The sequence below is a fragment of the Enhydra lutris genome, unplaced genomic scaffold (assembly GCF_002288905.1).
Source record: "Enhydra lutris kenyoni isolate GAN:26980312 unplaced genomic scaffold, ASM228890v2 scaffoldscaffold6, whole genome shotgun sequence".
Classification (NCBI taxonomy): Eukaryota; Metazoa; Chordata; class Mammalia; order Carnivora; family Mustelidae; genus Enhydra; species Enhydra lutris.
In genome coordinates, this window is record NW_019154090.1 from 46043435 (window position 1) to 46187613 (window position 144179).

Here is a 144179-nt window from a genome sequence, read left to right on the forward strand (position 1 = left end):
CATTACATCACGTGCCCTTCTTGGGGCACCTGGGTGGCTCAGCGGGTTAAAGCCTCTGCCTTCAGCCCAGGTCATGATCTCAGGGTTCTGGGATTGAGCCCCACATCAGGCTCTCTGCTCTGCGGGGAGTCTGCTTCCTCCTCTCTCTGCCTGCCTCTCTACCTACTTGTGATTTCTATCTGTCAAATAAATAAATAAAATTAAAAAAAAAAAGAGTCAGACATCACGTGCCCTTTTTAGTGTCCATCACCCAGTTACCCCATCCCCGCAACCCTGCCCTTCCAGCAACCCTGTTTGTTTTCTATAGTTAAGAGTCTCTTATGGTTTGTCTCCCTCTCTGATTTTGTCTTATTTTATTTTTCCCTCCTTTCCCCTATGGTCCTGTGTTTTGTTTCTTAAATTCCATGTCTGAGCGAAATCATACGATATTTGTCTTTCTCTGACTGACTTATTTCGCTTAGCATAATACCCTCTAGTTCCAGCCACATCATTGCAAATGTCAAGATTTCATTCTTTTTGATGGCTCATTAACATTCCATCATGTGTGTGTGTGTGTCTCTTCTTCTTTATACATTCATCAGTCAGTGGACTGGACCCTTTCCATACTTTGGTTGTGTGGACATGGATGCTATAAACATTGGGATACGGGTGCTTCTTTGGATCACTGTTTGTGTCCTTTGGGTAAATACCTAGTAGTGCAATTGCTGGGTTGTATGGTAGCTCTGTTTTTATTTATTTATTTATTTATCTATTTATTTTTAATTTATTTTCAGCATAACAGTATTCATTGTTTTTGCACCACACCGAGTGCTCCATGCAATCTGTGCCCTCTCTAATACCCACCACCTGGTTCCCCCAACCTCCCACCCCCCCGCCCCTTCAAACACGTCAGATTGTTTTTCAGAGTCCATAGTCTCTCATGGTTCACCTCCCCTTCGAATTTCCCCCAACTCCCTTTTAAATTTTTGAGGAACCTCCATACTGTTTTCCAGAGTAGCTGTACCAGCTTGCATTCCCACCAACAGTGTAAGAGGGTTCCCCTTTCTCCGCATCCTTGCCAACATCTCCTGATTCCTGAGTTGTTAATTTTAGCTGTTCTGACCAGTGTGTGGTATTTCATTGTGGTTTTGATTTGTATTTCTCTGATGCCAAGTGATGTTGAACATTTTTTCATGTGTCTGTTGGCCATTTGTATGTCTTCTTTGGAGAAATGTTTGCTCATGTCCTCTGCCCATTTCTTGACTGGATTTTTTGTTTTGGGGGTGTTGAGTTTGATAAGTTCTTTATGGATCTTGGATTCTGGCCCTTTATCTGACAAGACATTTGCAAATATCTTCTTCCATTCTGTAGGTTGTTTTTGGTTTTGTCGACTTTTTCCTTTGCTGTGTCAAAGCTTTTTATCTTGATGAAGTCCCAGTAGTTCATTTTTGCTTTTGTTTCCCTTGCCTTTGGAGATGTGTCTAGCAAGCAGTTGCTGCAGCCGAGGTCAGGTTGCTGACTGTGTTCTCTTCTAGGATTTTGATGGATTCCTGTCTCACATTTAGGTCTTTGATCCATTTTGAGTTTATTTTTATTTATGGTATAAGAACCTCATACAGGAATTCAGCAAGGTGGCAAGATATAGAATCAATGCACAGAAACCAGTTGCATTTCTATACACTAATTCTGAGACAGAAGAAAGAGAAATTAAGGAATTGATCCCATTTGCAATTGTACCAAGAACCATAAGATACATAGGAATAAGCCAAACCAAATAGGTAAAGGATGTGTACTCTGAAAACTATAGAATACTTATGAAAGAAACTGAGGAAGACACAAAGAAATGGAAAAACATCCATGCTCATGGATTGGGAGAACAAGTATTGTTAAAATATCTATGCTACTCAGAGCAATCTCCATGTTGAGTACAACCCCTATCAAAATACTGACTTTTTTTTCACAGAGCTGGAACAAATAATCCTAAAATTTATATGAAACCAGAAAAGACACCCAATAGCCAGAGGAACATTGAAGAAGAAAACCAAAGCTAGAGGCATCACAGTTCTGGACTTCAGGTTACATTACAAAACTGTAATCATCAAGGCAGTATGGTACTGGCAAAAAAAACAGATCAGTGAAACAGAACAGAGAACCCAGAAATGGACCCTCAACTCTATGGTCAACTAATCTTCAACTAAGCAAGAAAGATTATCCAATGGGACAGTCTCTTCAACAAATGGTGTTGGAAAAATTGGACAGCCACTTACAGAAGAATGAAACTGGACCATTTTTTTACACTTTACATAAAAATAAGTTTACTCTTACTAATGACAACGTAAATATGTGTGTGGTGTTACCACTTAAAAAATGGTGTCTCTATGATTTCTTTTCCTTGGGCTCTTTTTTCCTTTTTTAAACATAGGCACAGCCTAACTAAAGAATAGATTATGTTCCTCAAGCTAAGATTTGGTGTTTGGATTTTGGACCCCGTTTTCTCCTTAAAAGAATTTGGTTAGATGGTTGTTTCCGTTCTAGATTATGCTAAGCAAAGAAATTTACTTAACTTCTAATGTAGCTAATAGAGTAACTTTTGAGATTTTTTTTTAAAGGGAAAATATATTTGAAGAAAACACAGAAACTAATAATTAAGAGCTCCCAAATGCGGCATGGGCTCAGCACCTTTCCCTCAACAGGCCACCTGAGGTCACCTTCTGTTGGACTCCTTGTCTTTGATTCACAGTCTTTTTTTTTTTTTTTTTTTTTGCCCCTGACATTTTTCTTGCAGACTTACATAGTTTTTCTTTTGAACTTTAGTTAATGTTAATTTAGATTAGCAATTTGGCTTCAGTTGAAGCTGGTACTTTGGTGGTGGGGCACAACCTCCTGTGGTTACCCCCACCCCATGGCTAAACCCCCCAAGGGCTCTTTCTGGAACTGGGATGGCTAGTCCCGTTCAGCTGTTTTACCCCCTAGCCCCTTGGTTTTGACTGTTGTTACCTCCCCTGCTGCTCAGTTTCCCTTACCTCTTAACAGGCTTGGGTGTACAGATGTGCAGGGTAAGCTTTGTCCTCTAACTCACTGGCAGCACTCGCCTGAACAACACAAGGTAAGTCTTTATTGTGACTAGCTCCAGGTAGTAGCAGTCAGTGACAAATCATGGTGATGTCACAAAGTTATATAAAGAAACTCCTCCAAATTTGAAGTAGTAGTATTAGGGGACTTGGTCTTCATTAACTGTGAATGGAGTTCGGTGCGCTTTTCAGAGACTTGGCTCTGCCCAGGCTTGTCTGGCTAGGAGCAGAACAAGCCACCAGTCTGCAGTCCAATGTGGATTTGCGAAGTATGTTGTCTTGACCTCGTGGAATCCCCATCTCTCAAATGCCACTATCTCAGAAAAATCTGGCCGTAGTATATTTTACATATTTATCTTGTTTATTGTTTGTTCTTCCCTCTAGAAAGTCAGCTGCCTGACAGCAGAGGTCTTTGTCTGGCTTGTTACCATGTTAGTCTTTAGGCCTAGAACGGTACCTGATTCATCACGGCACTCAAGAAATACTTGTTGAATGAATGAATCTGCTTTCTAGTCCTTTCTTAGTGCCTTTCTCCCATTTACTTTGAAAATCTTGTTCTTTTTGCTTCATACTGGTATCATTTTGCTTTTTAGATTTCCATGGCGACTGCCAAATATTTTTGTGTCTTGAGTTTCAAACAGCTGGCTTTTTCTGCTTTTTGGAAAGACCAGAGAAGCATTCTCACAAAGGTGTAATTTCAAAAGAGATCATGTTCTAAATCCAACTGCCTATTACTTATCAGTGTAACTTATTCATAAAATCTTTTCTTTGTATATTATAGTGAAAAAAAGAGACTGGACCTGGAAAAGAAGCTTTATGAATATAATCAATCTGATGCATACAGGTAAGATGTGACAGTGATAACAGTCTTTAAGCCAGTTGGCGGGTGTTAATCAATAAAAATGTAACCCTAATGTATGTTACAGATACCATAATTGCAGTACTTTTACTGTTCTCTTATGTCTAATGTGTAATCATTTCCAGTAAACACTGAAATTTAATATAACCACTATCAAATGTAGGAATAAATTTTGTTAAAACTTGTGTAAGATAAAAATTGTTTTACTTTCACTGTTTGGTACTTGAGGTATTTCAGGAATCTATTTAGCTTCCTTAGCCGAAGAATAAGATGCATTGTATAGTCTTTTTTTTTTTTTATCACAATTTAAACACATTGAGCCTGCATATTGATTAAGGCATAATGACTGTAGCTGGCTTTTCAACCAACTGTTGAAAGCATGATGTCTCATTTGTTCATGGATATTTGACAATGCCTGTGAAAATTATTATGAGCAATGGATAAAATACTGGTTTATTCTAATATGAGGAGCCAACTTTTAATATTTTTAATTCTGTTTTACAGAAACTGAACTTCATCCTTAAGCCAAGTGTGTGGTATTACCTCCAATGTTATTCATATGAAAAGTTTCTGGCTATGATAGCACTGATTTTGTGATTTAGTCACATGATAATATGAGTGAGAAATGAAAACATGTCATTCAGAAGCGAGAGAAAACCTTAAAACCAAACCGCCCATCAGGTGCATTTGTTTCCTCATATGGTTTTGGGATTCAGTGGACTTCCAAGGATACCAGTCACGGTGGACAGCGATATGTCCCCATTATTTTTAAAAGAGATGAAAAGCCAGTGAGATGGTGCAAGAAATAGCAATGGTTGTGGATGCGATGGCCTCAGAAGTGGGCCCAAGTCTGAGAGCATCTGTGGCAGCTGCCATTTTGTAGCCCTGCAGCTAAGGCGGTGGCCAAAGGGATGGAGACTTTTCCTGCAGCCTATTCCTGGCTTTCTGGGGATCTTTTTCAAGCTATCAGTTGGTCAAGTTGGTTCCCCTCTCTTACTTAGCCTCTCATTTCCTGGAAGACAGAGGGAATGATTTGCTGAAAATGTACTTTTTTGGACTGCCTGACAGAATAAAAATCCAAACTGTCTAACATGGCTGTTTCAATCTTGTCCCTCCTCCCTGTCCAGAAGGCAGAGCCTGAGACAGGGTTTTGTATGTAGATGATAGTTTATTTTAGGAAGTGGTCATATAAAACTGGTGAGCTGAGCTGAGAAGAATGAAGTAGGAGCCAGTCACTGCTGTGGGCATCTGGGGCTCCGTCCTTCCAGACCTTTAGAGGAGGCTTATAGCCTGCTTCTCTGCTCCTCAAGGGAAGGAAGGGGAGCTGTTTACCTGCTGGTAACCCTGCATTGGGCAGGGCTCCCCCAAGGAGTGTTAATGCCTTCTCCCATCCATGTTGCAAACTCAGAGGAATAGCTCTGGGAAAGCAAGATACCAGATGCAGCCAAAACAGGTGCTACCAGGTGGCTGCAGCCATGACTGGCAGAGGAAGAGCTGGGCCTAGAGGATGTGAGGAGGGCCTGCATAGTATCTAGCATGACAGCTTACCAGACCCTCTGTTATCTGCCCCTGGGTAATCTTCATCATCACCCTCTCTTACCAGCCTCCACTGACATGTTACGCAGAATCTTCAGTGTCTGAAGCACAACAGGAGTTTTGTAGTATCGAGTAAGCAAGTGGGCTTTGTTGCTTGGTGCTTCCATTCAGTCTGAGGCCTACCAGCTCGTAGTCATGTGACATTAGGACAGGTCCTTCAACACCTTGTACATCCATTTCGTCATCTGTCACACGGGGGTAATAATAGTTATGAGAACTTAACAGAGCTTTAAAGCAGTGTCTGACCCAGTGTAAGAGGCAGTAATTATTTGTTACTTTGGGCCAATTTTACTGTTGTTCTTCTTAATTATTGCCTTTGCGCTTTCCAACATGCTGTTTTCCCTGCTTTGAGTGTTTCCCCTCATCTTCTCACCCTGGCTTTCCCCAATTTTGGGTTAACTCATCCATCCTTTATCATGTCTAAGCTAAAAATTGATTTCCACTGGGAAGGCCTTCCTGACCCCTTCAGCTAGGTCGGGTTGTCCAGTCTGTAAGAGTGCCTGGTAGTTTCCCTCTTAGCATTCATAACACTGAATTGGACTCTCTAATTTCTTGTTTTCCCTGTTGACTGGCTGAGTGGCTTTCCTAGTCACAGCACTGAATACATGAATGACTACATGGCTAGGCAGGTGACTTCTGTGGTCAGCATTGAAGGGTAATGCGGGGGCAGGAATGAAACTAGACTTTGGGTGAAGAAGGCATGGTTACTGTTGTACCCTCTCCAGCTGTACACTGGCCACCATCAGCAGCTTCACCAAGTGCCTGCCTGTGAAGGACAACGCTTTAGGTTCCACCTGCGTTACTGTCGCTTATGTCACAGGTGGCAGACATGAGCAGCAGTAAAACCAATCTTAAGGTTTTTGTTCGAAGAAAAAATGGGGACAGCCAACCAAAGTCAAAGCACAGAATTATTAGCACAATAAAGAATTTCTTGAAAATTTTTGACCTAAGCTTAGAGGTTTAAGGTCTGTTACTGATTAATTTTTAACATCTCTAGCATCTTTGCAAATCTGTTTTTGAGGGTGAATGTTTTTGTGATTTTCAACTTAGTTTTCCTTTATAGAAGAATGTTGAAAAATTGTGAGCACTGAGTCATATATAGAATTGTCAAGTCACTATATTGTACACCTGAAACTAATACAACACTGTAAGTTAACTATATGGGATTTAAAATAAAAAAAGAATGTTGAATTATTGTATTGAACTAACAACAGAAATGCTTCATACCAGGTACTCTTATCATGTAAAACTTGTGAAGAAGAAAGAACTAGAGCGAGCAATGTTGGTTCTGTGGGAAGAGTAGTGTGCCCTTTGTTCTACACTTTGGATGAGAGTCTCTAAAGGTTTTTTTTTCACAATTTGAGTTAGATTACAGCCCATATATTATCATAAAATATTTTTAAAATATATTGTGATAGTTCCTAATTAAAATTTTTAATATTCTCTAAATGAGAGCCTTTGGGGTATTTTTAAATTTTGGATTAATGTTTATGGATTGTGGTTTATAGTTTTATTCTATTTCCATCTAAGCAGGTAGTTTTGAAATGGTCTGTCATAAGGAGAATGCTAATGGGCTTTTCATCCGACCATGGCCACATAGACGCCGCTCTTGAAATCACATTTAATTTTGAGAAAGAAATCCATATAAATCATTATTGTGTGAATGTTATAATGTAGTCTTGTATACATTTCTCAGGAGAGTTATGCCTGGATGTGATACTCAGTGATGTTGCATTAATTTCTTCTCTCTAAAAATGGATGTACATTCTGCCCTTAGCTTTCCATGTTTGGGTAAAATATCTCCAAATACATTGTCTCATTAACAATTTTGTTAAAGAAAATTCTCCTCCTTTGATTTGCCAGAGTCTAACTGCATTATTTAAAAATTTGCCTTTATTTTTCTAGAGTTAAGCTAAAGTATGTTAAACTAAAGAAATACCTGAAGGAAATATGTGAATCAGAAAAGAAGGCTCATACGCGAAACCGAGAATATTTAAAGCAGTTTGAGCATGTCCAAGCTCATGTTGGACACTTCACCACAAATACAGAGAAGCTTCAAGAACTGAAGGTAACATCTTGTTTTGTGCTATATTTCTTTCTCTGTCTCTCTCTCTCTTTTGCTAAAATTAGAAGGAAGTAATAGCAGTAAATGTCAGATCAGTGGTGGTCACTAATGTTCAGATGTTCATCCGTAAGATTAACTGCACATTTTCTCTGTGGATTACTGTGTGGCCAGATTTTGATTGGGGAACTTGAAATTGCATTTTCTCAGATTTCTGTTTTAGCTGAGGAATTAATGGAATATCTGTACTTTGTTACACTACACTAATAATTACCTTGTGCAGGCACAGGCACTAGCCACTACCTGGCACAGACCTGGCACATGGTATTTGTTGGCCTCATGATTGAATTTGAGTAGCATTAGAGATTCCTCTAGAGACTACCTCCTTTTAATTTTTTTTATGTTTTTTTCTTTTTTCTTTTTTTCTTGATCAACTTTTAAATAAATTTTATTTAAATTCTAGTTAGTGAATGTGCAGTGCAATATTGATTACAGGAGTAGAATTCAGTGATTCATCACTTATATACAACATCCAATGCTCATCACAGCAGGTACCCTCCTTAGTACCCATCATCCATCCAGCCATTCCCCCACCCACCTCCTTCCATCAACCCTCAGTTTGTTCTCTGTTGTTAAGAGTCTCTTATGGGAATAGTGGGAACGAATTAAAAATGAAAGTTGTATCTATGAAAAAAAAAAAAAAAGAGTCTCTTATGGTTTGTTTCCCTCTCTCTTCCCCCCCATCCCCATATGTTCATCTGTTTTGTTTGTTAAATTCCACATGTGAGTGAAATCATAAGGCATTTTTCTTTCTCTATCTGACTTATTTTGCTTCGTAATACATTCTAGCTCCACCTATGTCATTAGAGATGGCAAGATTTCATTCTTTTTGGGGACTACCTCCTTCTTTAAAGGCTTCTTTTTCTGGGGTCTGGTCAGGCAGTGTGTTGGGAAGAGCCTGAGGGTAGAACTGGCCCCGTGGATTTCACCTTTATGCTCCTCCCTGTGTGACCCAGAGCAACTCTTGTCTGTGGCCTTCTCTCATTCTGGGGCCCCATTCCCCTAAGGTACTGGGCAAACTTTGGCTCCACAAATTATGCCAAGTGTGGAGGGCTAGGCCTTTTTTCTCACCATTTGTGCTGGCCAAGGGCTGTTGCTCAGTTTAACCCAATTGAATACCAGTACTTCCCTTTCTTTTTTTCCCTCTAGGAGTTTCCCCTACTGAGCCTTCATTTCAAGTATGCAGAAAAATGAAAAGTATTATTATAACGAACATTCACGCAGTGTTCTGAATGTTTGTGTCCTCCTGAAATTCGTATTTTAAAATCCTAACACCCAAATGTGATGGTATTTGTAGCTGGGGCCTTTGAGAGGTGCTCCTGTCATGAGGGTAGAGGTCCCATGGATGACATAGGATGCCTTCTGAAAGAAGCTCCAGAGAGCTCCCGAGCTCCTTCTACTGTGTGAGGATGCAGTGAGAGGGTGGTGGCTCTGAATGAGGAAGAGGGCCCTCACCAGAATGCAACCACATTGGTGCCTTGAATCTTAAATTTACTAGCCTCCAGCAAAACTGTGAGCAATACATTTCTGATGTTTATAAGTCACCTAGTCAGTGGTGTTTTGTTATGGCTGCCTGAATGGACTAGGGAATCTCACATGCTGTCTACCCAGATGCAATTTTAGTTGTAAATATTTCACCATATTCGTTGTGTGTGTGTGTGTGTGTGTGTATGTATACATATTTTCCTGAGCCATTGAAAGTATGCTGTGGACACCATGACATTTCTCCCTTAAATACTTGAGTGTAGATCTCCTAAGAACAAGGAAAGTCTCCTACATAATCATACTACCTTTATCACACCTAAGAAAATTAATAATACCATTTAATATCTACCTGATATTTAAATTTCTCCAGTTCCCTCCAAAATTCTCTTTATTTTTCCAGACCAGGAGCCAAGTAGGGTTTGCACATTACATTTGGTTATTCTGTCTTTTTTGGTCTGTAAGTCTAATTTAGTCTCCTACTGCTCTTTTTTTCCCCTGTGACACTGGCTTTTTAAAGAAGATAGTCTAATTGCCTATAGAATGATTTGAATTTGACTAGTTTTTCCTTTGAGGTATCATTTAACTGAGAATTTGGATTGGACCAGCACTGCCCAGTAGAACTTTCTGTAGTGGGGCACCTGGGTGGATCAGTGGGTTAAAGCCTCTGCCTTCAGCTCAGGTCATGATCTCAGGGTCCTGGGATCGCGCCCCGCATCGGGCTCTCTGCTCAGCAGGGAGCCTACTTCCTCCTCTCTCTCTGCCTGCCTCTCTGCCTACTTGTGATCTCTGTCTGTCAAATAAATAAATAAATAATCTTCAGAAAAAAAAAGAAAACTTTCTGTAGTGATAGAAATGTTCTCTATCTGTACTGTTGCTGTCTAATACAGTAGCCACTAGCCACACATGGTTACTGAACACTTAAAATTGGCTTGTGACACTGAGGACGAAGATTTTTAAACTTTGTTAATTTTAATTAGTTAAATTTAAGTAGTCATAGCTGAGGTTACATACTTCCTATTGCAGCCTATCAGGAGGCTCATGAGTTGTGATATCAGGTGGTCTGACCCAAGTGAGGTTGAATTTGATGCATTGGTTAAGATGGCAATCTCTAAATCTCTCTCTATTATATAGTACCTTTTTTCCCTTTGCAACTGAACAGATAATCTATGAAGTGATAGTTTGACATCTTGGAAATGTCTTGTTCCTCAACAGCCTTTTACTTAGTGGTTTTAGGATCCATCAGCGAGGCCTGAATCAGTTATGGTGGAGGTTGTGAAATGGTGACTTTCTAATTCAATCTTCTACTTTATTAGCTGGAATTCTTCTATAGAGAAAAGCTTTTTTTGCCTTTTTTTTCTTTTTAAGTATCAACATGGACTTTTAAATTTTTATTTTGTCAGTGTACTATCAGTCACTATAATTAGTGCTTTTGTTGTTCATATTTTCCCAAATTTTGCCTGGGAGAGTCTCTTCAAATTGGCTTCTGTGTCCTTTTGACCTGATCCCATTGATTCTGAGCTTTCTTTGCTTTGGGGCACAAGGTTTACCAGGTTTACCAGATATGTCCCTGCCTCAGACATAGAATTAGCTTCTTTTCCAAGGAGCTGTGGTTCCTTTTAGTGGGGAAGGGTATTTAGAAACCAAGATCTAGAGGTTAGATGTGCTCAAGCAATAGCAAGTGTTAGCTGCAGCAGCACGCCAGGTTTTCTTCTCAACATTCAAAAAGCAGTGGTTAGTATCAACTATGTAAATCTCTTTGCTGTTCAGAGATTCCATAGAGAAAATAAAAGTAGTGGACAAAGCGGGGAATTTTTGCCTTCCCAATGGAAAAAATGAAATAATAGAAATTTGCCTTTTATTTTCACATTGATGCTTTACTTCATTGTTGATTTCATAATATAGCCAAATGTGAGAGGGAGGAATTTGAAAGGGAGAATGATCCTTTGTTAATATTTTCATATCAAGAGCAGTTGAATCTTGGGTAAGAAATGCCTTTTGCAAACAATCTTTGACAGCATAGAAGAGCAGACCATGTAGCTACAATTGGGAAAGATGTGAGTTCCATGGAGAATTGTACTTTGGGAGTCGCCCTGAGTCCAAAGCTGACTGTTTGAACTGTGCCCATGAAGCCAGGTAGTGATATTTGAAACTCAGCCAATGACACCGCTTAACCTCAGCAAACTGTATAGTAGTAAGCAGAGTTTCAGAGAAGGAAATGTTTGTCCTTGCTGTCTTCCCCCTTCCTTTCTGCCTCTTCCTTTTATCCTGGTGTCCAGTGGTAGTCTTAGGAAGGCCAGAACGACTTGTCTCCTCTTAAACCCTTCCTGCTCAGGTATCAGATCTTTACTTCCTCTGCTGCCTCACCACGGGTAAGTCTTAGGAGAGAGGTATTCTGATGGAGGGTATTGCCCAAGCACCCCAAAATGCCAGAGATATTTTCCCTTGAATAGAATAAAGTTAATACAAATGAATTAATAATTGGTAGAGTTCCAGAAAGTGAAACAAAATGAAGCAGTGTGTAAGAAGTGGTCATTTGGCCCAAATTGTATTAAGTGCCTTTCTCCCTCTTTGTAGGACTCTGTCCACTTTATTATATAATGTTAAAATCTTTTAAAATGGGATAAAGGCTAAAAAAATACCCTTTCAACTGATTTTATGAATTATACTCTTTTATTTGGGGCCTGTTATCATTTTCAGGGCTTTTAAAGACTCTTGATCTGTCATGTAGATTTGAAAATATAGTGTTGTGGCAGGTTTGCTACTTGTCAGATAAAGAGGCTGACTAAACTCTGTTCAAGCATATAAATATTAGTAGTAGTGTGAGGATCATGTCCTCTCATTCTTTCTGCCCGTCCTTGAGCCTCTGCTCCCTGCATTAGTGCTTTTGTAGAAGAGCCCCAGTTGGTCCTTAGAGCAGTTTTCCTTGGATGCCCTTTGCCCTTATCTCAAGTTGGATTCTCCTGAAGTGGACCCTGAGACAAGTATTCAAATGTAAGTGGTTTATCTGGGGAGGGATGATCAGTAGGGAGGATCGGTAGGCAGGTAGGCAGATGAGACAGGGAAGGACAGGTGGCTGGAACAGGGTGTATCACTAAGCCAACTACTGTAGTTGGTATCTGGAACTTAACCCCACAGGGAAACCCTGGCGAGTGGTTCAGAGCATTTGGAATATGCACACATGGCTCCTGAGTATCACTGATTAAGGACTGATGGGGAAGAGAAGCAGTGAGGGGAAATTAACTGTGAGCTCCTTGGGCACAGAAACAGAGATGTTGGGACTTAGGCACACCGAAAAGTGTCCCACGGGCATGTGTGGAGCTTGGCCAGCTCTGTTTCAGCCTGCCCTATTCAAGTGCCAGTCATGGGACTGGCATATCAGGGCATTCAAGGGGGAGTCCGCGGTTGAGGAGAGTCATCATCTGGTTCCGTCTCTCATCTGCTTGAAAGCCTTGAGTGCTTGCTCAGCCTTTTATGACAAAGCCCAGATGCTGCTCTCTGCCTGCATACCATCCTGCAGCTCAATCTTATGACCCTTAAGACATGAGCACATGCACGCGTGTGCACACACACGTTTCTTCTTGCTGTCCCTCTCACACAAATACACAGACATGTGCACACTTTCTCTTCCCCATGAACCCCCCTCCACCTCCTTCCTCTATCCCCATCTCTGCCTCCTATCTCTGCTCGCTCCCCTCCCCACACGCAGCTCTGCCCACTCCTGTCCCTCCATACCCCCCATGCAATCCCTCACCCCCATGTCTTCCCACCATTCCTCTCCATCTTTATCTCCCACACATGTGTGCTTTCTCTCTCTCTCTTACACACATGTACTCACTCACACATACCCACTGAATTTTAAACATACTGAGCACTGTATTTCCTTGAAAGCACTGCATTATCTTCTATCTTCTTCAAGTAGAAGGCCTCTTCCCTTCTGTCCTGTCTTATGTCTGTGCAATAATTATCTCTGTAAGTACTTCCTTCGTGGGATTGTTTACATGTTTTCCCACCTCACTGTGGGCTCCTCATCTTATTTTTATTTTAATGCTGTCAGTATCTGACCTAGAATGTGGCACATAATAAGCACTCAGCGTTGAGGAGCACCTCCCTAGACTTGAAGCACTCAGTGAGCATTGAGACTCCCCCACCTTGACTGAAAATTGATTCTTCTGTATTTTTCATCTTTCTCTCTTATGGACCATGAACAACTAAGGGAGAGCTAATATGGTATTGGTTCTGTCCTGTGTTATACCTTCCCAGGAACATTTCTGTTTAATAGTAGAAGCACTCTAAAGACATATATCACCATTTAAAGATGTGATTCTTGTTAAAAAATCAGTTCTTAGGTGACATGTGCATACTGGGGATAAAGTTTGAAGAGAACAAATCTTTGCACTCTCATTTGATTCCTACTGAGCATTGTAACAACCACTGTCGACAGGGCATGGCCTTCAGGCTCCTGGAAAACAGCCTGTAGTTTATCCTGTCTTTTATCAACCAGAGTGTCTTACTTGTTAATACGCATTGGTTGCATATAAGTAAGTGTTCCTCTGTACCTTTTTGTAAGAACTCCGCATTTACGAGGAAGCCCATATACTGGGAAAAAAAAAAAAAAAAAAACAGAAGAGAAAACAAAAGATTGTGAATCGTAGTCCTGAGGGTCAAATCAGACAAGTTTGTGTAACTCTCTGTATCCATTTTTTTTTTTTTTCCAACTCTAACATGAGGAACCTGGGCCAGTAGATTTTAAATGTCTGCTCAGTTCTGTAACCAAGAATATTTACATAATCCCAAAGACCACTGAAAAAAGGAAGCCTGTTTAAATAAAAGGTAGTGGTGGCACTTTCAGGGAAGTGCTAATGTGATGAGGATAAACTGAAGTAATTGGGGATACAGAAGAAAAGAAGGAAAGAATGGAAAATGAGACCTGTCATGAGCATGAATACATATCCTAGAGACCTGAAAGACCCGCCAGGACCTCCGTCTCCTCTTCCCACCACCCCAGACCATCACCAACAGATTTCATCAGTTGAGCTGAGATGAAATGTATTACACACAGTAAGGAAGTGAATAAAAAAGTCCTCTTAAATGGAGGTGGGTAGCATCCAGCCCAGTGCTGTGAAACAAGATGGTAACGGACAGAAAAAGTTACCTGATACATTGATCCGTGCTCTTGGTTTTATTAAAACAGATTTCTGTAGGGGAATTGGGGGAAGAGGGGACTGTCCTTAGAGAGGCTGTGGATTGGCAGATGCTACCTGGACATGAGAACTTTGGCCCCCAAAGCAGCAAATCTGACAGTGAAGAATCTAGGCCACACAAAGGAGGAAACAGGAACCTGATGCAGCACCAGACAGAAAAGATGCAATAGAAGCCCTGATGTATTTTGGAAATATAATGGGACCTGATCAGAGAAGAAATAGGGACTAAAACATGAAAGACTGTTGGTTGGAAAACTAGGACACATGCTATACTGTCTCATCAGACACTGTTAGCTGTGGAAGCTTTGGAAAGATTCATCTATACAGATTTCCAAACTTCAAAAACTTTTAAACATAGTACAGCCTTTTTTTAATTTGCAGATAGATTAGGAGGTGGGGCTTGAAAACCCTTGCTCTCCAGTGTTCAGAAGGTAGATTTGGTGGATAGTAACAAAATGTCCTATATAAATAAAAGGCAAAGAAAGGGAGCATTTGTAGGTGCAAGTCTGTGGTCCTAGGGGATGTAGAGTTAGAGTTTGTATCAGTTATCTATTTATCATAGCAACTTTTGATCTCAAATACATTGTTCATTTTTTATTTGCCTCACTAATTTAGAAAAGTACCTATAATTCTGTAAATTTTTTGGAATGCCTGAGAACAATGTAAATTGGACTTAGTGAAGAGAATTGCCTTGTTGTTCTTTATAAAGCCCGAATGCAGTTATCAGTTTTTGCTGCAGCCAAATGAATTAAATAAAACTCACATGTTTCCATGAGAAAGTACTCTGCCTTTGGAAGTTATGGCTCTGAAATGATCCCATAACAAGGAAATCACATACAATGCCTGTTGCATGTTTATAACTGATCTCAAAGAACCTAAGAAAATATTTGTAGCCACAGGAATGAAGAATTTTTGTTTAACCTCTAATTAGTTAATAAAGCTTGATGTTTATTTTGTTTATTTTGTAATCCACCCCCATCCCTTTTTAAAGATACTTTCCCTTAGATTCTGTAAAGTATGCCTGTTGAAAGCTCTTGGGGTTAAAAAATAAATATCTCTGAGTCCAAAGGAGTAGATATAGAACAGAGAGACATAAATTGTATTATCTTAATTGCCTTATTTCTTTATCCTTTCTTGGTTTATCGTATGTACAGCCTTATAAAACTTTTATTTAATTAGGAATCTCTTCAGATTATTACTGTCATCTATCATGTGAATATCATTCTGAGAGAGAAAAAAATTCCCTGCTTAACTGTTATTAGAAATGGACCAGCGTATAATACCCTTTAAGATATTTTGAAGGAAACAAATCACTTTCATCACTGTTTCTTTCTATGTCAAAACAAAGCTGAGGCCAATTTCATGTTCACACTGAGAACTAAGGAAACAGTTTTCTAATTTGATTATCTCACAGGTGTATTTTCTTTTTCTCTCATAGTTGTATTTCTAATTGCAGTGCATCACGGCCTAATTTAGAAAATGTTTTGATACTTATCTGTGATGGACCACCATCAGTGAATTTCTTAAGGCCTTAATTACTAACATGCTGAATCAAAGCCTTGCTTTTAAGAAAAAGTCATTTTATGATGGAATCACTTTCATCAATTATAATGTGATAATGAAGAGACATCTTTATGTAGTTATTAGTGCCAGAGCAAACTTCATTCCTATGGTGCTGATCATTGATGTCTACTGTATATTTTTATTCATAGAAAATAGAATTCATTTCAAGTTGATGATCTAGCAAATAATATACTCTGTTGCTGTGACTATTAGGACCATGATGCTAATGTAGATATCATACAGATAAGAAGTCAGTAGGATTGATTTCTTTCCCTATAGGACAAAAGTTTTCAGAGTAAACACTGTCTAATGCTTTTATAATAAGGTAACTGGATTTTTCCTGAGGGCTTAAAGTGCCAAGGTTTTATTCCCTGCGTTGAAGAAAGACAGTGAGAATACGTCAAATCTTATTTAAGAACGTACTGCATTTTATAGAACTCAACTTTTGACATTTTATTTGTGAAATCATCTATTTTCTAAGATAAGTTGAATTTCTTGGCGACATCAGCTTTTACTTTCTACTTCAATGTTCTTTTTATGCTCTAAAGACAGAAAACTATAGGTGGATACTGGTTGTCATAAGAGCCACCACAAAACCAAAACTTTGTTTATGTTTAGAATGAATATGAGGCTCAAATGAAGAAGGTGCAGCTGCTGTCAAAAGAGAGCCCAGGAACCAGAGGAGAACCAAAAGATGAAGACAGAAGAAAGGTAATAAGTTAAAATAATAAACCTTTGTTGACAGAGGATTTCTGCAGTATTCCTCTTTTACAGTAGTGTTTAAAATAAAATCATCTTATTATAAAGATCTTTTTGATTAACGCTTAAGTATTATTTAAAGACTTTTCCTTATAGAGTATTGCCTTAATGTCTAATTCAATTAAATGTGCTGAAAGGCCGTCACGGCGGGATTAAAAGAGACAGATTCCCAGGAAAACCTTAGAGTTGTTAGCAGGTGAAATTATGTTTGTCTTAAGAATGCTTTTTAGCCGCTTTTTTTTTCTTAGTTCCAGAAATATTTTAAGTAAAAGGTAAACAAAATGCTGCCTTTTGCTTTCCTTCTTTGTATATATAATTTTGTACATTTTAACCTTTTCACAGAGGAAGTGGAAAGAAAAGATTGCATATCTAAGCAACAGACAAAAAGACTGGCAAGGAATACTTAAATAAATTCTGCTGTGTATCTGCCGTAATGCAGGCTTCTAATCCTGCACCCTATCTCCATATAAATGATTCTGTTCAAGACCATAGATGTTTTCTTCACTAAAAGCAGTAAAGCTCTTTTAGATGAAATGTCTAAAAACATCTTGTAATAACTTGGAGCATGCTGGCAAGAGTAGTCACTTGTGACTATGTGTGAAACCCCCTCAGCCAGTTGATATTGTAATAAGCAAAAATGGTAGCATCACTCCATTATTCAGAGCAGCCAACAGCATGCTTGTTCCTTAGGCTGCAGCATTCATTAAGAAAAGCTTACTGGGCTGAAAGCTGGAAACAGATGATAACGGGATATGATTTTCATATTTAATGCTTTCCTTGGAAGAGTATGTGTGCTACAGATTGATAGAAGAACCAACTGCTACTTTACTAAAAGACTTTCAGGTTTGCCCTATAGCTACCGATGGAATCATTCAGCCAAGAAATTAACTTTTTCTCCTTTTACCTGCTTTATATATCTGCTAAGCAGGCTGCCTGGCTGCCAGTAAATGTTATTATGCAGTTAACTGTTTGGTATTTAAGACTCTTATCAGAAAAGAAACAGAGGCCACACTATTTTGTTTTTATAGTAGGAGGAAGGTTTTAGTTTTCCTTTTTTCCATGCATTAGCAGGCATTAATCTGAGTTTATAGGAAGTTTTAGTTTTCCTTCCCAAAGATTAAAAAGTTAAAAAACCTAGAATTTAGAGCATTCTTTAAACCATAAGATACAAAACACCAAATCCCAGCAACCTTGACCTATATAAAAAGGCCTTTAATGATAAATGATTTCTGTGCCATTAGATGTGCACCAAATGTGGTATGATGTGATAGACTTCTAAGTCATTCAGGCAGTTTTTCTGTTTGACATTGGGTCATGAAATAATTGGTGTGTTTTTAATCTATAAACTGGTTTGTTCTTTCTAGGCCATTCCTGATAAACGCATTCTTAGTACAGCAGTGTCAATGGTACTTAAGTAAAATGGTAGACTTTTTTTTTCTATTTACACTACTGATTCCTTACCTTACATACAGTTATGTAGTCTCCTTTTAAGTTATATTTAAAATTAGGACAAGAGACATGCACCTGACAACCCCTTAAAGATGTTACATATAATAATTAGAAGAGAAGTAGTTCCCTTTATACTAAAAAGTGTCATCTCCTTAAAAGCTTTGATTGTTGACTGTACGTAAGAATCACTTAGGTAACATTTTGAGAAATTTATATCTTGCCTTTTTCAATTTACTATTGATGTTCCATCAATTAAAAGGTAAATACATTTCAGTAAAATGATGTGTTACTCCTTCTTCTATACTAATTCCAGAACAGTTCCTTATCATATGAGCTACTTCCCCCCACCCACCCCAGTGGAAATCCACACATCTCTTCTTTAGACAGTCAAATGAATTCGTCTGTTCCCAGAGTTGTCAGTCTTTGGGGATGGGCTGGAAGCACACAGTATAGTGTCACTGGTTAAAGTCAATAAACAGGTTTTGAGCAAGAGATTTGTGTGAGGAGCCACGGTAGATCCCCCTATGAATTCCACAGTGTTTCCCTTCAAGGAGATGTCCTTTCTACGGCACAGGGTAGTATGTGATAAAGGCCAGTGACATGAGGTAGGCATGTGCTTCATGAAGAAATAAAGGTATGCTTCCACTGACATGAGTAGCCCAAGGCTTGGTGGAGGAGGTGGTGATTGGCCTACTGTGCAGGATGGGAAGGATGTCAGTCAGTGGGAATATGGTAGACATTCTAAGCTTCGGAGATGTTATAAGTAAAGGAGCAGGAGCAGGAAAGCCCAGTGGTTAGTTGTTTGGCCTGGCTAACATCTAATGTTCTTGTAGAGAAGTGGTAGACAATGAACTTGGAAAGTTACATTATGGAGCTAAATATATTTCAGTAAAATCATGAATTAGGTCATCCTTCATACACTATTTCAAGAATAATTCTTTATCATATGAGTTACATTTTTTTTTCCCAGTGGAAATATCTCTTCTTTAGACAGTCACATGAGTTTGTCTCTGTTCCCAAAGTTGTCCATCTTCAGGGACTGGCAGTTAATTATTATTTGTACCAGGTTAAGGATTGAGATTTCCTCTTAGAATTGTGTATATGTGTACGTGGGAGTAGGTGTGTGTGTCTGTCTGTGTGTGTTGTGGGCAGGTGAAGGCAGGACTTGTGGACAGAGCAGTGTCATTCCCAGTGCGCAGGTGAGGGAAGATGCCAGCCGTGCAGGAGGTACTAGGGGAAGGAGTTGGTAGAACTGAAGAAATTAGGGTTTGTTCAGACAGGAAGAGTTAAGAGTTGAAATTGGGGCTACCACTGAAGTGGAAAGCACTAATGAAGGGGAGAGGATTTATCAAATCGGTGATAATTCTGAATTATAAAAAAGGTATGTCTTTTAGATGGTTGTGTACCTTTCAACCATCGGAGTAACTTGGATATTCTACTAAGAAAAGTCATGAAGTAGTGGTTGTCCATCTTCTCAAGGTAAAACTCTAGCTCAGTTTCATACTAAGACATCCAAAGTCTTGATGCATCCAGTGGCTGTTCTTCAGGGTCATGTGTTCTCTCTCTCTCTCTTTTTTTTTTTTTTTTTTAAGATTTTGTTTATTTATTTGACAGAGAGACAGTGAGAGAGAGAGAACACAAGCAGGAGGAGTGGGAGAGTGAGAAGCAGGCTCCCCGCAGAGCAGGGAGCCTGACGTGGGGCTCTACCCTGGGACCCTGGGATCATGACCTGAGCCAAAGGCAGAAGCTTAATGACCGAGCCACCCAGGCAACCCTGGGTCATGCATTCTCTTAAGAGAATTAGTGATTGGTCTACTCATTCCCCAAACTTGTTACCAGTATTAGTTTACTTAGCAAACTTTTGTTTCTTGGTTAACAGCAAAAAGACAAATTTCAAGTCCCCATTTGAATCCTCACAGATTTTACTATAATTTAATAATCCTTTTCCTGTATTATACATTGCATTTTTTTAGTTTTTTGGGGGGTAAATTCTAATTCTGTTGGTCTTGAGGCATGTTCTTATTGCTCAGTTTCTTTTTTTAAAAAAGATTTTATTAATTTATTTGACAGAGAGAGATCACAAATAGGCAGAGAGGCAGGCAGAGCAGGGTGGGGGGGGGGAGCAGGCTCCTTGCTGAGCAGAGAGCCCAATGTGGGGCTTGATCCCAGGACCCCGAGATCATGACCTGAGCTGAAGGCAGAGGCTTAACCCACTGAGCCACCCAAGTGCCCCTCTAGTTGCTCAGTTTTTCTTATGAGTGGTGACCAAAGAATATACATAAAAACACATTATACCATGAGAGATGGAGATGGCATTTATGAATATAAATTCAAGTATAAATTTGGGGTTGTGAAGTTTCTTTGAGCTATTGTCCTATGAAACATATTCTACTAAAAGTAGACATGAACTGAATACTTCACAGCAGGATTATACTATGCATGGCCTGGGTGGAGAGACATGGAGGACCAGGAAATTTCATCATAGGGCGTAAGTTCAAATTGGGAAGTTCCATTTCACCATTGTAAACCTTCCTGCAAGGGTCATATGGAGAAATGGTTATACAGGTTGTTACTTCTACTTCTGATACTAATAATAACAATGGGTAATGATCATTGCACACTTACTCTGTGCCAGCTGCTAAATGAAGCACTTTATATTCATCAGCTCATTTAATCTTCTCAACAATCCTGGAAGTAGATGCTGTTGTTGTCTTCATTTTATGGGAAGTCTCAGAGAGGTTAATTAACTTGCCTAAGACTTCACAGTGAGGTGGAGCCACAACTCAAAACCAGACCATTTTGCTTTGGCATCCATGCTATTAGCTATCTTGCTGTCCCGTCATCTAGGTTGGTATGGGTGAGATGCTCTTCCAAAGTTGGGAGAAATTCCTGAACCAGATGAAAACACCCTAACCACATCACGCAAAATATTTCAGTTACCCGTTTAGATGCTGTATCTGTACCTAACCTTGGGAGAGTAAAATGGTCTCAATATTCCAGCTGCATCAGGTGAGCCAAGGAAAGCGGAGTGCCTGTCTTTGAACTGTTCATGTTTCCATTAAAAGGAGCATCTGCTTGAGTTGGCTTGGTGGAGCTCTACTGAAGAAGAACTTCCAAGTCAGAAGACAGATGTGCACCTGGTACCATGTTGGAGCCATGTCAGGAGAGGTGGTGGAGCTGTGGTTGGGAGCAGCCCTGCTGCAGGGGAGGCACCAGACAGGGAAGGCGCCCCCATGTTTCATAGTGGGAATGGTTCCACTCCCAGAGGGCAGACTGCAGCTCCCGGGATCTGAGCAGTTTTTATAAGACCAGGGCAGCCACTGTGGGGCCTGGGCTCATCTCCAAGGGGTAAAGTGATCAGTGTCATGGAGGAGACCACGATTGAAATAAACTTCATGGCAAGGGGAAAGGCATCATAAGACTATCCCGAAGTACCCATATTTAAAGAGGAAATAACTTAGGTTGGAATCTCCTGGAAGCAGATCCTGAGATAAGGATTGGAATGTAGGTGGATTATTTGGGAGGTGGTCCCAAGAACCTCAGATAGAGGAGAGAGGAAAGCCACACGGCTAGTGGTATGTGACTGAGTAGGTTATCACTATGAGCAACTGGAACTTGGTCCCATCAATGAAGCTTGGACGACTGTGTTGCATACACCTCAATGTCTTTACACCTGGGAGCAGGAAAGAGAGGGGTTTATTCCTTAATGCCTCTCTGTCACTGACTGAATGTTGTGTCTGGCTCCTCTCCTGGCTGCTGTACCTCAGTGAGGGGAGCTCCCAGCCCAGGAGGAGCTGTGGGCATGTACTAGGATGGTGAAGTTCCTGCGGAAACAAGTCTGGCCCTGTCATATCTGCTACTGGAAAGAGCAGTGCAGGGAAGGGGATAAAAGGGTTGGGTTATTGCTCTAATTTATCTATATAAGCCCCAATTTCTTATCCTTAGGGGCCCACAGTGCTTCGTTCACCAGCAGTCTCCTTGAACCACTGCTCAATTAGAAAGAGTGCAAGAATCTCTAAAAAGTAGGGCACTGAGTGCTTGCCCAGGTTTGTTGTACCTTGTTTGGGATGGTGACCCACCCTCAGCTCTTGCCATCATCAAAGTTGTGACTTTATTTGACCTAGGGCAATGACAAGTCCAAATGTTTTCAGCTGGACTTCTTCGATCTGAATAGTTTTTTATTTGTATGTGTTTCTAGTCGTAAAATAATTAACAATTAAACTGAATTACACAAATAGTTTTTTCAAATCCTGGCCCTAAAACTAGATATGCAGATCTTTTTTCAGGAGAGGCTAGAAATGCTCTTCTCTCCAGGCTTACTAGACTCTGAGCTCCTGCACTTTAGAGTCTAGACCCCATCCACTACTCTACCTAGTGAGTGGTAGCAGCCTGCCAGTTCACAGTGAGAAACAGGAGAGAGACAATTCTCCTTGCACAAGATGTGTGCCCCATTCCACTGGATTTCAAAGACAGGTAAAGTTTGAACTCTCCATATCCTACTTTTTTTGAGGATACCTCCCAAGTGGGCAATATGGCTCAGATTAACAGCTAACACTTACATTGGTCTTACTTTCAGGGGCTGTTCTAAGAATTTATATTATATGTCTATAAATATATGTGAATATACAGACATACACATACTCATTACAACAACTTTACAAAGTAAGGTTTATTTTTTAACTTTTTTAAAAGATTTTTAATTTTATTTATTTGGCAGAGAGAGATCACAAGTAGGCAGAGAGGCAGGCAGAGGGGGAGGGGGGAACAGGCACCCTGCTAAGCAGAGAGCCCGATACGGGGCTCGATCCCAGGACCCCGAGATCGTGACCTGAGCTGAAGGCAGAGGCTTTAACCCACTGAGCCACCCAGGTACCCCAAGATTTATTTTTATACCCATTTTACAGGTTAGGAGATGGAGGCCCCCCAAAATTAAGGATCACTTAACTGGTCAGTGGCAGAGCCTTAACTAATAAATATATCAACTTGCTTCTCAGTTACTGGAAGAAAGGTTTCACTTAGGACAATGGGGGAAAAAAGCCTCTCTAGGAGGGACTTAGCCTCTTTCTCACAGTCAAGAATGAAAATAGCCATATTTTTTAAACTCTCCTTTTGTGGAGACATTTGGCTACACAACTATCTTCCTTTGCTCTCTCTGTGGTATAATTATGTGACAAGTGTGTTATATGTCAAAGGCTTTTACAAGTAAGAAAAGTGCACATATATGTACATATCTTGTGGAGTGACAGAGAAAAGAAAAAGTAAAGGAAACAGGGAAAAGGAAACATAAGTTGACTTAGCAAGAGGAAGATAAATTTTTGCGGAAAACAGTTTCTTTTCTCCCTTTGATAGTACAAGGGATTACAGAAATCTCCACAGGAGAACAAATACTGACTTCTTATTCTTTAAAAGATTTTCCAAACTTCATATACTTATATTCTATGAAATACTGTGTTATTAGAAAAAATAGTCTTTTTCATGTAGTCTGAAAAAAATGAATCAACGCTACAACTTTTTTGGAAAGGAACCTGGCAGTAATTATCACAATTAAATATATAGTTGACCTTGAACAACATGGCTTTGAGTTGTACAAGTCCACTTATATGCAGATTTTTAAAAATAAATTTATGTACAGTACTATAAATGTACTTTCCTTGTGATTTTCTTTTCTCTGACCTGTGTTATTTTAACAATACAGCATATAACACATGTAACATACAAACATATGTGTTAATCTACTGTTTATGTTATAGAAAAGGCTTCTGGTCAGTAGTCAGTCAATATTAGTTTAGTGTTAGTAGTCTAGTAGTCTAGTCTAGTAATCTAGTCAGTACAAGTAGTTAAAGTTTTGAGTGAGTCAGAAGTTATATACAGATTTTTGACTATGCAGGGGGTTGGCTGTACACATATGCTTTTTGCCAGCCATCCAACTTTTGGTAATCTATCCTCAAGAAATAGAAGCTCTAGGGGCACTTGGGTGATTCAGCTGGTTAAACATCTGACTAGTGATTTCTGCTCAGATCATGATCTCATGGGTCATGGGATTCAGCCCCGAGTTGGCCTCTGTGCTCAGCAAGGAGTTTGCTTGAGAATCTCTCTCTCCCTCTTCCTCTGCCTCTCCCACACTGCTTGCATGCACACGTGCTCTCGCTCTCAAATAAATTAATTTAAAAAAGAAATAGAAGCTCTAGTTCATTTAATAATGCTAAGACAGTAAAAAAAAAAAAAAAAAAAAAAGATTGAGGAAGGGATGAGCGTTTTAGGAAGAAAGACCCTGCCTGTGGATGGGATTGCTCTTTTAATTGTAGTGTGTGAGTTGCCTCTGTCCTCACTCACATCTCTCAAAATTAGAAACTGGAGGTGGCACTCTGCCTTTCTAATGTAGTTCTGCACATTTCTTTTTGAACAGGAACCTCTAAGAAACACAGTTATATCTTGAGCCACCCTGTATGGGCAAATACAGGGCATATTACGAAAGGGCTATTGTCTTGATATTCTCAGATACTTGTTAAGCTTCTCTTCTTGAAAATCATTGCTTTGTACTGTTTTATTCAAGGCACTTGTGTAGGCCTGCAGATAATGGGGGAAAGGATGGTGCTGGTGTGTGTATTTTTTGAAGATCAGCGATTGGTAGCATTTAGGAATGCTAAATTTTGGTTGAAGTTTCTGTCTGCTTTTCTCCTACTTTTCCCATTTACTGTACATAGACTCGATTTATTTTTTAGGCAGAGGTTCCATTTAGAGTCTATTTTAGTACGTCTGATTTTGTACTGGTTGAATTTAGTAGGAAATTAGTTGTAGACTTATAATTTATTATTAGAGATTTTTGTATTTGTTTTTCAAAAAAGCTGTGGTTCAGGAACACAGTTTGAGTCTCACTGATTTCATTTAGTCTCACTTATTGTAGCACAAGAGATGGGCATTGAAGTCCTCCTGTGAAGGTCTGAATCCTGTGATCAAGAGCAAATTGTTCAACCTTGCTAACTTAGTCCCATAAGAGCAGGGAAATGGTAATCATTGTTGTGAGGATGAAAAAAGGTAATGAATAGAAATCTGCTTGACACCCAGTAAGTGCTTGACAAATGTTCACTGATCCTGCTACCGCTCTCACCATTGTCCCCATCATCTCCATCTTTGGTCTCCACCAGGCTAGCCATTATTTTGTACTGACTTCTTGCCACTCATCTAGGATGCTGTAGACACCAGATCTGGGGATGGAGAGGCTACCTATGAATTAAAGAAATGGGGACATAAAGACACTGGGGGATGACAACTTGTAATCAATTGATGTTGTAGTAGTGATTTGCCCAACAAAATTACTTACAGAACATACCTTTGAAGCCCAAATTTAATGGATCCATTTTAAAATTAAGACAGTTCCAACAACTACTAGATTTAATGGCTAGAGATGCCTCTTTGTGGCCTGTTATAAAAATTTGATTGTGCCTATAATTTATCACAGTGGCAAAATGAAAGAAATGGTAAGTATTGGCATGATGTCTTAGGTTAGGTGACCATAACAAAATGTCACAGACTGGGGCTTTAATAATAGAAATTCATTTTCAGGTGCCTGGGTGGCTCAGTTGTTGGGCGTCTGCCTTCGGCTCAGGTCATGATCCCAGGGACCTGGAAAAGAGCCCTGCATTGGGCTCCCTGCTCAGCGGAGATCCTCCTTCACTCTCTCCCACTCTCCCTGCCTGTGTTCCTTCTCTCATTGTCTCTCTCTCTGTCAAAAAATAAATAAAATCTTTAAAAAAATTATTTTCTCACAATTCTGGAAGCTGAAAGTCTAGGGTCAGGGTGCCAGCAGAGTTGGTTTCTGATAGGGCCTCTCTCTCTTTGGGTTGCAGATGACTGCCCCTTTTCTGTGTCCTCACATAGCCTCTCTACTTTGTGCATTTGTGTGGAGAAGGATCTCTGGTATCTCCTCCTCTTACAAGGACACATCCTATTGGATTAGTGCCCTGCCTTATGAACTCATTTAACCTTAATCACCCTTACCTTAAAGGTCCCATCTTTGAATAGTCACACTGGGAATTAGGGCTTCAACATAAGAATTTGGGGAGGGGGACACGCAATTCTGTTTATAACACATAGTAAAGTAAAATAGTTCCTTCAGGATTGTTATTTGTACATTTTAAAAAAGGTTTTATTTGAGAGAGTGAGTAAGAGAGAAAGCACATGAGCAGGGGCAGAGGTTCAGGGAGAAGCAGATTCCTCTGCTGAGTAGGGAGCCCAACGTGGGACTTGATCCCAGTACCCTGGGATCATGGCCTGAGCCAAAGGCAGATGCTTAACCAACTGAGCCACCCAGGCGTCCCTGTATGTAAATTTGTATTAAGGGATTTTTAAAAATCTCAGTGTGACTGGGACGCCCGGGTGGCTCAGTCAGGTAAGTGCCTGCCTTTAACTCAGGTCATGATCCCAGGGTCCTGGGATCAAGTTGCGTGTCTGGCTCCTTGCTCATCAGGGAACCTGCTTCTCCCTCTGCCTGCTGTTCCCCCTGCTTGTGCGCTCGCTCTCGCCCTCTCTGTCTGATAAATGAATAAATATAATCTTTAAAAAGAAATCCCAATGTGGAGTGCCTGGGTGGCTCAGTGGGTTAAGCTTCTGCCTTCGGCTCAGGTCATGGTCTCGGGGTCCTGGGATGGAGCCCTGTATCAGGCACTCTGCTCAGCAGGGAGCCTGCTTACTCTCTCCCCTCCCCCGTCCCCAGTGCTTTGCCTACTTGTGATCTCTCTCTTTCTCTCTGTCAAATAAATGAAATCTTTTTTAAAAATCTCAATATGACTTAAAGATTTGCTTACATAGAAATTAAAAGTATCACTGTACTGTGCGAAAGCTGGAAATTGGTCTGATAGCTCCATTTTCATTCTGCATTCATCCTGATACTTCTCAGTTGCCTCATCTATGAAAAAAATAATAATATAGTAAGAAAAAAATTAAGATTTTCTCAGCATTTTATAAGATGTGAAGTATAACATAAATATATTTTTTTAAATACAATAATGGTTAAGATCTACCTGCTTTGAGTACTGTATTTAGTAATTATTAACTAAGTCATCATTATAATAATTCATTTAAAATTTTTTAATTTAAATTCAACTTAGTTAACATGTAGTATATTATTAGTTTCAGGGGTAGAATTAATGTGATTCATCAGTTGCACATGCCACCCAGTGTTCATTCCATCAAGTGCCCTCCTTAATGCCCATCACCCAGTTACCCCCATCCCCCACCCACCTCCCCTCCAACAATCCTGTTATGGTTTGCCTTCCTGTTTTAATCTTACTTTATTTTTCATCATTACAATAATTCTAAAGTTGTTGATCTCTCCCTGTATATGCCCCTCCCATTACCCCCAGCAAAGATGAAGTCCTGGTTTAAATGTTACCTACTGTTCACTCATGAGTATTTTCAGCCATATTCATTTGTTTTGCTATCACTTTCTGCAACTCCTAAAATTTTTAGAGAAACTACAGGTGTATAGAGATTTACCTCAAGCACTAAGCTACAGAAAGTAATAGGAAGGCAGAGAAACTTTGATCATTATGTCAGATCCTTAAATACTGATACACGCCCCTTCTTTTGGCATTAATGTCTCTCTCTCAAAAACTTTTCAGTTCCTAATATTATTCCAGTGTCAACAATGTGAAGCACAGCATTCTCTCTTCAGCTTCCCTGGCTTAGAAAATGCTTGTGAGACACATAACAATGTCAGAATTTTAAGATTAAAGACCACCCTATTTCCTGTTGCTAAGCAAACAAAATGACAGACTATTTTAAAAAAGAAAAGAGGCACCTGTCTCAATGCCTGATCTCAGCGAACGGGAAAGCTGCCAACATGCGGAAGCACAGCTTGTATTTTCCTGGAGCCACTATTTTACTTTGCAAATGCTGAGCCAGTTCAAATGTAAGGTTGCCTAATAGCAAGCAGCAGTTAATTTTTACAGGTTTCTTGTAATTTTTTTTTGTTATAAAAGTTTGCATAATCGCTGGTAGAAATGTAAAATGGTGCAGTAGATAAGTGGTTGCCCAGGGCTGGGGACTGGTCAGGGAGAATGGGGAGTGATTGCTAAAGGGTACAGGGTTTCCTTTGGGAATGATGAAATGTTCTAAAATTGATTGTGATGGCTACACACCTGTGATTATATGGAAACCCCTGAATTGTATGCTTTAATAAAAGGATGAGTTTTATGGTCTGTGAATTATAGTTCAATAAACTTATTTTTAATGGTTTAGGTCAAGTTAAATTTGTTAAATTGGAAAAAGGAACAGTTGAGCAGAGCAATATTCATTTTCCTGGCATAATCTGACACAAACACATTTTGGTTAGTTTCTTTCTCCTATGTTAGATTTATCTTTATGTAGGTATAAGCATACTGAATATATAATTTTGGATTTTTTTTCACTTGTCATATCTAAGCATTTTCCTTGTTACACCATAGTCTTCATTTATCTCATTTTTGTGACTTCATAATCTTGCCCTATTTTATGCAGTTTGTTTCTTACTTTCATGATTGTAAATATGCTGCGAATGAACTTGTCACACAGCTTTTTTTTTTTTTTTTTTCCTATTAGGCTTACTTCCTTCAGGAGTTTACCTGTAAAATTACAGAATCAAAGGCAATATAGGTATTTAGGACTTTTGATGCTTGATTCTTTCCTGTTTGCTATCAGAGGATTTTGCCTATTTATTTTGCTACCAACAATATAGGAATTTCTATTTCATATAACCTTCATCAATACTGGGGATTTTTTTATTGTTATTTTTGTTTTATTTATTTTTTAATTGAAATATATTTAACATATAATATTTTATACATTTAAGGTATATAACAGGTTAATTTGATACATTTATATATTGTAATATGATTACCGTTGTAATAATTAGCACCTTTCTGTCATTACGTAATTACCATTTCCTTTCAATGGTTGGGATAATTGAGTTCTAGTCTCTGAGCAAGTTTGATGATTATAATATTGTCTATATTCACTATATTGTATATTAGGTCTCTAGGACTTACTACTCATTGCATGTTTGTACCCTTAAATGGTATCCCCAACACCCCACATCCCAGGGGTTATTTTTTAAGTAAACTTTTTATTCTAGAATAATTTTAGATTTGCAGAAATGTTGGAGACAGTACAGTTTCCTTGGATCCCTCACCCAGTTCACACAGTTATCAACAACCTATGTTACAGTGCCACATTTGTCAAATCTAAAAAACCTACTTAGGTATATTACTATTAACCAAACTCTGGACTTCATTCATATTTCACCAGTTTTTCCATCACTGTCCTTTTTCTGTTCTAGGACAAAATCCAGAATTGGGCATAATAATTTTAATTTCTAAAATTTAATATTATGGTTTTAAAATGACATTGTGTTGTTGTCAGTCTGTTTTTTAAAATTTTTTTTTGTTTTTTTTTTAAAGGTCAAGTTTTGTTTGTTTGTTTAGATTTATTTATTTATTTGAGAGAGAGTGAGAGCATGAGCAGGGGGAGGGACAGAAGGAGAGGGAGAGAGAATCATAAGCAGACTCCAAACTGACCTGAGCTAAAACCAAAAGTCAGACACTTAACCAACTGAGCCACCCAGGTGCCCCAAGAGGTCACGTTTTTAAGGGAATATTTCTAATTATTCTGCTTGATAGTGGGAAGATTGGGGGTTAACTCCCATCCCAATAAACTTGCTTTATCAGAGTATTACTCCTGTTACTGAAAAACTAGAAGCATAGTTCTGTGGTCTTCCTGCCAAAAGTGCATAATCCAAACATGAACATGAGGAAACATAAGTCAAACACACATTGAGAGATAGTCTGCAAAGTAGCCAGCCTGTATTCTTAAAAAATGTCAAGGTCAAGAATGACAAAGACTAAAGAGCTGTTCCAGATTAAAGGAGACTCGAGAAACATGACTCTAGATTGGATCCTGAACCTAGGAGAAAAGGTAGCTATATAAAGACATTATTAGGCCAAGTGACAAAATTTGAATGTGGACTGTGGGATAGAAAATAGCATTTTATCAATGTTAAGTTTCCTGATTTTAATCATTGAACTGTGTCTATTCATGAAGGAGGATGTCCCTATGGATAGGAAATACACACTGAATTGCTTTGGGGAGAGGGACCAGTTATCTCCAATTTATCCTCAAATGGTTCAGGAAAAAATTTTGCATATGTGTGTCTGTGTGTGTATAAACATTCACATATATGTAGAGGGAGAGAGAATGATAAATGGGCAAAATATAAACAATTGATAAATCTAGTTAAAAGATATAAGGGGAGTTTTTCTTATGATTCCTGCAACATTGAAATTATATCAGAAACTTAACCTTCCTCCCCCCAAAACAACAACTAGAGATATAGCAGCAAAAACTTCCTATTGGGTCTCAAGAGATCCTCAAATGTAAGTTGTCTCTTTTGGTCCTACAGGTGAACAGATGTACTAACCCACAGATTTTGATTTTATGCATAATTAAGGGCCACCTTTTCATAACTCCTGATTTATTATAGTCTACTAAAATGCAATGTTCTTATTAATATCAGTAATTAGTATATTTGTTGAGGACCCACAGTTCCATATTCCAAAAAGTCTGGAATGCTTGACAAAATTGGCACTTTATAACCATTTGCTGTTGTAGAGATTTATAATTTTTCCTGTGTTTAGGAAGTACCCTTTGTTTTTTGTTTTGTTTGTTTTGTTTTTTTAAAGATTTTATTTATTTATTTGACAGAGAGAGAGAGATCACAAGTAGGCAGAGCAGCAGGCAGAGAGAGAGGGGGAAGCAAGCTCCCTGCTGAGCAGAGAGCCCGATGTCGGGCTCCATTCCAGGACCCTGAGATCATGACCTGAGCTGAAGGCAGAGGCTTAACCCACTGAGCCACCCAGGCGCCCCGGAAGTACCCTTTGTTAACAGTACTATCTTGAATTGTTGTTGTTGCTGTTTTTCACTTAAAACTGTGGTTCTAGGAGCATTTACTATAAGTTAAATCATGATTACATGCTGCTTTTGTTGATTGTGTGGGTTACAATTTAGATATTGCAGTTTTTCTCTGTTTCTTGGCTCTTGGGGTTCTTTGTTCAGTGGGAATGGACTTGGAGTCTTTGGCCTTTTAGTAGGTCAGAGGACTTAGAGAATTACTGGTTGAAAGGGTTAGTCGGGGGCACTTCCTTTGGCCCTCCCTAGGTGGCTTTCTCATATCTAAGACTTGCCCACTCCTTTGCTTTACATTTTGGCCTTATCAGACCAACGAAGAGGGAGGTGTGTACTCCCTGTGTTGGGTTAATAATCACTCAAATATTGGTTCATTAACACTCCCTAAGTGGGTCTTGAAAGTGAAAAATCAAAGGCCTCCCCAATTCACAAGTCTGATCATTGATTTGCCTCAAGTTTCACTAAGTGTCCTCAGCATATGGCCAGCTAAAGTTCTTCACAGTAGCCCATCACTTGAAGCCATGTATTTGAAAACGTTTTTTGAGCACATGAAAAATGATAGTAGTTGTTCGATTAAGACAATGGTAATAGGTGATTTTCACCTGTTTTAAAATTTGTCTTTCTTCTTATATCAGCTTCTCAATTACAAAAGGAATAGAAGACACAAATATTTATACCACTGAATCAGGATGTTGATTACTATAATTTTGCTGTTTAACCAACCCATGTGAAACATTCTTAATAATGGCATGATGGCCTCTTTGGATGGTGAAATGGCAATATCCTATAAGTCAGCCTTGACCCAATAATTTCAATTCCAGAAAGCTGTCTTGTTAATGTACTCCCATGTTTGCCTAGAGGCATATGCTCAATGATAATCACTATAGCTTGGTTTAGAATGGTAGATGGTGGGAAACAAACCAAGGTCCATCAAAACAAGACTGGTTAAATAAATTATGGTATGTTTATAGAATAGGATAATATTCAGCTGCTGAAATTACAATGTAGTCTTGTTTCCTGTCCAACGTATAAGAAATTGGGAAGTCACCACACCATCCTAACAAGTAAAAAGCTGAACAAACCACAAAATCAGCAACTCTTCTTAGATCTCTCAGAGAAGTGAGGTTATAAAGCAATCCACTGCCTCTAAATTTGGAGAGACCAACAGGGAATACAGAGAATCAGTTTATTAGAGCAGAGCTGAAACCACTACAATAACCAGGGCCAGGTTGAAGAAATGAACTGTAATTGACAAATTGCCAGAGGCTCAGCATAGACATGCCTGAGATAAAAATTCCAGGGAGATCAAGTCATAGTCCTTCTTTCCCCACTTCTGTGTTTTAACTCCAGGGAGCATTAACAGGTCCGCACAGTGAATATCAGAGAAAAATCCCCCTGTAATTCAGGGATGGGCAGGGGAAAAGTAACTGTTTTTAAATATGTGAGAGAGTTCTGTTCTTAACAAGATCTGCCCTCAGGAGAAACTGACCAGAGCCTAAGTGACCTGAGGCAAGGGAAATACCAACCTCAGAAGGCTAGTCTATCTAGCCTTCTATGTGAAGAAAGGGAAATAATCAATTCCAGCCCCTTCTAGCCTTGAACTTTTAAAACTACTCTTTAAAAAAATGTCTTTAAGAAAGTCAGTAGAGGGGCGCCTGGGTGGCTCAGTGGGTTGGGCCACTGCCTTCGGCTCAGGTCATGATCCCAGGTCCTGGGTTTGAGCCCCGCATAGGGCTTTCTGCTCAGCGGGGGGCCTGCTTCCTCCTCTCTCTCTGCCTGCTTGTGATTTCTCTCTGTCAAATAAATAAATAAAATCTTTAAAAAAAAAAAAAAAGAAAGTCAGTAGACTGTAGAGGTATGGATAGTTCTGGGCTCTGAATTCTGTTCCATTGATCTATCTATCTATCTATATATATATATCTGTATGCCAGTAGGGTCTACAATTACCCTAGTTTTGTAGTAAGGTTTGAAAGTGGGAAATATTACATCTCCAAGTTTGCTCTTTTTTTGGAAAATTGTTTTGCTTATTCTGGGCTCCTTGTATTTCCATATGAATTTTAGTGTTAGCTGGCCAATTTCTGTAAAACTGCCAGTTGGGATTTTGATAAAGATTGCATTGAATATATAGATCAATTTGGGAGTAAGATTGGTCATCTTAACTACGTAACTCTTATGTTCCTTGAACACAGAATGTCTTTCCATTTACTTACGCCTTCTTTAATTTCTTTCATCAGTGTTCTATAGTTTTCAGTGTACAAGTGTTGCACTTATTTTTAAATTTATTCTGGGGTGCCTGGGTGGTTCAATCATTAAGCATCTGCCTTCGACACAAGGTCATGATCTCAGGATCCTGGGTTCAAGCCCCACGTCGGACTCCCTTCTCAATGGGAGGCCTGCTTCTCCCTCTCCCACTCCCCCTGTTTATGTTCCCTCTCTTGCTGTGTCTCTCTCTGTCAAATAAATAAAATCTTTAAAAACAAATAAATAAATGTGTTCTTTTTTTTATGCTATTGTGTATAAAATTGTTTTCTGATTTCAGTTTCAAATAGTTAATTGCTAATATATAGAAATACATTTCTATTTGTATATTGATCTTGTATCCTGCAACTTTGCTGAACTTAGTACCTCTAATTGTTTCTTGTGATTCTTTAGGTTTTTCTTTATATGAGATCGTGTTATCAGCCAATAGAGAGAGTTTTACTTCTTCCTTTGAAATCTAGATGCCTTCCATTTCTTTTTCTTGCCAGTACTGTTCTGCCTAGAATCTGTATGTCTTGTTTAATAGAAATGGTGAACACAGACATGCTTGTGTTAATCCTGATCTTAGGGAGAAACCTTTTAGTCTTTCACCATTAACTATGATGTTAACTATGTGTTTCCCGTAGATGCACTTTATCATGTTGAGGGAGTTCCCTTTTATTCCTAGTTTGTATAGTGCTTTTTGTCATGAACATGTATTTGATTTTGTCAAATGCTTTTTCTTTGTCTATGGAGATAACCTTTTGGGTTTTTTTCCCTTTAGTAAGATAGCATGTTATATTACTTGATTTTCATAAGCTGAACAAACTTTTATTCCTGGCATAAATCCTACACCGTCATGGTGTATAATTCCTTTATGAGTTGCTGAATTCAGTTTGCTAGTATTTTGTTGAGAATTTTAATATCTAGGGGCACCTGGGTGGCTCAGTGGGTTAAAGCCTCTGCCTTCAGCTCAGGTCATGATCTCAGGGTCCTGGGATTAAGCCCTGCATCGGGGCTCTCTGCTCAGTGGGGAGCCTGCTTCTTCCACTCTCTGTCTCTGCCTGCCTGTCTGCCTACTTGTAATCTCTGTCTAATAAATAAATAAAATCTTTAAAAAAGAAAGAATTTTAACATCTGTATTCATAAGAAATATTGGTTTGTAGTTTTCCTTTTTTGAGACATCTTTGTCTGGTTTTGGTGTTAGGGACTGGCCTCATAGAATGAGTTGAGGAGTATTTCTTCCTTGCCTGTTTTTAGAAGAGTTTGTGAAGGACTGGTGTTAACTCTTTAAACCTCTGGTAGGATTAACCAATGAAGCCTTCTGGTCCTGGACTTTTCTTTGTGAGAAATTTTTTTTTTAACTGCTAGTTCAATTTCTTGCTACACGTCTATTCAGATTTTTTCTTTCTTCTTGAGTCAGTTTTAGTAGTGTGTGTCTTTCTAAGAATTTGTCCAGGGGTGTCTGGGTGGCTCGGTGGGTTAAGCCTCTGCCTTTGGCTCAAGTCATGATCTCAGGGTCGTGGGATCAAGTCCTGCATCAGGCTCTCTGCTCAGCAGGGAGCCTGCTTCCCGCCCTCCCCCTCTGCCTGCTTGTGATCTCTGTCAAATAAATAGACAAAATCTTAAAAAAAAGAATTTGTCCAACTCATCTAGGTTGTCTAATTTGTTGGCATATCATCATGCATAGTAGTCCCTTAAAATCCTCTTTATATCTATAAAGTTGGTAACAAAGTACTCACTTTAATTTCTGATTTTGATAACTAAATTCTTTTTTTTTTCTTAGTCTAGCTAGAGGTATGTCAATCTTTTGATCTTTTCAAAGAATCAACTTTTGGTTTTGTTGATTATCACTATTGCTTTTCTCGTGTCTAATTTGTTTACTTCTCTGCTGATCTTTATTATTTCCTTCCTTCTGCTTGCTTTGGATTTAATTGGCTCTTCTTTTTTTAATTTCTTTTTTTGAAATATTTTATCTGTTAGAGAGAGAGAGAGTGCGTGCACACCCACGTGTACACATGAATATGGGAGGGAGCAGAGGGAGAGGGGAAGAGAGAATATCAAGCAGACCGTGCTGAGTACAGAACCCAACATGGCACTCAATCCCACCACCTTTGAGCCAAAATCAAGAGTTGGATGCTTAACTGATTGAGCCACCCAGGTGCCCCTTGTTTGTTTAATTTCTTAACATGAAAAGCTAGGCTATTGCTTAGAGTTCTTTCTTCTTTTTTAATATAGGCTTTTACAATTATGAATTTTCCTCTAAATGCTGCTTCTTGTAGGTCTTAGTATGTTGTATTTTCCTTTTCATTTAACTCAAACTCTTTTCCTATTTGCCTCGTAATTTCTTCTTTGACCCATTAGTTATTTAGGAGTGTGTTTTGTAATTTCCATGCATTTTTGAATTTGCCAAATTTCCTTCTTTTACTGACTTCTAATTTTATTCTATTGTCATTGGAGAACATACTTTAAATTCCTTTAAATGTATTGAGACTTGATTTATTACCTAAAATATGGGTCTATCCAATAGAAAGTTCAATGTGCACATGAGAATATGGATTCTGCTGGTGGTAGGTGGAGGTTTCTGTATACATCCATTAGTTCTAATTGGTGTATAATTGTTCAAATCTTCTATTTCCTTGTTGATCTTCTATCTAATTGTCTAGATCATCTGCCTATTTTGTCTGATATTAGTATAACTACTTTAGCTTTCTTTTGGTTACTATCTACATAGTGTATTTTTTTCATTAAGCTCTGTTCATATATCATTTTCCTTTCCTGTTCTTTCAACCTGTTTATGTCTTTGAATTTAAAATGAGTCTCTTTAGATAGTATATAGTTTGGTCATGGCTTTTTAAAAATCTACTCTGCTGGTCTCTGACTTTAATTGTAGCGTTTAATCCATTTAAATTTAATGTGATTACTAAAAAGATGGGATTTAGGGGCACCTGGTGGGTCAGTTGTTTAAGCATCCAACTCTTTGTTTTTTGTAATATTCATTTTATTTATTTATTTTAATTTTATTTTATTTTTTCAGTGTTCCAAGATGCATTGTTTATGCACCACACCCAGTGCTCCATGCAATACGTGTCCTCCTTAATACCCACCACCAGGCTCACCCATCGCCCCACCCCACCCCCCCAAGAATCCAACTCTTGATTTTGGCTCAGATCATGATCTCAGGGTCCTAAGATCGAGCCTCACACTGGGCTGTATGCTCAGTGGAGCATCTTCTTAAGATTCTCTCTCTCCCTCTCCTTCTGCCCCTCCCCCCACTTACCCTCTCTCCCTCTCTCTCACTCTCAAATAAATAAATAAATCTTAAAAAATAATAATAAAAAGGTAAGATTTGATTCTGCAACTTTGTACTTTGTTTTCTATACATATTTTTTGTTCCTTTAATCTTCCATACGGCTTTCTTTTGCATTAAACATATATTTTCTAGTGTGCTCTTTTAATTCCCTGTCATTTCTGTTACTGTGGATTTCCTGGTGTTGTAATTAATAGCTTACAATAATCTAGTTCAGACTAATACTAACTTAACTTTAATAGCTTGCCAAAACTTGGCTCCATTCTTTTCCCACTCCTTTTGTGGTGTAATTGTAGTACAAACTATGTCTTTATATCTTATATGCTGCTCATCCACATATATTTATAATTATTGCTTGATGCAGTTGTCTTTTAAATCATATAGGAGAAAAAAAGAGTTACAAAAATACATTTATGCTACCTTTTATGTTTACCAGTGTAGTTACCCTTATTAGTGCTATTTATTTCTCTTTTTTAAACTTTTTTTAATTTAAGTATAGTTGACACACAATGTTGCATTAGTTACATTGGTTTCAGATGTACAACATAGTGATTCAACAGCCCCATATATTATGCTATACTCATATCCACAAGTACAGCTACTGTCTTTCACCATACAATGCTATTACAACATAATTGAGTATATTCCCTATGCCGAACCTTTCATCCATACGACCTATCCATTCTGTAACTGGAAACCTGTACTTCCCACTGCCCTTCACCCATTTTACCCATCCCTCCATCCCCTTCCTTCTGGCAACCATCAGTTTATACTCTATATTTAAAAATCTATTTCTGGGGCACCTGGGTGGCTCAGTGGGTTAAGCCACTGCCTTCGGCTCAGGTCATGATCTCAGGGTCCTAGGATCGAGCCCCGCATCGGGCTCTCTGCTCAGCGGGGAGCCTACTTCCTCCTCTCTCTCTGCCTGCCTCTCTGCCTGCTTGTGATCTCTCTCTCTGTCAAATAAACAAACAAAATCTTTAAAAAAAAATCTATTTCTGCTTTTTTAAAAATTTACTTGTTTGTGCATTTGTTTCTTATATTCCACGTATGAGTGAAATCATATGGTATTTGTTTTTCTCTGATTTATTTCACTTAGCATTATACCCTCTAGGTTCGATCAATGATGTTGCAAATGGCAAAATCTAATTTTTTATGGCCAAGTAATATTCCATAGTGTGTACACACACACACACACACACACACACACACACACACACAAACACACTACATCTTCTTTATCCATTTATCCACACACACACCACATCTTCTTTATCCATTTATCTATCAATAGACACAGGTTGCTTCCATATCTTGGCTACTGTAAATAATGGTAAAATAAACATAGGGTTGCTATGTTTTTGTTTTCTTTGAGTAAATACCCAGTAGTGGAATTACTTTAGCATATGGAATTTCTATTTTTAACTTTTTGAGGAACTAGCATACTATTTTCCACAGCTGCACCAATTTACATTTCTACCAACAGTGCACGAGGGTTTCTTTTTCTCCATATCCTCACTTGTTGGTGAGGTTTTTGATTGGTTTTGGTTTTTGATTCTAGCCATTCTGACAGGTATGAGGTGTTAGCTCATTGTGGTTTTGATTTGCATTTTCCCTGATTATTAGTGATGTTGAGCATCTTTTCATGCATTTGTTGACCATCTGTATGTCTTCTTTGGAAAAAATGTCTGTTAGGTCCTCTGCCCGTTTTTAATCAGATTATTTGGTTTCTTGGTGTTGAGTTGTAGAAGTTTTTTTATATATTTTGGATATTAACCCCTTTATCAGATATATCATTTACAAATCATCTTCACCCATTCAGTAGGTTGCCTTTGTTTTTTATTGATGATTTCCTTTACTGTGCAAAAGCAGGTATAGGCCCAATAGTTCCCTTTTACTTTTTGTTTACCTTGCCTGAGGAGGCAGACATACCTAGAAAACTCTTGCTAAGGCTCATGGCAAAGAGATTACTGCCTGTATTTTCTAGAAGTTTTATGGTTTCAGGGAGGGACAGTATATTTGAAGAGAAGCAAACCAAGATTCTGTTTCAGTTGTGTGTGTAACATTTTCTCTGTCTTAAAATTTGAGCCTCAGATTTTTCCATCCACAGAAGAGTGATGCAAATACATCTCCCCATTTATTCTGTAGGGCTCTGTGAACTAAAGGTTATTAAGTACGTAGAGATGCTTTGGCCCCTTTAGAAGAAAGGCACTTAACTTCCTCAAGGCTTCATTATTGTTACTTCCAGTTTTACTTCCCACTGTGTGTCCTTGATCAAGCCACTGAACCAATTGCTTCTGTTGCTCCACCCAACACCCCCCGCCTTTTTTCCAGCCCCCTCTCTTTTTAAGGAAGAGACAATGCTCATTCTCCCCCCATAGACATGACAGTAAATTTATTCTTATTTCATTTTATTTTATTTAAACTTATTTTATTTAAATTCAATAAGTTAACATATAGTTAGTTTCAGATGTAGAAATCAGTAGAGATCAGTAATTCATCAGTTGCATATAACATGACAGTAAATTTAAATTGCTTTACATGTGTTTAAAATTACTTGAAGATGTTCAGGAAAATCTGCTGTTATTTGCAGTTTGACTGGCAATTAGGATTATTTTGTACAGATGGAGTATATTTTAATGTAATCCCGAGTGTGATTATTTGAAGTTTTTTTTAATTAGGCATAATACTAGAAATAGAGTTTTGAAACCTCCTATAGTCCTTTGTATGTATCTCTCCCTCCTTCCTTCTCTCTTTCTTCTTTTTTTGTCTAGTATCTAGCTCTATTAAATCCAAGCTTCTCTGTGAAAAGTGGTTAGAACCTTCAGCTTTTTAAAAAATTGTGATAAAATATATATAACATAAAATTTACCATTTTAACCATGTTCAAGTGTACAATTCAGTGGAATTAAGTACTTTCACATAGTTGTGCAATGTGTACATCCATTTTTGAAAAATGCAGACTCCACAGTTGCTGGACAATATTTGTTTTGTGGACCAATATTGTTATTAAAATTAACTAATATGGACTGTACTGTGTTTCTGACATTTTGTGGAAGCTGTGAGTTTTATAAAACGAGGTCGGTGTTGATTTCAGTGGTCATACATCCTTTTCCTCATTTCATTTCAGAGAATAACCTAAACAACCTATTTGTTTATCCACAGGATGTTTAATTCACATCTCTTTTGGTGTCGCAGGTTGCAAGGCAGGCGGGAATTAACTTGGGGACAGCCATGTCAAGAGGATTGTATCAACCAGCAACAATCTTTATGGGCCGCCAAATGTCAGCTGTCTCAAGCATTGGAGGTTTCAGTACAGAGCAGAAATCTCCCCAGCCCACAAAGAACTTTTCAATTCCTGACCCACATTCACACCGACAGACAGCCCAGAGCGGTAATGTGACAGACAGCTATGTAGTACAAACTAATAGTGACACACAGCGCTTAAATAAGTCTGACAAAATAGATGGAAAGACATCTCTTCAGACTGGTGAGGAAACGCCAGTCACAGCCAGCGCATTGTCTGAGGAGGAACAAACTCATTGCTTGCAGATAGGAAGCAACACACGTCACGGCGAGAGTAGTTTATCTGAAGGCAAAAAGTCTGCTGAACTCCATTCCCCGTTACGGGAAAGATTAAGTCCAGAGAACAGAACCACGGATTTAAAGTGTGACAGTTCCAGCAGATCAGCAGGATCAGAGGGAGAAATACTGACACAGGAACATATTGAAGTCAAGGAAGAAAGAGCCAGACCGCCAGTCTCTCCGATATCAGTCTCAGAATACTGTGCATTTGAAAATAAGTGTTCTCAAGAGAAGGATTCTGCTTGGGAAGGTTTCTCAGGTGGGGTGAGAGGCTGAGCTTGTTTGCTGATTTTTGTTGGTGTTTAGTTTTGGGGGTGGTAGTATTCTTATGTAAGAAAAACATACACTCTTTAATTTTTTTCTCTGTCAAAAAAGCAAACCAGTGACTTGGCCAACAAATTCCATTCTAATGAATTCTTGAATATAGGCATGGAAATATTTTTGCAAGCTAATTTGCTGACTTTAAAGCCCACTGTGATATTTTTATTGACTTTTCATGTACTATAGTTAGTTGTGGATTGTTTCTACATGTATTTAGCTGAGTAATTCTGCCTGTGAGGCAGAACATGTTTACCTTGCTTCTCCCAGAAGTTAGTGATCGGTAATCTATGCATATCCCCTCTTACAGATCATCTTCCTCCCAGGGACCCAGAGTCACAGAAACCCTTCAGAAAAATGCAGGAAGAGCAGGAGGAGAAAAGTTTGAGCAGCAGCAGCAGTGACCTTACAGTCTCTGTAAGTGAAGATGATCTCATTTTCAAGAGTCCAGAACCACAGCCAAATCCAAGTGACAAGATGGAAGGAGAAGATGGAATAGAGGCCTTAAAATTAATCCACTCTGAGCAAGAAAGAGATGCCCTATCCACCGAAAAACATAATTGTATTTTGCAAAACCTAAGCTCTCCTGATTCAAAAAAGGAATCCTCCACTAACTCACCAACAAGAGAGTAAGCCCTTCAATTTTTTTTTTTTTTTACTGTTCTGTTTTTAATTATAGACATTTTTAGAGACTATTCCACTGAATGTATTATTGAATCCTCAGCCATGGATGGATAAGTTCCTTAAGTCTCATAAACAGTCTTTTAGATAAGGTCTGATTTTTCTTTTCTTTTTTTTTAATGAAATAGCTTTAAAAGTCTGAATATCATTGAATTATGGTGATTGGCAGTTTATAATTATATCCAAACAATCTCTAGTTAATTTTAAGTCATTCCTCCCACACCCTGTCTTACAGCCTTTTAGAAAAGAAATCATTTTTGAAGTTGTGTTTAACACAGGTGACAAATAGTTAAACTTAGTAGGAGTTCATCTTTAGAGGCTAAGAACTTTGTATCTGATTAATTTGCTTAATCCTTTTATTCCTTGCCATGGTATCATATGGTTAAATATGAGTTTACAAGTTCTGTTACAAGTATTTCTAAGTCAGCTTTCCTTTTCTGAATGTAAAAATGAGGACACTGGAATCTTTAATGTTAAATAGTAACAACATCCATGTTATGCATTTTGAGCAGTTAGAATATTCACCTTATCGGGGCGCCTGGATGGCTCAGTCGGTTGAGAGTCTGACTTTTGGTTTCGGCTCAGGTCATGATCTCATGGGTCATGGGATAGAGCTGTCTTAGCATTGGGCTCTGTGCTTAGTAGGGAGTCTGCTTGAAAAATTCATTCCCTCTGCCCCTTCCCCCATTCATGCATGCACATTCTCTCTCTCTAAATAAGTCTTTAAAAAATAATATCTAACTCATTGGGACGCCTGGATGGCTCAGTTGGTTGGACGACTGCTTTTGGCTCAGGTCATGATCCCGGAGTCCCGGGATCGAGTCCCGCATCGGGCTCCCAGCTCCACGGGGAGTCTGCTTCTCCCTCTGACCTTCTCCTCGCTCATGCTCTCTCTCACTGCCTCTCTCTCAAATAAATAAATAAAATATTTTAAAAAATAATAATAATATCTAACTCATAAAAGCTGATTTATGATTTTTACTACTGACTTGTATAGAGAGCATAGAAACTGTTAGAAAACCAATTCTGCGATAAAAAGTAGCATCACATCTCTTGTAGGGATAGAAGGAACCTAAGTAAACAACCTAAGGTAGATCTCATCTTTTAAAAACAGGGAAACCAAGGCCAGGAACATAGGAATGACATTTGAGCCATTCGGGGAGACCTATACAGCCTACCTCCCCAGCCTCCATGCTACCTCCAGGACTTTCTTTTATACCACAATGGTGTCACTCTTTCTTTTCAAGCATCTCAGCAACAGTGAAAAACTAAGTAGGCATTCTTGCATATCAGGGTATATATTCTCTTTTAGAGCACTGTTATCCTTTTCAACATAGTGCTTTTTACCACTCATAATCTACTTATGTGAAAAAGTTTAATTATAGTCTGATTGACTCCAAGCTGGCATTCAAGAAATATTTACTAAGAGCACCCCAAAGTACAAAGTACTTGCACTATGGATGGAAGAACTGACAAGTCTCCTGTCCTGGTTTGTTGTTGCAAAGGCAAGCCAAATGGGTTTGTCTAGTCATAATACTTCTCTCCCATCAAAGGTATTACATCATACATCATCAGAAACTTTATTACTAGAGATAAAATGATCTATTTTGGGTTTTGTATTCACAGGCTTCTTTTTATAGCAACTCATTGGCCAAGTTGGTACTTTGGTAGGCTAACCAGGGGGCTAGTGTACTTACTCAGGATTCATTCTTTTTTTGAGATGAAAAACATTGAGTATGTGTGTATACATAAACAATGTCAAAAACATTGAGTATATGCATGGAATTAGGAGCATTCTATCTCTCTTTCTCCTATATAAATGCCTTTTTCCTGTGACCTTAAAGCCAAGCTCCTTGGAATATGGGGATATGGTTTTCCAAAATTTATTGGGAAATATGGGCACTTGGGGAATTTTTAAATATTTGCCTTAAAAGAACGCCCCCAGAATGAAAGGTCAGTCAGCACTGGTTGATATTTGTGCTATCAGATTTGAGCCTATTGATTTTTTGTGGTGCAGGTACTCCCCATGAATACGTTGAAAGTGGTTTTATTTTTATTTTTATTTCTTTTTAAGGATTTTATTTATTTATTTGACAGACAGAGATCACAAGTAGGCAGAGAGGCAGGCAGAGAGAGAGAGAGGAGGAAGCAGGCTCCCTGCTGAGCAGAGAGCCCGATGTGGGGCTCGATCCCACGACCTGGGATCATGACCTGAGCCGAAGGCAGAGGCTTTAACCCACTGAGCCACCCAGGCACCCCGAAAGTGGTTTTAAATGATGCTGGTTAACCTGCTGAGATTCCCACTGCTTTTGAGGCTCTACTTTGTCTTTCTTATTATTTAGCTTGAGCTACTCTTCTTTGCTCTAAGGGTTAATTATTAATCTGGGGTTATAATCATATTTATAGAGCTGACACTGTGACCTCAAAGGTTCATTACCTCGGTTTACTTTAGGGTCTTTTGGGGGCTTAGAGAAAAGTCATTTGAATGAATTTTAGTTAACAAAGATGAGGAGGTGGGACAAAGGCAGACACATAGGAAGATACAAACAGAAAACCATTACCTCTGATGATGATAGTTATGATGTTTTAGCACATCTCTGTGCCAACTGAATTGCTGTGTTTGGACATAAAACTTGGTCTTTAGCTTCCTGGCAGTAAAGGTGAAAAGAGGAGTACAGTATGCTGAATAGTTTCCATCTGAGGGGAAAAATGAAGCCAAGGATGATTTTTGTGTTATTTTGTTTTTGTTTTGTTCAGAAAAAAATTGAATGGCTCTTTTGAAATATAGTTCACATACCATACAATCCACCCATTTGAAGTGTACAATTCAAGGGTTTGGTGTATATTACATTACTGATTTGTAAAAATTGTGCTATAATATAAAAAATATTTAAAAAGTACCACCTTGAGCATATAATTTAGTGTTAGCACCATATTGTGCAACCATCACCACTATTTCCAAAAGTTGTTCCTCACCCCAAATATAAACTCCATAATCAGGAAGCAGTGACTCTCCATTCTTTCCTCCTCCCAGTCTCTGGTAACCTCTAATCTACTTTCTGTCTATGAATTTGTCTATTCTGTTGGTAATTATACAATATTTGACCTTTTGTGTCTGGCTTATTTCAGTTAGCATAAGGTCTTTGAAGTTCATACAGGTTGTTGCAAATATCAGAACTTCTTTCTATTTTATGGCTAAGTAATATTCCAGCATATGGATATACCACATTTTATATATCCACTCATCTGTTGATGGACACTTGGGTTGCCACTACCTAAAAGCCAAGTGTTTTTGAGAAGCTTCATAACCCAATCCCATGGCTACTTCCAGATATTGAATTCTGGATTCCTTCATCACAGGTTATAATTAACCCTTCTCATAAGAAAGCATACTAAAATGAAACTGAGGGAAAAAAATGTCCAAAAGAATCTTGCTATTCTTTAAGAGTAAATAGTTTGCTGCAAACGTTGGTACAATGCTCCATGATTTAAAACACCAGAAATTTGTTACTTTTCACGTATCAGGTGGTTTGGCCCAGTGTCATTTGGGGCCATAGGGGTAATTTGGCCATGAGCCCCTCTTCATCCAGGAGAGTAGTTCACCCTGTCACCTGGTGGTGGTAGCAGAGTTCCCAAGACAGCAAGACAGCAAGCCCCAGGGCCCAAGTGCTTTTAGAATGTCTGCCTGAGCCACATTCATTCCTATCCTATGGCTAAAGAGTCACAGGCCCCAGCCCAGATTCAACAGGTGAAAAAGTGAAGAGGTCACCTCTTGATGGAATAAGTGGCAGAGTCACATTATAAAAAGTGTGTGTAGTGGAGGAGACACACAGGAAAGGGCAGTTTATGGTCATTTTTTGCAAGCCACCACAGTACCTTAGGACAAATTCAAAGGAAGATAAACTCAGTGTGAGTTCAAAGGGCAGGAAAAGTTTTGCACAGGTGTTCATGAAGCATCTTGAAGGCTGTTGAGGCTTTGAGTAAGAAGGCAGTAGAAAGAGGCGAGTTAGATATGGAGGAAGAGTGCAGAAAGGCACATAGATGGAGAGAGCACAGAGGGCAAGGGAGGGCAGAGCCTAGGGTGTGACTGAGGCTCACTGAACAGGACTCCTTAAAGAAAAGGTTTAAAATGGTGCCTGACGTGTGGCCAGGAACAGGCCTAGAATCAGGTTAATGAATTCAGAGTTCATTTGCAGAACTGCTGAAGGGTAGTATGGTGTGTAACTTCATTTAGGAAGATTAATCTGACATGATTAGTCTCATCAGAAAACTAATCATCCACAATGAGGTAGGCAGAATTCTGAGGTGGTTCCCAAGAGTCCTGCCTCCTGGGTGCACTCTGTCTCATCTATTTGCCTTGAGTGTGGGTGGGACTGTGCATCTGATGGATTTCCCTCCCACAATTAGTCTATATTATATGATAGACATGAGGATTTTGCAAATATGATAAAGTCCCAAATCAGTTGCTTTTGAGCTAACCAAAAAGGAACTATCCAGAGTGGGCCTGACCTAAGCAGATCAGCCTTTACAAGGGCTTGGGTCTTTATGAAGTCAGAGATTCAAGGCTGCTGGTATACTCTCCTATTTGCCTTGAAAGAGCAAACTTGCCATTTGCGAAGAAGGCCAGAAGGCAAGAAACGGTTCACAGGAGGTTCATTTGCCAACAACCAGTGAGCTTGGAGGAAACCCAGAGTTAGACAAGATTGCAGACCTGGCCACTGCCTTGATTTCTCCTTGGTGAGACTGAGTGAAAGACTCCACTAGCCTAGGGGTGCCTGAGTGTCTCATTTGGTTAAGCATCTACCTTTGGTTTCAGCTCAGGTCATGATCTCAGGGTCATGAGATCCAGGCCTGTGTTGGCCTCTGTGCTCAGGGAGAATCTGCTTGAGATTCTCTCTCTCCCTCTCCAACTTGCCTCGCTTATGTGCTCACTCTCTCTCTCTCTCTCTCATTATGCTTATGGTACTATATTTAGGTATAAGATCACCTAGATTTTCTCTTATGTTATCTTCTAGAAATAGTTTACATTTAGATCTGTGATCCATTTTGGGTTAATTTTTGTGAATGGCAAAAGATCAGTTTCCAGATTCATTTTGTCTTTTTGCTTGTAGTTGTCTTATTTGTTCCAGTACCATCTGCTCATAAGACTGTCCTTTTTCCATTGAAGAGTTGAGTAGTTTATTTGTGTAGATCTGTTTCTGGACCTTCTATTCTATTCCACTGATCTGTTCACCAGTACTATACTGTCTTCATTATAGTAGTTTTGTAGTAAATCTTGAAGTCATCTAGTATTAGTCCTCTGACCTTGCTCTTCTTCAGTATTGTATTGGCTCCTGTAGGTCTTCTGCTTTCCATATAGACTTTAGAATCAGTTTTTCATTATCCAGAAAAATAACTTGCTAAGATTTTGATTGATATTGTATTGAACCCGGAGTTGGGATTCAAAGGGACACCTGGCTGGCTCAGTCAATAGAGCATGTAGTTTTGGATCTCAGGTTCGTGATTTCCAGGCCCACATTGGGTGTGGAGCCTACTTTAAAACAAGAAGGAAAAAATGTAGGTAAGTGGAAGGAAGGAAGGAAAGAGGGAGAGGGGGGCAGGGAGGGAGGGAGAGATGGAAAGAAGGGAGAGAGAAAGGGGGGAAGAGAAAAGGAGAGAAATAAAAGATACAGACTTAGGAATTCAAGTTGAGAAAAACTGATATCTTAAAAATCTTGAGACTTCCTATGCCTGAACATGGAATATCTCTTCATTTATTTGCTCTTTGGTTTTTTTCATCAGTTTTGTAGCTTTCTTCTGGTAGTTCTTCTACATATATACTGTTATATTTATTCTTAACTATTTTTCTCTTTTGGTGCTAATTTAAATATTTGTGTTTTTAATTTCAAAATCCAGTTGTTCATTGCTGCTATATAAGAAAGCAGTTGACTTTAAAAAGTTTACATTCAACTTAATTAAAATATACTGTATTATTATTTTCAGAGGTAGAAGTCAGTGATTCAACAGTTGTATATAACACCCAGTGCTCATTACTTTAAGTGCCCTTCTTAATGTCCATCACCCAGTTACCCCATCTCCCCACCCACTTCCCCTCCAGCAGCCCTCAGCTTGTTCCTATAGTTAAGAATCTCTTATGGTTTGTCCCCCTCTCTGTTTTAATATTATTTTATTTTTCATGCCCTTCCCCATATTCATATATTTTATTTCTTAAATTTCACAGATGAGTGAAATCATATGGTATTTGTCTTTCTCTGACTGACTTATTTCAGTTAACATAATAACCTCTAGTTCCACCCACATCACTGCAAATGGCAACATTTCATTCTTTTTGATGGCTGAGTAATAGTCCATTGTGTGTGTGTGTGTGTGTGTGTGTGTGTGTGTGTGTGTGTGTGTGTGTCTATACCACATCTTTTTTGTCCATTCATATGTCTGTGGACATCTGGGCTCTTTCCATAGTTTAACTATTGTGGACATGGCTGCTATAACCAATCGGGTGCAGGTGCCCCTTTGAATCACTTTGTTTGTATCCTTTGCATGAATTCCTAGTGGTGCAATTGCTGGGTAGTAGGGGAACTCAATTTTTAACTTTTTGAGGAACCTCCATACTGTTTTCCAGAGTGACTGCACCAGTTTGCATTCCCACCAACAATGTAAGAGGGTTCTCCACATCCTCACCAACATCTGTTATTTCCTTAGTTGTTAATTTTAGCCATTCTAACCAGTGTAAGGTGGTATCTCATTGTGGTTTTGATTTGTATTTCCCCAATATCAAGTGATGCTGAGCATTTTTTCATGTGTCTCTTGGCTATTTGCATGTCTTCTTTGGAGAAATGTCTGTTTATGTCTTCTGCTGATTTCTTGACTGGTTTTCTGTTTTTTGGGTGTTGAGTTTGATAAGTTCTTTATAGATTTTAGATGCTAGTATTTTATCTGATAAAACATTCGCAAATATCTTCTCCCATCCCGTAGGTTGCCTTTTAGTTTTGTTTCCTTTGCTGAGAAAGCAGCTGACTTTTATATATTAACCTTATATCCTGCAACATTCCTATAATTATTATTAGCTCCAGGAGTTTTTGTTGTTGATTCTTTAGGATTTTCAACATACATAAACATGTCATCTGTGAATAATAGTTTTATGTCTTTCTTCTCAATCTATATGCCTTTTATTTTCTTTCTTACTGCATTAGCTAGGAATTCTAGTACAGTGTTGAACAGGAGTAGTGAGAGGAGCCATTCTTGCCATGTTGCTGATCTTATGGGGAAAGCGTCTGGTTCTTTGACATTAAATATAATGTTAGCTGTAGGTTTTTTGTTCTTGATCTGTTGAAGAATATCTGTTCTTTACCAAGTTGAAGGAATTTCCCTTTATTCTTGTTTCACGGAAAGTTTTTATCATGAATGGGTGTTGACTTTTGTTATATGCTTTTTCTGCACCTAATGGTACAATCATACCATTTTTCTTCTTTACCTTGGGATGTGATGGATTACATTCATTGATTTTCAAATAATTGAACCAGCCTTCTGTACCTGGTATAAAATCCAACTGGTCATGATGTGTAATTTTTTTAACACATTCTTAGATCAAGTTTGCCAATACTTTTTTTGAAGATTTTTTATTTCTTTATTTAGCAGAGAGAGATCACAAGTAGGCAGAGAGGCAGGCAGAGAGAAGGGGGGTGGGAAGCAGACTCCCTGCTGAGCAGAGAGCCTGATGCGGGGCTCAATCCCAGGACCCTGAGATCACGACCTGAGCCGGAGGCAGGCTTAACCCACTGAGCCATCCAGGCGCCCCCAATATATTTTTTTAAGATTTTATTTATTTAGTAGAGAGAAAGAGCACAAGCAGGAGGAGTGGGAAGCAGAGAGAGAGGGAGAGGGAGAAGCAGGACCCCACGCAGAGCAGGGAGCCCAGCCCAGGGGCTCAATCATAGGAACCTGAGATCATGACCTGAGTGAAGGCAGACACTTAACCAACTAGAGCCACCCAGGTGCCCCAGTTTGCCAATAATTTTTTGAGAATTTTTGCATTTATGTTCATGAGAGATAGTGATCTATAGTTTCCTTTCTTATAATGTCTTTATCTAGTTTTGGTGTAAGGGTAATTCTAGCCTTACATAATGAGTTAGGAAGTGTTCTTTTGGCTTCTATCCTCTGAAGGAGATTCTGTGGAGAGTTGGTATAATTTCTTCTTTAAATGTTTGGCAGAATTTGCCAGTGAACTAATCTGCCCCTGGTACTTTCTGTTTTAAAAGATTATCAATTACTAATTCAATTTCTTTCACATATATAGTTCTATTAACGATTGTCGGTTTCTCTTTATGTAAGGTTTGGTAGATTGTGTTCTTCTAGGAATTGGTTCATTTCATCTTTATCAAATTTGTGAGTATAGAGTTATTTATACTATTCCTTTATTATCTCTTTAATGCACACAGAATCAATAATGATTGTCTGCCATTCATTCAAACATTTGAATATTTTCTTTTTTTCCCTGTGGTTAGCCTTATATTATGGGTGAATGTTTGTGTCTCCCAAAATTCATATGTTGAGGGGTGCCTGGGTGGCTCAGTCAGTTAAGTATCCGCCTTCCACTTAAGTCATGGTCCCAGGTTCCTAGGTTTGAGCCCGGTGCTAGGCTCCCTATTCATTTGGGAGCCTGCTTCTCCCTCTCCTTCTGCTTGCTGCTCCCCCTGCTTCTGCTCTCTTTGTCTCTGTCTAGCAAATAAATAAATAAAAACTTTATTAAAAAAATTCATAAGCACTGGAAATTGAAGCTCCAGTGCTGCAAGTGTGACTATATTTAGAGATATGGCCTATGAAGAGGTCATCTAGGTTAAATGAGGTCATAAAAAAGAGGCTTTACCTCTGCCTTCGGCTCAGGTCATGATCTCAGGGTCCTGGGATCGAGGCCCGCATCGGGCTCTCTGCTCAGCGGGGAGCCTGCTTTCTCCTCTCTCTCTATGCCTGCCTCTCTGCCTACTTGTGATCTCTCTCTCTCTGTTTCAAATAAATAAATAAAATCTTTAAAAAAAAAAAAAAAAAAAAAAAAAGAGGCTTTAATCCGATAAGGCTGGAGCCCTTACAAGAAGAGGAAGAGAAACCTGGATAGATGTTTATCCATTTTGTTGGCTTTTCTTTTTTCAAAGAAACAGTTTTTTGTTTTGTTGATTTCCTCTATTGTTTTCCTGTTTTCAGTTTCATTGATTTCTTCTGTAAATTTTATTATTTCTTTTCTTCTGCTTACTTTGGAAAATCTCTTCTTTTTTTTCTAGTTTTCTAAGATGGAAGCTTAGATTGATGATTTTAGACCTTTCTTCTTTTCTAATATATGTGTTCAGTGCCGTAAATTTCCCTGTAAGCCCTGCTTTTGGTACATCCCACAAATTTTGATAATTTATGCTTTCATTTTCACTTGGTCGAAATATTATTTAATTTCTCTTGAAACATCTTCTTTGACCCATGTGTTCTTCAGAAATGTGTACTTTTAATGTCCAAATATTTTGAGATATCCTAACTATGTTTCTGTTATTGATCTTTAGTTCAATTCTGCTGTGGTCTGAGGGCGTACTTTCTATGAATTCTTTTCTTTTAACTTCTTTGGGGTGTGTTTAATGACCCAGAATATGGTTTGCCTTGGCAAATGTTCCATGTGAGCTTGAGAAGAATGTGTATTTTGCTGTTGTTAAGTGACATATCCTATAAATATGTCAGTTGGATCCAGTTGACTAATGGTGCCCTTCATATCAGCTATATTCTTGCTGCTTGTTTACCTGCTGGATATGCCAAGTTACAGACAGAGGTGTGTTGAAGTATTCAATTGTAATGATTGAGTTACCTGTTTCTCCTTGCAGTTCTATCAGTTTTGCCTATGTATTTTGGTTCTCTGTTGTTGGGTGCATACACATTAGGGGTTTTGTGATATTCCTAGGTGTAGTTTTTTGAATATTTATCCTGCTTCATGTTCTCTGATCTTCCTGAGTCTGTAGTTTGGTGTCTGTCATTAACTTTGGAGAATTCTTGCCCATTATTACTTCAAATATTTCTTCTGTTCCTTTCTCTCTTCTTCTGATACTCCCATTATTTGAATGTTACACCCTTTGTAATTACCTCACAGTGCTTGGATATTCTGTTCCTTTTTCTTTTTTTTTTTCATTGTTCTTTCTCTTTGTATTTCATTTTGGGAGGTTTGTACTAACGTTATCTTCTGGCTCATTGTTCTTTCCTTAGCTAAGTACAGTCTGCTTGTGAGCCCATCACTGATATTTTGTTTTGAATTGGATGTTTATGTTTTTGGTTTTGAAATTAGGCAGACCATTTTAAATTAATTATTTTTAAATCCTTGTATGAAGGAATCAAATTGTTGTTCTTCTAATTATAGTACCCTAATTGAAAATCATGTTCTATTATTCTATTTTGATTCAACCAGAATATTTTGAATGCCTCTTAGGCCCAAAGCTCTGTATTGTGCAGTATGGGATTGTGGCAATTTAAAATATGGCCACAAATTCTTTTTTTTTTTTAATTTTTAGTTTTTTAATAAACATATAATGTATTATTAGCCCCAGGGGTACAGGTCTGTGAATCACCAGGTTTACACACTTCACAGCACTCACCATAGCACATACCCTCCCCAATGTCCGTAACCCCACTACCCTCTCCACCACCCTCTCCCGACCCCCCTCCCCCCAGCAACCCTCAGTTTGTTTTGTGAGATTAAGAGTCTCTTATGGTTTGTCTCCCTCCCAATCCCATCTTGTTTCATTTATTCTTTTCCTACCCCCCAAACCCCCCACATTGCATCTCCACTTCCTCAAATCAGGGAGATCATATGATAGTTGTCTTTCTCTGATTGACTTATTTTGCAAGCATAATACCCTCTAGTTCAAACCATGTCGTCACAAATGGCAAGATTTCATTTCTTTTGATGGCTGCATAGTATTCCATTATATATATATACCACTTCTTCTTTATCCATTCATCTGTTGATGGACATCTAGGTTCTTTCCATAGTTTGGCTATTCTGGACATTGCTGCTATAAACATTTGGGTGCCTGTGCCCCTACATTTGTATCTTTAGGGTAAATACCCAGTAGTGCAATTGCAGGGTCATAGGGTAGCTCTATTTTCAACTTTTTGAGGAAACTCCATGCTGTTTTCCAGAGTGGTTGCATCAGCTTGCATTCCCACCGACAGTGTAGGGGGGTTCCCCTTTCTCCGCATCCTCGCCAGCATCTGTCATTTCCTGACTTGTTAATTTTAGCCATTCTGACTGGTGTGAGGTGGTATCTCATTGCGGTTTTATTTGTATTTCCCTGATGCCGAGTGATGTGGAGTACTTTTTCATGTGTCTGTTGGCCATCTGGATGTCTTCTTTGCAGAAATGTCTGTTCGTGTCCTCTGCCCATTTCTTGATTGGATTATTTGTTCTTTGGGTGTTGAGTTTGCTAAGCTCTTTAAAGATTTTGGATACTAGCCCTTTATCTGATATGTTGATTGCAAATATCTTCTCCCATTCTGTCAGTTATCTTTTGGTTTTGTTAACTGTTTCCTTTGCTGTGCAAAAGCTTTTGATCTTGATGAAATCCCAATAGTTCATTTTTGCTCTTGCTTCCCTTGCCTTTGGCGACGTTCCTAGGAAGAAGTTGCTGTGGCTGAGGTCGAAGAGGTTGCTGCCTGTGTTCTCCTCAAGGATTTTGATGGATTCCTTTCTCACATTGAGGTCCTTCATCCATTTTGAGTCTATTTTCGTGTGCGGTGTGAGGAAATGGTCCAGTTTCATTTTTCTGCATGTGGCTGTCCAGTTTTTCCAACACCATTTGTTGAAGAGGCTGTCTTTTTTCCATTGGACATTCTTTCCTGCTTTGTCGAAGATGAGTTGACCATAGAGTTGAGGGTCTATTTCTGGGCTCTCTATTCGGTTCCATTGATCTATGTGTCTGTTTTTGTACCAGTACCATACTGTCTTGATGATGACAGCTTTGTAATAGAGCTTGAAGTCTGGAATTGTGATGCCACCAACTTTGGCTTTCTTTTTCAATATTCCTTTGGCTATTCAAGGTCTTTTCTGGTTCCATATAAATTTTAGGATTATTTGTTCCATTTCTTTGAAAAAAATGGATGGGATTTTGATAAGAATTGCATTAAATGTGTAGATTGCTTTAGGTAGCATAGACATTTTCACAATATTTGTTCTTCCAATCTATGAGCACAAAACCGATTTTTGTATTTTGTTTTTGTATTCTGCACCTTTACTGAGTCATCAGAATATAAATGCATTTTAAATCATATAACCTGAAAACAGCCCAAGCTTGACCGATATCCAAGGTCAGGAAGATAACAGGAATCGACAAAGGAATCTGAGACAGGCTGCAGGGAAGAACAAGGAGAATTAAGAAGTTGTGTTGTAGGTGCCAAGTGGGGTGTTTCAGGTGGTGTTTAGAAAGATTAAGTAACCTTCCCAGGTCACAAAGCTAGTCAGAGGTACAGCTAGCATCCATACACATAGATGCCAGAATTCATGGTCAATTTCTGTGCTTTATCACCCAAATCACAGTCATAATGACAACGATATCCTTTAATAGCACCAACTCTGTGCCAGGCACTGTTATAACACCATTGTAATCCATTTATTCCTATTTTTTTTAAAGATTTTATTTATTTATTTGACAGACAGAGATCACAAGTAGGCAGAGAGGCAGGCAGAGAGAGAGAGAGGAGGAAGCAGGCTCCCTGCCGAGCAGAGAACTCGATGTGGGGCTCGATCCCAGGACCCTGGGATTATGACCTGAGTCGAAGGCAGAGGCCTTAACCCACTGAGCCACCCAGGCGCCCCCATTTATTCCTGTCATTATCACCATTTTACAGAGGAGGAAGCAGACACAGAGAGGATATATTCAAAGTTACAAATCTCAGTGCATTTTGAACTCGGCTGCCTAGGTCCACAGTCTGCAGTCCTAACTAGTTTGCTGGACTGTTTCCCAGTAACACTCTCCTGTCTAAATAACTGGAGTGTCATCAAGGATAATATTTCATAAGGTTGAATAAAGAAGCTCAGGAAGCAAATTAGATTCTTTAATTAGAAAAAGAAAAGAAAACTAATCTGTGGCAATTTGACCTTTTGCTCTGTACACATTGATTTTTGTGCCTTCAAGTTTCAAATGAGCTGCTGAAGTGCTATGCCTTTCTTCACACTTGAACAAAGGACCTGTAAAGTTGCTTTGTTTTTTCTCCCTGTGGAGTATGACTGAAAGCAAAATGTAATGCTGCCTTTTACGTTAAGTCAAATGAAGCCTTGGTTTCTCAAGGACATAAAAATGTGATCACGTAGATCAAATCTCATCCAATGATACTAATTTAGCACATCTTCAAAGTTAAACATAGGAAGGAAGTTTTTGTATCTGAGAAAGTTTTGCTACTGGAAATCACATTTTCAGGAATTCTAAGTTATAACTGTGTTCCTTTAGAACTTACCCTAAATTCACTTAAAGAGGAGCTGGAAAATTCAGCATTGCTTCAGATGGGATGATGCCTTCAGATATCTCGGTTGCTTTTTTTCTTCACTACTGCCACTTGTTTTTCAGGACATGACCTCTAACCCTCAGTGCAGGTGGCCTACTGAGTTTTTTCTTGCCACCCCACAGATTCTGCCCTTTGTTCCCAAAGTAAGGTTGTGTGTTACACTTTTGGGAAAATAACCCAGTGCCAGCAGGTGGAGCCATCGGTGTATCTTTTTCATGTTCTATTTGGCACGTCATTCTCCAGTTTTGCTTATGCCTCTTGTTTTTAGCTAATCTATTTTGATCTGAAAAATCTGAGACTTCCTTTATGCCTACTTTGGTTAAAATTTGAAAAGTCCAGAATCAGATTTCCAAGAGGGCAGTAATTCTAATACCTGATCATTAGCAAAACAGGCAGTAATCACAGTCATTGTTACTTGCTGTCTGTGCAGGAGATTTAAAAAACAAAAAACAAAAAACAAATAAACAAACAACTCCATTGGCCATCTTGAACCTGATTCCTTAGTCTTTGCCAGCCATCCCACCCTATCCACTGGCCTGGGTAAGAAGAGGTGAGTGATGTATAGGGAACACAGGCTTGGGAATATTGAGAAGCACTTGTGAAGTTACAGCCTGAAGAATTTCTTTAAACATTTTTCACAAGACAGGTCTATCAGTGAAGATTCCAAAAATATTTGTTTGATTACTTATTCCAGTTCTTAAATGCTCATGTGTATACTTATGTTTTCATTCATCTCAAGTCAATTTGCAAAGCTAGAAATAGATCCATTTTCTAAGTTTTCAAATGTGTGGGCCTATTTTGTATTTTAGAATTTCTACTATGTCAATAATTATGCTCCTTTTCTCATTCATAATTTTATGTCTGCCCTACTTTTTTAATCAATTAACCCTGCATGAGATTTGTCTATTTTGTTGATTTCTTCAAATCAGATTTGATCCCACAGATTGCTTTTTTAAAAAATCGCATTCATTTCTATTATTCTCTTTACTATTCCTTTATTTCTTTTCTTGGTTTTCTTATGTGGTTCTTTTGCCAAGGCTTTAAATTTCCCTGAATACTGTTTGACTTGCACCCCGCTGGTTATCAATGTCAGTTTTAAATATTTTAATTTAGGGATGCCTGGGTGGCTCAGTGGGTTAAGCTGCTGCCTTTGGCTCAGGTCATGATCCCAGAGTCTGGGATTGAGTTCTGCATCAGGCTCCTTGCTCAGCGGGGAGCCTGCTTCTCTTTCCACCTCTGCCTGCCGCTCTGCCTGCTTGTGATCTCTGTCTGTCAAATAAATAAATAAAATCTTAAAAAAATATATTTTAATTTAATTATCTTAATGTTTGTAAATAAGTATTAAACTTTCTTCTTTGACGGGCATTATTTAGAAGTTTTTTTTTTTTTAAGTTCTTAAACATTGAGAGAAAGAAGGATCATCTTTTTATTTTAGATATCCAGTTTTATCACATTTTTGGCAAAGACTGTATTCTGAACAGCATCTGCTCTTGGCCTTTGTTGATTGGTCACAATAATGGACAGTTTTTATAAATGCTCATGTGTGCTTGAAAAGAATGTATATTCAACTCTTTGTTAGATGTAGAGTTCTATATGTTTCCATTAGCTCAAACTTATTAATTACATAGTTCTAACCTGTGTATCCACTAATTTTTGATCTACAAGTTTCTGACCTCTCAAAATCTATTGTTAGTATTTTTACATTCTGGACAACATTTTACATTCCAGTATTTTACATTCCTGGACAATATAAGTACCTTAGACACTATACCCCCATTTATTCCCTGTGGGTCTATTTTCTTTTGTTTCTTTTGGTTTTTAATCACTGTCTTGTTTTTCTCAAATCTCTAGTAATTTTTTTTTTAAGATTTTATTTATTTATTTGACAGAGATCACAAGTAGGCAGAGAAGCAGGCAGAGAGAGAGAGAGAGGAGGAAGCAGGCTCCCTGCTGAGCAGAGAGCCTGATGTGGGGCTCGATCCCAGGATCCTGGGATCAGGACCTGAGCCAAATGCAGAGGCTTTAACCCACTGAGCCACCCAGGCGTTCCTCTAGTAATTTTTGAGTGGCTATTATATAGGAGCATTTTCAAAGTGATTTCAGACCTGGGAAGTTCTCCTCCTCTGAAGAGGCAGAATGCTTCTGGCAGGTATCTGGAGCAGAAGCAATCCTGGATTCTTTCATCCAGCTATGAGGATTTTGATGGTTTGGAGCCAGACTTTGGTCCCTTTGACCACCAGACTATTGTTTCACCCTTATCTGCAGGAAGTAGCCCTTTGAAGTTCCAGTTCAGAGTGTGGGTGATTTATTAGGGTTCCCTTCTTTAGTATTAGGGTTCCCTTCTTTAGTAAACCTGAATATCAGTTTTTATTCTCTAACTCTGGGGTGTTGTCTAAAGCTCTGTCCAGCTTTTCAGGCTTTCAGCCTCCTGTTCTGGAATTGGCACATGCCCTTCAAAGAAAAGTTGCCCCACATATTGGGTTCATTTCTCTGAATTTCCTTTTTTCTACATTTTGATCCTGTAATTCTTCATTACCTTTCTCTCTAATGCTATCAAGGAGATTTTTCAAATAAATATATGTTTTTGTTCTTGATGTAAGGCTTCACCTCTATTACCTAGGATGCCATTAGGAGAAGCTAAAGTCCTTGTCAAATGCACTTCTAAAAATAAATGTTATTATTGAAGTATAGCATATACATCAGAAAGTGAACAAATCATAATATTCTGTTTGATTACTTACCACAGAGTGAACACCCCTGGTAGCCCTGACCTGTCAAGAGATGGTATCAGCACCCAAAGCCGACCCTGTGTCCCCTCTCCCTTATCCCTCCTCATTGCTTCCACTGACTTCTGCTTCTTTTCTGAAGACCAGGAAACCAGATATGATTTAGCCCCTTTCAATTTTAATTATGAAATGCATTGCTTTGGCCAAGGCCTTCCTAATTTGGTTTGAGTTTTCCCCTTTATTAATTAATTTATTATTATTTTATTTATTTATTTATTGCCTTTTCCCCTTTAAATCTGTTACATGGAAGATTTTCTCCCCTTCCATTTTATCTTTTTTCCGCTGTATGAGCCCTCTCAAGTCTTCTAACAATTTGTCTCTTTAGATTGTACACAATACTTTCTTGTTTCTCTGTGTGCAGTTACTAGAGAGCCTTCCAAACTCATGACTGTTGGCTGACATGTAGAATATGCTATTTCAGAATGTTATGTTTTATACACATTTACAAAGAATCATCCAGAATATGAAACTGTTGTCTTACTTTTATTTCTCCCATCAGGCTAATGCTATCTCTAATCCCCTTTCTTTAACTAAAGATGATCTTAAGAAACAAATCAGGAATCCATTTATTCGGTTAAAATGTTCTCTTGCTCTCTGCCTGCTGTAGACATGTTGTGAAATCACAGGAGGAATGGCAGAACTATGACCTCTGTGATTGTCATCTTGTATCTCCTTTTGGCTAGTATTACAATTGACTAATTGAACTTAACTTCTGGTTCTCACCTTCTTCATCAGATGAATTTTTTTCAGCTAAAGAACCTGGTACAGAGGCTGGCCCATGTTGGCATTTGATAATTGGTTAAAGGGAACCTGACATGATGTTTCTAGAAGTCAAGATGCAGGAACATACATGAAATGAAACAGGAATGGTCAGGTTTTGTTTGTTTGTTTGTTTGTTTTAAGTTAGAAATGAACTTGGCTTCTGTCTCTCTTACTTTTGACTCTTGGCAATTTGGTAAATTTAGTTTCTAGCATCAAAGAATCCAAATCATGACAAAATGGGTATTTTGTTTTACTTAACTCTTTTCCTTGAGAAGTGTTGGGTATAATGCAGTCACTGTAAGTACAGTTTGTACTTAACATCAGTATATAAGTCACTGCAGAGCCCCAGAAATCTGAGAGTTCACCCAGGAAATTATCATCCATATATGTATGACCAGAAGGTTTCCTAAAAAATGAGGTACTTTCTAGAAAAAAAGATACACGCATACCTCGATTTTATTGTGCTTCACTTTATTGCGCTTCAGATTCTGCATTTTTTACAAATTGGAAGTTCAAGACTTTACTGGGAAGTAACTGCTGATGTGGTAGAAATAACAAGGGAACTAGAATCAGAAGTGGAGCCTGAAGATGTGGCTGAGTTGCTACAATCTCATGATCAAACTTTAACAGATAAAGAGTTGCTTCTTATGGATGAGCAAAGAGTGGTTTCTCAAGATGGCATCTACTCCTGGTGAAGATGCTGTGAAGATTGTTGAAATGACAACAGAGGTGTTAGCATAGTACATAAATTTAGTTGATAAATCAGTAGCAGGGTTTGGGAAGATTGACTCCTGTTTTGAGACAAGTTCTCGTGTGGGTGAAATGCTATCAAATAGCATTGTCTACTACAGAGGAATCATTCTTGAAATGCTTTGAAATGCTATCAAATAGCATTGCCTACTACGGAGGAATCATTCATGAAAGGAAGAGTCAATGCATCAGACTTCATTGTTTTCTTTTAAGAAATTGCCACAGCCACCCAAGGCTTCAGCAACCACTACCTCGATCAGTCAATAGCCATCTACATTAAGGCTAGACTCTCCATCAGCAAAAAGATATGACTCACTGAGAGCTCTGAGGATGGTTAGCATTTTTTAGCCATATTTTCAAATTAAGTTATTTACATTGCCTTTTTAGACATAATGCTATTGCACACTTAATAGACCACTACAATATAGTATAAACATAACTTTAATATGTACTGGAAAATGAGAATATTCTTTTGACTCACTCTATTGTGATACTTGCTTTATTGCAATATTCACTTTATTGAGATACTCTCTTTATTCTGGTGGTCCACAATATCTCTGAGGTATGCCTGTAATCAGGGCTGAAAAGTTATCATAAAGGAAAATCAGAGACTAATCAGCTGTAGGAGTCTCTCTGAAGCAAGAACATGTGACCAGGTAGAACAGGGTCAGCCTGCAGCCCAGGAAGGGGAAGGCTCCAGGCAGAGTGGGGTAGTTCCATATCTATTACTGATATGGAGAGAGAGGCACTGAGTCCAGGGGATAATAACTTGGGAGGTGTCCCCTGGAGTGGGGCAGTGGTGTTTTACCACACTTCACCTGGCCTACCTGAATTCTGTAATATTTTGAGGATTAGGCTTAAGGTGGTTCTACAAACTTGATATGCTAATATTTATAATAATAATGATAATTTCTATTTTGTGCCAGCCACTTTGTACACATTAGTTCTTTCATGACAGCAGTCCTATGCAGTAGAGGTGTCATTACCTGCATTTTACTGATAAGGGACCCAGAATCTCTTCAGGGACTGCGTTCCAGTGCCATCTGCACTCAGGAAGGGCAGGTGAGCCAGGCCGGCTTTCCTACTTTTATGGCTCCAGAGCTCCCTCTTCTGTGGTTCTCCCATAGTGTTCCTAAGTGTGGCTTCTTACTTTCTCAGATCTCTCACCTCTTTCCCCTCTTCCATTTTAAGTGGAAGGATCCTTTCTTTCTTATTATCTCAGTTCAGCTCAACTTAGAGCTCACTTCTAGCACTTTCTTCTTGGGCTAAACTCTCCACTGTATGGGCTTTTAGACCAGAGAGGTCCTAGAGTCTAGGGCCTGCGTCACTGCTGCTCCTACCCCCACTGCAGATCTCTTCTCACCCTTGAAACTGGACCTGCAGACCCCCTTCCAGATGGGCTGCGTCCTTCCAGTGTGAACCCTGCTGATGTGGAGGCTCTCATGTTCTGGGGGACATCATATGTCCCTTTGCTGTCCCTCCCCTTCCTTCTGCACAGTTGCAGGTATAATGGGTTGGGTTGCTATCAGGAGTTAAGTCATACTCCCTCACATTCTGTTATCTGATTTTGTAATAGATGTAACCCATGAGTTTTTGGTTTGCTCTCCTAATTGTTCTCTTTCATTTTATAAGGGAATTCTGAGAGATTTTTTAAAAAGACTATGCTGAGGGGCGCCTGGGTGGCTCAGTGGGTTAAGCCTCTGCCTTCGGCTTAGGTCATGATCTCAGGGTCCTGGAATTGAGCCCCGCATCGGGCTCTCTGCTCAGCTGTGAGCCTGCTTCCCCGTCTCTCTGCCTGCCTCTGATCTCTCTCTCTCTCTGTCAAATAAATAAATAAAATCTTAAAAAAAAAGACTATGATGATACTATTTTCTTTTTACCATTTGATACTTCAGCAAATTACAGCATTTTGTGGGAGCTCTCCCTGTGGAGTGGTAAGGTGCCATGCCCCAGCTCTCTGGGAGTCAACCAAGAGATGGAGGGGGAGGGGAGGAAAGGAGGGTGGAGACAGAGAAGGAAGGCTAGTGAGATAATGTAGCAGACCAACACTTCTGCCAAGGAGGGAACAGCAGTCAGACCAAATCCTGCTAGGAGTGTAGCTAAACTAGACCCCTTTCAATACAAATTTGAGATCTGAAAGTAGTTTATAATGAGTGGGACAAATTTACCATGGTTTCAGATGTTGGAGAGTAAACTCTGGGAGTCATGTCCTGGTTGTTTAAGACTCAAATAAGGTAGGAGAGACTGGAGCGTAGCCGCGGCCATTAGTAGGCCCAGCTGAGCCTGAAGTCATCCCAGCCCAGGCTGTCGGTGGAAGTATAGAAGCTTCCAAGTAGTTAGAGTCTCCTGAATTCCAGGTCACCCCTAGATGTTCAAGCTGAGGTCCCAGACCATGGAGCAGACAAGCCACTTGCACTGCTCTCTGTCCAAATTCCCAGTCCATAAAAGCATGAGCATAGCAGGTTGTTGGTTTTTGTTTTATACCACTGAATTTGGGTTAACTTGCAACACAGCACTAGATAACCAGAAGACTGGCGGTGATTGGTTTGGCTGGTTGAAGGAAATTAGCCATTCCAACCATGGGTGGGGGTGGGGGGTGTGGGGGCGTGGGCTAAAGTGTGAGCAAAGGCCCAGAGAGAAGCCAGCACAGCCCAGGTCAAGGGAACTGTTAGTGACTCCCACTGAAAGTGGCTCCTGTGGCAGAGTATAGCACCTACTACAGGTCAAGGGCACACATTCAGGAGCTGCAAGGGTCTTTTATTTCTTCCAGTTCCAGGGACAGTTTCTTCTTCCCTCCCCTCCAGGGACAGCCCCTGGTCTTATGTCCTATGGCCAGCCGCTCCAAGAACAGGATCCTGCTATTGCTCATATTTATAAAAAGGAGATACGGTGGGGGCCAGGGTAACAGGGGCAGGATTGTCATTTTAAGATACCTCCTTAAATTTTTTTCAATCAAATATGAATCTGAATTACTGAAAAGTAATCCATCAGGCGCCAGTTGAGCGGCCGACTCTTGATTTGGGCTCAGGTCATGATCTCAGGATCGTGGGGTCGAGCCTCACTTCAGACTCCACACTTCAGGCTCCACATCAGACTCTGCTCAAAAGGCGGTCTGCTTGAGGTTCTCTCTCCTTTCCCTCTCCTTTTGCACCTCCCCCAACTTGCACACACTGTCTCTTTCTCTCTCTCTCTCTCTCAAATAAATAAATCTTTAAAAAAAGAAGAAAAAAGAAGAAAAGACATCCATAAGAGTTTTTTTTTTTCAAAGTTAGTTTTTTGCCTTTTTGAACATTCATCTATAAATTATCTTGATATATCAAGTTGCTGCTGGCTACAAATACGAGAAATGCTGTTTAAAACTGCCTTAAATAATAAATGTACTTATTATTTCTGGAAGTCCAGGAATAAAGCAGGCCCTGGGGTTGGTTGCTACTGCCCTTCGCTTTTGTCCTCAGAGACCCGGGTCCTTTCCCTTTCCTTGCCCTGTCATCCTCAGTGCTGGCCTCATCCTAAGGCCAGGAGCATAATGGCGGCAGCAGTGCTATTAATGGACTGAATTATGTCCATTCAAAAGTCATGTTGAAGCCTTTGCCCCCAATGTGATAGTATGTGGTGATGGAGTCTTTAGGAGGTGTTAGGGTTAGATGAAGTCATGAGGGTAAGGCCCTCATGATGGGACTAAACCCTTACAAGAAGTGACATGAGAGAGCTCTCCCTGTCTCTCTGCCATGTGAGGACACAGTGATAAGGCTTCTGTACAAGCCACAAAAGGGTCCTCACCAGGAACCAAGTCAAACAGCATCATGATCTTAGACTTCCTAGCCTCTAGAACTGTGAAAAATAAATATGCTATTTAAGCCACCCAGTCCATGGTATTTTATTATAGCAGCCCAAACTAATGAATACAAGTACCAAGAACCTCATCTTGACACCACAAAGATAAAGAGATACCAAAGATAGAAAGACACTTACTCTTCTCCAGTCTCTTTGTTAGCAGCAAGGAACGCCTTCAGTAGACTTCCCCTAACATCTCATTCACTAAAATTCAGTCACATATCCATTCCTAAGCCAATCACTAGCAAGGATTTCTATAACAGACTGAGATGAGAGAAACCTGTACTGTAAGGCACCAGATAATTAATATTTCAAGCTTTGCTTCTCCTCTTCCCACCCCCATCCCCTTTTCTCCCCCTTCTTCTTTTTAAATCTTAGCTCAAGGGTTGTATAAAAGCAGGCTGTGTCTGGATTCTATCACCCCTGGCTTAGACTAATTGTGATTTACTCCTGAACTGGTGTTACTCGAGGGGGAGGTTGATTACTGAACAAAACTGAGATTCTGTGAAAGGAAAGAAAGGAGCTGGACATTGAATAGGCAACCACAGTGTTGTTACACTTGATTAAAATAAGAGTTTGTGGATACGGGAAATAGGCATAGGAGCTGTGTCCAAGGCAGAACTCAAATTTTTTATAATGAATAAGTACTACTTTTATAATGAGAAAAATAATTAAAATAATTATAATTATAATTATAACTAATTAATTTCCAAAAATAACTAAACTGAAAACAAGCCCTCAAAACTACCTTTTTAAAAAATTCTAAAGTTAGATTGAGGTTACACAATTCTATGAGTATATTAATAAAAAACATTGAGTATATACTTTAAATGATTTCTATGTTATATGAATTATATTGTAGTAAAGCTGTTTTTTTTTTTTTTAAATCTTCCAAATTCCAGAGGTTTAAAATACATGACTTAAAAGTCATGTCTTACAGCTCTGTGGTGTTTGCCCTGTGCAGGCAAGGGCACCTTTGTTTATATGGCTGGTTTCATAGCTTTCACTGATGGCCTTGAAAATCTTCCTATAGTGGGGATGCTTTTAATGACCACTTTTTTGGACATATGTATTAAATATCCTTCAGGCCATAGAAAGTATTTTGTATTTTATAATCAAATGCTTAGCTTGCTTATAATAAAGATAAAAATAACACAGGGATGCCTGGGTGGCACAGTTGATTAAGCGTCTGACTCTTGGTCTCAGCTCAGGTCATGATTTCAGGGTCCTGAGATCGAGCCCCACGTTTAGCACGGAGTCTGCTTGGGATTCTTTCCCTCTTCCTCCCCCTCCCTCTCTGCCCTTCACACCATGCTCACACTCTCTCTCACTAAAATAAGTATAATCCTTAAAAAAATAAACTGATGCAGAAGCAAGAAATTACTTGAATATTTTTGTCCTTTTAATGTATTTTAAACCTTATTTACTCTTTGTGTCCATTAGGACTCTTTCTGTTGTTCAGTATTTATGTATTTTAAATCGTTCTAAGTCAAAGGGAACTCTATTGGCATACAGCAAGAAGTCCAGGGGTAGAAAGTCTGCAGACTGGCTTCACCCAACACTCAGATGATGCTACTAGGCTCTGACTCCTCTTTTTCTTGGTTCCATTTCTCTTGGATTGGCTCAGTTCTCAGGCCCTGCATCCTGGTGGCTTTTGCCCTGGCATGCTGAGCCAGAGTCTTTCATTGGCTCTGATCTTGTCATTGGCTCTGACCTCCTCCACAGTCACTGTAGCAAGGGGAGAGCACCACTGGCTTACACCTGGACCCCATGCTTCACCCTGAGCCCCTTCCGAGGTGGGTGGGTTAGGATGGCGGAGTGGTAGTTCATCAGAGCAAAACTTAGATGTTCCAAGCTGTTGGGCAGCAAACCGCCACACTTCCTTCTCTTCATTCCTGACTTCACTTCTGCATGTTGTTGCCTATTTTATTCCTCCTCCTTCAGTTCCTTATGGCCCATTTTTCTTTTTATTCTCTTTAACTTATATTTCTTATAGGCTTCTGGAAAAAACACATGCATTTTAAGGTGGGATTTGAAAAAGAACATTTGAGGGGCGCCTGGGTGGCTCAGTGGGTTAGGCCACTGCCTTCGGCTCAGGTCATGATCTCAGGGTCCTGGGATCGAGCCCCGCATCGGGCTCTCTGCTCGGCAGGGAGCCTGCTTCCTCCTCTCTCTCTGCCTGCCTCTCTGCCTACTTGTGATCTCTGTCTGTCAAATAAATAAATAAAATCTTAAAAAAAAAAAAAAAAGAAAAAGAACATTTGAGCCTGATAGCTGAATAGGAAAATTTCCCTTCAGTGAGAACTTTTGTTATGAATTTTATCTGGACAGGACAAGCAGATAAGACAAGGAAAAACTCAAAAGTTAAGCGAAAAGCAAAACTTTGATAAGTTTATTTGTATTCTTATACTTAATCTCACCATTTTGTTTCCTAGTTGGGAAACTGACATCATTGCCTTAACCTACAGGAGAGATGTGAGGAGCAGTTTTGAATCCTGTCTTTTATGGCTTTCAGTTAGCTAACTTTTTTTCTATTTTCCTTTGTCAGTATAAATTCTTCTTAATTTGCTTGTCATACTGAAGGACAGGAAGTGTGTTTGAATCTGCGGCTTAAAACAATGCTGTTTGATTTTTTTGTTGCAGTGACGCTCAGATATATTTCAGCACAATTATTCTGCAGTTAAGTAAAATGATCTTTTCCAAGTTTGTAGGGGAATGAATTTTTGTAATTTTGAGAACTTTCTCAAAATCATTTTACTAAAACTTTGGTACCTGCTACTGCCTGCCTACTTGAAGATAAAATTTGTAAGAGTATCAGATGAATAATAATGAACTGTGTGAGAACAGCTGATCTTGTTAGCTTTGACAGATTGTTTTTTTAATCATGGGTGTATGTACTCATGGTTTGATTTTTATATTGCATACATATATTAATTGCTTATAAAAATGTTTCCAATGTATATGATGAAAGTAAATATATCAGTCTTTCATGCTGTTTTGCAAAAAAGTTCTGTGTGTTCCAAGTGTTGTGCCATCTTAAACATTGGGAAGCACCACTTTCTAGGACAAGTGAATCCGTGAAAGAATTTCTGGGATGGAATCATGGGGCCAACGGTCCTTACTGATAAGCTGTGTTATGTATTATTACAAGGACATGCTCTAGACATGGTGGTTTGGGAGCATTATTACATCTGTAATCATGAGCACACTTGGAATTGGTTCCCACAGTTTTGAAAAGTATACTTAGCAGGAATCAGGGATGTGCTCGCCCAACACCCCTGAACTCTGACACTGAGGAGATAAGCCTTTTTACTTGGTTGCCAGGGTCTACCCAGGAGGGCCAGTTGGCTTTGCTTGTTTTCTTGCATGCATCCTGCCTCTCCTCCACAATTAACCCATTTATTCATTAATAAGTATGAGCTGGCATCTTCCACTTTCTCATTTCCTGTTTTCTCTTTTTGTCTTTGGCTTTCTCTGAGCAGCTTCTTAGGTGAATGCACATTTGCATAATTAATTGACTCAGCTTCTTCATTGTCATATAGGATTGAGCCTGTGAGGGGCCAGCAGCAAACCAGCACCATCTTTGCAGCAGTCCTGCATTTGTCTTCTACCTTACTTGCCCAGCAGAAGGCAAGTGTTAATAGCCAAGGGTTCAGTCTCCTTCTGGCAGGTGCCCCCCTCAACCCAGGGAAGTGCCACTCCCATTTCATTGTTATCACGTCATCCAGAAATTAGAGTCAGAATCCAGAGAGGGAATTGGCCTACTTGTCTGAGCTCTGCCACAGTGAGGGTGACTACACTTGACCCCATTCCTATTCGTCAGTTATTGGCCTCCAAGGAGACTCACCTATCCCACACAAGTGACATCTTAACTTATTACAGAGTCTGAATCTGGCAAGAGCCCTCCATAAGCCCGCCCACCACCCCATCGTGTCCTCCCCTTTCCCTTCTCCCTGGGTCCCCTCACATGCTGTAACCCTTGCCAGCCCAGTCTAAGGCTCCTCACCTTCCCTTTTAACACATGCACATACTCACATGTGGACACACGGATGCACACGTATGTATGGAGACAGGCAGACCTGTAACAGCACAGCAGAAATCTGATGTTTTGTTTTATGGTCCTCTACCAGGCATTAAGGCCCAGCGAAGATGGCTCCACCCTGACAATACAGATGCCCTTTTACCAAAAGCATCCCCTAGAGCTTAGTTATAGAATTGATTGTGATAATGTCTAATAAGCAAAAGTTTATTATGTTTATAATATTTTTAAAAGATTTTATTTATTTATTAACAGGGAGAGAGAGAGCGCACGCGAGCGCGCGCGCGCGCGCGCACACACAAGAAGGGGCAACAGGAAACAGAGAAAGAGGGAGAAGCAGGCTCCCCACTGAGAAGGGAGCCAGATGCTGGGTTCAGTCCCAGGACCCTGGGATCATGACCTGAGCTGAAGGCAGACACTTAACCGACTGAGCCCCCCAGGGACCCCTATGTTCATAATATTTCTGAAACTTTTCCAAAATGCAGGGCCTGATTGTATTCCACTTTTGAAAGGCTTAAAGTTTCATGATAGTAAGAGAGTCACCCTCTGTGTTCTTTTTTGCAGCAGACATTCAAAGCCCTAAATCTGTTGTGTGTGCCTCAGACTGGGAAGCACAGCCAGGACCCTAATGATGACACCCCTTTAGTGACATGTCAATGCTGATTTAAAAGAAACCCAGGGAGCAAGAGTAGATATTTCTGTTCTTTACCCTTCTAGCAAGGATTTTTATCAACAGGATAATGTTAAGTTTGGGATCCATAGCTTAATCAAGGAGAAAATGGACAGGAGTACTTAACGCATTTCACAAAGCCTGTCTGCAGCCATAAGTCATGATTCTCAGCTACTAAAAACTCCTTATAGGTTCCGGCTGCTTATCTCTGTTTAAGGGTAGAGAAAACAGCCATTACAAATTCTCTCAGGCTGTCCAGTGCCTCACTAATAAGGAACTTCGAGGGGAAAAAAAAGGTGGCATGGGAGAGGGAGAAGTTCTGCGAATTAAAGTGGAACAGAATGATGAGGTCCGTTTTGAGGCCGAAGTGGGGGGAAAGGCAAGGGTTTTGCTTGTGAGCCTCTGGTACAATACAGAGGACCTTAACACAGACGGATGGTACCCTACAAAATGTAGCCCATAATTCAAACTGTCAGCTTAATCACACTGTTTCCAGGTAAAGAGAAGGAGCCCTTGTTTCCTGGGTAAAGAGAAGGAGCGTTGTTTGCTGACCCCTGGTCCTCAGCCTGCCGCAGACCGCCCCACTCTGTTGGCCTTTGTGTCGCTGTCCCCTCCTTCCCTCCTTTTTGGCATTGTGCTCCCTTCAAGTGGCCCCCTGGAAGGGACCACCCAGGGGGCTGCACAATGGGGACCGAGGTAGCCACCAAAACATAGGTTTTGTAAGACAGCCCGTTAAAAGAAAAATACTGTTTAACTATGTATGTGTTTGTCCTTTCTACCACTGTTTTGTGTGGCAAACAAAACCGCATATACAAACTTCACTGTGGCCGCGCATACAGCTGTTCCAGCCATCGGGTGTCAGGCTTGAGATAGTCGCTTCCAGTTTATTTTCCCAGGACAGTAATTTTTGATGCGGTTTATATTTACACGTTTGGATTTATGGTCAGGAAATTTGATATCAAAGCAAACAAATTGCACTGGCTTTATGAAACCATTTTATCAGTAGTCCTCAGAGTGGGCGGTTTGGCGTTGCTCTCGGATGAAATTTGTCTGTAATGCTGCTTAACAAAGGCTCGCAGCCCGGAATTCGGTTCTCAATAGCCATTTACACCTCTGTAAAAGGATTAGCTCTGGCTGATTGTTACACTGTTTAAATCTTAATTTGCATCTTTATGGAGGTAGAGCTTCTAGAGACCTCTCTGGTTCTCTGTTGTATTTGTGTACCTATGGGTGGGAGGTCACTGGAGGTTTTCTCTTATTGGTGAAGGTGCTAAATTGCTTCAGGATGACCAGTAAGCTACACAAATTGAATTAGCGTCGCAGGTTTTGACTGACGACGGTCGGCTCTGGTTCGTTAGTTAGATTTTGTAGCAGTCGTGGTCTGAGTGTTTGGTACATGAATGTGCACTCCGTTAGTTCTGTTTAAACTTAAGAATCCTTGGGGTTCTTAGGAGGATTTTAAACGTTCACTGTAGTCAACAAATGCCCATGGGAATGAAATGTAAAACAACCAGAACTGGACAAAATGATGGTTGTAAAAAGTAATCTTTTCTATCGAGACCATGTGTTCTTAGCTTAAAGATCAAAGCCTTCTCACATTTAGGAAGGAAGGTGGGTCAGACCAATGAGGAGGAAGAAGTTGAGTTTCCCAGGCCAGTGTTTCTATAGGCACTGGAATTGGAAATAAAAGCCGGTTGTGTTGCCCCTTTCCCACCTTTCTGGGTATAATTTATTCCTAAATTACACACTCCTAACCTGTGGACCACCTCTTCAAATGATGCCTTTCCATTGTTGCTCATTTTGGAATGCAGATTTCCTTCCCTAAAACTTTGTTCTAGACGTGACCTGCTCTGGTGCTTTGTGATCTTTCGGTTGCATTAAAAACACAGTGAGCATATACCGTGAGTGTTTTGAAAGTAACTGTTGTAAGTGTTGTAAGCCACTCATTACCATTTATGGCCATCAATTACCATACTCTTCTGAGACTGTTGTTGCCTAGAGAGGATGGAACTTGAAGGTTGAGCCTGTAGTGCTGCAGCTGCAACACTTGAGTTCTGAGTCCCTGCAAAGCTGACACCCACAGGTGTGGGAGACAGCTACCGGCAGAGCTAAGGAATAGCTGACCCTCGGTAGTCCTCATGCAGGGTTTTTATTTTTGTTGATGTTTTTGTTTTGCCAAAAAGTAATTCTCAGTTTGCAATACTGACAGACAAAGCATAGCGCTTTTTCTCTCTTCTTTTTTAGAAAGTGTGTATATTAATGTGAGTGTTTTCATTAGCCTGGGATGGAGTTGTTTTCTTTCACATCATCTCCAAAATTCTGTGTGACTAAGAAATGAAAATGAAGCTAGGAAACAATTGCTTTCAATTTGACACCCCCCAAATTTTATGCAGCATATGCTTTAACCATTGCTGGGTAAAATAAAATACACCTCTTTAAAATTCCATTTGTGTTTGTAGTGATTCCTGGTTAACCAGCAGGTTTGTCCATTTGCTTCACAGAGAACAAACTGGCCCGGTGTGTTGATGCTAGGCCAGTCCACACATTCCCAGGAAAGACTGGACCCAGCCTCATCAGACCCATATCTCTCCAATAGGAATTATTTTGGTTGGAATGCAAATGGAAGACCCAAAAGCTGAGGTCTTGAATTCCAACACAGGCAGTGTTTCTATAAGATGTAGTCTTTAATCTTTAGCTCCGAAGTGTTTGAATTCTTGAGTAGAGTTATTTTTAGCAAAGGGCTGACGGATATTTTGTCAACTAAAACCAGGTAAAGCTATTAGAAATCCTCAGCACAGACCAACTCATCTTTTAACCAGAGAAGCTCCTGAGTTTATCTAGAGTAGACCCAAGTGCTGTGCAGACAGTACTTGTTACTGATCACTTGTTGCCTAGCCCTGGAATTGCTGGGCTAGTTTAACAACCACCATGTAAAAATGAACTGTTGGAATAAGTGGGTCATGAATTTCTCTAATCTGGGTTTGAATCTTGGCCTGTCATTCAACACACAGTGTTGTTAAGTGTGTCTTCAGTGTCATGCTGAGTGCTGTGTGAAACTTAAAATAAGATAAAAATCCACAAGTCCAGTGGCTCTTTCCAACAAGCTTTTGGTTTTGTAGAGCAGACTAAGCAGACAGGGCGTAACTAGAGGGCAGTTCCATACGATGAAGAATGCTGTCTATATAGTGAGGGCTAAGGGAAGTCAGGGATAAGAAAGAGCCCTGAATGAGCTAGTCAGAGAGGGGCCTAGACAAGCGTGAGATGAGCTAGTCAAAGGGAGGCCGACATTTGGATTGCTCAAATTGGAAAAGGACCAGGGTTATGTCACCAGACAGTTGGGTGTCATAAAGCACTGGCACACCAGGCTGGAGGGTGGGGGAGATGGCAGTGGCAGCAAGGTGCATTGTTGGTAGAGAATTTAGAAACAATAGCCCAAAACTGTCTGCTTTCTCCTACCACCATTGTTAAGAATGACAAAGGTAAAATACTCCTCCCTGGCGGGAGGCTGTTCCCACCACAATGCTCCACACACAGCCTGCCTAGGCACACCAGTATCCCTGAGTGTCTGCTGACTTCCACAAGCATGCCTCCATTCTAGAGTAGCTACAGAAACATCGAGCCATGGTCCTTGTTCTGGGTGTACCACCCGGTTCAGGGAGTCAGACTAAAGGCATTCTAAGCTGAAGAGCCCACGCTTGCAGGTGGCCTCTGTTTGTCTAGCGTAGGATTTAACCTTCTTTTGAATTAATGGCCACATTTGCAAATTTGGGAGATGTCCTATGAAAATAAACCTTGCAATGGTGGATTTCTGGCTTCTGTTAAACACTAGGAAGATCATAGTCGCTGAGAACCACAGTGGGAGCCGTGAGTGACTATCCCTTTGCTGGAAGTGTAGCCCCAAGCCTTCCACAGTCCCCGCCCCCACATCAGCCCTCACCTTGGGCGCTTGCTCTCTCCCCTGCCACCACCACTGGTGCTCTCACATTTCTGTGCTTTCCCCTTGCCGAAGAGAGTACAAGCTCAGTCTCTTGGTTGGCTTGGGGCCTCCGGTTTCTCCTTTCACAAATAGCAGCAGCCCATTGCTGCCAGGCTAACCTTCTCAAAAACGCGGCTTTTAGGAAACCAGCCATAGCTCAGAAATCTGAAAGGTTTATGGCTGTTTTCTCACCAGAGTTTTACATCAAATTTTATTTCCCATTTCAGTTGCCCCTTGAACAACAGGTTTGAACTGCACAGGTCCACTTATATGCAGCTTTTTATCAATAAATACGGTATTGTAGGGGCGCCTGGGTGGCTCAGTGGGTTAAAGCCTCTGCCTTCGGCTCAGGTCATGATCTCAGGGTCCTGGGATCAAGCCCCATATCGGGCTCCTTGCTCAGTGGGGAGCCTGCTTCTCCCTCCCCACTGGTACTCCCCCAGCTTGGGCTTTCTCTCACTCTCTGTCAAACAAATAAAACCTTAAAAAATTATATAAAAAAAAAACGGTATTGTAAATGTGTTTTCTCTTCCTTATGATTTTCTTAATGATTTTTTTCTTTTCTCTAGCTTTATTAAAAGACTATAGCATATAATACATATGCAAAATGTGTGTTAACCAACTATGTTGGGGGCTGGGAGCAATCAAAATTTATATATGGGGGCACCTGGATGGTGCAGTCAGTTAAACATCTGACTTTTGCTGTTGATTCAAGTCGTGATCTCAGGGTTGTGAGGTCAAGCCCTGTGTGGGACTCCATGCTCAGTATGGAGTCTGCTTGAGATTCTCCCTCCATCTCTCTCTGCCCCTCCCACTCGTGCATTCTCTCTCTCTCTCTCTTTCTCAAATAAATCTTTAAAAACAAACAAACAAACAAAAGTTTTGTATGGCATTTTGACTGTATTGGGCAGGGGCAAGGGGGTTGGTGCCCATAATGCCTGTGTTCTTCAGGAGTCATCTGTACTATCCTTTCACCATCAACAGCAACCCCTATCTGGCCAAACTTGTCTTCTTGCTGGTCCCCACACCCCTCTTTCCTGGCATTTCCTGACACCGTGGTCTGTGCTGCTTGGAAGCCTGAAGTGTTATCTCCCCTCTGTCTAAATGCTACCTGGCAGAGGCATTCACCATTCCTGATTGTCTGCCCACTGATTGTGAGCTTCCCTTTACATCTCTAAAATTGGCTTACCACTGGTGGGCTTGTCTTCCCCTTCTGAAGAGCAGTGTTATTATGTGAATCTAGTGGATGCAAGATAAAGCCTTTCAGGAAAAATTAGGACCCAGATTTTGCCCAGAAAACGTATTCATAGGTACTTTAAGTGATATGGGCCAGGAGTCTAGAAGATTTTCTGCAGCAGAGCTCAGGAGTAAAGTTCCCAACCTAGGGTCTTGCCCACAGGGACTAAGAATCCAAACTCAAGAGTCTAAACAGGAGGTCAGAACTTGGCAAGGAGCTGGGGCACTGACAGTGTGACCCAGAGCCCAGAATAGGTCCCAGATACAGGGGGTCGTTTTTATTTCCTGCCCAGGGTAAAAGCCTGCATCAGAGTAGGGAGATAGTGGGGGAGGGTGGGGGACTATGCCTGCAGTTGTCTCTCACCCTCCCATACGACAGAGCACATCTCCTTTATCCCTGTGATGTCAGGCATAGGGCTATCAAATGGATCCAGTAACTTAACCAACTATGGAAGTAATTACAAATTAGTAATACTTTGCTAATTAACATATTGCTTCAGGAGTTGCTTCATTTGGGGGCGGGGGTGTAATATATCAAACATTCCCAACTGTGATCATCTCCTTTAAAGTAGAAGTACTATTTTGTTTTTGATTTCTCTCCCAATAGCTTTTTAGAAACATATTTCACCAAAATAGACATTTTTGAAAAAGAAGTTACTAGCCAATCTCTTTGGAGGCTAATTGTACCATGACAGACCTAACTAGAAACAGTAGCCAAATTATTAGACTTGGCTGGTCCCCAGTGTCCTGGAAGTAGATAATGAAGGCTCAGTCCCTCTTCCCACACCTTCCTGTTCTTACTAAGAATAAAGAAAATTTTATTTTAGTGGGATCCAAGTGGAGAAATAATAGTCATTTTTCTGCATTCAGAAATAGAGGACATAACCTATACTTCAGCCAGCAGTTTGCAATTTCTTAGCAGTGACAATTTAAGTAAATTTCACATGAGTTGTAGAGCTCTAACTTTGTTATGATTGACAATATAAAATTAGCCTTTTCCACTGTTAAGATTATCTAGCATTCCTATCAGTCAGATGCAATGTGGAATGAGATTGCACAGCTGTAGACTGAACAACGTTGAAGTCTTCAAAGGGTTAAAAGTTGCTTCCTCTGATGGATTTAAACCTGCTACATACACACAAACAAGTTTTTCAAACTGCCCCATTTTACATTTTTGTCAAGAGACAGTCTAGTTGCTGCATTTTTATGTCTAGATTATATTACAGATATATTTCAGTAAACCACAAGGAACCACCATAGATTCTAGAAGCAGGGGGTCTGTGCTTAAATAAACATCTCATGCAGCACCTGTTTTATTTTATAGGCTCTATAATCACAGTGACATTCTGGAAGAAGACCTTGAAACCTGCGGAGCAGCTGTCCTTCACCAGTTTCTGAGACCCTTATCTGTGGGTGACAGCAGTGAAAAGCAAGTCAGGTATTAATAGCTGCTGGGGTGCAATAGCCTTTCTGTTTGGAAACATCATCCAAGATGTTTCCAAATGTGAAGGGTTACAGAGTTGCAGACTCCGAGCTCACCCAGTGGTGACGGGGTAGATGCTTGTAGTCATCAGTTTAACCTTTTTACCAACTGTAAATCACAATACTCTTACTTCTTTGTAAATGTATCTGTTCCTGTTAATTGGATATATCTACTCAGTGTCTGCTCATAGCAGTGTTTTAAGGGCTTGCGGGGGTGCGGGGCAGGGAGTACAGGTAGCCTTTGTCTGGCATATTAGCATACTTTGAGAACAACCCAGGATATGATCCAGTATAACCACCATCTTGAGGGATGCATTCCTCAATGTCCAAGGTCATGCTAGTCACACAGGCCTCTAATTTGTAGGTGTGGTCACTGGACTAGCAACATCAACAAAACCTGGGATTTTATTAGAAACACGTGTTCTGGGGCACCTGGGTCACTCAGTCGGTAAAGAATTTGCCTTCAGCTCCTGAAGGGTCCTGGAACTGAGCCCCCCATCAGACTCCCTGCTCAGTGGGTAGCCCACTTCCACCTCCCCATCTGCCTGCTGCTCTGCCTACTTGTGTGCCCCCACAAATAAATGAAATTGTTAAATTTTTTTTTTTTTTTAAATAAAAGAAAGAAACGTGTTCTCAGGCCCCACCTCAGACCCCCTTAATCAGGAATCTGGAGATGGGGTTTGGCCATCTGGATTTTAATAAACCCTTAAGAGAACTCTGCTTCTTCAAGTTTGAGAGCCACCATTCCAAAGATATGCCTTAAATGGTCACAAATCTGGGATGAGAGGAAGTTAATTATTTGCAGGGTAGTTGGTGCATATGAACCATACATAATGCTTGTACATTTTTCCTAAGCCAATGAGAAATCCATCCCATACACTCTACCCACCTTTTAGGCAAGGTGGGTTTCTGTTCATGGCCTCAGAAGTTTTGTGACAGTGGGCTACTTACTGAGTTCATGAAATTACAAATATGTAATATGCGTGACGGTTTGTCCAGTACTGTCATCTGGTAGGTACCTAATTCATGTGGCATAAATGTTGCCAGTATTCTAATTTTGATTTGTATTTTGGGGATTGACTGTATTTCCTCTTATAAAAATATGTCCTACCATTTACTAGTAGAAAACAGATTATTGCTCAGGCCTTGTCAGCAGATGGGTGTCTGTGAAAGCCCATCTGCAAGGACCTGGTGTGACTGAGAGCACAGGGCGGGCTCTTGGGGTCTGGTTATCTTAGCTCCAACATATTTTTCTCTACCTTAATGTGCCATGTTCACTGTTTTTTGTTCACTACTTTCTTTAGAGTAGAATTCAGCCTAAGTGTAGTATTTATTGGATCCCATTAAGGCATGAGAAGTCAGGGTAATAGTCTCTAAAAGGGCCTTATTGCAAAACAAGCAAACAAACAAACAAACTTGACCAATTGAATGATTCCATTTCACAGACCACAGTGAGCTTCCTAAGTCCTGAGTGCGTTTCCTTTACCCTCTGCATCTCCACTAGTGATCCCCAAACTATGGGAAATGTTGGAAATGATCTTCCTAGTCAGTAGCTTTTCAACCTAAAGTAGTAAAGGCAAAATAATCCTCCTCCATGTATTTATCATGTGAAATGAAAGAGCAGTCTTAAAATACTCCTTTACAAGGTGGTGGAAGAAGCTGCCTGGAAGGAGTCTTTCTGTGCTCTATGGGTTGTTCAGTGCTTGTGTGTCGTGAGGCTTTTGACTGGGCCCCTATTTCTTTCTCACTGCCTTTTATATCTGTTGATATACTGTTCAGCATAAACCACAGTTGTGGCATGTGGCATAGGAAGCATATATGCATTTATAATTCTGTGTGCAAACTGACTTGTAGACTAAATGATTCATTGTTTGACTCTCTTAACCTCGGCTGCCAAACTGTGATTGTGGGTGAGAAGATATAATATCTACATCTACTAGACTAACGTTTGTTATAGTTTCTCAACATGCATAATAGAGCATTGATTTCCATTATGAAAGGTTGCATTTTACGTGACTATTGATCTACAGTTGTGTATAAATCAGCCTTCCCTAAGAATCATCCTTCTTTATGACGAACACAAATTTTAAAATTAATATCTGGAGCCTTCAAGACTGTTTGGTTACCACAATCATTTTTTAAAGCCAGATAAAGAAGTCAGGAATGGTTACTAATGTCAGTGTTATGTTCTGTTACAATTAGAATTGTCGCATGTACTGTGGGAATAGTGTGTAACGCACACTGATTGTCACTGTTTTGCTGTCTAGCCTTGGAAAAAGTGCCAAGTTTTATAGGACCTGTGAGAGACAAGTAGGTTTTTAAATACACGTTCTTTCTAACAGTTTTAACCATGACATCAGGCTCCCCACTGTACTCCTTGCTCTAACGACTCCCCTACATCTCTCAACACCCAATAGTTATTGCTGGATGCGCCCCTAAGTGAAATACTCCTGCTTTCTTGGTGATCTCCCCTGGATCAAACTAGTCAATTTGATAAACCATCCCAGAGACGCAGATTTGGAAAGAATGATCTGCTTTTGTTCCTTGATTGCTAATGATTCTGATGTCACAGAAGTCTAAGCCAGGCAGAGTGGGACGCCTCTAGCAAGTTAGGAACTCCTTAAAGCCTGTTGAATACAGCCATGTTTGGTGTGGCTGAAGTCCTGCTTGTGCCCCTGACCAAACCATGGCAATCGACCTCTTTAATCTCATCTGTAGACTAGGACACCTGCCCCATGGCCTATGCTAAAATGTAATGTGAAGACTTCCAAATTCCTGCCCATAAAGTGAAGCATCAAGAAAAGATGAAGAACATAAAAGAAAAAAGAACAAGACCATTACTATCATCATTATTGATTTTTGTTATATCAAGGATTAAGTGTTCAAAGACCTTCATTTGAAAGAAAGGCTTTTTATTATGTAGAGGACTAAGTCACTATTTTAAATAATTATGAACTACTAAAATATGATTCGTGTCATTTGGGGTACTTGATAAAAAATTTTGTTCATCAATACCTTTGGGAAAACATTTTTTTTTTAAGATTTTATTTATTTATTTGACAGAAATCACAAGCAGGCAGAGAGGCAGGCAGAGAAAGAGAGAGAGTAGGAAGCAGGCTCCCTGCTGAGCAGAGAGCCCGATGTGGGGCTTGATCCCAGGACCCCGAGATCATGACCTGAGCTGAAGGCAGAGGCTTTATTTAACCCACTGAGCCACCTAGGCACCTGGGAAAACATATTTTAAGATAAAAATGATCACTTAGTAAGTAGTTTTATCTTATATGATGAGCCATCATGCAATTAATTAATTGTCTCTCTTAGTGGCTACTCTCAAATATAGTTTCCCAATTTTGCTCTCAAACTCACACTGAAAAACTGAGTCAGCTTTATATTGTTTGGATTATAGCATATAAAAACATCTTTATTTTATTCTGACTGTGTTCAGAATAAAAATCAAGATGTTTATTAATTTACCTGCATTTAAAACTTTGATCAATTACCAATCTGCTATAAATCAGTTGTGGTTAGGAAGCATAGGTGCATTTGTGTTAATTGCAGTTTTCTGACTGGAAGCCATTCTAAATATATGAAATTAATTATAGATTCAAGGTTCTTCCTTTGTTGTATTTTTAACTAGAGGAGTATATCATTTAACTGACACCAAACTTTGTTTTCTCTCTGTGGCACCGACATTACAAATCTCCAACAAAAGTGCATAAAAGAAAAAAAAAATGTTTAAGGCCTTTGTACCACTTTGCAAATTTTCTGATTTGGTGTATTTATGTAGAACCACAGACAACACTTCATGCAAAAACAGCCATGGCTCTTGCATTCCTTGCCCAATTGATCCTGAAATAAATCTGCAGAAAAGCCCGTTTTTGTGCCTTAAGTCTTGGCTTAGCTGTTCCAAAGTCACAGATTCTAGATGTTGTAACTCCTTCAGTAGTTCATTTGCTGTTTGGCCTCATGAAAGTTGATTAGTGGTTTTGTCCTTTTGTGAAGTTTGTACAGTAATTGTGGGAAACATTAGCTAGTTCTTCATCCCAGGACCCGAAGGATGGTTATAATTGGTGGGGTTATTAGTAGCCAGAGTCTTGCCTTGGCTTTGCCTCTGCAGAAATCATGTGTGTCAATCACCTAAGAGACTGGTCTCTGATTGTTCAATCCTTCCCAACTAATTTAATTAATGTAATTCATCCGAATTCAACTTATTTTCAGGTTTAATTCAACCTAACTAAACATGCTGTCAGACCAGAAACACAGTTGATTTACGCATTATAAGAAATGGAACAGCGGAATAGACTAGAATTTGCTCATGTCCTGTGAGTACATTTTCCCAGTAGGGAAATCTATTGTGAAACCAAATGCAGATGGATGTTCCTTCATTTGTATAGAATCAGAACAAAGGAACTGGGTGGCATTATGACTTCAGTGAAGTCTGGAAGAAGTGAAGAAATTCAAATTGCTGAAGGGGCTTTCTGCCAAACCAGCCAGAAACTTTGGAATCATCTTGGGAAGTTTTTAAAGAAGTTCACAGATCCCCATGACACATCCTACTTTAAGCATGTCTTGGTTAAGTCAAGCAAAGATGATAACAATTAAGATTCATTAAAGAAAGGTCTCAATTGTACATAGACTTACTTCCCCCCCCCCAAACATTTTATTATGAAAATTTCCAAACATAAAGAAAAATAAAGGAAACTGTACAGTGAGCCCTATATCCACCCCTCAGATCTACTATTGACATGTTATTACACACCTGTATCTGTCTGTCTTTCCATCCTTCCATCCATCTCTCAATCTCAATCTCTTATTTTTATGCATTTACAAATAGTTACAGGCACTAATACACTGGGTTGTTTTTTTTTTTTTTTAACTTTCTACTTTGAAATTTTAAAAAATTCACAAGAGCAAATATAACAACATAATGAAATCCCATGTATTTATAACTGTGTTCTACCAATTGTCAACATTTTTTTAGTCTTTTTCCTCCCCTGCACTTTTTTCTTGAGTTATTTAAAACAGAAAACATATTTCCTTTATAAATACAAATACCTTTCTAACAGATAAGCATTTAATACATTACTGTGTAACAAGATTCCTTATCTAATACCTATTCTTTGCCAATTGGCCTTGATTGTCTCAAAGTCTTTTATATTTGATTTGTTTGGAAAAGGATCCACATGATGCTACCCATGAACTGATGGTTCAATCCAGATACAAGATGACAAGACAACGTCTTTGGTGGTGGTCCCTCTGTTACACATCCGCAGGCAGCATGGGATGGCTGGGTTCAAGTGTTGGCACACTGATGCCTTTACTAGGACATTTACCACTATGCAGTTTTCACAAAATTATCATTTCTTGGATGCATTCATTAATTTGGACTTACAGAATGGTGACTAATTTATTCATTTGTTGTACATTTATTAGTTGGAAGAATTTTGCCCATCAACCTCTTGGTAATCCTGAAATGCATTTTTTTTACTTAAAGGGTGGAACAAATGATTCTGTCCCTTTACTTACCAATTTTCAGAATAAGTTGTTGCCCTAGCAACCTCCAAAGGTTTGTTGGTTGGTTGGTTTATATTATTAATTGTGGTAAAAACACACACAGCAAGAAAACAAAACAAAACAAAACACACACACACAGCAAAAGTTACCATCTTAACCATTTTCTTAAAGATATCATTTATTTGTTTGAGAGCAAGAGAGAGAGAGAATGAGAGGGAGAGAGAGCATGAGTGGGGGGAGGGATGGAAGGAGAAGCAGACCCCTTGCTGAGCAGGGATCCCAATGCAGGGCTTGATCCCAGGACCCTGGACTGTGACCTGAGCTGAAGGCAGATGCTTAACTGACTGAGCCACTCAGGTGCTCCCCATCTTAACCAATTTCAAGTATTCAGTAGCACTGAGGACATTCACATTGTTGGGCACCAGATCCCCAGTACTTTTTCATCTTAAAAAACTGAAACTCTATACCCATTAAACAGCTCTCCATTTCTCCCTCCCTCCAAGCCCCTGGCAAGCACCATTCTGCTCTTTCCATGAATTTGACCATTTTAGGTACCTTATGTAAATCGAATCCTCCAGTATTTGCCTTTTTGTGACTAGCTTATTTACTTTAGCATAATGTCCTTAAGATTTATGCATATTGCCACACGTGATAAGACTTGCTTCCTTTTTTAAGGCTAAATCCAAAGGTTCTTATTCTTTTCAAAGCTTCCTTACTTTGTTGGTTATTTTTTTTAAATGAACTCATGATTTTCGTATATCTGCTGCAATGTCCATTGCAGTCATTGTTCTTTTTGGCGTTCACATTGTCTCATCTGGGGCCAGTGGGATCCCCTTCACAGTAGCCTGTGAGGCCTTTAGACATGACTCAGTAGTCTCTGAGAGCTTCCTCTGTGATGCCAAGGTATTCCAGGCTCATCTTGTCCATCTCCTACCCCAGAGGTGTACTAAATGCCATGGTCTAGGCATATAATTTAGGCTCACTTTTAACTCTTTCCTAATATTATCTTAATGCTTTTTAATTACAAGTAGGCCATAGTAAGAGTATAACAAGAATAAACTGTTGTTGAGCATAAAATGTAATCGGTTTTTTTAACCACATGTGAGAGGAGCTTGACCATCTATGCCGTGATTTGAAACCATGGCTATATACTAGAACCACTCTGTCTGTGAGCCTTAAAAAAGTCCTAAAAGCCAGACCACACCCCAGTCCAATAGATCCTTTAGGGGTGGCACCAGACACTTAGATTTTGCAAAGCCCCCCAGGTAGTTCCTCTATGCAATCAAAGTTGGGAATGCTCATTTAGCAGTGAACTCATAACCAAAGTAAATGGGGAAAAAAAAAAAAGATACCTGACCCTGGAAATTATCTTAGTCCTGAATATACTAGGTTCCAGACTTTTCTGGATAAACTGTCTTTTGCTGACTTGACTGTGGCACCTCTAAAAATGAAGGACTCTCCTAGGTAATACAGTTCGGCCAATCTTTAATGTGTCTCCCCTTTCTGTTTTATAGATCTGAACAAGCAGCAGCAGCAGCCTTATTGAGGGCACACTTGGGTCAGCGTGTTGCCACCTTGCAAGAACATGATAATTCTATCAGAGAAGAGGCAGCTAAGCCATCTGAAGTTTTCCCAGTCAAAAATATGGACCATATGACAAGAGTCAGTAATATTTACTGTTTTAAAAAATAAGTTTAAAGTTTATGCAAAGGATTATTTGTAGAAATAGTCACATTCTTGACAATGGTTAAAATATTTTTTAAAAATATTCCATAATAAGTGAGTTTTTGTGGTTGGTTTGCTTGCACGTTAGGCCTTTTGCGCAGAGTTTTGTGTAGGAATCTCAACTTCCTCCATACAGTTAATTCAGATCCTGGAGGTGACCTAATTAGACACAACAAGCACAACATTTTTCGAAGAACTTAGAAGCATTTTATAGCATTCTGGTTTTCTTTCTCCACTCCATACTTTAAAAATACTGAACAGTCATAAATGTTAATTCAGCAAATACATATTGATCCATCTCTGTACACAGGTACCAGACCAGATCCATTGGAGAGAAAGAAATAAGTAAAAATGTGGCATCTCCTTCTGGGGAATGGCATATTGGGATGTGTGCAATAAGAGAATAGCAAAGGCTATGGGCCTTCAGAAAAAGGAGCCAAGCCATCCAGAGATCCAATGAGGGCAGACTTTACAGCAGAGGGAGTAGAGAGGTATGAGATGACCCTTAAAAGAGAGACAGAATTTTAATAAACTGAGTGCAGGTGGGTGTATCAGGAAGGTGATGGCAGGGGCAACAGGGAAGTGCTGTTGAGAGCCAAAGAACAGACCCAGGAAGTAGAACCGAGCTCTGGTCCTTCTGGCTGGAGGGCAGGCTCCAGGCTGGGGTGGTGGGCGAGAAGGTCCTGGGTGGTCATGGGCCCTGTGTGCAGCATCCATCCAGCACAAGTGGGGAGTTTGTTTTGGTTTAGCAGACCCGGAAAGCCCTAAGAGTTTTTTAAGCAAGGAATCGCCTGAGGGAGAGTGTGAAGATGCTGAACAGATGGAGTAGATCCCCAAGGAAAGCAAGAGAGAACCCAGAAGCCCAGGTCTAGAGCATGCCCAGTGTAGTCTTCATGATTCTCTAGAAGGCCATCTATTCAGAGAGATGGCACTTCTTCTAAGTTTAATGTCTTGTCACTGTGTCTTGTTTCAAAGTGTGTTTTCTCATCTTCAATGTAGGGTCTTCTGGCTTTGATCTTTTCTTAAGTTCGTATTTGTATCATGTTCAGGGTTCAAGGATTTGACACATGCCCCCTCCTGGAGGCAAGCCTTGCCACCTCAGCACTGAAGTCACACACCGCTGTCACTGTGCAGTTGAGTCTCTGCCATCACTCCCTTCCCCTTTCAGAGCACTTTCAGTCCTTCAAGCCCCCCGTTCCTTGCCTCTATCTTAACTAAAGTAAAAAGAGAGGAGAAGGATTTTTTTAAGGATTTCAAACATACACACATAGAATGATGTAATGAACCTAATAGTCCCATGCCTGTCCAAGTGCATGTGTGTTGTTACCATTGCACCAGATTTGTTTCAAACCTCACCGTCTGCTTCCTTCTTCCTACCAAACCTGCCATCACCTTATGCCTCCACTCCCTCCTCCTACTTGCTTCCTTCTGAAGTCACTATTGCAGTTACAGATACAGCTCCATGTTTCTCTCATGGATCCCATTTCCCTTTTCACAGATAATCTTGGATGTATCCCCCTGCACACATTTGCATTTTGCTGCATTTTGTGTGATTCGGTAAATAAAGAACGATATTCTTTAAGAAAAACAGAACCTGTGTTTCTTAGGTCCATTCCATACTTGTTGATAAATGTGGTTCTTAAGAAGAATTTTGTTCTCAGGTTTTGTTGTCCATTTTATTCAGTACTATTTTATAACAACATTATTTCCCATTCATTCCATTCACTGCAAGGACTTCACATTTCACCCACATCAAGGGTGACAGAAGTATTGGTATACTTCCCTTCCCTATGTAATCATCTTGTTATTTAAGTTGTTGATAGTAGAACACATATTCCAAGTTCCAGACTACCAGTTCACTCATAATTTTTCAAATAATGACTCCAGTATTAATGGGAAGGGAGCTGCTTGATTAAAAACTTAGAAACCAAATGATATTCTGCCTCCCCAGTACGCTTTTTGTTCCTTTTTAAATCATTGTTATCTCATCTTTGTGACAATCATAAAAGCTACCAACAAATTAATGATGAAATCTGCCCTTAAAAGTAGAAGTAAGTGAGAAGTTTCTGTTAGTTTGGGACTGAAGAAATGCAAAGCCCTAAAGAGCCGTGTTACCAAAATGACATGAGCAAGACAAGCCTTGTGAACTTTACAACAAAATGCTTTTGTGAATTCTAGGACTGCTTTGTTTTACACAGTCATCCTGTCACAATGAGCAAAATTTGAAGTGTCTTTGAGTTGTTTCTCTGCATTGAAACAATATACATATTTAGTATACGGGTTAAATATTTTTCCATAGATAAAAATCACAAAACTAAGAGATTTTCAAAATTTAAGAAAGCTCTACTAGAAATTACTTGGTGAAGAATCTAATGAAGCTCAGAAATATTTACTTTGATCTCTTGGGTAAATGGCTAATTAAACAGCCACATGTAAATGATGTTTACCTGTGGGTCCCTTTGCTGTCAGCTGGAGTCAATCCTGTCTCTTGAGTAAATACATCATTAAAGCCGCGGAAACTCAGACTATGTCCCCTCGAGACCAGATAAGATCCACAGCACCTGCATAACCTATTAGGTAATTACATAATTGAGCTGCATGCTTTTAAATCAGAAAAATTTGTAATTACTTTATGTGGAAAAAAGAGTGAGTTGGGTGCTTCATTAAAACACTAAGTGCCTTAATACTCCTTTTTTCCTACGTGATGCCTCTTTCTGCTGGGAGAACTCCTCCAGGCAAAGCAGAGTGGCTTGCTGGTGTCACCCGCAGAGCAGGTCAGTCATGTCCCCCACCACACATGCACCGCCAGAGAGACATGTGACTGGTCACAGACATCCCTTCACCTCTCCCTAAATGATGGACAGGATTTTTTATCTTATCTCTTGAATACATGTTTGCTGGCTCATATGAATACTTTCCTGTTTCTTTTAATTGCTACATAGATAAAAACCCCCTTTCCCATAACCTTTCCTCTTCCCCTCCTATAACTTAGATATAACCTAAGAGCATTTTGCTTTAACTTGTGAAAAATTACTTCCGGTGTGCAAGATGAGTGTCCTTAAGGAAGATCAATTAAATCTGTGTATTAGGAGAAAATGTCACCTGATGTTTTTTTAATTTTCTTGTTTTTTTTTTAATCTGCATTAATAGCACTGATTTATGTATAGAAGAGAATTTAATTTTACTAAATGCTTTCACATTTACCTTCTCTTTATATTTGTAGCACCCATCACAGAAACCGGCCTCTTTTATGGGTAGCATACGTTTAAAAAAAAAAAAAAACTAGCAGAAAAAAAAAAACCCTCCAAATTTGGAATATTGAGATAAGCAAAAAGAATAAAAGATAATTTTCCATTGGAATTGCAGTATGTGGTTTTTAATATTTAATATATTGACAAACATGGTTGGTACAAAGCTGCTTTTTTTCCCACTTGTCACAAGTAGAGTTCTTTCATATCATCCCGTGTTCTTCTACATCATTTCAAATGGCTGTACAGAGATCCCCGTATGGATACTCCAATCTCTTTTGTTTTTAATTGTTCCTCTAGTAAAAAATATTTCAAAGAACATCTGGGCCATTCAATTTTTACAGCTGTCCACACTTTTCCCTTAGGATGAATTTCTAAATGTGGAATTGTGAGGTCAGAAGGTACGTGCATCTCTCACACTGTAGATATGCACCAGTATGTCTCACTCTGGAAGGGTCATCAGTTACAAGGAATGAATGGAAATGTGATTTCCCTGAGCTTTTTATGAAACTGGATACTATTGACTTTTTTTTTTTTTTTTTTTTGAGCAAGATTGAGAAGTACAAATGACATCCAATTTTTTTTGTTCATTTGACCTTTATATTACAATTGAGGTCAAATTTTCCCCTACCTATTTGTTAGTCATTTGTATTTCTTCTTTAATAATTTGCAGGTTCATGTTCTTTGCTCATCTTTCTATTAGATTAGTAATTTTTTTCTTATTGACTTGTAAGAACTTTTTTTTCCTTATAAATTGGTGCAATTTGTTGCAATATTTTGAACAGTTTGATTTCCTCCTTTCACTTATTTTAATGGTGTTTAGGACATAATGTCTTTTCCAGTAATACACTCATCTATCTATCTATGCATGTGAATATCACACTTGATTGTTTCTGGATATAAATTAAGAGATGACTCTTGGGGTTCTAGACCTAGCAGGATCCATACTGAAACTGAACTTTGAGGAAAATTCTAGCACATTGAACCAATAACTCTAGGTGTCCTGCTGAGTATAATTCACGGGATGATTTATCTTTTATGAGATCTGAAATGTGGGGGCGCCTGTGGGTGGCTCCTTCATTAAGCAGCTGCCTTCAACTCAGGTCATGATCCCAGGGTCCTGGGATCTGAGCACTGCATAGGGCTCCCTGCTCTGCGGAGAGCCTGCTTCTCCCTCTCCCACTCACCCTGCTTGTGTTCCCTCTCTCGCTGTCTCTCTCTCTCTCTTTGTCAAATAAATAAAAAATCTTTTTAAAAAATAAAAATAAAAAGTAAGATCTGAAATGTAGAGATATCACCACCAGTCATTCTGCGAACAGTGTGTGCCTTGGCATTGAATTTCCCTTTTGCCTGGCTCTGGGGAAGGCAGAAAAGTGAGAGACTAGCTTATTGATATTGACTTAAGCATCAGACTTAAACAGTGACAGTCTCCATCGCCCTCCTGGGCTCAAAATATATGCAATCAAAGAGAGCCTTTATTAGCTAACAGATAAGTTGACACCCAAGCATAGTCCATTCATAGGCACCATCAGGAAGCCGGTAGGAAAAGTTGTTGTCTGGTGGCATTTTTCACATAGAGAGCTCCGATTTGCAGAGCCCATTCAGTCCCAGCATGAGCTGTGTAAAGCAGCTTGTTCACTCTTCTCTGGGCTTTTGTTCCTGTGCAGGTGTGGGTTAGTGTTGTAGCCTGTAGTTAGTGTTGTAGCTCCTTCAAGTTGGGGGCTTCTTTAAAAATACGCCTTTCTAAAAGGTCTGCAAACAATACAGCTTGAGAATGTATTACAGATGTTTCTCCCAACTCTACCAAACTTGTTTTTGACTCAAAACCTTCTGACTATTCCTTATCTGAGGCTGGTTTTTCTTACTGTGCTGCTTATCATTATTCCCTGCTTGTTGGGGACTTATATTGTGGATTCCTTTACGGATGACCCACTGGGCACCTCTGCAGTTCTCTGTTGACTCCATGGTCCACTAAAGCCAAGCCAGCCATTCTCCTATAGTTATTTGACCTTCTATCAAAATCCTTATAGGTAGACAAAACTCATCTTTGAGAAATTATCTATAGAATTATCTTAGAAGATGAGTCCTTTTATAAAATGTCTCTATCAAAAAAGTAAGAGAAGTCCTAGAGGAAGGAGTATTGAGGAGTGAAGATCATTTATCTTCATTTGTGAAATACACAAAATAAATAAAGACCTGCAGTACGCCCACCGCTCTACTTACCTCACCCTAGTCAAAACAAAAAAGAAAAGAGGGCTCAGTGTAGAACTGTCCGCAGGGCTCATATGGGTATTAAGCATAGAAAGACTTATTATTAGAAAGACATTCAATATTAATATAGCATTTTATTTTGAGGACCAGTTGGAACCCAGCTACAGCAAAAGAAGGTCTCCTATGAAAAGGGATGCACAAAGCTTTGAGATAAATTGTGTGTCATCATTGAGGGCCTAATAAGTAATCTGAGTCACTGGCAACCCCAGTTTCTGTTGTCTGCAAATTCTACAGCACAAAGTGCAGGAAGTTGCAACAGTCCTTGAATAATTTTATTCTTGAGATATATGTGAAGACAGGCTATTATGAAGTCATGCCAAGAAATTATTAGTTACAGCTATTGTGTAAGGTAAGATATGGAAGAAATACATCTTTGAGGGATATTCAGATGTTTGGAGTATTTTACTATCAGAAGAAGAAAGCTACAGCTTTCTTTCCTTTTTTTTTTTTTTCTTCAAGATTTTTATTTATTTAGTTCAACACAGAGAGATCACAAGTAGGCAGAGAGGCAGGCAAAGCAGGCTCCCTGCTGAGCAGAGAGCCCAATGTGGGGCTCAATCCCAGGACCCTGAGACCATGACCTGGGCCAAAGGCAGAGGCTTAACTCACTGAGCCACCCAGGTGCCCCAAAACTACAGCTGTCAATATAGACTCTGGGCCAATTCTCTTTGTTCATATTCTTCTACTTTTTTTTTTTTTTTTTAGATATTTATTTATTTGACAGAGATCACAAGTAGGCAGAGAGGCAGGCAGGGGGTGGGGGAAGCAGGCTCTCTGCTAAGCAGAGAGCCCAATGCGCGGCTTGATCCCAGGACCCCAAGATCATGACCTGAGCCAAAAGCAGAAGCTTAACCCACTGAGCCACTCAGGCACCCCTTTCTGTTCACATTCTGAAATGCTCTTCACATAGCCAGGATTATTGGGCACAGAGAATTGGAGCTTAACTCTCTGTGGGAACAGACTAGATCAGAATGGGCGGAGATCTAGAAATGAGACATGCCAGGCTGGTCCAGAGACCATACTGACAATTGAAAGATGGCAGTTCAAGGACGTGGTCCTCCTACTCTTCATACCTCTCTTCCTGGACAGATTCTGAAGCAGATGCAGTGCAGTGGTCCATGTGGGCAGCTGGGATTGGGGCATTGTGGCAGCCAGTGACGGGAACCAGCCCTAGCCCAGGCTTCAGAGGCAGGACTTTATACCCGAATCCTAGTCTACAGGGATGCTGTGCAGATCACCCCAGGACAGAGTTACCACCATTGGAGTAAGATTCAGGACTAATTTCAACAAATGGAGGAAAGCACCTGGTTATTAGAAGTGGACCACAGACAGGTCTTGGCTGCAAGTATAACTTGATGCCACGTCCCTTGACCAAGGAGGCTAGAACTCCTTTATTCCCCTCCAGTCAGCTGCTGCAGCCCCTAGAATGGGTGCAAATTCAAGAGGCCAGCTAGTCCTAGGGAGGGTAAGAGCCTTGCAGGGATGTCAAGGCCCATGGCAGTGACCTCAAAGTATGTTCCAGGCAAACTCGACAAGGCTAGATCTTCCATATTCTGCCTCAGTGATTCTCCCTGTCAAGGCATCTTCACCTTCTTTCATATTAATCACAAGGAAAGATTATTGTCTTCCCTCTTCTTCCCCAGATAATTACGGTGTTACACTGCTTTGTGCTTAGACTAAAGATAGGACCTGTAATGTTCTGTCCGGACCCACTCTTCATATTAACTTGTAGAGTCTCATGTTCGTTTCCCATGGATTGGGTTGGACACTGCCCTGTCGTCAGATACCAGTGATAGGTCAGCACCACCATCTAGGTTTTCTCTGTGAAAAGCCTGGGCAAATCACCACTTACAAGTAGGAACTGAGAGAGAAACCTACACTCTAGAAGGAGGCGATGTCTTCATTGGTTACCTCTTGTTACCAGTGTATTCGTATTTCTCAGGAGGAGAGTACTGACCTGGAAATGAATAGACAAGAGTATTAACTTGTCCTGTTAATTGCCATTTGTTCTCTACCTCTCAAGTTGGCTGTGATGAAATCTGTGCTCACCTGCCTGCCCACGAGACACGAGGTGATATGGGTAACACAGTTCAGGGCCCTTTGAAAACAGATAGGCAGTGTGGCAGGCCAGTTTCCTGAGCTCCCAGCAGACTGAGGGGCAAAGTGCAGAGTTTCTTTATCCTTAATTAAAGATGGTGATTTAGAATAAGGTTAGTTCTCTTTTTGCTTTCATGTATCCTCCTCAGCCATGAAGTTTTTCTGCAGTCTTCCCATTTGGGGAAGTTCAGGGTCAATCCTAGAAAGATGGGGATACCTCAAGGTCACATTCTTCCAGATCTCTTTCTCATTCCAAATCAACCATCTTCCGTGCCTGAAAAACAGATTCATGCAGTGAAAGATAAATCTTGGATAAACCAGCCCAGATTAATGGAGGTGGTCACATCTCATATATATACTTTACGAGTCAAAGAACACTTCTGCATTCCATAAGTCCTCAAAGAAGGTATTACAAGTGCAAGTGTTGTAAAGAAATTATGCTGGAAAATAATCAGATGTTGTCTCATCTTGAAGATATTTTAATTTCAGTTAAATGTCAGGAAGCAAATTAAACCCCAAGTAAAGCTTAACCTAACATTACTTTTGAAGGCTGGGTTTTTGAGACCAAGGGTAATGTGGTTAGAGTTTGTTTTTATTTCTTTGTGCTTTCTTTTAAACACTCTAGGCAACAGCATTATTGAAAAAAGCCCTTACAGAAGAGTGTGACGATAGGTCAGCTATTCACAGTAATGAATCATCTTGCAGCTTGCCATCTATTCTGAATGACAATAGTGGAATAAAGGAAGCCAAACCCGCTCAGTGGCTCAACAGTGTTCGTACAAAGGAACAAGGTAACTATTGCTATAAATTCTGTCCACAGAAAACATGCATTCAGAGTCAACCCAACACCCTCTTTCTCAGGGTATTGCCTATAAAATTAAGCTGACTAGAGAATACTTTTGATTTTAATATGCATGATATGTTCTTTGTTTTATACCACCTCTTAGGAAAAATATTTGTTTTCATTTAGTCTAACAGGAATGGAAGACCTCACCATAGGTCTGCAGTTCTGCTGAATATCCAATAAGGTTTTTTTTTTTTTTGAGATTTTATTTATTTATTTGAAAGAGAGATGGAGCACAAGGGGGGTAGGGAGAAGCAGACTCCCCACTGAGCAGGAAGCCCAGTGTGGGTCTGGATCCCAGGACACAGGGCTCCATCCCAGGGCCCTGAGACCATAACCTGACCCAAAGTTAGAGGTTTAACTGACTGAGCCACCCAGGCACCCCTCCAATAAGTTTTTGTAAGTAATGAAATGTTAGCAAAATGAATCTCTTGGCAGTAGATCATTTTGATCATGTCACAAAGATGAAGGTGATTCCATTAAAATGATTCCGTAAAATACTCTGAAGTTTTTTATATCACTTAATAAAATCTACTCATAATTTGTAAACATTCTTTTTAATTATAATGGAACCTTATAAAAAGTTTTAACAGATGACTAAGAATCAATGAGTTTATGCTCCCCAAATTTAAGAGGCAATTTTTAGTATCTGGGAATTGTGATTATTTTAGTAGTACTGTTAAGGCATGCCAGGAAACTGCTGTAATGTCATTTCTGAGAGCCATAAGTTGCTCAAGATATGCTTAGAAGTTGATATACATGCACAGGATTTGGAGCTCACTTGTTCTAAGACCTATTTGAATTTGAAAGATGTTGCACTATAGTATTTTGCTTCAAGGCAACATAGAGATACCTTAGATTTAGAACAGGTTTCCTTTTGGGCACCTGGGTGGCTCTGTCAGTTAAGCCTCTGCTTTGGGCTCAAATCATGATCCCAGGGTTCTGGGATTGGGCCCATTTCTCTTTCTCCCTCTGCTCCTCCCCCGCTGCTCACGCTCTCTCCAGCTCTCTCAAATAAATAAATAATCTTAAAAAAGAATAGGCTTCCTTTTAGAAATGGTACAATTTCAGACAAAAAAATAAACTAACCCACAGAAAGGGACATGGGGAGTCAATGAAAATAAAAGGAATGGCAGTTAAAAAAAAAAAAATGCAAACAAAGGTCCACTCCATAAATATAACCTTGAGATACACTTTTATCATCGCATGTTTTGTTTTTAGAAGTTTCCAGTGGCTGTGGAGATGAGAGCAGGGAAGAAAGCATGGCAGCGAAGATCCCAATCACAGGTAAGGTTACAGTGACCTGAGAGTTTCAAAAGGAATTCAGCCTTATCATGTAATCGGAACCTTCTAGGTTAGTGGTTTGTGAACTCCACTAAGAGCAAGGATATTCAGCCGCTGCATACTGGAGCAGGCGATTAATCGTAAGAGCAGAACATGTGAACTTATGTTGACATAAACTAAGGTGGAAAATACTTCGTAATCATGTCATATATTTACACGTGTGAGCACCCCCGCCCCACAGCCTTTCAGCACCTGCGTCTGGGTGACAAGGTCAGTCTCCATGGGGAACACCCAGTCATTATACGGCAAACTACAGATGTTTCTGTTGTGACTCTTTTCTTGCCTGTGATAATTGAATGTGTATCATTAAAATAAGAGCAAGGGTGGGGGGAGTGCCAGACAAGAAGCTTGCCCTGTACCTCTGATAACTTAAAACTAACCAAAATAGGAGGTGATTAGCTCGTCTGATAATTTAGCAATTTTAGCAGTAAGGTTTCATCAAGACCTATTAATATTTCTGCACGTATATTAGGCTTGTTTAGATGCAATCTGAATATCATTACTTTTTTTTAGTTTTAGAACATCAACAGCAGCAATTAGTATTCTGAACAGCGTTCTATTTGTCGTACATCTAAATTTACTAGTACCTTATTTTGTAAAGTGGTGTACTACTTCATTAGAAATTCAAAGGTCTGACTTTAAATATTTATACAAGTAAATACACTATTGCACCGAGGTACTGAGGCATGCATCTGCATATCTGGTAGTTTCGTTGTTTATAAGCAGAAAAGAATGGCTTTCTTTTATGGCAGTGCAATTCATGGCCTGATGATTAATTTTTTAAACCCATGTTTCTGTGATGAACTCTGGTTTTGAAAAAGGAGTTTATAGTAGAGCAATTATTGTATATATTCTGCATCAGATAGTATTTCACTCCAAAATACACAGGTTTTCTTTTCAACATTTTCCCAGTAATATAGTTTATTGCATTTTTATTCTTCATTTTGAGAAAACTCTGTTAGGGTCTCTTCTTTATTTTCTTTTTATGAATAGAAGTGTAGATGATCCCAAGCTGCAAATAACCAAGAAGTTATTTGGATGCTTTTCCTTTGCAGTTTACCTTTGAATGCAGAAGTATCTAATGACCTCTGAATTTGTTTCAGTGAAAATGACAAAAGCTAATTGGGTGGAAACCAGGAGATGACCCAGTTGCCCATTCTTACTTCTCCAGTATTTTTTCCAATCATCCCTTGCCAGTAGACGACTCTCTCCCAAATTAATCCAGATGGCATTTTCCACAGACTTTTAGAGTAGAAGAGAGTTAAGTACTGGACTTTCACATTTTTCTCCTCCTTGTGCAGAAAGAGGTGTAATGAGCCTAACAAGGATTATTTGCCATTAGGATCTTCAAAGAAATTGCAATTCCAACAACCTGCCATTGACCCATCAGTAGTTGGCAGTTTAAAAAAAAAGTACTTTGTGCTTCTTGTATGCCAAAGTAGTAGACATATAAACTAACATGGGAAATACATAAGAAGAAAAAAAAAAACTTTCAAAGCCAGTGACTTTGTTTGAGTCTTGCCAGTTCTTTCCTGGCTACCAACTCTCTTCTGTGCTCCCCACCCACCAGATCTCCCATGAAGTTAATGTTTGAGGGCCTCAGACACCTTGGCCCTGCTTAATACTGTTGTTGCACATGTCACTGAAGTTACAATCTTAAGTTCTTTTTTCCCCCCACTTTTTTGCAAGATATAATTGTCATATAACATTGTATTAGTTCAATCTCCAAGTTTTTGATCATCATATTTTTATTTTTTTAGAGATTTTATTTATTTATCCGACACAGAGAGATAGTGGGAGGGAGAGAGAGAGAGCGCACAAGCAGAGGGAGTGGCAGGCAGAGGGAGAGGGAGAAACAGGCTCCCCGCTGAGCAAGGAGCCCGATATGGGGCTTGATCCCAGGATCCTGGGATCATGACCTGAGCGGAAGGCAGCCGCTTAACTGACTGAGCCACCCCCAGGTGCCCCAACCATCATCGTTTTACTAAATCTTTGTGTCTTTTGGCATAATTACTTGGAGATTTGGCCCTCGGTAGAGTTAGGGCAGGTGTATCATCTGATTTAAGATAGAGTTCGCCTCTCCATTCATGATAATTTTTTGAGGTTTTTCTATTGTATGAGCTGCATTCCTTCTAGAGTATTCCAAAGAAGGAATATTCCAGAGGCTATCCTCTGGGAGTTGAGGAGATATGGTGGCTGTCCCTGGGCTTTGGCATCAGCCATTTATGTCACCTCTTTACTCCCTGCTCTGTTTCCTCATCCCTCTGAGCATTTCTATTGGGAAAGCAGACATATTACCTGGCAAGGTTGTCTTAAAGTTGAAATGAGATCATGTGTGTGAAAGTGCCAAGCACTCACTACACACTCAATATATGAACACTACCTCCAGAACTGCAGTAGGCACTTGGGACCAAGACCCACCTAAGCCCTGTGCTGCCATAATTCCTCATAGACAGTACTTCCCAGTAGTACCACTAAATTAATTTCTTCAAGAAATTTCCGCTTGAAAACTCAATGGATGGTTTGAATCTATAAGGATTTTTACCTTATCAAAAAGGAATCTTGAGGACAGTTTCATGATATTTTAGGAACTTCTAATTACTCCCATGAAAAAACCATTTAAGAGGATGATGAAGTGATTGCTGGAGGTCTTCTTGGTGAAGGCCGCATGTCTCTGCTTCTGAGTACTCATGTACCACATGCCTGACATATCCACAGTTGAGGAAATTGCAGGGCACCTGATCACCAGGCGAGTGTTCCCGTGTGTGCTCTAACAAATGTTGCTGGGCTGATGCAACATTTCCCCCCATCTGTTCTGTGCAGTACTCCACCCAGAAGATACTTTGAGGAACATGTATTTTGGGACCAAACCCTACATGACCCCTCTTTCCCTCTCTAGCCAGCACAGTATGCTGAGGCATATTAAAGAACTTTTAGAATTTCCAATAAATGAAACATTTAAAAGTGTGAGCTTGGAGTTTCATATAACTTATCTCCTATCTGAAAATGGAATCCTTCCTATAAATGGCCAACAAAGTTAATATTCTGTGGGACACATTTTGGGAAATGTAAATATACACACATACACATGGAATGTTTATTAAAACCTTAAGTCTAGGGGCACCTGGGTGGCTCAGTTAACTAAACGTCTGACTCTTGATTTCAGCTCAGGTCATGTTCTTAGGGTTGGGAGATAGAGCCCCACGTTGGGCTCCATGCTGGGCATGGAGCCTGCTTAGAATTCTCTATTTCCCTCTCCCCCTACCCCTCTCCCCCTTTCTAAAACAAACAAACAAACAAACAAACAAAAGCCTTAAGTCTAATGAGGGCACCAGTATTCTCAATAATCTAAATTTATCTTCAATATTTTCCTGTGGTTCTCTTTTGTGGGAACATCCCTCATAGATGAGATTACTTTATGATATTATATTATAATATTTAGTGTAACTAAACCCAGATGACGTCACGACTGAAAGCTATATGTTAAAGCTGCTCCCTGAACTGACAACCAGCAGGTTACAGTAGTAACTTGTGAAAGTCCAAAGTGCTCCTCTTCCGAGTGTGTCCTCTGTGTGACATTATGTGCTTTACAGCCATCTCAGGAGAGACGTAGTAAAGAGAGAGGCTGAGGTGAAATGTAGGACAGGCCCCAGGAAGCTGGGCAGGATGGGTGGGAGGCCCTGAAGTTACACCGTTTTCAGAATGATGAGGGTCCTGGGGAAGTTTAACTCAAAAAGAGCACAAAAGCTATCTGTAAATATTTGTGGGGCTGCTACATCCAACATTTATCAAGCGTAACTGCATAGTGTAACTCAGTTTGTGAGTGTTGCAAGGAAGGAATTCACAGTGGAGTTGTAGAAGAACTTTCTAGCTCTTCATTCCAGCAAAAACAAGGTGTCTTTCAGCTGCTAGCTGGTTGCACTGTGGCAGGAACCCACTCTAGAGGGGCGCCATGGAAGGAATTCTTGTTTCTGGGAACCCCAGCATTCCTTCAAATGCTGGGAGTCTGTGATTCGCAGTCCGTAGCAAAGGAATCAAATGCGCCAACATTCTCATTTCTCTTTTTTCCCTTTATTTGCTTATCATTCCCAAACATGGGTTTTCCTGGCAGAGGGGCTCATCTTTAACAAATTTGCTCTGAAAGGCATCTGCTTTGTTAATAATCATTTGGGAGAGTGTAAGTTTCATAGCTTCGGCTCCCACAATCTGTGCTAGAATTGACACAGAAATCCTTCAATACACACCCACCCACCCACCCACCCACCCACACGCACACACAGTCTTTATGATCTCCCATTGTTAACACAGTCTACTCCTTTTATTAGTCTGGCTCTTCACACTTACGAATCCAGGTACAAATCAAATATTAATTTGAATGACTAAGAACTTGTGGTTTTCTGTGTAAAATAAATAAATATATCATATGCATGTATGCTATACCTTTACTTGGGCTGCTTCCTGGAAATACCAGGACAGCAAAAGCCCATGACCCTGCCCTCACTAAGCCTCCATCCTGTCCGATCTTCATAACAGTCCTGTGGGGTAAACATCAGTAACTCATTCTATAGATAGTCCAGCAGAAACCTAGAAAGGTTAAGATTCCTGCTCAAGGCCATATAGTTAGTGTGTTGGGTTTGGAACTCAAACTTCAAGATTTAAGCCTTGACCTCCTTCCATTCCACTACCCTTCCCCTTTCATTTGACAGGAGAGACAGTCACATCAGGATGTCTGGATCAGTGAAATGTCAGTGTGTATCCCCACGAAAGATGAGCTCTGTGAGGATGCTTGGAGAGCTGTGATGAACAAAGCCATACCTTTCCTTTCCCTTGTGTCAGGCCTAGAGAGGTGGGCAGCTCACAAGGATTTCCAAGTACAGATTGTACCAGAGGTTTGCCCTTCATAAAGAAGGGCAAGCCTGAGTGCAGTTAGGCCTGAGACCGTGTGCAAGTAGGAGGCTGTTCAAGTCAGTGTTTCCTTGAAACACGTAGGCCAGGATTAAGGCAACACTTAATCTAGCTGATAAGAGAAAGTCTCCCTCTGAACTACTTCTACCCCCAAGTAAAATTTCCCACACTGGTAATTTTTTTTGTATTCACACTAAATTTACCTTTGAGAGGGTAAGTTTTCATTTTAGCCAGTGATGTAGCTTATGCTAAATGTCATAAAAACCCATCACCTAACACAGTATCCGCACATAGTGGCCACTCATTTCGTCAAACGAATGAATAAAAATGAGAGTATTAAGGAGTTTCCTTAATGCTTGTTGATTCAGGCCGGAATACTCTCTTTCAGTCATTCACTCCACCAGTACTTTTCCCACCCCACGTGCCCATCCTGGCAAAACTCATCTCCTTAAGCTCCATGTGAAAAGGCCTCTCAGCTTTTATCTCAAGAGGATTAAGCCTCTAAGAATGTCCATTCAGCCTCTCATTCTTTTGACACCAATTCTCTTGGTCAAGCTGTGTTGAAAGTGGTTGCCTGACTGTGCCATTTCTCACTGATATTCTTTGGAAGCTGAAATATTCAAGGTCATACTAAGGTACGTCCATTTAAAAGCTTTGTGGGAGGTCAGCATCGATTTGAAGGTTGCCACTTAGGGTTCTGGGCAGTGCTTCCCCAAACATGATTACTTGAGTTTTTCATCACACCGCAAAAGGTCTGAGAACCTACAACAGCCAGGTTGTCATTGGCTACTAGATTTATCCTGGAAGAAAAGACTGCAGTGACAACTTTTGGCAGCCAGAGAACAGCGGCACAGCCCCTCCACTACCCAGACTTTTCTAAGACCGTATCTCACTTGTCCTGTCCCAGAAATGCACAAGAATCATGTAAAGACATGTCACCTGCGGTACCTGGGACTGGGAACCCCCAACTCGTGCAAAACCAGGGGAGCCACCATGTGCTGCTGGACTGTCCCCTGCAGTCCACACGGTCCTGTCTCTGTTGGAGAGTGCGGTCAGGCTGCTGGGGTCTCACCGGTGGGGCCCATTGCCTACTGCTTGCTCCAGCAAAGCAGTCCTCACTCATGGCATTAAGGGTGGCCATGGTGACTTAAAGTGGTCAGTAAAGAATGAAAGCCATCTTTCTGAAGAGTGATCTTGGGTGGAGACTCCCGTGTTCAAGGAAATCAGTTCCTAAGTGCCTAGAGAAATTCTCCTCAGTGGCTGTGCAGTAATATCCCATGCAGGCTTTTAAACATGTCCATGCCCCAGCCACACCCTTGACCAGTCCCATCAAAACTCTGGGGGTAGGGCCCAGGCATCAGTCTTCTAGATACCTGGTGACTCCCCGGGTATGAGAACCACGAAGCAGGAGGTCTCAAGATGAGAGAACCCTTGTGGGTCATGTTGTGACATACCCTCATTTTACACAAGACCCAAGTGAAGAGAGAGAAAAAGGATTGAGCTTTGACTATTTCAGTAAAATTGGGGCTCAGGGAGTGTATTATTTTCCCAGGGCTGCTATAACAAGTACCACAAACCTAAAACAACAGAAATGTATTCTCTCACAGTTCTGGATGCTAGAAGCCTAAAATCAGAATGTCAGCAGGGCTGTGCTCCTTCTAAAGGCTCGAGGGCAGAATCCTTCTGTGCCTGTTCCAGCTTCTGGTGGCCCCTCACGTGTGGCAGGACCACTCCAGTCTCTGCCTATGTTCACATTGCCTTCTTTCCTGTGTCTCTGTTCTCTCCTTTTCCTACCAGGACCCCAGTCATTGGATTTAAGGCCCACCATAAATCTACGGTGATTTCATTTTAAGGTCCATAACTAATGACATTGGCAAAGAACCTGTTTCCAAAGATCACATTCTGAGGTTCTGGGTGGTCATAAACCTGGGAGATGGTGGAGACACTTGGCAACCCACTACAGTGGATAAGGAGGGATTTCTGCATATTTTACGTTTCTAGCACCCAAGTCATCTTATACAGCGATTATTCCTGGCCCTACTATAAATGATGATAATGATAGTATTACTGTCTTTATTTCTGATTCTTCTCCTATAAATCATTGCATGCAAAGCTGCTAAAAATCCCGTTTTGCATGCCTATTAAATACAGCTTCCTGATCAGATTACTCCGTCTTCGGAAAGTTGAAACTTCCATGACTTTCAGAGTTGAACACTCACCTCCCAGGACTGAATGGTGTTAAGTGGCAGGCACTAGTACTATAAATGTACATGTGAAGTAACACCCCCAGAAGTGTTTCAGTTTGGTTTTGAAATATTGTTAAAGGGGGTTTACAATCCTGCCATTTATTTTCAGGTGTAATTGTTGAATTGCTCCATGGAAATTAAGAATGTGGTGTATATACTTGTTTTTTGAAGCAGTTTCAGACGACTCTTCTAGATTAGGCATTTCGTCTCTTCTGTATGCATCGACCCTCTCCTTGGTGATAGATTTACGGGCCCAGGATGACTGGTTGAGTGGGGTTTATTGCAGAAAATCTGGACATGAAAAGCGATTCTCATTTTGGATCCAACCTGTGTGTTTCACCTTACCATCCACTCACAGCCTTTAATTTTAAAAATCCTAAATATAGATGAGTTTTCTGTATTCTCTGACCATGGAACCACCCATATCCTAATATTCTTTCATTCTCATTTGAGCAGATTATTAGATAAATGATTTCTGGATTTTAAGCGATAGTCTTTATCTTTAGAATTAATTTTAGAACTACATCCCATAATTTTTATTTTCTTTTGCAAAAATGGGTTTGCCACAATTAGCCACACATCTAGCACAGTGTGGGGGGAAAATTGCTTGGGTATAGACATATGTGAAGGGTAATAGCACTGGGAAACTCAGTGGACAGAAAATACTTTTCAAATTTCATTTTAAAATTACTGCACACTTCATAGAGGAATCATAATTATCCTCCTGTACTCGAGGATGCCCAGCGCTTTGTCGGTTCAAGGTCGTTTTTTCCTAGCCTGAGTGATAGTATTGTTTGCATCCCCCTTTGTTATTCCTTTTCTGGGCCCAGCTCTTCCCTTTTTTCATGAGGGATTTCTGCAAAAGCTCTGCCTTGGAGACACCCCTTCGAGGCTGGTGAACCCCACGTTTATCTGGCTCTTGTAAAGGGTTGTTAAAAGCACTTGTTCATCAGATATTTTCTTTTTCCCTTTATTTGTAGATTTAGAAGTATTTTAGCAGGTGTACATTTGCATATAAAAGAGAACGAAAGATAAGAAGTTGCGGCTTTTTCTCTCTCCCCTTCTCACCAACATCATCTCTCCTCTGTCCCTTTATTCAGCATGTTTCCTCTTTCTTTCCCTGGCTGTTCCATTTTCTAGACACAAAGTGTATATCAAAAAGAAAAACACAATCTCAGTGATCCCTCGCCCACTTTTCAGGAAGACAGATGACTGGGTTCAGCCAGCTTATGTAACAAAGTAGGGAAAGATGTATTTATTGTTGTGTCACTGGTAGGGACTTAGTAGCCAGGGATAGATTTTTAACCCCCTTGTCTTACTTTATGTTTTAAACTCCACTGTTTTCTACTTTTTAAATGAAATCTTGACGTAGATTTGAGTATATAATGGACACTTAACTGAGAGATCCAGAACGGAACGCTTGAGCACGCGTATTTGTTTGTGTGGACACCAGAACATTCTTTTCAAAAAGAGTTGTATTCTTTAGAAATATTTGTTTTATCGAATTATTTGCACTACTCAATAATTTTCTGAGAGTCTGACAATACTAATAGGAGGAAGAATTTCTCTGGAGTTCTAAGACACAGGCTGGAAAGTGAAGCCTTAAGGGGCCACCCAGGCCTCCAGTTTGCAGACTTCAGTTAATTTGCAGTTGAGAAAACTCAAGTCTTTTTTTTTTTTTTTTTTTAATTTTACCCATCTATCTGAAAGAGAAAGAGCACATGAACAGGGGAAAGGGGCAAAAGGAGAGGGAGAAGCAGATTCCCTGCTGAGCAGAGAGCCTGATGCAGGGCTCCATCCAAGGACCCTGAGACCACGACCTGAGCAGAAAGCAGATATTCAACCGACTGAGCCATCCAGGTGCCCCGAAGTCTTTTCCCTGGGAACCACATGAGCTTTGCCCCTACCTTGTGTAAGCATACTAACTTGAACCTCTAGATTGTTACTTTTGCTTCTTTGTTCAATCATTAAATAACTATGAATTCTCAAGGCAACACAGTACAACTTTTAACAGCCTGATTCTTTACTGATCCTTCCTTCCTTTTAGAAAAGCCTGGGCCTGAGTTGCCATAAACCTCATGCCTGTGGCTTTGCCTTTTTGCTTTATAAAGCTGACATCCTAGTCTTCTAAGCCATTCCAGGAGGATATCTGAATTATTGGAGACCCCTAGCAAAAACTGCACCCTTTCCTCCAAAGACTGTGCAGCCTGGTCCCTTTGATACAGATGGCTATTTAATAATCACACAGCTCTTGCAGCGTCCCCCCCCCCCCCCCCCCCCCCACCCCCCGCCCATAATCAACTTTCAACTGAGGAAGCTTTTCCTGACCTCGAACTTAGATCCCTTGACTGAAGTTTTTCTCTAAGGGTTCTTGTGTTTATACAGTGAACACAGAAAAACTTGCTCACCACCTTCAAGTTCTAAGGTTACAGGTATGTTCTGTTTGGCCTGTGCAGGGTTTTATTTTTTAAAAGAGATAGAATTCTGGCCAGAAGTCTGTTCCTCTTTCACACCTGACAGCAGTTGACTGTCACCAGATAACAACTGTCCTCTCTGGATGAGACATGAGCTCTCCAGCCTGCTGTAGGGCTCCCCTTCCCACCACTCCCACCATGCCAGAGTCCCTTATGTGTGATACCTGCTTGGCCCTAGTAAGCATCTGCATTTACAGTCCTGCCCTATCCTGTCTGTTTGCAGCATCTGTGTACCTGAACCCTTCTTCCCCTATTTCAACCCAGGCTATGCAGCCTTTAGCCTCTCCTGATTATTTTTTTTTTTCACCAAACCATTTTTGGGCAAGCTCGCAGTCCTTCATATGTTGTTTATTGCAGCTCTACTGGCTAAAATAAGGGTGTAGACATTCCATGGGAGAGTGACTCCCAACTCTGAGCACCTGATCCCCAACACAGACCTCCTGATGACCAAAAGCACAGTCTGTTCCAACTCCTCTAGCTGTTTTGGGGTCTCTGGTCCGTTCTCCATTAGTGTTTATTCCTCCAAGTGAATGCATTTAATCCTTTTTTTAAGCTTCACTTTGCCATTAAACCATTGAAGGAATCATGCATGGGGATGGGGCAGGTGATGTGCCCAGCAGTCGTCAGCTTGATTTTGCCGAAACCCTCTATCACTCAGGTCAGGGCAGCTGCAGATAAAATGTGTCCGGGTGGGCTTCAGTGACTTATTAGAGAAGGCCCATAGAAGGTTTAAGGATCAAATACCAGTGAGGATCCATGGTTGGGAAGGGGGTTGGGCTCTGGTTGAATGGAACAGGAGACATGAGCTCTCTCTCTCAAAGCAGACTTGGAGCAGCCTTGAAGGGAAAGGCTACAGCCCAGTTACAGAGCCCAAGTCCCTTAAGAAGGAAGGAAGGGTAAATCTTAAAAGTCCTCATCACAAGAAAAAAAATATGTAACTATTAAGATGATGGATGGTAACTACACTTACTGTGGTGATCATTTCACAGCGCATGCAAATGCTGAATCATTATGTGGTATACTTGAAACTAATATGATGTTGTAGGTCAGTTATACCTCAATTTAAAAAAAGAAGGAAAGGAAACCAGGACAGAAACTATGTAGAACATGGAAATGGCTGATCTTTCCAGAATAGTTAAATGCTAAGTGAACTCACTTCACATTTCTCCCTTGGTAGACTTAGACCAGTAACAATATCAGTACTGTTTAATATTTGGATGGAACATTTAATCCCCCCAAATCTGAAATTACTTTCAACTAGTAGCTTGCCATTTTTCACAAAAAACCTCTCCTGAAAATAAAAGGCACCTGTCTTCCTGGTCTCTGAGAAGCAGGAGGAGAGCCAGCTCACTGGAGTGAAATGATTTACCTTAAGATAATAAAGGAGAGGAACCCAGCCTCCAGCTGGCAGGAGCCTCTGTGTTTTCTTATTGTTAAATGTCTGTCTTTGCTTATCTCTTCCTTGACCAATTAAGTGTAATTGAATGCAGAAATAGCATAGGGTCATTATGTTCTGGACTTAGATCCTAAATGCTAGAAAGTTTTTATAAAATAAAAACAAAACAGTACATTTTCCCCTCCTTTACAGTGATGTTTTACCTACTTAGAATCCAGAGGCTCTGTCTTTGATTTTATTAATATCTCACCTCTCTCCAAATAACCTTACAACTCTGAAATAATATGGGCATTAGGATTAATTGGAGAGTATTATGATGCCATCCTATTGGAGCTATCCTAGGACAATGAGACTAATCAACAGGAAGAAACACTTTCCGTCCCAGGCCAGCATGCATGCATGCGCGCATGTGCACGTGCACACGCACACACTCTCTCTCTCTCTCTCACACACACACACACACACACACATTCTGCAGGCACTGTATCTGGTGTTTTCTGTATTAAATTTTTCACAAATCTGGTTCCAATGCGCCAAACTGATTTCACAATCCAGCAGTGTTTAAAAATGTTGCCTTAGAAGTTAATTATTTTCAGAGTTAAGAGTCCTTGATCTGTACATATTTTAATTATATGTCATTTAGCATTCCAAAATATGATGCTCATTTTCAATACTTATTTTTATCCTGATTGATTCTCAGTAGGGCAAGAGAAGTTATATTCTTACTCTTCAGTGTGACAGTAGTTTTAATCCAGTAATAAGGGGCTCATGGTTAAGTTCTTAAATGGAGCCAGCAAACGCAGGAATGCAAGCCCCTGGTGCTGACAGCAGGAATCCTTTTATTTTTGTGGCCGCATTGAAGATACAGCCGTGGATCCTTTTTTGTTATGTCTGTGCTATCGGTTTCATTCAGGTATCCTGGAGACGTGAGGTGATAGGGAAGGTTATGTCACTCCCGTCCTTTACGTAGCTTTTATTCGTCCTTGTTCCCAACAGTCTTCCCACGGTAACTTGCGGCAGACATGATTAGAAGCCCTGCAGGGCCTCCTGTCCTGTGGACCTGGGCCAGGTCCCGGCTGCTGCTGATCCCTCTGGGGCATCTGGCTTTGCTCCATCCCTACATCCCTAAGCCTTGGTTCGATTTTCTCAGCTGCGGGCCTCTTCACACATACTGTGGCTGCTGGTCTTCCTGGCCCTCCTGCCCTCACCCAGCCTTTCCCCGGCCCTCGTTGCCCTCTAGAGCCAGGAGTGCCCCAGAGGGACCGTGAGACCAAGGCAATCAGTGCTGGACTCTTGAATGTGTTCCTCTGGTGACTTCTGCAAGGCCCAGAGAAGAGAGAAACCATTTTACTAGGATGTGGAGCCTTAACCACAGCTTCACTCAAAATAATGACTGGAATTTGGCCACTTCAGATAAACTCCTACAACAGGTCTTTGAATCTTGAAACCTGGGTTCAACTAAATTGTTTTTTGTTTGTTTTCAGAATTTCTAAAAAGGTGACAGTTCAAAAAATAATTTGCATGCATTTGAACAGTGTTAACATCATAGGAAGAATTTAAGAAACTTCTCTCTGGGTAGTAGAATATTCTGTATTGGGGTGCCTGGGTAGCTCAGTTGGTTAAGTGTCTGCCTTTGGATCATGTCATGATCCCAGAGTCCCAGGATTGAGCCCCATATCAGGCTTCCTGGTCAGTGAGGAGTCTGCTTCTCCCTCCGCCCCTCGCCCCTCACCCCACGCTCTCACACTTTCGCTCACTCTTTCTCAAATAAATAAAATCTTTTTTAGAAAGAATATTTTGTATTTATGTCTTTTTTTCCCACAACTAAAACAGTTAATAATAATTTATCAGTATCATCAACTATCCAATCAGTGTTCTAATGTTTTTTACAGGTTTTTTTTTTTCTTCAGTCAGTATCCAGACTTTACCAACACTCTACATTTGTCTGGATGACCAGCTAAGTCACTATCCCAGAAGGGGATTCAATTCATAGTCATACTGAGACAATAGGCATAAACCTGAATTGTCATGGACAAATTGGGATGTCTGGTCACTCTACTTCTTTTTTTAACTGTGATAAAAAAGATACATAACATTAAATTTACCATCTTAACCAAGTTAAGTGTACAATTCAGTAGTATTCAATACAGTCACATTGTTGTGCGACAGCTGCCTGAAACTTTGTCATCTTATAGAACTGAACTGCTATACCCACCAAACACTGATTTCCCCTTCCCCTTCTCCCCGGCCCTAGTGACCACCTTTCCACTTGCTGTTTCTATCATTTTGACTACTTTCAATAGTCAGTGTCCAGAATGTCATATGTCCAGAATCATACAGTATTTGTTCTTTCAGACTGCTTATTTTACTTAGCATCGTGCCCTCAAAGTTCATCTGTATTGTAGCATGTGTTGGGATTTCCTTCTTTTTAAAGGCTCTTAATATTCAGTTGTATGTCTGTGCTGCATTTTGCCTATCATCTCTTGATGGACATTTGGGTGCAGTCAACACGGGTGTGCCAGTATCTCTTCAAGACCCTGCTTTCAGTTCTTTTGAATATATACTCAGAAGTAGGATTGCTGGATCATGTGGCAGTTCTATTTGTAACTTGTTGGGAAACCTCGATAGTATTTTCCAGAATGGTGGCACCTTCTCAAAAACACTTCCGCCAGTAGTGCACAGGGTTCTAACTTTTTTGCATCCTTGATAATGCTTGTTATTTTCCGTTCTTTTGATAGTAGCCATCCTGATGGGTCAGATGTGATTATCTCATTGTGTTTTTCATTTCCATTTCCCTAATGATTGTGATTTTGAGCATCTTTTCTTGTGTTTATTGGCCATTTGTATGTCTTCTTTGGAGAAACGTCTGTTCAGGTTCTTTCCACCTTTTCACTGGGTGGTGTCAAGTTGTTGGAGTTCCTTATATATTCTGGATATTAACCGCTAATCAGATATGTTATTTCAATCATTGTCTCCCATTCTGTAGGCTGCCTTTTCACTGTGTTCATTTTTTTTTTCTTTGACGTGCAACAGTTTATAAGTTTGTTAGAGTTCCATTTGTCCATTTTTAATTTTGTCAACTCGGTTTCACCATGGTATCATCCAAGAAGTCATTGCCAAGTACGATGTCCTGAAACTTTTCTGCTATGTTTTCTTCCAGGGATTTAATAGTCTTAGGTCTTGTGTTTAATCTGTAATCCATTTCGAATTGATTTTTGTGTGGTGTAAGGCAGGGGTCCAAATTCGTTCTTTTGCATGTGGATATCCACTTATCTGTGTCTTTTTTTAAATCTGTAGAAACAAAAGCCTACCAGTTGCTGAAGCAGTCTACCCTGCAGGATAATATAAATCACACTGAAGACAGATTCCAAAAGGCAGATGTTTCTGTGTTACAGCTGTCAGGTAAGCAGGGCATACTCAGCACCTGAAGCCAGTGTCCGGGGGATCTGGGCTGGCAGCCAGTGCTGTGTTCAGGCAAGGGCAGTCATCCTTGGAAGGTTTCTGGGGATTGCTCTGTAACAAGTTGTCACCAGGTCAGACTAAACCAGTACTTTTTCAGTTCTTAATGAATAACAGTTTAGAAGTCTCCCCTCCTAGATATGTGCTGGCTCCTAGCATGGCAACGAAGAGCTAAAAAGACCCTCAGATTCTACCTGGGATGTCGTGATAGTAACTCCACTGGATATACCCCAAATTCCTTCCCTTCCCTACATTTCCCAGTTTCTTAATCATCAATGGGAACATCATGCCGGGCCACCTTCCCTCCCCAGAATGTTGGAGGACTTGGAGCTCTTTAAATGAAAATACTCTAAATCACAGTAAAACTAAATTTTAAGCTTAAATATAGTTCCTTCAACATAGGATTTTTTTTTAAAGATTTTATTTATTTATTTGGTAGACAGAGAGATCACAAGTAGGCAGAGAGGCAGGCAGAGACAGAGGAAGGAAAGCAGACTCCCTGCTGATCAGAGAGCCTGATGCGGGGCTCCATCCCAGGACCCTGGGATCATGACCTGAGCTGAAGGCAGAGGCTTTAACCCACTGAGCCACCCAGGCACCCCTTGTTGGAACTGTAATTTTCTTTGTTTTCATACATTCTGTTATTGTATTTTTATTGTTCTTAGTGGTTTTTCTCTTATTACACCTTTTTTTTTTTAGTATGAGTCGCCTCAGCTCCCTTTGAGAAAGTAAATGCATTAAAGTATGTTTTAATGACTTTCTTATTTTTATATAAACAATCATGTCTTAATTTCACCTACCAGAATAGTGATTTTTTTTTTTTAATCACATAATTCCCAATCCACATCCGGGTTTCCCAATTGTCTCATGAGACAGACTGGTTTTTTTGGAGGGACGTATTACAGTGGTTCAGATTTCACTGTCTGTCTTTGGGGAGCTATTTCCTAGATAATATTAGTGTTAGAATCAGTTGCTGCAAAGTTCAGTTATTTTGGTTATTTTGAGGATGCAGTGAGTCACTGCGGGTTAAATACCCAGCACAGCACCTGTTAGAGAAAAGTCCTCGAAGAGCATTGGTAGTGGTGACCTCATCTCCACAAACATGAGACCATGCTGTCTGTTGCTGTAGAAAGCAGGACCCCTGCCTTGGTGGAGGTCTTCAGCACTTTGGAAAGATACAACACTTGTGAACCCTCAACTGGGCTTTTCATCACCTTCTTCACATTTGAATCACAGAATTAGAGGCCAGAGGGATCTTAGAAAGTATTCCTCTAACTCTTCATGTTACAAATGGGGCCTCAAGAGAGTGAGGCCTCTCTCAGAGCAGTACAGCCCATCAGCAAACAACACGTTTGGAAGATGACTCCACAAATCTGTTTGTGGTAAGTATATTTGCTATAGTTCATTGGACAGGTTCAAAGGATAAGTAAATTTGACATAAATTATAGCATGTATATCAAATGGCTTGGTACTATTTATATAGTAATAACTAATATATCCATTGATTAACCTATTCGTAAGTGAAGTGATAGGTTGTATCATTAGGCACCCCTACATTCAGTTTCCTTGCCCTACCCTCAAAATGATGCTGTGTGCTTTGCAAGTGTCCAGATTTTCTAGCACTGGTATCACAGAAGTGTTTCTTATGGTCCTGGCTTTCGTTGTAGTTAGATGCTGCTTCTGGCATTTGCTTTACCTTTGGTTATGATTACTTTTTCACATTCACACCCACTCTGATCCCAGGAACTTCTCTGAGCTCCAAAGAAAAGCAGGAAGTGGGCTGGGAGGGCAGAGGGAAATGGAAGCCATGCATCCCTGTTAGACTTCACAAGTTTGTTACAGGTAGTAGGAGGGGTGTGAACCCTGAACTCTAAGTGTGGAAGAAGTGCAGATTTCAGTTATTTTTTGTGTCAGATGTCTTAGGCTGTCTCTCTGGACCTGTCACTAAGGCAAGACACTTAAACCTTGTGCCTTTGTTCTCATGTCTGAAAAGACCTCGTCTTTTTAAGCATGTGGGGACTCTCTTCGGGCAAATGTGGACACCTTGTTAAGCACATCACTTGGCTATGGAGGTTCTGTGAGGCGAGCAAGTTACAGGTCAGAAGCTCGGCCGATGCATTTCCCAGCGATGCCCGTGCACTCTCCATCATGATACCAGTGACTACCAGTTCAGAATGAGACTGGTAGCAGACACCTCCAAGGCACCCAGGAGGTGGGGGTGGGGACGATCTGGTTCCCCCTGTGGGGACGGTCTGGTTCCCCCTCTCCAGGGAAGAGGTAGATTGTGCATCTTCCCATCAACCTTTTCATGCTGGGTAAAGAGTGGCCTTGATGGCTTTCAATGGAGGTTCATTCTTCTCCACAAGATGGGAAAAGAGGATTTGGCAGAGGGGTAACTGTCACCCTGGGGCGTCAGTGATTTCTGAGACCTGGTTCCCAGCACCCATCGTTTTGGTGATCTCTCACTGCCCGTGTCCACATGTTACAACAAGGTGGATTATCAGTGCTTAGTGCCAGGGAAGAGATCCATGTGTGTACTTGTGTGTCTTGGTCATTTAAAATAGAGCTCTTTGAGTGATTTTTACTTTTTGTGGCTTCTGTTTGTCCCAGAAACATCCCACCCCCACAAACACACACACACACACACACACACACACACTTCCTTTCAGTATGCTGCCAACATGTTCCTTGCCTCAGAAGCTCCCTTGCCTTCTGTGGCTTGAACAGCATCTTCCCCATCAACGTTTGTTTCACCAAAGTTATTGTGCGGCTGCTGCTCCATTCAGTGCGTTTCTTCGCTGTGTGGCGACCGGCGCTCACTCTCCACTTTTGTGCTTACCACAGGTTTGAACATTGGCAGTGGGACGTTCAAGACAAAGACAACTAACAAAATCGTGTCGGAGGCTAGTTTTTCATCAAGCAAAGGAAGTCCTTTGTCAAGGTAAAGTCGTGAAAGCCTTTCTGAACAGCGTCGACAAGATGAGAAATGTCACTCCGTAATGAATGAAACTCTGGCTGCATATTATTTTGTTGTGTGACTCGAGGGAAGGTTACGGTTTGGGGTTTTGTTGATCTGAAATAACAGCAGAAACTTCAGTCTACCTTTGAAAATATTTGCACCAGAGCCAAGCATTGTTTTGCAGCTGTTGTTTCGTTGGTTTAAGACTCAATTGACACCTCAGTGAACCACAAATTAGCGTCTACAGCTGCTCGCAGTAGGGCTGCTTAGAGACCACACAATGAAGGGTGTCGGAAAAGGGCAGAGAGAAAACATCGGGCCTTAAAAGAAATAAAGTGGCCTGTTTCTTCTTCCTGAGGCGGCTGACATATATACTGGCAATTGCCTGGGATTTGTTTTCGTATTCCTCTTTTTCACCAAGCCTTTGGGCTGGGTTACCCTTTCCTTTCCTGCAACTTCCCTGCTTATTGTCCATAAAGAACAAAATTTATACTTTCACATCTGTGGAAAATGTAGCCCTTCTCGTAAGTTTTCCAGGCAACAATACATGAGTTGGTGAGTTGTGTGCTGGATTTGTCTCCAACATGAAATACTGACCATGCAGTAGCGTTGGGTCAAAAAGAATTTATCAGTGGGGACAGAAGCAGTTGTCTGAGGAGATACCTACCGTTTTGGCTTTGGGCTGCATGTTGCTTAAAACTGCACAAATTTCCTTTTGTGATAACAGTTCTGATTTAAGCAATGACCTTTAGATGATTGTGTTACTTTTTAATTAACTTCTTACCCTGATGAAATTTTAAAACAGAAACTTTACATATCTAATGTCATATATGGTGTCCCATAAGATAAAGTGATTTGATCCAGAAATCTAGTATTTTTAAAAATGCTTTCACTTTTATTTTGAAAAACATTATAAAAACAAAAAAAAATTGTGATATTTTTAGGACTCAGAATATCTTGAAATGACATTGATTTTCTAAAATTAGATCGTTCATTTAGAAACCTGACAAGTTCAATTTTAGAAAATCACTCCTGTAGTTCTCAGAAATTAGCATCTGTAATACCTGGGTTTTCATCCTTGTTTTTGAAGGAAGTGGGAGGAAATGAATCATGGAACAGGAAGAGTGCTAAAGTGTTATATTTTTTCGGTTATACTGTAAATTCAATTCTGGGTCTTCTAAAGGAAATGTTAAAGGTAGTGAGTTCTACAGGTAGTTTCAGGGCATCCTATTACCATTTGGCTCAATAACGTATCCTATAATTCTTAAAGATTGTTAGAAGTGGCACGCATTGCATGGAGCACTGGGTGTGGTGCAAAAATAATGAATTCTGTTACGTTGAAAAGAAATTAAAAAAAAGTTTGTTAGAAGTGCTCTTTTCTATTATATCTTAAGGGCACAAAAAAGCTCAATTCTTCTTTAACTTGTCTTTATAGGTATACACACCTGAGGCAGTTTTAAAATACATTTAGAAAGCAGCTGGGCCCCAAGAACATTACCTCAGTCTTGTGTCTGTATGTCACTAAAGTAAATTCACACTTTCTTCCCCCTTCATTCTGAAGCAAGGACGTATCATTCCTACGTGAAATTATTTTTCTAAATAAATTACAAATCATCTTATCACCCCCCTTTAAGAAGGGGGGAAAATGTCTTCAAGGAATCTTTGGTTCTAGACCCTTGTTAATAATCCAGTGATGAAAAGGTCTGGATGTTGAGTGTGTGGGTTCGGTGTGCTGTTTGTCATGGTGTGGTTGCTGTGCTGGGTTTCGTGGTGTTAGTACAGCACCCTGGGCTTTGGAGAGCTCTAGGTTTGTGGTTTGTGCCTGGATTCACTGAAATTTCTTAGAGGCTTACATTTAAGGATCCCACTTACTGCAGTCACTCCTCGTGCTTTATTGCTTTTACAAGTGGTCTCGAAACCCAGTACTTGAGAATAAACATAACAGTGTGGTGCTGCTGTAGCACTTTTAAAAATTCTTCTTTGCTCTATTTTGTCAGTGAGCTGATGAGCAACCTCAAAAAAAAAAAAAAAAAAAAAAAAAGACCCTGCTGGACCTTAAAAAAAAAAAAAAATGGCTTCCTCTGATGTCCTAGAGACAATAATTATGATGTGCTAGTTAAGCCCAAACTACAGCTAAGGGATTTTACTTTAAAGCAGCGGCTTGGGTGCAAAAATGCATTTATAGCTCTTTGTCTGCACCTCATTATGTGTGGGCCTGATTCATTAAGTAATTGGTTTGCAGTTGTTTACATGAGTATTAAGGCCTTCTTTTCAGCCGCCTTTGAGAGATACATTGTGCAAATGTTGCCTGTGATGAATGCAGAATGAGGGCCAGAGGGTCCGTCCTATTGGCTAAACAGTGCACTCTGTTGAAAAGCCAGAGAAAGGGATTGGGTGCTGCTTTGCATAGCAATGACTTTCTTAATAAGCGTTACAGATTAATACACACAAGCTATAAAAGATGCAAAGAGATACTCTTAGCACATTTATACATGCTCATTTCATTGTGATGGTGGTGGGATCCGGGTGCTTTCATATTCCGTTTTTCAGAGCAGCAGCTTCAGTGCATGAGCCGTAATAGAATCCGATGTTTATTGTATTATAAATCACGGGCAAGTAGGCAGATCGGCAACAGTTTATTATTAAAGATTCTTTCAGTGTAAATCTTTTTCTACCATTGTATTTGCTTCGGCAAAATCATTTTGTGGTTGAGTGGGGATGAAAGGCATAATGTACGAAGGAGTGAGTCCTAATAGGAAGCCATTCTCTGAGTAAAGACCACTTGTTCCCTTTTGTTCAGGGGTGCATGCCAGAGCTTCCTCTCCTCTGCAAACATTGTCTCACTTTACCTTCCCCAGGAAGCAGTTTTCACACTCCGGGATCCATTTATTCAATGGAGAGTATATTTTAACAGCTTGCTGTGTATAACTTCAGTTTACTGGCCAGATCGAGATAACATTTTACGGGAAGAAAAGGATGTGTGCTTGCAACATAATTGCCTGGGGGAAAGGTAGCAGAAGTCACCCAGGCGCAGCACCCAGGCAGGGCCACTGTGGGTGGCATTCTGTGCCCACCCTGCAGCCACACGCGTGGCCAGTGGAGGGCGCCAGGTTGCAGCTGATGCTCTGGTGGGGACCCTGGGATCTCTCTTCTTGCCTGGTCACTGTGCCATTTTCCCTTGGGCTAATACAAAGATCACAAGGAATCGGTACCAGTGAAATAAAAATTCAGTTTTTCTGGAAGTCCTTTAGGCTCTCCTATTAAAGTCCCCATTCCCCGTCTCTGGCTAAACAAATCTACATTCTCCTTAAATGCTATTGAATAAGCAGCTGCCTAAATATCCTGCATGTTTCTCCTCACAAACCCACATAATTTATTTTTTCTACACAGAGCATGGAAGAGCAGTCCCTTGCTAGACTAGCTGAAGGGAGGGTGTTAACAAGTTGACCCCCAGGCAGCTTTACAAAAAAAAAAAAAGAAAGAAAAAAAAAAAAAGGCATCTGCTGCAGGGTCCCTGGCTAACCATCAGGGGGCGCTCGGACTTTGTCAAATTAAAACTGTGTCTGCTTTCCATCTGCTCTTAAAACTTGAAATTACTATTTACAAAGATTTGTTGGCATACCTGTGGGGTTTTTTTCTTTCTGAATTATTTCATGCCTTCTATTTTTCAGAAGTATATGTCTCTTCTAAGAAAAATTCTAGCCGAAGATGCAGCTTGAGACATTTTAATACCAATTCTAGCTAGCAGTCAAATCATTAAAATTAGAATTCAGTCTATAGATCACACCTTTTTTTAAAAATCTTTTTTTTTTTAAGATTCTATTTTCTTATTTGACAGAGATCACAAGTAGGCAGAGACACAGGCAGAGAGAAAGGGGGGAAAGCAGGCTCCCTGCTGGGCAGAGATTTTTTTTTCCCCCCAGAACACTGGGATCATGACCTGAGCTGAAGGCAGAGGCTTTAACCCACTGAGCCACCCAGGCACCCCTATAGATCACATCTTCTTACTAGTTATTTTCAGTCTTAAAGTAAGAGCCTAGAACCAGAAGGGCACTTCCCAGTAGGAGACCCTCCCGATTGTCCCCATGACCATACACCCTGCCCTCAGCAGGATCCATCCTAAGAGTCTCATTGCCAGACTCTGCTGACATGACCTCAAAGTCACAGTAACTTGGGTAGTTTGTTAACAGGCTGTGGACACATTTTTCCTTTAAAACAATGATACTGACCATGAGGTTGAAAGTCATTGTGTTACTAATATTGGGATATCCCCCAGGACTGACTGTTTTCCAGATTCCTCTTCCCACAGCCGCAATCAAGTACCACGTGTCCCATCATCTGCAGTGCCTCCCAGCCTGTTCCCACACGCCCTATGCCCACTGGACAGCCTCATGTCATGTCCTCATACAACCTGCTGGGTCATATGCGCCAGCTTCTAGTCTTGCTCTTTTGCTGGAATGTTTCTGCCCCACTCTTTCACCTGGCCAATGCCCACTAGACTGTCAAGGTTTAACTATTAACCTTCTAAAAGTTACCTAAGCAGAGGATCTGGTCATACAATATGCCCCTGGTGTGGCACCATGGCTGGTTCTAGCATCATCTATAACATAGGGGTGGTAGCCATTTGCAGGTCCCTTGCCCCCACTGTGAGCTCCTCACTAGGGCCTGGGGGGCTTTTCTTGGCCACCAGTGCTCAAAAACCATAGAAATTGCTGAGTGAGTGAACATCTGTATATAGCTCTACTGTTCACTCGGGCATTTGTCTTAGATGTTCTCACCTCTGGGCGGCATCATGTACCCTACCACAGGGAGCGTTCCACAGAGGTCTCTGCACAAGCATGTGGAAGAGGAAAGGCCATGTGCACATGCACGTTTCCCAAGGGAGACTCTTGCAGTCAACTTTGTGTACACTCTACATTTGGCTTCCAGGAAGCACACTGGGTGTACACATTTTGAGTGGCTTCCTGGGGTCCTTACCTGACTGCCATCCTGTCTGTTGGGGAAAGGATGTCTGGCTCCTGGCCCTGAACTTGACAAGGGCTTGTGGGCTCTTGGCACATGTTGGGGGCTTGGCTGTTGCCCCCTAATTCTGCTGCCATCAATTCTTGGCCCACCCTGAAGTTGCCTTTTTTGGCTGATGTCACAGTTCTTATTTTGCTGTCTGTCTCCCCACTGAAGCATGAGAGGCCCAGGCAGAGATGAAATGTGTCCTGCTTGTGGCTGCAGCCCTAGCACAGAGCTGATGTATAGTGTCACCTGTATGGGATTTATGAGAGAGTGAATGAGCGAGTGAGCAAACGAATGAATAACCCATTGCAGAGGAGAGGTTTGGCCCATCTGCGCGTGCCAGGCCCAGCAGAGGCAGTTGCCTGGTCTCTTCCCCTTCCCACCCATCAGGCTCCTCAGGGAGGAGACTCCATGCATCTTGGGCCTGTTGCCTTTCAGTCTGTCCCCAGACTTTCCCTTTCCTTAGCCACTGTGCCAGAGGACCTGTCACCTCCACTTAGACCCCATGACTGCACATCACTAAACCAAGCACATGCCCTTGTTCACCCAAAAGCTGTAAATGTGTGGCAGGGCCACTCCCTGAGACCTGCTGCTCCCAGGCTGTTGAACGTGATTGTCTCAAAGTTGACCAGGACACCACAGAGAAGACCTTACTACCCCCATTTTGCATACAGAAAACAGATGCTCGGAGAGGTAGGGAACTTGCCCAGGGCCACACAGGCAGCGGAGTTGAGCATGGGGGCTGGGGATGGGGGGTTGGCAGAGGCTCTCTGGCCCCAGAGCTGGCACTGTCTCCCATCAGCAGTCCAACACTGGGATAGGGACCAGTCCCAACGTAGGTTCTCCCCACCCTACTGTGTGACAATTTTTCACCGTTTCCTGTGGGGAAAGGTCTTTGCAATGCGTGCCTTTGGGAAGTATCCATGAGCCAGGAGGAGCTCTGCCCCACCTCCTCCCCTCCATCTGCTAGCACTGTGTGTCTTGAGACACATCCCGCTCAGCCTCCCTGGGCCCCACCACCTAGACAGTGAAAGCGCTGGATTGATAATCAAACCATAAATGCTCTGCTATAATTTAATAATAGATTTCCTAGAAACTCATAGGCTTTCCACAGCTCATTTTTACTCTACTTGCTGGTTCCACAAAGCAAAACTTCATATTTACAATAGACCTTGCCATCTAACTGTGTTGATGTTGACTGTGTTAATCTGATTAAGTTACTATTTCTAGCTACGTTAGCCTTGTACTGCTATAAACTGGACAGTTGATGCCCATAATTTCAACTATTTCTTTAATACTCTGTCTATTACCATGATTGCATATGTAGTGCCAGGTGCTGCTCTCAGACTATAACCTATTAAGACCCTGGCCAACCTTAACGTCTCAAGTTTAGCAAGGATGAACACAAAAGTGACTTTAACTTGAGTTCCCCTAATCTGATTTATCAACGACAGGGGAATTGATAAACAATTACTGAAATTCATCACAAATAAGATAGCTTGCTGGATAGAAAGAGGGAAGCTATGTGATAAGGCCAATATGGCAGAAGGTTAACAATTGAGCATCCCCTTCATGGGTACATGGTGTTTACTGTACCGCTAAGGGGAGAAATTGCCAAACCTACTGGGAAAATCTGCAGCATTTAAAAGTAAAGTCTAAAGTCTAACCATGGGAAATAGGCAAGTCTGCTGTCTTGGATCCGAGGAGTTACCATGAAAACTGCAGGGGAAAGGCAGGCCCTTTGATGGGCTACAAGTATGACACACGTCACCTGTGCAACAGGCTTGGTGCACTGTGGCCCCAAAGCAAAGTCCGGGCCTGGCTGCCGCCTGGTCCTGTACAGCCAGCAAGCTAAGAGTGGTTTTTATATTTTTAAATGGTTGGGAGGAATCCAAAGAAGAATAATGTTGCATGACACCTAAAAGTCCTGGGAAATTCAAATTGTAGTGCCTGCCTGTAGAGGTTGAATTGTAACAGCCGTGTCTACCAGTTTACACATTGTTCACAACTGTTGTCATTCCACAACCACAGAAGCCAGCAGTTGTGACTAAGACCAGACGGCCCACAACGCCCAAGGCATTTCCTCTCTGGCTCATTATAGCAAACCTCTGCTAACCTGGACATTATAAGATGGAAATGTTACTTGCATTCTCTCAGGGAAGATGAAGCAGTCCGATTCCAAGCATGTGTGACAGGCTATGGTGACCCTATCTCATGGCCTGTAAGACTAACTCTTCCATTTCTTCTGCTTTCCAAACTGAAAATGTTTTGTCTCTAATTTGCTGTAGTAGCTAGACAAATTGGCTATATCTAGTTCCAGGGAATGTTCTCCCACCATGCCCATGGGCCTCATCTGAGCTTTACATGTTAGGTATAGCTCCAAAAGAAATGTTGACCTGAAGAATTGTGCAATTCAGATCAACTTTGGGGTGTCACACACTTTCTGGCATGCAGAGATGGCTTCCTGTAGGGAAAAATAATTTCCCCAAAGATGTGGGGATGGAGTAGGAAACACTTAGAAGCATTTTCCACCTTTCTCAGTAGGTGAACCACACGTGTTTAGTTCTGCAACATATTTCTTGCACATTTCCAATAAGACACTTAAACCTGATTCTGAAATCCCATAAGCAGAAACCTGCAAATCAAATACTGTGTCAGCACATTTTGGTCAGGTGTCTTTAAGCAGGGCCCTGCTCTTAGTGAGGTTCCTCTTTTCATTCCATACATAATCCCCTAGCACCCACTAAGTACAAAGCACTGGGTTACCCTGAGCCAAAACAGGTAGCGTCTGTGCCCTCACAGAGCTCATACTCTGGAGGGGGCGTGATCACACATGTGTTAGTTACACAGATGCTTGTGAAATGGCAACTTGGATGAGGACTACTATCGTGTGATGGTGCAGGAAAGGAGCGATGGGGAGGTTGTAGCAGAAGGATCAGAAGTCTGGGGATCAGCCTTGGAGGTACTGTTCAGGATTTAGGGCTTTTGCCAAAAAACAACAGGAAGGCATCAAGGGTCTTTAGCGAGGAAGTGGAGTGATCAGGTTTGTGTTTTGACGAGTTCACTCCTTTTTTTTTTTTTTAAGTATTTTATTTATTTATTTGACAGAGAGAGAGAGATCACAAGTAGGCAGAGAGGCACGCAGAGAGAGAGGGGGAAGCAGGCTCCTCCCTGAGCAGAGAGCCCGATGCAAGTCTCGATCCCAGGACCCTAAGACCATGACCCGAGCTGAAGGCAGAGGCTTAACCCACTGAGCCACCCAGGTGCCCCTGACGAGTTCACTCTTGCTTCTGAGTGGAAAATGGACTGTAGGGGATGCAGTGTTTGTGGCATCACCTTCTAGGGGTGGTTACAAAGTGTAGGCAAAGATGCTGGTGTAGTTGGCTGGGTAGCAGCAGTGCAAAAGGAAGAGCAAGGACTTCACAAAGTACTGGGAGGCCTATTGGCAGGACCTAGGGGCTGATTGGGTGCAGGAGGGCAGAGGAGTGGAAAGGGTTGGGGAGGGAGAGGGTCCAGGTGCTGTTGGCTGAGACAGGAGGGGCCTGGCCCAGCAGGGGAAGTGAACCACACTGGCGAGATCGTGAATTTGGTAATGGATGGGCATGTTGACCAAGTATCCAAGTAGAGCTAGCACATGAGCACTGGCCACACTTCTGGAGCACAGAGAAGTGGTGGGGGCCATAGTGCCCTTGTTCTTTCCAAGGGCTCCCCACTACCACACCCTACCACATTCTCCTCCTCCATCACGGCCTGTGAGTTCCACTCCAGCTTTCTAAGCAGGATCCAGGAGGTGCCCTGCAGGCACCCATCACCTACCCTGTGCTCCAAGTTCTCCCAGCCCTTGGCACTCTTGCCCTCTTCCCCTGCAGCTCTCATTACTTGGACTACACCTGGAAAATTAGCCTCTCTGAACCCCACCAGCATTGTCAAATCCACCTCTGACCCCCCATCTGGACCAGTGTCCATATGAAATGGGAAGTAGGTAAACAGTAGACAACACCCAACCCAGTAGTTGCATTTAGTGTGTGTGTGTGTGTGTGTGTGTGTGTGTGTGTGTGTGTGTGTGTAAGGGGTGGGGAGGGGGCTAGTACTTCATGTCAGATGGACCCATGTGGATGGCGGCCACCTTCCCTGCCACCTGTGTGACTGCTGGTGAGTGCCAGGCCCTCTTTCATGGCCACAGAGCTGGCTCCTCTGTGTGGGGAAATAATTGCAGGCAGCTGAGGTCATGGAAGATCATGGAACAGGCACCAAGTTTAAAGGGAGTGATGGCAGATACTGAGCCTAGAAAAATTATACCTGAGTGGAGCTTATTCTACCGAAAAAAAAAAAAACCAAATCTATAAATTTTGGCAGCTCTGGCAAACAGCAGGTTTTTAAGCATAGGTTAACCATAGGGAGGGAGAAGGTGAGTTTACAAGGTTTCCTATATCAGGAGGACTGGGGTCCTAACCCTGAGCAGGGACCGTGCACATTGGGGTCTGTCTTTTCTTCATTCTACTCACCTAAAAGCCTGGACAGAATCTGTTTTAATGAAACAGTCTATAAATCTGAATGCCAGTAAATACCTTGGCACGTTGCTCGGTATTAGATGCCATAGACACTAGCAGTTTGTGCGTGGGACACCTAGAAGCCTACACGCTGGTGTCCAGAATACTTCTACTTCTCAAGTATTTTACTTCTGGCTTGTCTCAAAGTGCCAAAACTTTGCCCGTTCTTGTTTTTGAGAGGGCTGTCAACAGGAAGTCAGTGCTCTGCCTCACTGCCTGTGGGCTCCTTGTCCAGTGCTACAAGCAGTGCCCACAGGAGCAGTCTGACCCGGTCTCTGCAGAACCAGCAGGGAACACACTCAGGGACCCTGTGATGCTGTCACAACAGCGACCCACCCACCATGGCAAATACCTCTGGCCACCTGACATTCTTCTGACATTTTCTTCTTGCTCTTAAGACTTGGAGAATATGGGGTCCTGGGATCAAGCCCGACATTAGGCTCCCTGCTCAGCAAGGAGCCTGCTTCTCCTTCTCCCTCTGCCGCTCCCCCTGCTCATTCTCTATCTTTCTCTCTGTATCTGTTTGTCTCCAACAAATAAACAAAATCTTAAAAACAAAACAAAACATAACAAAAAACGTGGGGAGCATGCATAAAATGCCCGGCCTTTCAGTGCATCACACGGACTTCGCTCATGTGCTCATTGCAAAAATATCAGTCTGATAGGACTATTTTTTCAGGACTGAGGCTATTTCTTTATTTTTCAGGCACGAAAACGAAAAGAAACGACCTACCACTTTAGAGTCTAAAGGTAAGAGAATTCATTTTGTGTTTTATCGAGAGTTGTTGGGCACCTTTTATCTGTTTTCTGAACCCTAACGTAAGGGCTATGAAGGTGCCTGTGATCACAGGGGGCCCTTGCAGCCCTCCCCAGGGTGGCATAGTCTCTGAGGGGATCGGAGGGTCTGCTCGAGGCACAGTTCTTCAGTGACAGGGCTGGGACCTGACCACACACAGGGGTGCCACTGGGCTACAGTGGCTTAGCGTTCTCATTCACAAGTATGAATTTGCAGGGTATCCTGGCCTCCACATGCAACTGATTGCCAACATTGGTATATTCTACCTGTGAAATATTTTTTGCCTCTGTCCCCAGCCTCACAGCTGATGCCCCACAAGTACCCACTGCTCATGATATGACAGGGCTCCTTAACTGGTTTCCTCACATCCAGCCCCTCACCAAGTCCTGAATGCCTTCCACCTGGCCACCAGCATCTAAAACTTCACTGAGCCTTCTTACCTTCCTCGTTAAAAATTGCTAGTGCCCCCCACTAGGTGCAGGATAGAGTCTCTAACTTTATCTCTTTGTGGTCTGGCCCTTCCTTACTTTCCAGCTGTGTTCCTTCCAAGGTCTTGTCCTCTTTGGGTCAGGTCACAACCACCTTTTTCCAAATATAAGGCATACCTTGGAGGTATTGCAGATTTGGTTCTAGACCACTGCAATAAAGCCAAATAAAAATTTTGGTCTCCCAGTGCCTATAAAATTGTATTTACACTATACTATAGTTTCTTGAGTGTACAATAGCATTATGTCTACAAAAATGTTAATCAGCATTAATTTAAAATACTTTAAAAATAATTAAATTTTATTGCTAAAATATAATTAAATTTTATTGCTAAAAGATGCTAATCATCATCTGAGCTTCAGCAAGACATAATCACTGATCACAGGTCCCTCTATGAAGTATAATAATAATAGAAAGGTTTAAAATAATGAGGAAATTACCAAAATGTGACACAGAGACACAAAATGAACAATTGCTGTTGAAAAAATGGCGCCAATAGATTTGCCTGATGGAGGGTTGACACAGACCTTGAATTTGTAAAAAACCCAATCTCTGTGAAGCATAGGAAAATGCAGTGTGCCTGGATACCACACTTGTACCTCTGTGCCTTTGCTCATGCGGTTCTTCCCTTTTCCTTAGCACCTTGAGTTCTTATTCAGCTTTGAACCCCCAGCTCACAGGGAGACTCTCCCCCACCTCGCAGGCCAGCACTATGGCATGTCCCCTGTGGAGCTTGGGCTTGCTCTGCTCATGTCAGCTTAGACCCCCTTCCTGGGTGGCCTGTGATCGAGAGCATGGGTCCAACAACCTGGGTGGGACTGGTAGCTTGAGCACCCTGTAATGCTGCGATTGGGACCAGTCTCCACCTGTTTGCTCAGTAGGTAGAGGCATTCCAAGGTTGGAAAAGGGTGAAATGGGACTGGATGTAAGAAGTCCTCACAGAACGGCAGTGAGTACAGCAGAGATATCAGTGGTCATGGAGATGGTCAGTGTAGCAGACTCTGTCCCCCCCACATCCTGTCCAGCCAACTTGGAGATCACAGTGCAGTTCACAGGCACGCTTGTGGCCTTTGGTGGCCGTAGGCAGTGCTTATTTGCCTGAGGGCTTTGTCTGGCCGTGGGAGCATGCCCAGCCCCCACAGGGCTGCCCAGAGTGCCAGGGAGTGGATGTCCTACTTGAGAATAACCCTCAATGAGAAGAGGAAGTTGGTCAGTAAATAACCCCAGCTCCTTACTCTTTGTTGAGACAGTTTGAGAGGAGTTCTGGTTTCTCAGAGGGTGCCCTATAGGACGGGGCCCCCTTGTGCCCTGCCCGCCCCCTCATGAACACACCCTCCGTTGCCTTCCTTTCTTCCTGCGTCGCTCTTCCAGCCTCTCCTGTGATTCCCAGGATCACCTCCCAAGTAAACCATGTGCACGCACAACCTGGTCTCAGCACACACCTCACTGCTCTTCTTCCCCTATGCCTTCCCTTCTCCCCTCTGCTCTTGTGGAGAGCAGAGAGGATCAAAGGGCAGGAGCAGCTGAGCTGAGGCAGTCCCAGACCTGACGAAACACCCAGCTAACCCTGCTTCCATGGTAATCCTGGCCTTAAAGCCCCATCCTGCAGCAAGGAGCTGGGCACAACAAAAAGGAAGGAAATATTCTGTAGTGTTTTCCATAGAACACACTAATAAAATGTGTGAATGAGTGCTGTACTGACACGCATTCCAGATGCATCTGTCAGGTTCGTCCCTCCTTGTCCCTAGTAGGTCTTTTGCAGGCCAGTGGTGTGGTCCAGTTAAACTATTTGGCTGATGAAGTCCAGCTGTTCAGATGGAGAGATACTGTAACTGTCTGGTTTTTTCTTCCAGCCTTCTGGGGTGAGTCTGATGACAGTAACTCAGAAATTGAAGCTGCTTTACGTCCTAGAAACCATAACACATCTGCTGATGATTTTGATGATTTTTATGACTAATAAGCAGTAACAACTGTTGGAAATAAAGTCATTAAACAAACTAAAACCCTGTGTTTGTATGTGATATCCTAAATAAACATGTGTTTTTAAGCTTTCTAATTGTTTGATGGGAAAACTTGGGACCACATTGCTACTGGAGCAAAATTTTGTGCATAAACATAAACTAGCATATTCATTTGAGGTGCTATCAAAAAACAAAGTGATGAATGAAATGCCCATCAAAATTCAAGTTGGGGGACTCCTGAGTGGCTCAGTTGGTTAGGCGGCTGCCTTCGGCTCAGGTCATGATCCCAGCATCCTGGGATCGAGTCCTACATCGGGCTCCTTGCTCAGCAGGAAGCCTGCTTCTCCCTGTGCCTCTGCCTGCCACTCTGTCTGCCTGTGCTCGCTCTCTCTGACAAAAAAAAAAAAAAAAAAAAAAAAAAAAACACAAGTTTTTCTTTGTATAAATTGACAAGCTGATGTGAAAATTCATATGGAAATCCAAGGGAACTAGAATAACTAAAACAGTCTTAAAAAGAATACCAGAATTGGAGTACTCACACTTCCCAATTTTGAAACTTACTTTAAAACTGTAGTAATTGAGACAGTGTGGGACTGGCATAGACATATAGATCAATGAAATATCAATTCATATATAATCTAGAATTGATCCAGAAATAAATCCTAACATCTATGGTCACTTAATCCTTGACAAAGACACCAATCCATTTGAGGAAGAAAATGATCTTTTCCACAAAGTGTGCTGGGACAACTAGATAGCCACCTGCAAAAGAATGAAGTTCACACTCTGTACAAAATTAACTCAAAGTGGAGCAAGGGCCTAAATGTAAGAGCTAAACTATAAAACTCATAGAAGAAAACATAGGTGTGAATCTTTGTGACCTTGCATTAGGCAATGGTTTCTTTGTTATGACATCAAAAGCCCTTAACAGAGAAAAACAGATATATTGGACTTCACCAAAATCAAAACTTTTTTTCGCAGGAAGGCAAAAAGAATGGGAGAAATATTTGCAAACCACATACTTAAAAAGAGACTTGTATCCAGAGTATATAAAGAATTTTTATAACTCAATAACAAAAAGAAAACTAAGCCAATTAAAAATGAGCAAAGGATCTGAATCAACATTGCTCCGAAGAAAATATACAAATGACAAATAAGCGTGTGAAAGGATGCTTGACATCATTAGTCATCAGGGAAATGCAAGTCAGAATCACAGGGTATCCTCATTCCCATGTGATGGCTAAAATCATAAAGACAGGTCATACAGGTGAGGATATGGAGAAAACCCCTCACACACTGCTGGTGGGGATGGGAGACGGTGCAACAACATTAGAAAACACTATCAATTCCACAAAAGGACCAAAACGTGGGAAGCAGTTACCCTAGCCCCTGTGAAGCGCAGTGGGATCTCGGGACAGCTGGCACAGCATCCGGAACTTTTCTCTGGGTATTTGTGTAGCTCCCACCTGGAAAATACTAGATGAAATAGGTAAGTTTCCTCCAACCTTCTGACCCAGGAAGTGGAGCGTAATTCTTCTCCCTCCCACCCTCACACCACCTTAACCAAGTGACCGTGGTTTAATATTGCCAATGAGAGGTCATCTGCTTGTCACACCACCACCATGCTGCAGCGAGAAGGACACTTTGCCTGTGTGGCGTTCTCTCCAAAAACTTGTAACCAGAGTCTAATCATGAAAAAAAAAAAAAAAAATCAGACAAACTCCAATTGAGGGACATTTCAGTGAAATATCTGGTCTATTCTCAAGACTGTCAAGGTCGTGAAAATCAAACCAGAGGAGACATGATGACAAAATGCAATGTGAGATCCTAGGTTGGATCCTTAAACCAGAAAAAAAAAAACCAAAAAGGCATTAATGGGAAATCCAAAGGAAGTTTGGAGTTTAGTTGACAGTAATGTACTAGTGTGGGTTTCTTAGTTTCTGCAAATGAACCATGGCAACATAAGATCAGGGGGATATAACATTAGAAACCAGAATTTTCTGTATTATCTATATTATCTTTGCAACTTTTCTAAACTCTTCTAAATCTAAAATTATTCCATACACAAAAATCCAGCAGTAGGGGCACCTGGGTGGCTCCGTGGGTTAAGCCTCTGCCTTCGGCTCAGGTCATGATCTCAGGGTCCTGGGATCGAGCCCCGCATCAGGCTCTCTGCTCAGCGGGCAGTAAACATAGACAAGTAAGTGATACCGTTCCAGACTGTCACTATGTGTATAAGTGTTTGTTTTTTACATCATCTTAAACATTTCTATTTTTAATTCTAAATCTTTTTTTTTTAAGATTTTATTTATTTATTTGACAGACAGAGATCACAAGTAGGCAGAGAGAGAGGAAGGGAAGCAGGCTCCCTGCTGAGCAGAGAGCCTGATGCGGGGCTTGATCCCAGGACCCCGGGATTGAGCCGAAGGCAGAGGCTTAACCCACTGAGCCACCCAGGTGCCCCTCTAATTCTAGATCTTATCAGAAAATAAAACAACCTTTCAGCCAGGACACTAACTAGGTTATTTGTCAGCAGTGTTAACAAAAAGCAAGAGTCATACATCTAAACACCTTTTACTGGAGATCACATGTCATGTGTACTGATGATGACCCAGAAGAAAGCCTCGGTCTGGTGTTAGTCCACCACTTTTCTAACATTTAATCTTACTTCTAAATAGTAGTAGAGTAGGCCTGGGGCCCAACACCTTTAGCAGGCAAAATTTCCAGCTAAATTTAACATTCTTTTTTCGGTTACTTCCTATTTACCTCAAGTGACCCTGATTTAAAATAAATAGGGATAATAAAAAGTTTCCTTTTTATATACGTTTTAGGGAAAAGAGGATAATCAACTTTTTAAAATACACTAAGAAAATAACAGTACAAGGGATAGGAGGGCTTGGCTAAGCTCTGCTCTTCTGTGTTCACCAGACAACACTCTGATCCATTTTGAGGTCTCCAAGGGCTTCAGTTTCTGGAGCATCACAAACAGGCCTGTAGCCGGTCTTGTTTCCCCAGGTAGAGGCAGTGGGACAATGTAAGTTCATAAACTCTTTGTATGAAAAATTCCCCTGTGTTTTCCTCTACCCTCGCTCCACTACCACAACTCATATCGCTCCCGACCCCTAATGTATGGGGTTCTCCCACACTAACAAGTTCCCTGACACCGTCCTGCGATGCAATTCGATTCTGACACTACCTGCTCTTAGTGCAGACCTTACAGGTTAAGGGCTCAGTCTCACAAGTCACATACACCAGTCACAAGTAGTACGACCTTGGGTTACCCACAACTTCCATCAGACTTGGCTAAAAGCTGGATTGCCACAGTCCCTCCTTGGTTCTGATAATTTGCCAGAATGGCTCACAGAATGCAGGGAACACCAAATCCTTTTACTGATTTATCGTAAAAGATATGACAAAGGACACAGATGAGCATCCAGATGGAGGAGATGCAAGGACAACATATGTGGAAAGGTGCACAGAACTTCCCTGCCAGGGAGGCCACTCTCCTGGCACCTTTGAGTGTTCAGCAACCTGGAAGCTTCCAAACCTCATAGTACTGGGAATTTTAGAGAGGCTTCATCATGTAAGCATGTCAGATTAGGAACCTCACTTCTAGTCCCACCCCCTCTCCAAAGAACATGAGTTCTTTGTTCCAAGCTCCTCATCATGGCTTGGTCTCTCTGGAGATCAGCCCTTAACCTGAAGCGGTCAGGAGCCCACCCAGAGTCACCTCAATAGAACAAAAGACTCCAGTCACCCAGGGCAATTCCAAGAGTTTTAAGAGCTCTGTGTCAGGAACCAGGGAGCAGAGTCCAGTATATACATTTTCTATTACTTCCCACGGGTCTTCCAATTTCTGGATCAGATTTTGGTGAGCTTGGTTAATGGGAAGACCTGATGGAATCAAGCATCAGAGCTCAATGCTAAGGACTCAACTCTGTGTTGGGGGTAACTGCCCTCCCAGCACCTACCAACCAAGCTTCAGATGTGGCTTTAACATCTGCTCACTAACAAGCCTCTATTGACACTTTCTGCTTGTCAGCTCCTAGTGTGCTAGTCATTGGAAACAATACAAAGATGGATCTAACAGTCATTAACCTCAGGGTGCTCACACTCCAACAAGAGAGAAAAAGCCTGAAACGTGGCACATTATGTACAGTATATTATGATAGATGATAGAAAGATAAGCTTACACACACACACAGAGGCTCAGAGGAGTGAAAAAACGGTCTCTCCTGGGTTGAGTTCTGGAAGGTGACATTTGTTGGGATGGGGTCGGGCTGGGGGAATAGGGACTGGAGGCAGAGAAATGACACTTGCAAGGCTTAGGGGCACAAAAGAACATATGTAAAGGAAACACAAGTGGAGAGACTAGCACAAGACCCGTGTGCAGCAAGGATGAGCACTGAGTCTGAAGGCAGGCAGGAAGAGAAGGCAGCAGGCATCAAGAGAAGGGAGCAACTCTAGCTGGGAGGCAAAGAATTTGTGTGCATTACCCACAGATGTCAAATGTTAAAAAAAAAAAAAAAACTAAAATCAGTGAATCACTGAAGTTGTCATTCGTAAAACTGTTGTGCACATACCGAATGGTTTGCAGAGTGGGAGCCCTGAAACCATAACATGGGATGAGGCTCAGAGGTCTGTTGTTGTCAAGCGACTTATATAGTGTGGCACCAGGGACTGTCTATCCTTCACAGTGATTGGTTATGTTAGAATTTTCCTAAAGGAAAGGGAATTGGTCAGTGGCTACCACATATCAACTTGGGGAAACAGTTGAAGTTTCACTTAACGATTTTCAGAGGCATAAGCAAGAGGTGAAGTTCAAGGGAGCCTTTCTCGTCTTAGAAAATGACTTAAGTTGTCTACGGCCATACCACCCTGAACGCGCCCGATCTCGTCTGATCTCGGAAGCTAAGCAGGGTCGGGCCTGGTTAGTACTTGGATGGGAGAAAATGACTTAAGTTAAGATTTGCTTGTATGACTAAAGTGGTTTTATCTGCTCAGAATTTTCAAGACTTGTCTGTGTGTGTGTGTGTTTAACACAGACAATATGATTGTCTACAAAGAAAATCAAGAGACTCTAAAAGGAAAGTGTTAGAACCAGTAAGCTCAGAAAAGTTGGTGGCTTTTCAACGAAAAACAGTATAGCAATATACAGGAAAACCAGTTTGAAAACCTTTGAAAGATGTCATTAACAGTGACAACAAAAATCACATGCACAAAATCTGAAGTTTTTAAGGGATTAAAGATAAATTTTTCAATTCTTTATTTAAACTCTATTTAGTTCACATATACTGTGTTAGTTTCAGGGGTAGAATTTAGTGATCCATCAGTTGCATATAACACCCAGTTCTCATTACATCAAGTTCCCTCCTTAATACCCATCACCCAATTACACCAGCACCCCACCCCCCGCCACCTCTCTTCCATCAACACTCAGTTTCTTTCCTATAGTTAAGAGTCTCTTATGGTTTGCCTCCCTATTTTAATATTATTTTGTTTTTTCCTCCCTTCCCCTATGTTCATTTTTTTGTTTGTTAAATTCCATAGTGAGTGAAATCATATGGTATTTCTTTCTCTGACTTACTTTGCTTAGCATAATATCCTCTAGTTTCATCCATGTCATTGCAAATGGCAAGATTTCATTTTTTTAAAGATTTTATTTATTTATTTGACAGAGATCACAAGTAGTCAGAGAGGCAGGGAGAGAGAGGAGGAAGCAGGCTCCCTGCTGAGCAGAGAGTCCGATGCGAGGCTCGATCCCAGGACCCTGAGACCATGACCTGAGCCGAAGGCAGAGGCTTTAACCCACTGAGCCACCCAGGCACCCCAAGATTTCATTTTTTGATGGTGTGTGTGTATGTGTGTGTGTGTGTGTGTGTGTGTGTGTGTGTGTACCACATCTTCTTTATCCATTCTTCTGTCAATGGACATCTGGTCTCTTTCTATAGTTTGGCTATTGTGGACATGACTCCTATAAACATGGGTACAGTTGCCCCTTCGAATCACTATGTTTGTATTCTTTAGATAAATACCTAGTAGTGCAGTTGCTGGGTCTTAGGGTAGCTCTACTTTTAACTTCTTGAGGAACTTGCTTTCTAGAGTGGCTATACAAGTTTGCATTCCCACGAACAGTGTAAGAGGGCTGGCCTTTCTCTGCATTCTCACCAACATCTGTTGTTTCCTGAGTTGTTAATTTTAGTCTTTCTGAACAGTGTGAGGTGGTATCTCATTGTGGTTTTGATTTGCATTTTCCTGATGCGAAGTGATATTCAGCATTTTTCATGTGTCTATTGGCCATTTGTATGTCTTTTTTGGAGAAATGTCTATTCACATCTTCTGCCCATTTCTTGACTGGATTTTTTGTTTGTTTGTTTTTTGGTATTGAATTTGGTAAGTTCTTTATAGATTTTGCATATAAGCCCTTTATCTGATATGTCATGTGCAAATATCTTCTCCCATTCTGTAGGTTGTCTCTTAGTTTTATTGACTGTTCCTTTGCTGTGCAAAAGCTTTTTATCTTGATGAGGTCCCTATAGTTCAAGTTTGCTTTTTTTCCCCTTGCCTTTGGGGACATGTCTAGCAAGAAGTTGCTGCAGCTAAGGTCAAAGAGGTTGCTGCCTGTGTTCTCCTCTGGGATTTTGATAGATTCCGGTCTCACATTTAGGCCTTTCATCCATTTTGAGTTTATTTTTGTGCATGGTGTAAGAAAGTGGTCCAGTTTTATTCTTCTGCATGTAACTATCCATTTTCCCAACACCATTTGTTGAAGACTGTCTTTTTTCCATTGGACATTCTTTCCTGCTTTGTGGAAGATTAGTTGACCATAGAGTTGAGGGTCCATTTCTGGGCTCTCTATTCCATTCCACTGTGTCTGTTTTTGTGAATACCATACTGTATTAATGATTACAGCTTTGTTATACAGCTTGAAGTCAGAATTGTGATGCCTCCAGCTTTGGTTTTGCTTTTCAACATTCCTTTCGCTATTTGGGGCCTTATCTGGTTCCATACAAATTTTAGGGTTGTTTGTTCCAGCTCTATGAAAATGCCGATGGTGTTTTGATAGGGATTGCATTGAATGTGTAGATTTCCTTGGGTTAGCATAGATATTTTAAGAATATTTCTTCTTCTAATCCATGAGGATGAAACGTTTTCCCATTTCTTTGTGTCTTCCTCAATTTCTTTCATAAGTATTCTATAGTTTTCAGAGTACAAATTCTTTACCTCTTTGGTTAGTTTTATTCCTAGGTATCTTATGGGTTTTGGTGCAATGGTAAATGGAATCAATTCCTTGACTTCCCTTTCTTCTGCCTCACTGTTAGTGTATAGAAATGTAACTGACTTCTGTGCATTGATTTTATATCCTGTGACTTTGCTGAATCCCTAGAGCAGTTCTAGTGATTTGCGGGTAGAATTTTTTGAGTTTTCTACATAGAGTATCATGTCATCTGCAAAGAGTGAAAGTTTGACTTCTTCTTTGCCTATTTGGATGCCTTTTATTTATTTTTGTTGTCTGATTGCTGAGGCTAGGTCTTCCAGCACTATATTGAACAACAGTGGTTAAAGTGGACAACCCTGTCATGTTCCTGATCTAGGGGAAAAACTCTCAGTTTGAAAGACAAAATTCAAAACATTTATTGACAAGAGAGAATTCAGTCTTCCATGGGGGAAAACCCTATATCTTAAAATACACAATTCTGTCCAAATTAATCCAGAAAGCCAATTCCATTTCAATCAAAATCCCAACAGGTCTTTCGCAGAACTTTACAAGATGGTCATAAAACTCAGAAGGAATTTAAAGGGCCAAAATGTCCCAGACAAGTTGGAAAAATAAAAAGGAGGTCTTGTGGTGGCAAACATCAGAATTTATTTTTAAGAGTAGTAATTAGGGGGGCACCTGGGTGGCTCAGTGGGTTAAAGCCTCTGCCTTCGGCTCGGGTCATGACCTCAGGGTCCTGGGATCGGGCCCCGCATCGGGCTCTCTGCTCAGTGGAGAGCCTGCTTCCTCCTCTCTCTCTCTCTCTCTCTCTCTCTGCCTGCCTCTCTGCCTACATGTGATCTCTGTCTGTCAGATAAATAAATAAAATCTTTTAAAAAAAAATAGTAGTAATTAGGCCTTGTGGTATTGGCTTGGGGATAGAACCATGGAGCAGAAGGGAGGCCCTATTTATTGAAGAGACTGTCTTTTTTCCACTGTATATTTTTTCCTGTTTTGTCGAAGATTATTTGACCATAGAGTTGAGGGTCCATATCTGGGCTCTCCACTCTGTTCCACTGGTCTATGTGACTATTTTTATGCCAGTACCATGCTGTCTTGGTGATCACAGCTTTGTAGTAAAGCTTGAAATCAGGTAACGTGATGCCCCCAGTTTTATTTTTGTTTTTCAGCATTTCCTTAGCGATTCGGGGTCTCTTCTTGTTCCATACAAATTTTTGGATTATTTGCTCCAGCTCTTTGAAATATACCGGTGGAATTTTGATCGGAATGGCATTAAAAGTATAGATTGCTCTAGGCAGTATAGACATTTTAACAATGTTTATTCTTCCAATCCAAGAGCATGGAATGGTCTTCCATCTTTTTGTGTCTTCTTCATTTTCTTTCATGAGTGTTCTGTAGTTCCTCGAGTACAGATCCTTTACCTCTTTGGTTAGGTTTATTCCCAGGTATCTTATGGTTCTTGGTGCTATAGTAAATGGAATCGATTCTCTAATTTGCCTTTCTGTATTTTTATTGTTAGTGTATAAGAAAACCACTGATTTTTGTACATTGACTTTGTATCCTGCCACATTACTGAATTGCTGTATGAGTTCTAGTAGTTTGGGGGTGGAGTCTTTTGGGTTTTCCATATAAAGAATCATGTCATCTGTGAAGAGAGAGAGTTTGACTTCTTCATTGCCAATTTGGATACCTTTTATTTCTCTTTGTTGTCTGATTGCTGCTGCTAGGACTTCTAATACTATGTTGAACAAGAGTGGTGAGAGTGGGCATCCTTGTCGTGTTCCTGATCTCAACGGGAAGGCTGCAAGCTTTTTCCCAGTCTCTTCAATAAATGGTGCTGGGAAAACTGGACAGCTATATGTAGAAGAATGAAACTCGACCATTCTCTTATACCGTACACAAAGATAAACTCAAAATGGATAAAAGACCTCAACGTGAGACAGGAATCCATCAGAATCCTAGAGAAGAACATAGGCAGTAACCTCTTCGATATCAGCCACAGCAACTTCTTTCAAGATATGTCTCCAAAGGCAAAGGAAACAAAAGCAAAAATAAACTTTTGGGATTTCATCAAAATCAAAAGCTTCTGCACAGCAAAGGAAACAGTCAAGAAAACAAAGAGGCAACCCACAGAATGGGAGAAGATATTTGCAAACGACAGTATAGAAAAAAGGTTGATATCCAGGATCTATAAAGAACTCCTCAAACTCAACACACACAAAACAGATAATCATATCAAAAAATGGGCAGAAGATATGAACAGACACTTCTCCAATGAAGACATACAAATGGCCACCAGACACATGAAAAAATGTTCATCATCACTAGCCATCGGGGAGATTCAAATTAAAACCACATTGAGATACCACCTTACGCCACTTGGATGGCCAAAATTAGCAAGACAGGAAACAACATGTGTTGGAGAGGATGTGGAGAAAGGGGAACCCTCTTACACTATTGGTGGGAATGCAAGTTGGTGCAGCCACTTTGGAGAACAGTGTGGAGATTCCTCAAGAAATTAAAAATAGAGCTTCCCTATGACCCTGCCATTGCACTACTGGGTATTTACCCCAAAGATACAGATGTAGTGAAAAGAAGGGCCATCTGTACCCCAATGTTTATAGCAGCAATGGCCACGGTCGCCAAACTGTGGAAAGAACCAAGATGCCCTTCAACGGACGAATGGATAAGGAAGATGTGGTCCATATACACTATGGAGTATTATGCCTCCATCAGAAAGGATGAATACCCAACTTTTGTAGCCACATGGACAGGACTGGAAGAGATTATGCTGAGTGAAATAACTCAAGCAGAGAAAGTCAATTATCATATGGTTTCACTTATTTGTGGAGCATAACAAATAGCGTGGAGGACAAGGGGAGATGGAGAGGAGAAGGGAGTTGAGGGAAGTTGGAAGGGGAGGTGAACCATGAGAGACTATGGACTCTGAAAAACAATCTGAGGGTTTTGAAGGGGCGGGAGGTGGGAGGTTGGGGGATCCAGGTGATGGGTATTGGAGAGGGCACGGATTTCATGGAGCACTGGGTGTGGTGCAAAAATAATGAATACTATTATGCTGAAAATTAAAAAAAATTAAATTAAATTAAAAAAAAGAAAGAAAGAAAAAAAGAAGGGAGGCCCTAGTGCTAGCCCCAGACAAGGGAACTGAGTGTGTACAAATTTAGTTTCAGAAGTCAATGAGGTGGTAATAGACTTTTCAATAAATGGTGCTGGACCAATTGGCAATCCACATGGCAAAACACCAAATTAATTATTTTTTACGTGGTAATCATAAAATATTCATTTTTTCATCAGTTTCACTCTCAGTGCCTTGGAACATCTTTAGTGACCCTTTGAAAATTACCTAAAAGAGCATGCTACCACCCTAGCCCTTCTAAACCTCTTTCTTCCCCAGCTGTATTTGCTAAGATTGCTAGTTTGCTAAGACTGAAATATAAGCGCCTTTGTCTTCCTTCCATTGCCATCTCTTCATGGCTGATATCTTCTCTCCTTATGGAGGAAAAAAGAAAAGGCCCTTCTCTCTTCCTGCCTCACTCTTTCCCACCATTAATTAATTCATTTATTCACTTAGGGTACATCTGATGCCATTCCACTTCTCCCAGTACATCTTTCCCCAATCTTTTTTATTGTGGTAAAATATACGTAACATAAAATATATCATCTTAACCATTTTTAAGTGTACACTTTTGTGGTATTAAAAACATTCGCAATGTGCAGCTGTCACCACCATCCATCTCCAGAACTCTGTCATCTTGTAAAACTAAAACTCTGAATGCCCCCTCCCTACAACCCCTAGCAACCACCATTTTACTTTCTGTCTCTATGATTTTAACCACTCGAACTACCTCATATAAGTGGAATCATGCAGTTATCTGTCTTTCCATGACTGGTTTATTCCACTCTGTATAATGTCCCAAGATTCATCCACACTGTAGCATATGTCAGAATTTCTTTCTTCTTAAGCTGAATAATACTCCATCATATGTATATGCCACATTTGGTTACCCATTCATCTGTCAGTGGACACTTGTGTTCCTCCCATGTTTAAGCTATTGTGAATAATGTTGCTATGAACATGGATGTACAAAGACCTCTTCAAGATCCTGATTTCAGGGATGCCTGGGTGGCTCAGTTAATTAAGCAACTGCCTTCAGCTCAGGTCATGATCTCAGGGTCCTGGGATCAAGCCCCACATCAGGCTCCCTGCTTATTGGGGAGCCTGTTTCTCCATCTCCCTCTGCTGCTCCCCCTGCTTGTGCTCTCTCTCTGTGTCAAATAAATAAATTATATATATATATATATATATATATATATATATATATATATATATTTTTTTTTTTTTTTTTTTTTTTTTTTAAAGATCCTGATTTCAGTTCTTCTGGATATATCCCCAGAAGTGGAATTGCTGGATCATATGGATTATCAATTCTATTTTCAATTTTTTTAGGAACTGCCATACTGCTTTTTGGTTTTTGTTCATTCAATGATCATTGTAACACCATGCATGTTTTCTACAGTGACTGCACCATTTTACATTCCCAAGGACAGTTCACACATTGAAAGGAAAATATTCTGTATAACCAAAACACTAACTATATGAAAAGACAGATCGTGGGCTAGAAGATGATGTATGTAGGATACATGCCCATCAAAGATCTGTATATAGAATACATAGAGAACCACATATCAATAAAAAAGAATACAACTCGGTAGAAAATAAAGAAGGGATCAGAATGAGGAGTTCATAGAAAGAGAAATTCAAATGATCAGTAAATTTAAAATTTACTTAGTCTTACTAGTATAGTAAACAGTGAAAGAAAAATAGTACAGTGAGGTGGCATTTCATGCCCAGTAGAGCTACATTTACCATCTTAACCATTTTTCAGGGTACAGTTCCGTGGCATTGAGGACATTCATATTGTTGTGTAGCCATCACTGCCATCCATCTCCAGAACACTTTTACTCCTGGACAACTGAAACTCTGTGCCTATTAGACACCAACTCCCCAATCCCAGCTCCTATAAAGAAACCGATGTCCAAATCCCATACATGTGATTGGTAGGACCTGCCTAAATCACAAAGGGAATGTAGAAAATGCAATTGTTAACTTTTCAGGCTTTGCAGTATAGCAAGCATATCACTAGAAGCTAGAATGGTTACTGAGCACCATTCTACCATGTCTACTGTAAATATCTACCAGTACTGGTCCTGGAATACACTTGGGAAGGATTGTTCTGAATAGGGAAGCCAGGTTCAGGGGCAGATTCTATTGAGTTTGAATGACCAAAATCAACCTCAATGAAGTCTATGCCCGGGACCAATCCCTATAACTCCCAACAGAAGCCTATGCAGGGTTTTCCAACAACAGTGGGAAATCACACTTCTCCTAGCATAAATCCTACTAAGGCAGTCCCGGCTAAAAGACCTGACATTTGTTGCCACTGGGATTTGGCTATCCTTGAACCTTTCATCTCGGTGAATTGCTTTTCTATTTGTACTTTCTTTTTAAATGGTCAGTTGCCACCGTGTCCTCCCAGACTTCTCTCATTATCATGTGTGTGGTTTGCTACTCTCCTCATTTAATTGTATTATTGACTGACAAGATTTGTTTAGGGCCCAATTCTCTATTGGTGACAGCTTATGAATTCCCTTCTCCTTTTCCTCAAGAAAAAATGAGGAAACCAAACAACTGTGAATCCTAACAGCTTTTATCCAGCTCTCAAGCTTTCGTCCACTTTCAGTATTCCTGTCACTATGGCTGTGTCATCAGCAGAGCGCTTCGGTGATGATCAGATTTCGATGTATCAAACTGGCAAAAACACATTAAAGAAGATTGCAATAATTCCAGCCCCAAATCCAAACAGATAAGGATTATATTACTCAAGAATTTACCCCGAGTGACAGAAACTGAACTCATCCAGTAGAAATACTCATTAGCATTCAGCAGCCAAGATTTCAAGTCTAACCGCTTCTGGTAGTGGTTCTGTATATTTATTTCAGAATCATCTGGAAATCTCTGGCTCCTTAAGGTAGCCCCCTTTAAATCTTTTTGAACAACACGGTGTCGTCATTTGCCTCACTGCACCGATGTTTTCCATTTCCTCAGGCCAGTCCAGCCATTGACACAAAGACTAATATTTGATGACAGATGGCTCTGTGAGCTTCTGGTAAGGCCATATCTCACTTTTGGAAAGCAAGCGATAACTGAGTTCCTCTAGAGTCTTATTTATTATACTATTATTGTGCACAAACTCATTAGTTGTAAAACATTCTGCCAGTCAACCTGATCCTGCTCTTCCCCAGCTGTCACGCTGGCAGCTCAAAGATGGCGACAGATGATACTGATGGACAGTATGGCTGCCATCTCCTGCCTTCCCAAATTTAAAGCTGGATGCTTCTCAACTGAGGGAACGTGCTGGAAAAAAGCACTAGGAAGTCACCCTGCAGTATCCTGTGGTTTAATCACCATGGTAGTTTACTAAGTGATATTCATAGGACCCCACTGGCCAGGTTTTCCTAGCACTTGCAAGCATACTTAAGGCAACTGTATGAAATCAACTGAAATCAAATTACATCCCTCCCTCTGGTGCAACAAGAATGCTGTCAGTCTTACATTCTGGTCCCAGTTCTTGCCAATGACCAGTTCTTTTTCCCTTTCCAGTCTCAATGCTCTTACATTTCTCATAGGCATTTTTGCAATAATATAAGAAGTAACAATTTATTCAATCACTTGTTTAACAAGAGCATTCACTCTGGAGTACTTGCTATGCCCCAGCCACTGTGCCAGGCCAAATATATGGAGAGATAAATCAAGGACTTCCCTGACTCATGGAAAGAAACTGCAAATGTTTTAGGGTGACATTTTAGCTGTGGTAACAAATAGGCCCCCAAATACAGTGGCTTTGGTAATATGGAAGTTTATTTCTCTCTCATTAATAGTCCCAGGATTGGCAGGGGGCTCCCCTCTTACATTCAGAAATCCAGGTTCCTTCCATTTTTTTCCTCCATGATCCATAGGTCATCACCCTAGTCTGCATGGTGAAACTGGGTTGCAGACACAGGAAAGGTAGAGAATGGAAGTCATAGGAAAGGAATTTTCTTTTAAGGAACGACATGAGTATTTCTTACATTCCATCAGTGAATGCTTATTTAGCCATACCTAACTATAAAATAGATTGGGAAACAATCTCCAGCTGGACAGACATGTTCACAGGAAGAAGAGAAAATGGATTTTAGGGGAAAACTGGCAGTCTTTCCCACACAATACTATGTGCTAAATATTGTTAGAGGAACATATCAGAGAGGCCAAATCATGAAATGGTTAAATACCCAGGTTCAGGCATCAGACAAGCTATATTTGAATCCCAGGACACAATACACTATCATTCACTTAGTAGGTACCCAATAAGTATTAGATAAGGTTATTATTTACCATTCCATGGATATACAGTCAAAAGATTAGATAGACTGCCTATGAGTGGGTCCTATTGAGCTTAAATAAGGAGGTAAACTTTGGCTGAGTCTCAAAGGACCAATAGAAATTGAACAAATGGGACCTCAGTCATTCTGGGCACACATGTGCCAAAGGAAGTACATGACCAGATAATGTTTTTTTAACCTGTGAGCAATTAAAATTTTCTCCTACCAAGGGAGCTCATATTAGGCTCCTGGGTCTCACATTTGGCTCCATAGTGACACTGAACCTCAGATCCCCTTGGGAGGATGTGGGAGAAGAGAGATCATCAACATACATCATGAGATTCAGGGGACAGGTGTCATATTGGCACTGAAGACAGGCAGCAGAAAAGCCAGAGTTATAATCCAATATGAAACTCATCTTCCATGTTTGGAAGACAAGAATCCAAACCAGAGAAGAAAGGATTCTGGGAAAATGGCAGAATAGGAAGCACCAGGAATCTGTCCCTTACCTAGGCAGGGATTGCACTGGCAAAATCTGGCTGATGTAACTATTTTGGAACTCTAGAGTCTGTTTCAAGGCCAACAACTTCCAGAGGAAGATTTTAATGCCTGTTGCAGTTAATTTTGGTCAATTTCAGCTCCCAACATGGTAGCCCCCAACCCCTCAGACATATGGCATACAGCTTTAGTCCCTTTTGGGTGGGCAATAAAGACCCCAACCTCCAAAAACTGAGGATCTGGTGCCCTGACTGCTGATTGTTGCTTCTGATCTTGAAGATGCAGAAACATAGGCAGGTGGCCTTTGTTGCACTTCTCCTTACAATGTTGCAAGCCCTTCCCCCTCCAGCTGAAGCAACTTCCAGGGAAATCAAAGGCTGGTACGCCTTTTCCTCCTCTTTTCATCCCCTTCATCTTGATCCTTCCTTTTTCCCTCTTTTTGAGAGCCAGACAGTTAAAGTCCAAGGATTTCAAAAGGAACCACATATATGAAGGAAATAAAAAGGTCACCATGCATGGGCCAGGGAAAGGCACAGTCTTTAAAAAAGACCTGAGAACACCTTAATTTTATGCTTTAGGCTGATTCCCAGCAACCCTGAGGAAGAGGAAGAATGTGATTTCCAGAGTTACTACATTATTAGACTCAAATGTCCATTTTTTAACAAAAAATAAGAAGGCATAGAGGGAAGTTGGCCCATTTAAAGGAAAAAAAAAGAAAGCAACAGGAACCATCACCAAGAAAGACCAGATGACAGACTTGCTAGGCAAAAACTTTAAAACAACTGTATTAAAGATGCTCAAAGAACAAAAGAAAGACAGGGAGAAAGTCAAGAAAGAAATGTATAAGAAAAATGGAAATACCAATAAAGAGATAGAAAACCTAAAAACAAATTAAAAAGAAATTATGGAAACGAAAAGTACAATAACTGAAATGAAAAATTCACTAGAGTGAGTCAAAGGTATATCAGAGCAGCCAGAAGAAAAAAAAATCTGTGAACTTTAAAAGAGGACAATTAAAATGATCAAATCTGAAGAACAGAGATTAAAAATACTGAAGAAAAGTGAATGGAGCCTAAAGGACATGTGGGACACCATAAAATGGATCAACATATGCATTATGGGAGTCCCAGAAAGAGAAAAGAGAGAAAGAGGCAGAGAGATTAGTCAAAGAAATAATGCCCCCAAACTTCCCAAGCCTGATGAAAGACATGCATATGAACATCCAAGAATCTCAACAAACTCCAAGTAAGATGAATTAAAAAAGACCTTAGTATAGAAACATTATAATCAAGCTGTTCCAAGACAAAGACAGAGAGAATCTTAAGAGCAGCAAGAGAGAATTAATGCACCACCTACAAGTGATGCTCAATCATATTATTAGCAGATTTCCCATCAGATACTTTGAAGGCCGGAAGATTGTGGGCTCTTATATTAAAAGTTCTCAAAGAAAAGAAGTGTCAACCAAGAATCCTATATCTGGCAAAACTGTCCCTCAACAGTGAGGGAGAAATTAATACACTCCCGAAAAACAAAATCTAAGAAAGTTTATTACCACTAGACCTGCCCTGCAAGAATGCTAAAAGGAATGCTGCAGGTTGAAATGGAAGGACACTAGACAATAACTTAAAGCTGTATGAAGAAATAAAGATCTCAGTAAAGATAAATACATGAACGATTGTAAAAGCTAGTATTATTTTAACTTTGGTTCATAGCTCCAATTTTTATACTCTACATAGCTTAAGGGACTAATATATTTTCTAAAATTATTAGTTTAGAAGCTACTACTATAACTTTGGTTTATAATTCCACGTTTTGTTTTCTACATAATTTAAGAGATTGATGCATTAAAAAACTAGTTTATGGTTTTGGACATACAATGCATAAAAACGTAATTTGTAACATCAATAACTGAAAGTGGGTGAGGGGTCTTGTATGCTACTGGGGTTATTCTGGTACAAATTCCAATTGGAATGTTATCATGTTAGGATGTTAAAATGTAATCTCCATGGTAACCACAAAGAAAATAGCTATAGAATATACACTAAAGGAAGTAAAAAGAGTTATATTTCATTGCAAAAAATCAACTAAACAAAAAAGAAGACAATAATGCAGGAAATAAGATACAAAAAAGACACAAAGCATATAAAATACATCAAAATGACATAAGTAAATCCCTCATTACCAGTAATTACTTTAAATGTAAGTAGACTAAATTCTCTAATCAAAAGACAAAGATTGGCAGAATGGATTTTAAAAAGAAAACATAATCCACCTCTATGCCATCTACAAAAGACTCACTTTAAATCTAGAGACACAAACAGGTTGCAAGTGAAAATATGGGAAAATATATTCAATGTGAATAGTAACCAAAAGAGAGCAGCTATCAGTAAGCTACACCCCCCAAACACACACACATATTGTATGATTCCACTTACATAAGGTACTTAGGTCACAGACAGAAAGTGGAGTGGTGTTTATTGAGGGGTTAAGAGAATAGGGAAATGGAATTGTTTGATGAATATAGCCTTTTAGTTTTGTAAGACAAAAAGAGTTCTGGAGATGGATGGTGGTGATGATTGTACAACAATGTGAATGCACTTAATACCACTGAAGTATTCCTTTTTAAAAGATTAAGGGACACCTTGGAGGTTTGTTAAGTGTCTGCCTTCAGCTCAGATCATGATCCCAGTGCCCTGGATTGAGTCCCACATCAGGCTCCTTGCTCATTGGGGAGCCTGCTTCTTCCTCTGCCTGTGACTCTCCCTGCTTGTGCTCTCTCTCTCTCTGTGTGTCTCTGACAACTAAATAAAATCTTTTTTTAAAATGGCTAAGATGGTAAATTTTATGTTATGTGTATTTTACCACAGTTTTATTAAGTGCTACTAAATTTTAAGAAATTTACTTTCATCCAAATTGGATCTTTACAATCCTTATGTCCCAAATGATACTCTGATAGAAAGTGTGCACCATGGTCAGATAGGTCCAGGAAATACTTTATATTATATCTCAATCCATATGATCTTCTTCAGTTCTCAGAGAGGAGCTACAAAAAGGAAACCTTTGTTTTCCCCATTTTCATGGAAGAGTTTGGTCACTACCATTCAACAGTGATCAAGGAGCCAAGAATTTTTTTGAAACATTGTTACTTCTCATATGCCCTGTCCCTGCAGTTGCTGGCCTACAGGAAATTTCGCTGGCCATGGTTCTTGATCCCTATCTGTGGCATACTGTTAATTTAGTGATCCCTACAATGAGTTTCTCTCTCATCTTTGAATCTCACCTGGCTTTATGACTTAAAGCAGAATTGACACAGTGCCAGTTCTAGGTCTAGTACTTATGAAGGTCTGGAAGATTCCATGTTCACACTTCAAGGGGAATCATCTGCAGTGTAAGAAATCTAACTTCTCTGAAAGCATCAGGCTGTGAGGCAGCCCAAAACAACCACATGAGAGGATCTGAGGAGCAGAACCAATGAAGCTGGCAACAGCAAGTCATTCCATTCAGCTTTCAACCCTTTGAGCACAGGAGGTGATGCTACATGAAGCAGAGATTAGGAGCCTGCCCCGAGTGCAGATTGGAAGCAAACAAGCAATTGTTACTTTAAGCCTCCATGTTTCAGGCTGGTTTATTTATGCAGCAAGAGCTGTGCAAAATAGTATGTTTTCCATCTGACTGAGTGGGGTCTTGAGCGGACCAGTGGGGGCTTCTGATACCTTCATTCACCCTTTCGCCTTTAGTACCCCCTTTCCCTGATGTTCTATATCCTCTAGCCTGCATCTCTGAAGAATAAGGACATCTCCTACCTAATTACAGTACTACTGTCATATTTAAGACAACTAACATTTAACTCAACAATGCCGTTCAACATACACTCCACAAGGGGCACCTGGGTGGCTCAGTGGGTTAAGCCTCTGCCTTCAGCTCAGGTCATGATCTCAGGGTCCTGGGATCCAGCCCCGCATCCGACTCTCTAATCAGCAGGGAGCCTGCTTCCCCCTCTCTCTCTGCCTGCTTGTGATCTCTGTCTCTGTCAAATAAGTAAATAAAATCTTTAAAAAAAAAAAAAACATACAGTCCACAATTGAATTTTGCTATTTGTGCCCAAATAAATTCTTATACCAAGTTTTATTTTAAGCTGTGGAAGCTACTTGACACTTACTCACTGCATTTGGTTTTATAGACATGATGAATTCTTGAAATTACTGAAGAAAAAAACCATAACGAGAAATCCCAGTGTGGTTATTAACTGGGCAGTTCTTTGCTCCTCTCAGAATGGGGAGTGACATCTGTTCTACCTTTGTCACAGTCCTAAGTTTTAACAGGAGCTAGCATTTGTGGTGAATGCTATTGTAAACTAGTCCTTTCTAGGTTATCTCCCTGATTCAAGTACTTTGGCATACATTATTTTCATTTATGGTCATACATAAACACCTACTGTCCTTAGTACTTGGCATATTGGCTTCTTCATGGGTCTTATCCATGTTCTTATTTTATTTCTTGGTGGATCATTTCTTTCCCTCCACAGTGATTCTAAGCTGTATATTTCCCTTTTGGGAACCCCTACGCCTTTCATGTTTATTTACTCTTTTTGAGTAGAGACAAATCACTCTGGATGATACTTAGAAAGAGTGAGAACTGGTGGTTGGGAAGAAAAGAGGAAGGAAGAATAGTTTTTGCAAAGTGGTATCAAGAGAGTGAAAGTAAATAAACCCAGGACCTTCCTGCCTCTGTTGGTGGAAGATATGGTAACACATCTCCAGACACAGGGAGGAGTCCAGAATACAAGAATCTATTAACCCTAGTCATGACACTAAACAGAGTATCTTTCTTGCATGAAGAACCAGACATACAGTTTTATAATTCTTCTTGATTTACACATTATCTAGCCCAAAGCCAAATACATTCACAAGCTTCTTATTGATACTGCATGGAAGGACCCTGAAGGTTCCTGGTGAGCTTCTACTGCCTTTACATCATGTGGGGGAGCTAGCTTTTTATTCTAATAGATGCCAGAATGTGTACAAGGACTTTGGAAGGTTTATTCATGATCTCAGTTCTCTAAGGTGGAGTCCCTTTCTTGTGAGTCCTCTATCTGCAGGAAAAGGGACTGTAACCTTTGGCTTGGACAGTTCTCCTCCACCTTCCACCCTAGGAAACCGTCAGAAAACAGAAGGCTACAGGAACTCCACAGACTATCCCTAGGACCCTGGAAGTCAGATGTAAATGTTTGCCTATTTCTTTCTAAGGAAACAGCTCTGCAAGTCCTGGGGAAGGGCTTTAGAGAGAGAAAAGAAGGCAAAAGGACAGATTGCAGGCTCTATCTTCTATGTAGTCTCAGGGGAAGAACCACTGATTAAAATGGAAGGTCAACATCGTCCTTGCTGGGCAAACTTGAGATCCTTGAAGAGCCTCTCAGCCCAGTAGGACTCTCAAGCCTGGCTTTGAGTGGGCAGAAAGAGACTCAGCGATTCTCCCTCTGAGGCCAGTCTTGGCCTGAACTCATCTTTAAATACAGAGCGTTTGGATCCTTATGCTGCCTGTGATGCCCTGGTCAGGAAAGTATTTGTCACAGCTCCTAGTTTTGTAATTTCCTAAAGATGCCTAAGGTTTAAGTCACCCTGAGCCTCTTTTTGCAGAAAGTGAGAGATGACATTGGCCCACACAAGTCCAGAATAGCTCACTGGGTCCTGTTTACACAACTTATTTACATGGTTTTTCAAGACCATTCCTGGCCCCTCCATGGTAACTCTGCATCCACTTGCCAAGCACAGCAGCCCCTTTTTCTAAGGACAGCAGAAAGCTTAATCCTGAAATTGTAAATAGATGTCAGATATTATTATAGCTTCAGTTTGGGATCATAATCCTGTTCCCCCATCTTCATGGTTATGAACAGAGATTCTAAGGTGGCCACATTATCATTGAGGGGTTGGAGTTGGAGGATGCTCCCTGGCCTGTGGAGGGCAGACCACAAGGTCAGGGAAAAGCTCCCTTCACCTTTGTCCCCAACCACCAGCCCTCAGTCCCTGGCTCCCAAACTTTTCCACATAAAACTATTCTGCTAGGGTTTCCCATAGCTATTCCCTTAGAACCCCACATCCTTATTTGTCAGGTGAGACTCAACAAGGAAAAAACCAACATCCCAAGAAGACTTCTCTGAAACAGAATCAGGTGTAGGCTGGGGAGCCAATAGAGACAACAAACAGAAATTATTTTTGGTCTCCCTGGTGTTAAATTAATTAAACAAGGAGGCCACTCAATGAGGTGGCTTTAATACCTTAGTAGCCTATGTAAGCAAATCAAAACCTAAGCCTATAAATCTCTCAAAGTTTAGAAATCAAAACCTAAGGACAACCAATTATAGCCAACTAGACTTTTCCAAATAAGGCAACCACTCAAGCTTCAGCTAATCGAATAATTTCCCTGCTTTGCTTCTGCCTCTTCTCTATGCAAGTCCTTCCCTACCTCCTGTACATGGAGTGTTCCTAACCACTTACTGTTTGGTGCTCCCTGATTCAAATCAATTTTTGCTCAAATTAACATAATTTTTGGTAAGATTTTAAGAAATCCCTACACCCAGTGTGGGGCTTGAATTTGCAACCCGGAGATCAAGAGTTGCATGCTCCACTGACTGAGCCAGCCAGGCACCCCACAAATTAACATAATTTTGATATGAACTGTGGATTTTCTGTGAACATAGAAAATTCTCTACTTGGAGTTTTTCTTGCAGGTTTTGGTTCACCAGAACACCTGGATCTGGACAAATCTGGAGCTGTTCCAGCCTGCCCCCTTAAGCTAAAATGCTTCCCTTTCCTGCTGCATGCCTATGTCCACTGGAAAATTGTCTGGCTTGTTATGCAGTGCAGCTCTGACCTCCCACCCTACTCCTTAGAACATTGATTCCCAAACTTGAGTGGCATCAGAATCATCAGAATCCCCGGGAGGGAGTGTTAACCACATCCACAAAGATTCAGATCCAGGGATCTGGGTGTGCACTGAGAACATGCGTTACTTTCTCCCTTCCTTCCTTCCTTTCTTTGTTTCTTTCAGATTTTATTTACTTATTTGACAGAGAGAGAGCGTGCACACGCACACAAGCAGGGGGAGGGGCAGAAGAAGAAGGAGAAGCAGACTCCCTACTGAGTGGGAAACCCTGAGATCAGGACCTGAGTCAAAGGCAGAAGCTTAAAGGGCTGAGCTACCTAGGCACCCAAGAATATGCATTTCTTTTTTTTTTTTTTAAAGATTTTTATTTATTTATTTGACAGACAGAGATCACAAGGAGGCAGAGAGGCAGGCGGAGAGAGAGAGGGGGAAGCAGGCTCTCCACCGAGCAGAGAGCCCGATGTGGGGCTCGATCCCAGGACCCTGAGATCATGACCCGAGCCGAAGGCAGAGGCTCAACCCACTGAGCCACCCAGGCGCCCCAGAATATGCATTTCTTACAAGTTTCCTGGAGATGCTGTTACTGCTGGTCTGGAGGCCACAGTTTGAGAACAATTTCCTAAAATCTCTGTGGCATCAATTACCTGCTCTCA

General features: G+C 40.6%; 1 protein-coding gene across 2 annotated transcripts; it reads left to right on the forward strand.

Annotated features, from left to right (window-relative positions):
• The first annotated feature begins 3710 nt into the window (after positions 1–3710).
• LOC111141496 (kizuna centrosomal protein) lies at positions 3711–121514 on the forward strand. 2 transcript variants are annotated; one of them, XM_022494100.1, is made up of 14 exons: positions 3711–3894; positions 7411–7573; positions 16495–16587; positions 39767–40412; positions 40782–41100; positions 62426–62431; positions 67459–67486; positions 67873–67878; positions 89686–89851; positions 91126–91191; positions 105567–105671; positions 108573–108669; positions 118951–118994; positions 121380–121514. In XM_022494100.1, exons 3-14 carry the CDS (start codon positions 16513–16515, stop codon positions 121481–121483), a joined length of 1662 nt encoding a protein of 553 aa, XP_022349808.1. In that variant the 5' UTR covers positions 3711–3894; positions 7411–7573; positions 16495–16512; the 3' UTR covers positions 121484–121514. The 2 variants fall into 2 exon arrangements, with proteins under 2 accessions (XP_022349808.1, XP_022349807.1); XM_022494099.1 differs by lacking the exons at positions 62426–62431; positions 67459–67486; positions 67873–67878 and adding exons at positions 74048–74161; positions 81234–81381.
• The last annotated feature ends 22665 nt before the right edge of the window (positions 121515–144179 follow it).

What these genes read in the sequence shown, in the direction of transcription:
- LOC111141496 (XM_022494099.1), top strand. Translation starts at nt 16,513, where the DNA reads ATGAAGAAGGTGCAGCTGCTGTCAAAAGAGAGCCCAGGAACCAGAGGA. An exon ending in AGCGAAGATCCCAATCACAG is followed by an intron (nt 91,192 to 105,566) that starts GTAAGGTTACAG and finishes TTAAATCTGTAG; the next exon opens with AAACAAAAGCCTACCAGTTG. An exon ending in AAAGGAAGTCCTTTGTCAAG is followed by an intron (nt 108,670 to 118,950) that starts GTAAAGTCGTGA and finishes TTTATTTTTCAG; the next exon opens with GCACGAAAACGAAAAGAAAC.